General features: G+C 39.6%; 3 protein-coding genes across 5 annotated transcripts; 2 read left to right on the forward strand and 1 right to left on the reverse strand.

Moving 5' to 3' along the window:
- Positions 1-3,625: 3,625 nt before the first annotated feature.
- On the forward strand, positions 3,626-60,224 carry Cfap69 (cilia and flagella associated protein 69). Of its 3 annotated transcripts, XR_009378160.1 has the most exons (23): positions 3,626-3,707; positions 5,504-5,569; positions 15,189-15,298; positions 18,235-18,311; positions 20,992-21,090; positions 26,517-26,666; positions 26,756-26,933; positions 29,964-30,087; positions 32,941-32,989; positions 33,086-33,207; positions 35,606-35,822; positions 36,860-37,024; positions 41,765-41,883; positions 44,022-44,140; positions 45,851-45,932; positions 50,501-50,693; positions 52,552-52,689; positions 53,473-53,549; positions 55,424-55,621; positions 57,999-58,085; positions 58,696-58,800; positions 59,329-59,565; positions 59,942-60,224. XR_009378160.1 is itself a non-coding variant. In XM_059257303.1 (22 exons), the coding sequence occupies exons 1-22, from the start codon at positions 3,663-3,665 to the stop codon at positions 59,494-59,496; spliced, it is 2,688 nt and encodes an 895-aa protein (XP_059113286.1). In that variant the 5' UTR covers positions 3,626-3,662; the 3' UTR covers positions 59,497-60,224. The 3 variants fall into 3 exon arrangements, 1 of the variants encoding a protein (XP_059113286.1); XM_059257303.1 differs by having other exon boundaries at positions 59,329-60,224; XR_009378161.1 differs by lacking the exons at positions 58,696-58,800; positions 59,329-59,565; positions 59,942-60,224 and having other exon boundaries at positions 55,518-55,621.
- Positions 60,225-65,815: 5,591 nt separating this feature from the next.
- Fam237b (family with sequence similarity 237 member B) lies at positions 65,816-66,496 on the reverse strand. Its single transcript, XM_059256484.1, has one exon. The coding sequence runs from the start codon at positions 66,494-66,496 to the stop codon at positions 66,077-66,079; it is 420 nt and encodes a 139-aa protein (XP_059112467.1). The 3' UTR covers positions 65,816-66,076.
- Positions 66,497-82,327: 15,831 nt separating this feature from the next.
- Positions 82,328-99,098, forward strand: Gtpbp10 (GTP binding protein 10). The gene is made up of 10 exons (XM_059257305.1): positions 82,328-82,433; positions 84,362-84,555; positions 86,007-86,098; positions 86,768-86,912; positions 90,509-90,582; positions 92,532-92,584; positions 93,669-93,776; positions 94,420-94,497; positions 95,396-95,519; positions 98,350-99,098. The coding sequence occupies exons 1-10, from the start codon at positions 82,401-82,403 to the stop codon at positions 98,556-98,558; spliced, it is 1,110 nt and encodes a 369-aa protein (XP_059113288.1). The 5' UTR covers positions 82,328-82,400; the 3' UTR covers positions 98,559-99,098.
- The last annotated feature ends 11,206 nt before the right edge of the window (positions 99,099-110,304 follow it).

Raw genomic sequence — 110,304 nt, forward strand, 5'->3', positions numbered from 1 at the left:
ATGCTGATGCTGTTAGGTGAAGGACTCGTTTCCCACTCTGAGCAGAACTCCGTGCATTCTAGCGGCAGGATGGTAGAAACAGTGCTGTGGAGTTTCATAACTAATTCCTGGAAAGCTTGCCAGAAATAGTTTCCTGTGTTTCTACTTACAGAGCAGAAACAGTGAAACACAATTCTAGCCCTCCCCCAACTAGATCAGGTAGTGTCGTGTTATAAAAAGTAAGAGGCTGCAAGTGACTCTTCAGAAGACCTGCTGGCCCTCCTTTTCTCTCCCTCAATGCAGACACCATCAGATCGTCGGCCCCTGTGGCCTGCCCATCGGCTCACATCTATTCTCCACCCAAGCTGTTGTCTCGAGATACCATTTCACACTTTGTTATGCTCCTTCCTCCCCTAGACACACCTTCAGTGCCTTTCAGGATACTGTTGCTTACCATATCTAATAAAATTGCCTCGAAATTGCTTAACTTCTCTAGGCTTTTTCCCTATTCTGTAAAACCAGCCTGTTTTGGTGAGTGATCCCGGAACAGAGATGACCATCACAGTCTCCTGGGGAGCTTTTGGGAAATACTGGGCATATCTGGGCCTACTGCAAATTTAATTAGCTATAATCACCAGTGTGGGACCTTGAAGTGTTCCCTCAAGCCCCGTTGAAGCACCAGAACCACTGAGCTGGTGCTGTCTAAGCTCAGTGCTGGCCCGGGTGCCTGAGTTCCATTCTCTCTGTATGTCTGATGCACTGCTTAATTTCACCTCCGTGAGGGCAGAATCTCACTAGTCTTTTCCTGCAGCATTTTTAGTGCAGTGCCCAGTACAATGCCTGAGCACATAGGAGGTGATGTTAAATCGTTTGAATGCATGGCCTCTTCTCATCTTACAGATTTCTCTAACCTTGGCCTATCTTCAGGTCCTGCCCCTCTTCAACAGGACATGTTTCCCGTTCATTTTCACCCTCATCTGTCTATCTCCTCAGGAATGGAGTAGTCCTAGCGTTGGATCCTGCAGCTTCTCACCTAATCATAGCTTATGTTATGTTAGTCATTTCTTCATTTTTAGATGCTTTCCATTAGATTATATGTTCTTTGTGGGCAGGAAATATGTCTTAACAGTTTCGTGCCTTTCCCTGAGCTTCCTTTACTCTGGGTTCAGAGTAGAAACTTAAGCCCTAGCTTACTCTCTTCTGTGCTCCAATCACTCTGGCCTTCTGGCTTTTCAAGTTTGCCAAGGGTTCTAGCCGCCAGCGTTTGCACTTCCTGTGCCCACTACAGAACACCATCCCTTCCTTAGCCACAGCTTACGCCCCCACCTCCTCCAAGACTTCGCTAAAATTGTACCCTCTCTGTGAGTCAGTCCTTCACTGACTGCTGAGTGTGAAATGATACTTCTCAAGCAAGCCAGTACTTTATAGCCATTTAATTTTCTCTAGAACATTGTCATCATACCCTATACTATAGAACTTATTGACTTAATCCCCCCCCCCAGCATATTGTTTATGTAAGCAGATTTTGTGTCTTTCCTTTCATACCATTAGCACCTAGAAAAATGCCTGACACAGTGTGGACATTCAACGTTGGGTTGTGATTAGTTGTCTAAGGTACCCCAAACCTCCAGTTACTACATTGAGTTCATGATTCAGAAGCCTGTGCCCAGGTTTCATCAGGTGTCCTGAGGCTCACACCAGACTGTAGCTGATATTCAAGATGGGAAATGGGGTCATCAGCCAGTAGCATGACATCACTAGAAACCTGTGAGAGAGCTCCTCCTCGACCCCAATACAAAGCTCTTCCCAGCACTGTCTGTCTCTTATCATTCCTCAAGCCAGCAACTCACCCTCACCTTTTTTCTTCTTTCCCCTCTTTGCATCAAGTCACCTATTAGATCCTGCAAACTCGACCTCCTGGGTGTGTTAAGTCTACTTACTGTGGTCTGTATCCATTGCTGAAGTTACACGCTAGTTTTCTACCTCGAGTATAGCTCTCTCTAGATCACCACACTGAAAAAAAAAAGTAATCATGTCATTGTTTCATTCTGGCTAAATCCTGAGGAAGACCACCCTGATCAGACAGAGACTATTTAGTCAGCACTTGCTGTTGGGAAGGAGTCATCTGGCATTGCTTACTTTGGGCTGAGAATGCAAAACTGGCATAAAAGCTTGACGTGGAGGGTGTGTTGTGATGATTAGAAATGGTTGCCATGGAGAAGCACGAAGTAGGCTGGAGGCTAGGCATCCTATGTGATTGCAGTGTGAAGCATAATTGTGTATTTTATGCTGGCTGTTTCTTCTTGGCTTTCTCTGATTGGTATCGAGTTGAAATCAGGAGGTAAACAGTAGAGCAGCTGGAAGTCAATGACCAAACTTTGATTTTTCTGAGCATGTTTCTGTAGAAGTTATGGCTTGCATTCATGAATTGCTGTGGAATTTTCAGGCTGGGCCTGAGTTCAAGCTAGACTACATAAGCAATTGTCAACAGACAAGTCTGGCCATTGTCCATTTATATATTCAGTCTCAAAACATTCCATGGCTTCCTAAGTTCTTTGTATGACACCCAGAGCCTTCTGTATGATTCCACGCTGATAGCTACCTGAGATCAGAACAGTATGCTTGTCATACTTGAAACATAGAGCCTGCCAATTAAAACTTATGGAAGGCTGGGAAAGTAGAATGTGTACAGAGCAACATCAAGTGACAGTGTGGGATAAAAACAAAAGAATTCCTTGACTGCTTTCTTTTTCTTTTTTCTTTCTTTCTTCCTTCCTTCCTTTCTTTCTTTCTTTCTTTCTTTCTTTCTTTCTTTCTTTCTTTCTTTTTTTTTTTTTAAACAGGGTTTCTCTGGTAGTTTTGTTGCCTGTCCTGGATCTCGCTCTGTAGACCAGGCTGGCCTCGAACTCACAGAGATCCACCTGACTCTACTTCCTGAGTGCTGGGATTAAAGGCATGCGCTACTGCTGCCCATGCTTTCCATTTTTTTATGAAAGGTTATCTGAGGAAGAAAAATTGGATACAAAAAAATCATGCACCAAGTTTCCACTTCAATACCATTGTCTGACCCTCAAAGCAAATATTTCAAAAGTTATAACACAAAGGCTATCCTATTTGCCATTAGCTGTCTCTGTGTCCATAAAATCTGAAAACGCAGGAAGAACAGAGAAAGAGCAGTAACCACAGGCAACAGGCACTATTAAACTCCAAATCTCCAAAGGCAAAATTATGTTTACCAAACTGTTTGTTAATGGCAAATTTAACAATTTAATAGTTATGGTTAACAATATTGGCTGAGGAGCTATTGGCAATTGATGGCTGCTATGGGACTAAGAGTCACTTTTCTTTGAGGGGCTGCCTCAGGCAGGTTGCCTATGCCTGATTAAAAACTTCATAGCCATGTGCATATGGGTGGCTTTAATTGGACTCAGTGGGTTATAAAAAAATAAAAGAACTGGAAGCAGGAAGGAAGATACAATGGGAAAAAAGGGGTTGGGAAGGTGGAGAGAGGGAGTGGGTACAGATATGGTTTTTACACAGTGTTTGCACTGTGTAAAAATTTCGGAGAACACGTGTGTGGGGTTGTGGGTGGGGGTGTGGGAATGTGTGCGCTTGACTTAATTTCTTTATTCCTCTGGGGTGGAATAGTAAGAGCTGTGTGTTTCTAGGGTATTTTCAAGCCCATGGACCTTAATCATATCATCAAACTCCTTGAAGAGACTGATAAGGTGAGTAACCTTTGAGGAGAAGTTACTTTGCTATCTCAGAGACTCACATTTCCCTGAACAATAATAGGTATTCTCTCTAATGTGAATATTGTTTATCTCTTTTGTTGAAAACTTTCTCCACAATATATGTTTTATATTCAAGAAATTTAAATTTAGTATGAGAACCAATTTGTTTTCATAAGAGGGTCAAACCCAACCATATTGGCTATGATCAGAAGGATCTGCAAGAGTAGAGAAAGGACTTCCGATCCTGGGTTAATGCTTCAAGAGTAGAGAAAAGACTGTCTATCTTGGGCTAATACCTCAAGAGTAGAGAAAGAGCCATCTGTTCTGTGCTAATAATTCTTGCCAAGTAGGACTAGAGAAGAGACAGTACCAAAAGGACACTAAAGAACTAGTAGAAAAATTTTAATCTAGACATGTATACAGATTTATAGGTATACAAAGATGATTTGTTTTAAGAAAAATGATGAGAATACAAAGAAAATATTTTTTTCTTATATAAACCTCAAAAATGTATTGGGAAAAGAGATAGTAACTGTGTATGCATACATGTTTACACACAGTACTCTCCTAATGTTTCCGAGGTATTGCCTCAGAGTTAGCACTCACTGTAGAATTACCTGTAGTCATTTTCAAAGATGAATGCACATTGTTTTGTTGTTGTTGTTGTTGTTTCGACACAGGGTTTCTCTGTGTAAATTTGGTGCCTGTCCTGGATCTCGCTCTGTAGCCCAGGCTGGTCTCCAACTCACAGAGATCCGCCTGGCTCTGCCTCCCAAGTGCTGGGATTAAAGGTGTGAGGAATGCACATTTTTTAATAAATAGAAAATAGATTGACTCAGGTATAGCCACCAAAACCAAGTAACATCCTATGATTAGTAAACACAAACATTTAGCTGTTGCTTTAACATTTTTATTCTCTACTTTTTTAGAGAAGAAAAATAAAAACCACCAAGAGCAATTTATCTTTTGATGACCAGTTTTTGTGAAGTTTAAATGTTTAAATTGCAAATATATCTGCATTAAAAAATCCACAACTGTGGAGATTTCCTATTAGTTGTTTTTGAAGGCAGGGTGGAAAATACAGACAGTGCTTGCACTTTTTATGAACAGTTTAGTTTGAAAGGGGGTAGAGGCAGGCAAGAAAACTCACTGGGTAAAGGCATTTGCTATCACACCTGACTACTTGATTTCAATCCCCAGAACCCACATGGTGGAAGGAGAGAACAAACCCCTGAATGTTGTCTACTGATGTCCTCATACATGCCATAGAATGCATGCATGTGCACACACACACATACAATAAGTAAGTGTGAGATGAAAGAAAAGAACACATATCAGGGGTTTTGTTTTTCGTTGACACGAGTTTTGAAAACACATTACTGTGTGGAGGCGTATTAACTACACTGAAAGCATATGACTCAGTGAACTTCTATACGGTCAGAATTGGCATTCAGAACAGAAGCTGTGAGGCTTCACATAAAATTTTGTTTCAGGTTTTAGTATATTTTATGTATTTATCCATCACAAAAACAAAAACTGCATTACAGATTAGTAGAAAACCAATTTGCTTTATTTCCTCTGAAAACTCATGTCCATTACTGAATTCAGTTCTTCCTTTTCCTCTTACATTTAGCCTTTCTTGTTTTCTTTTTTATGTGGTACTGTATCCATGTATATGTTTGCTTTTTATGCAAGACTTAGTAATTTTAATGTGTCTATACACTGAATAATTTTTTTTTAATCTTAACCAATTTAATGACACAAAAGAACTAACAGACCATTTGTTTTAGGATGACTTAGAAGAAAAACAACTTGATTGTGTCAAGAAACTGGTGCACTGTTATCAGAATGGATTTGTATCCTTTATATCTGTGCGTGTGTGTTCATTTCATTCATCTGGAAACACTGGGAAATGAACTAGATTCCTTCCTTTTGACCCAGTAACAAGGTGTCGCAAGCCGTGTAAGTTTATTATCTGATAGCTGTAGAGATCAGCAGCTCAGAGTTCATCTCACTTGGCTAATGTCAAGGTGTCAGCAGGGACTGGTACACTGAAGATCCAGGAAGGAGGTGAGGGCCCGGTTCCTTGACTTTGCCGCCTGCTGTGGGCTTCCTGCAGACCATTGGCTCCTGAACTGGTGCCTCAGGAATATCACTCTAACCTCTGCTTTGCTATAGCTTCTCATCCTCCTGCCTCTGACACTCCTGTCTCCCACGTCCCCTTATAAAGACCCCCCCCCCATGGTTACAACTGAATCTATCTGGGTAATCTAGTATAATAGCCTGTCTTCATTTACTTTTGTTTTTCCATGATAAAATGCCGTGACCAAAAGTAACTTGGGGATCAATGGGTTTATTTCAGATTACAGTCTGCCATAGAAGGAAATAGGGCAGGAACTCAACCTGGAGGCAGAGCTGAAGGCGAGATCATGAAGGGAGACTGCTCACTGGCTTGCTCTCGTGGCTGCTCAGCTACTGTTCTGTATAGCTCAGGACCAGAGGACCACATGCTTAGTTAGAGGTGGCATTGCCCACCATGGGCTGGGCCCTCCAGCTATCATTAATCAAGAAAATGCCACACAGACTTGCCTACAGGCTAGTTTATGGGGGCAGTTCCTCAGGTGGGGTTCCTTCTTCACAGAGGACACTGTCTTGTGTCAAGTTGACAGAAACTAGCAAGGACAATTTCCCTCTAACATCCTCAACTGTATTTGAGAGTCTCTTTGCCATCCAAGGTAGCCTCTTCAAAGAGTCTTGAGACAGAGACATGGCGTCATTGAGGAGACTATTATTCTCTCCATTATATTGTTATTAACTCTGCATAATGTCAATTCCTATAGATTCAAAAGCTATTAATATGATTAGGAGGGCCAAGTCAGCCTCATTTCTGCCAGTATACATAGCGAGTTTCATCTTGATTACTATCTTATCGGCTCTTCCCTTATGAAATAGGAATGATCCCACCTCAGTAGGTTATTAAGAAGATCAGATGAGATAATTATCCCTTATTACAACAGGTAGAAACCAGTACTCACACCTTAAAGCTATCTATCTGTATGTAATAACCAATTTTATGCTGGTAGCTATTTGCTTTTTAAACTTTTGTATACAGATGATTTGAAAAGTATAATAAAAGTTTCACAGTTACATCAGGTTGTTATACATGTTTTAAAATGCCTACTCTCAAGCCAGGTGTGGTGACTCATACCTGTAACCTCAGCACTCAGGAGGTAGAAACTAGAGAATCAAGAATTCAAAGCCAGCTTCCATATGTAGTAAGTGTAAGGCCAGCCTGGGCTAAATGACACTCTGTTTCAAAACAATAGCAAAAGTCAGCCTTCACTCTCTGCACTCTGAACTCCAGAGCAAAGGTCCATAGACCCTACTATGGGTGGAACTGGACTGACTCTTTGCTGACAGTCATCTGATTTGGTCTAAAGAAGATGTCCATCTAATAACAACTTGTTCCAGTTCAAAACATCTTAAGCTTTCCACTAAGAGAAATGGACACATCTTATAACTTTCTCTAAATATTTTCTTTATAGTAGCCTTGTTTTATGAGGATCTGTTGGAGAGTCTGAAAGCTTGTGTATATTAAGTACAACTTACTGGTAGCCAAGGAAGTCTACTAGCAAGTGTTTTTTCCCTGTTTAATTGGACACCTCAGCACCTTCATGATTGTTTTTTCCTCAGGATAGACAGTTGGTAGCAAGTAGCTCTGAACAGCTTTAATAGGCTGGCTTTATATGTGATACTTTATAAAGTTAAATTAGGGAAGGATCACTTCCCTGGGAAGTTGTTAGGAGACTTTTCCTGGAGAGACGTGAGCAAACACTTATTTACCTAGATATCACTGATAACAGACCAAAGGAACAGTCCTACCTAGTCTAGCTTAGTGAACCGGTGAGTCTGTTGTGGTCCCTTGCAGAAGTATGCAGGAACAGTTGCTTCACAGGAGTCTAGATGACTCAAAGGCAGCTGCGGCTCTGAAATGCCTACCCCCAGTGATGACTCATAAGATCTGCATCACTGAAGCTTCCTGCAGAGCTTGCAAGCATCTGGCCAGCTGCAGAGTCTCCTTTTCCCAGCAGATGTGTGTCTTTAATACAACCTTGGAGAGGGACTTCATGAATCTTCTAAGTTCCCACTTTCTAAAGCTGGTCAAGTTTTGTTTATTTCCTGAGCCTTAGGAACCTCTGTCCTTTTCCCAGAAGACAATGCTTCAGTTAGAAGGAAATTTCTACACAGCACTGCACCCCTTCCTCTAGCTCTTTCATTCTTTCTGCCTTCCCTTCTGCGTTTTCCCTTGATCCTTGGATGGGGTGATATAGATGTTGGATTAGTTTCCCTCATCTGTGACAGAGTGTTGGGCAGCTATGCCTGAGCAACAGTCAAGTCATCTCAGAAGTTTGATGTCTTATGAGTCTCTGACGTACAACACCCATTGCGAAAAGAAAGTTTCCCTTTTTGACCGAGGCTGACAGCAGCAGCAATCTACAGACATAATCAGAAGTGTTTAGAAGGTGATTTAACAAGCAGATTCCATCTATTTAACAAGACAGTAGTAGTTGCATCCCCACTGAGACCTGTGACCTCTTCAGCCAGGGACTTTCCACGTGGCTGTCAGTTCCAGATGTGGACCTCCTCTATGGAGTGGGGTTCCAGATGTGGATCTCCTCTATGGAGTGGGGTTCCAGATGTGGATCTCCTCTATGGAGTGGGGTTCCAGATGTGGATCTCCTCTATGGAGTGGGGTTCCAGATGTGGATCTCCTCCATGGAGTGGGGTTCCAGATGTGGATCTCCTCTACGGAGTGGAGTTCCAGATGTGGATCTACTCTGTGGAGTGGGGCTCCAGATGTGGCTCTCCTCCGTGGAGTGGGGTTCCAGATGTGGCTCTCCTCCGTGGAGTGGGGTTCCAGATGTGGCTCTCCTCCATGGAGTGGGGTTCCAGATGTGGATCTCCTCTGTGGAGTGGGGTGGGGTTCCAGATGTGGATCTCCTCCATAGAGTGGGGTTCCAGATGTGGATCTCCTCCATGAAGTGGGGTTCCAGATGTGGATCTCCTCTGTGGAGTGGGGTGGGGTTCCAGATGTGGATCTCCTCCATAGAGTGGGGTTCCAGATGTGGATCTCCTCCATGAAGTGGGGTTCCAGATGTGGATCTCCTCCATGGAGTGGGGTTCCAGATGTGGATCTCCTCTGTGGAGTGGGGTGGGGTTCCAGATGTGGATCTCCTCCATGGAGTGGGGTTCCAGATGTGGATCTCCTCCATGGAGTGGGCCTTAAACCGAACAGCAGCTGGTTGCGTCCACAACAGGTGTGCCACTGTTGCATCAGCGGGTGTGTTTTCACGGAATGTTGGTGCTGCAGTATTGCAGTATGCATGGCTAGGGAGGACTGTTATTACAGGTCTCCTTTTGCAGCCTGCAGAGCGCCTCTGGCACTACGAAAGCCAGTTGGTAGGGAGAACGTTTCCAGTGTAGTCTCAGGTGAATTTCTTCTTGTCCTATGACCAAAGCATGCAGTATCTTCAACAATATGGACTTGCTGTCTAATTCTAGCACGCAACCAGTAGCAGTGGCAGTAGCCTTCATGGTTTGGGGCACGTTGGGAAAACTCTTTGGCCAATAACTCACAGGAAAGTAGCCTACCCTGCCATTAGATTTTTATTTAGCAGTCTTATGGCTTTGGGGAATGGCTTTTCTTTTCTTTCTCCTCTCTCTCTCTCTCTCTCTCTCTCTCTCTCTCTCTCTCTCTGTCTGTGTGTGTGTGCGTGAAAACAGTGTTTTTGATTATTTTAATTCTAATTATATATTACATGCAAATGTTACATCAGCTATAGATGGACAGAAGTGAAAAGGGTTGGGGGGGGTGCAGATTCAGATCTCTATTGCTGATAGTTCTGATACAATCCAGGAGTTTCTTCCTTAATGGATTTACTACCTGTTCCTCTCTCCTGAAAACTATTGTCCTGCCTACTACCCAGCCCTATCTACATCAGATCTGAGGAATGAGTCTTCCTAGCTATGAGGGACATACTATAATATTTAATAAATGATATGTGGCCTCCACATGCATAAAATGTGATGCTGGCAAACATGGAACTCTGAACAAAAGAAAGTACACCTTCAAATGAAAACTTCTGTCAGGCTGATTAATTAATTAGAATTTAATGACTATAAAGAGGTTGGAACATTATAGGTCCAGAGTCTAATTACAATTTAATCTTGGGTTATCTTTAGCTCCCTAAATAGCCATTCTTTCCCCATCTCTGTGTGGACCTAACATCCTGTGACTAACAGATAAAAACCTTTTGGAAGGTGTTAACTTAATAAAGCTGTGTTTTCCACCCACTGAAAGGCCGAGTGTCATCATATGGTGTCTGAGCCCACAGTCACTATTTCTCTGCTTCGCTGTAACCACCTACTTAATGTTTCCACTAATGTGCTTGAAAAGTGCTTTGATTTTGTATTTTCTTTGTCCTGTTGATATAAACTGCTTCTGCAATGGAACATGGAATTTAACACCACAGCTGTGTCCCCAGGCCATGTTCACTCAGAATGTTCACTCCAGAATAAACCGTCTCTTATCCCCATTGAGGTGAGAGTTGTGTTTTCCCATTGACATTACATTTTGTTGTGACAACTGTGACCCAAAGTGATTCACAGAAGAAGAGTTTATTTCGGCTTCCCGTTCAGGAGGGTGAGTTCACAATGGTGAGGAGGCCTGACAGTAGGAGGCCAGAGGTCACATCTTCAACCACATGCAGAAAGCAGGGTGCAAGAACTGGAAGTGGGTCAAGGCTATGAACCCCAAAGCCCATCTGCAGTTCTCCAAGGAAGGCTCCTATCCAAAAACCTTCCCAGACATTACCACAAGTTTAGGATCAGGTGTTGAAATATGTGAGTCTATGGGGAACATTTCTCATTCAAACCACTACACTATATAAATTTGAGAGATACCCACATTAAATCCATAACATATGGATTTAAGATTAAGAATATTGCTGGATGTAGTGGCGCATGCCTTTATTTCCAGCACTTTGGAGGCAGAGGCAGGTGGATCTCTGAGTTCAAGGCCAGCCTGGTCTACATAGTGAATTCTAGGACAGCCAGGGCTACATAGTGAGACCCTGTCTTGAAAAAACAAAAAAAGAACTAAAGAAAGAAAACGGAATATTGCTGAGCATGGTGGCTCATTACTGTAACCCTCGCATTTGGTGGCTGGGGGTTACTGGAAATGTGAAATCACTTGTGCAAACTAGTAAATTCCAAGTCAGGTGGGTCCACACACCCTGTCTCAAAACACTGTGTGTGTGTGTGTGTGTGTGTGTGTGTGTGTGTGTGTGTGTGTGTGATAATTACTCAGATACTTTCTGATGTGTTAGATTTTTTTTGAAGGCCTTGTTTTCGCTAGGTATCTGTCTTTAGCTAGAAAAAAAATCTTTACCATTTATTTTAGTATAGTCATGAATTCTCTTGGGGCTTTTCATTAAAAATAGTATTTTTGCCTCACTTATTAAATAATATTTTATTTAAGATAGGAAGAATTCTAGGCTGATATTTATTTGATCATTAAATATTTTTTTTACTTTAAGTGTTTTACATGTAATACTTGTATTCGTGAGCTCATGGGAACCACATTGTGTGCAGTTGGGGAAAGGTTTTTCTTACCTGTGCCAGCTAGCCTCGTACTCTGTATTTACTCGGTCTCCAAGTCTCTAAGATGCTCAGAGATTAATACTGTGTTACCCATGCAATAAAACCTTCTTATAGAGGATAGACAGGGTCTCTGAAAGCCAACCACTATCTATTCCAAACAAGTATCAGGTAACTCAGGAATGGGCATCTAGGGAAATACAAAAGTAAAACTTTAGCAAGGTTTGATGCAACATGAAAAGATTTCACCACCTGTATCAATTGTTTAGTCAAAAGAGCAATGTGGGTACAGAAGTTTAGACAGAGAGCTACCCCATGAAGCCCTCCGTGATCCATAGGTACTCTCCACAGTTTTTCTTTCTCATCCTGTGGCACTGCCATGGGCCTCCTGAGCATCTTGAGCAGCTGCTCACCCACAAATACTAGGCAGGGCCGGCTCACACTGCTCTGATTTACCCAAGTCACGGAGGAGCAGGATTGTGTTCAGGCCTGCTTCACCTGCTGCTCAAGCTGGTTCCCTGGGTCTGCAGGCTCCAGACTGAAACAGAGGCTGCAGCTGTTGATACTGCCTCTTTCTCCAGCCACCCCTGGGTGTTGTTATAGGTTCAGGATAGGCAAACGATTTTCACCCCCCGCACACTGTTTACAGGAGAGAACTGTACACAGTTTAATCTGGAGGCGTAATTGTCTGCCTCCTGGAACAAGTTTTTTTTTTTCCCACCAGTTTAGAATTTATTCATCTACAACATGGCACATTTAATGAGGCCGTGAGTGAAACGATGAAATTTATATATACATTATCTCCTAACAGAGAAATGTCCAAGTTTTAATTTTAATAGTAGTTATTTTTCAATATTATTGGGAACTTTAAAATAGTAGTAAATTGATTTGTGGTGATGATACTTTTTACAAGATAAATTCTGTCTGCATGACTGTCCATCAGTCATGATCATTTTCTTCCAGTTTGAAGGACTGCTGCTCTGAGTTAAAGAAGGAAGGAGCTGCATGCGGACCATAAAACATTTCCAGAGCTTTCCCTGACAACAAAGCTCACTTTCTTCCAATACAAGCTTAGTCTTTTGCATCTTGTTTTATCATTTATGCTTTCTATGAACATTTTTCAGATTTTAAAGCCTTCTAGAAGTTTACCAGCATGAATTTAGCTTCTGTCACTTTCCTTAGGAACTCTGGCTGAACACAAATCTCACGACATTTGATTTATAGTAGCCTAGGTCCGCGAGGTATATATGCCCTTTGTCTGCTTTGCCCTCCTTTTGTCTCCTCCAGGTTTTGTTGTTTTGTTTTTCAATTTGCATACTTGAGTTGCATGCAGACCCCGGTTGTGTGCCGACTTAAGTCAGATCACCAGAGCCTTCACAGGATCATATAATCTCTATAAAATTGTATAATCAATGAGATCATATTCACCATAGGGCTCAGGAAAGCCACATGAGATCCCTCCTAAATCAACCTTTTAAAACATTAGTTATCAAACACATCTCTGTGTGGCCTGGTGAACTAGTCATTGAAAAATACCTCTCTCACACCCAGTTCCCTCAATAATGCCTGTCTCTATTATCTTCCAGTTCCTGGTGTCCTGGGAACGTGAGCCAGCACTAACCAAGTGTCCCTAATAGCACATGAGTCAGCCCAACAGGAACTGGTTTTCCTCGACTTGCCTCTGATTGTGCAGCTTTTTACTCCAAGAGGGATAGTCATATTACTCAGCTTCTCCACAGCCACAGTACTCAGGCTGAACCCACTCCCATGTCCTATAGCCTTGTGAGCCAAACTGTGACAGGCTCTGTCATTACTCATTAAAAAGAATTTCCCAATTCAGGCAGTTCAGGTGCTGAGTAGTACGCAGTTATCATAATTCTTCCTACTGGGCCATTATTAAGACTCCTGTCTATATGTTGAGTGATGAGTTTTTCCTTCTCTGTTAAAGGTCAAATCTGAGGGAGGTCTTTTATCATGTTGACCATGTTCTCTTCCTCACTGTCCATTGTTAAGTCATGTTAAATCATGGATTTGTCCCTTCATCTTTATTAAAGGTCAGACCCAAGGGACGTCCGTCATTAATTCCACTATGTCCTTCCTCATTGTCCATTGTTAAGGCCCTCATCTGCATCTTAGATCATAGGTTTTCCTTCATTTCTATTAAATGTCACACCTGAGAGGTATCTTCTATCACTTCTGCTTTGTTCTTGTCTTCACCACTGTTGGATTCTTCCCACAAGCTCTAAGTTCCTGGACCTCAGGAACGGCTTTCTAGTACAGCTCTGACTTATGCTCTCTTTCCCTTCCATCTCCTCACCATGACTTACGGCTCTTGGTTGAATCCTGTCATTTCCAGCTGCTTGGTAGGAATGCCATAGGAATTACTCACCAAATCGGAGGCTAACGTGGAGGGTGATAGCTGTGTGCCCCTTCCCTTTGCAATTCGTCCTTTAAACAAGCACTGTCCGTTAAGCAGCTGTGTCTGCCCTGTTTGCACGTGTTATTACATGTAGCAGTGGACATGCCGAGGTCAGCACAGCTTGCTGACAGTCTTGTGTCGTGGGTGCTACTCTTGGGGGACTGTCATGCAATCTCTAGTCCTTGAACTGTTGTCAGAGTACTCATGCAATGGATCCCACTCATCAAGGAGACACACCTCTCCTATACCACATAAAAGAAGATGACTAATTTGAATCCCCCCCCCCCCATCCCTCCACAAGGGTCTTCCATTCTGAGACGGCTCAACCTTGGCTGCATGTCCTATCACACATCTCAGGGACCATGCAACAACCACTACAATAAGGATGCACACCATCCCTTATGACATGGAGAAAAGTACCTGTATTGGGGTTGTCCCCATGGACTCTGCCTTCAAACTGACTAGCCACAGAGGCATGTCTCATCACACATTGCAGGGACCGTACAGTCACTCTGCCCCAACACCTCGTTGCTTCTGTCTGTTCCTGTTCAGACACCAATTGTGTTCTGTGATCTTTCCTGGGGAGACATGAACAGAACCTATTTGCTCAGATAAAGCACTAATGACAAACCAAATAAACAGTTCTACCCAAGCCTAATTTAGTGACTTTATTGGGGTCACTTGCAGGACCACGGATGACTCAAAGAAAGCTGCATTACCAGAAGACACACTCCATCGTTAATGAGAACTCACAAAGCTACATCCTTGCAACCTGTATGCACCTCCCTCATAAATTTCAGCTCGTAAGATTTTTTTAATTCCTCAGGCATATGAACCTCTTCTCCCTAAGGAGTAAATGTTTCAATTCAGAGGTGATTGTTACATAACAGAAGTTGACAGAGGTGTTCCCATCCTTGTCTAAGACGCTCTCAGCAAAGCTAGAGAAAATAGGATGCAGCCCAGAGCCTGAAGTCATAACCACCATGATCTCTTAGCCGTCAAGCAAAATCAATGAAATTTAGTTTTGTAGTAATCATGCTTTTTTAAACAGGCAAAATAGAATATGTTTTTATCCGAAGATCTAGAAGAGGTATATTTTGCTTTTATGTGAGTTTTAAATGAAATAAAATCCCAACCAAGTTAATGCTAATTAGAAGAAAATGCATCTGAACAAAATAAAGTCCTACATTAAAATAGGATTTGAGCTCGCTCTGTTTGTGTTGTGGGTTGAAATAAAGGTTACTGAGACAAAAAAAAGTTGCGAAAAATAGTTATAAATTTTTCTCTTTAGACTCCAAAATAATTAAAATAATGCTTACCACATTTAGCAAGATAGATGGAATTTCATAAGCTTTTATAAATCGATGATGATTTTATTTCTTAACAAAACATTGAAGCCTCTAAGGGACCTAGCACAGGTGTTTAAAATCCTGGGTCTGTGTGCAGATAAAATTGAAAGGCAGCCCTGCTTTGTGGAACCCGCATCTGAACTCATAAAACTGTGTGGGTAAGTTGTTTAACTTTACTTTGTCCTGCTATATATGACATCATGCTTTATTTTGTATTACAAAGGTATTGGATATATAGTGTATTGATAATATAGAGTTTAGCCGGGCGGTGGTGGTGGCACACACCTTTAATCCCAGCACTTAGAGGCAGAGGCAGGTGGATCTCTGTGAGTTTGAGGCCAACCTGGTCTACAAAGCAAGTTCCAGGACAACCAGGGCTATACAGAGAAATCCTCTCTGGAAAAAAAGTGTGTGTGTGTGTGTGTGTGTGTGTGTGTGTGTGTGTGTGTGTGTGTAATATAGAGCTAAAAAGCAAAACAAACAACTTGGTGACAGTTGGACAGTTATTATTTCAAATGTTGCATCTCAGATTGCTACAGAAGAGATTAAATTGAAGTATAAAATACTTTCTTGTAAGTAGTTACGGGGTCACGTGATTGGTGAGCAGCAGATGAAACCAAAAGACTGTAGTTTTTGAGAGGATCTTTAAATAAACTAGTGTTAACTTAGTTTCAGTTTGGTTTTCTTTTTTCTCTTTCTTAGGAAAATTTCAGTCTCACAAATATATTAAGTTCTATGTAGAGTTTCATTTGATTTTGCAATTTTGAATGAGGGAGAAAATTCTGTATATACATATACATATATACACTAAAGGTTATATAAACTAGAGGTAAGAGTTATAAAATTAATATGCCTTGTCCTCCTCTGTCGTAGTGTCTACACCAGCTCTGGAAACTACGCACACACACATATATAATGCTTCTTTGCTGCCACATAGTGGCTGTTTAGATATATGTTGAAATAGCCACTTTCAGGTCACTGCAGTGTTAGTGGAAGAAACTTATTAGTTGGAAAGAAATCATTTTGTCTTCTAAATCTATCTACCAACTTAATGTTGTAAATAGCAAACTGACACTATTAGTACTATACACTACTATATATATTTATGTAGAATTCCAAGTCTTAGATATAGCAGCAGTAAAATTAAAAATTTTGTTGCAATTTTGATACCATACTAAAATAATGAAAAATAGTTTACCAAATGCATATGCTTGGCCTTTTTAATAGAGACTGTATAAATAAGGAAATAAATGATTTTTCTAGTGCTTCCAAGGAAGTAACGATTCATTTACATGTTGACATTTGACTGTATCACAGACAGCCCTTGGGGTGTGCGTGCTGTGTGGGTCCTGAAGGCCTGGGTTCACAGCTTTACCTCAGTGTCGTTGCTGCATAGAGCTGGTTCTCAGGCTGTGGAGTGTCTCTACAAATCTTTTCAATTGTGTTCCTCCTTTTCCTCCTTTTGAAGTTACCACATTATTAATTTTCTTACATGTCAAATGTCCACCTGTATTCAGCATTTCACTACACTTGATTTTGAAAATTTTGGAGATTAAAAAATTGAAAATACATCAAGTTTTTCTTCTTTGGTCTCCAGTAAGCTTTTGTATTATACCAGGAGCACATTTTATTTTCTGCATAGCCTTTTGGGTTGGACCACAGACACACCCCGTTACTTTATCCTGTAGTAATCTCCTTTGGTAGAAAAATAAAAAAATGGGGCAAGATATTTAGAGTTTTAGTTTTAAAATCTTTAGGTGCCCATCATTCAACTAGATGATAAATCTTTTTATTTGTTCCAAATTTAATTCTAATGGAGTAGGAACGAGTTCCCATAGCAATTATAAAATTGTCTCTTTGTAGCTTGCCTTGATATACTTTTAAATTCAAATTAACTCCTGTAGTGTGTGGCCACATATGATAATTCTCAGTGCCACTTTCCAACTATTTGGTAAATGTTTTTGAAAGACATGAGTTGGAAGTCATTTGTGTAAATGTGTTATATGTCAAACAACACAGGAGATTCAAATGGCTTATATTTTGTTTTAAGAAGTAACTTTTATCTGTCCCTTGAGATTTAGGATAATGAACAATTCATAAGCTTGATCTGTGATTTATAAATAAGTATTTTCAGATAACTTTGATTATAGTAGCTATGAATTGCAATTCTGATATAACTAATGTTTTTAAAGTCTAATCCTTATTGTTCCCCAAAGCGATCTGTTCTTTTGTGAATAGTTCCTAATCCAGTTAATAAGGAGGAGGCAGCCGGGCGGTGGTGGCACACGCCTTTAATCTCAGCACTGGGAGGCAGAGGCAGGTGGATCTTTTTTTTTTTTTTTTTTTTTTTAAATTTATTTATTTATTATGTATACAGTGTTCCGTCTGCACATATCCCTGCAGGCCAGAAGAGGGCACCAAATCTCACCACAGATGGTTGTGAGCCACCATGTGGTTGCTGGGAATTGAACTCAGGACCTTTGGAAGAACAAGCAGTGCTCTTAACCTCTGAGCCATCTCTCCAGCCCCAGCAGGTGGATCTTTGTGAGTTCAAGGCCAGCCTGGTCTACAGAGCGAGATCCTGGAAAGGCGCAAAGCTCCCCAGAGAAACCCTGTCTCGAAAAACCAAAAAAATAAATAAATAAATAAGGAGGAGGCACTGACCTTTGGAAAGAAATAGACCATTAATCTGGTACCTCCCGCCTTAGAAACTTCAGGAAAAGCCATTAGACATTTTTAAGTTTTATTTGAGTCTTCCTAACAGTGATTACAAGTATAATTCACTATGACTTTGCCCTCAGAAAGATAGTTCGTGTTTTAGCCACAGTGATAGAGGATTACTTTCTCAGCTCTGCCCCTCTTCATTCTTATGACAGTGTTTTTTTTTTGTTGTTGTTGTTGTTTTGTTTTTTCTCTCTGGTTGGTTAGAAATACAGTTTTCTTCTGATTGTTGTCAGTGCTCACACTAAAGAATGAGAGAGGCTGGGAGAGAGAATCACTTTATTCTTTAGAAAATAAATATTTCCCATTTATAAGTGAAGCATCAATCAGTGACTCCGTTAAAAGTTACTCTGACTCTTTGTTCTCATTGAAGCTTGCCATTTTTGAAAAAGAAAGTATCAGATGAAATAACCTACACTGAAGATACTGCTAATTCGCTTGCACTTCTGGGTAAGTCAAGATTTCTTACATGGGATATACGATGGCAGGACCAACATGGGGAAGGGAGTGTGCCTGCCTTCACTGTTTCCTTAACACTATCCTTCACACCGAGGCCCGCCCCTTATTTTATACTTGAGAGTTATCACGGTGGTCTACTCGGTGGTGATTCCGGAACTATCTTCTTCTGAGGCTTTCAAGGCTGGATTTACTTCTCTGTACATATTTGATTAGATGTATAATTGAGTTGTGGGTTTGTTAACCTTTTTTTTTCGTAGTTCTTTGAGGGGTTCATACAGCATCTTTTGATCACATCTGCCCTCACCCAACTCTTCCTAGATCATCGAGACCAGTTTGTGCTGCCCAAATCTTCTTGAACGTGTGCTCTTTCACTGAACGTGTGCTCTTTCACTGAACGTGTGCTCTTTCACTGGACCATGCACTCTTGGAGAAACCAGTCTCCCCCTCTGCCAACAGCGATCAGTGGCCAATAGCTCATAGCTGGGGTGTAATTTTATGCAATCTTCATTTAGTAATCACAAAAATGTTTTCACATTTGAGCTTTTATATTGAGTTGCTGAAACTGTTGAGTACTTCCTTGTTCACTGCATGCTCCAAACTTTTAAATAAAATCAAATGTGAAAAATGTTATAAAAGAGTATGTATTTATATCTAGGTTATTTTTTTACTTTTTGGAAATAGGAAAATAATTCCTAAGAAATGAGATCATATGAAACACTTTCTGAAAATTGGCCCCTGGGGCATGATGATACATTTTCCAAACAAATACTATGTTAAATTTGCAGTTACTAATTTAAGTCTTTATTTGTAAAAGTGAAATAATAGGTAAATGATTGATTAAAACTATTTACCTAAGTTATTTTCCCAGTACTATACTCCATACAAAAAGTTTTTAGAGGGTCAACTAAAATGAATAAGAAGCATTTTTGTTTTTAACATTAAATATTACTTATAATTCTTTTATGTTTAAGTTTCATCATCTTCAACTGTAGTTACTCAGAATAAAATTCCTAAACTTCATCTCAAACAGTAGAGGAAAGTATCACAAAGACTAGATTAAACTTGGAGAATTAAAGAAAACCTTAAGATCAGGCAGGCTCAGAAGAAGTGGGAGATTTCAATTCTGCCATTAGTAGAAAAGTTAAATAGGAAGCCATCCTAAAAGATGACATGCTAATATTAAAAAATATGAAGGTTTTGTTGGTAATATTATTTTAAATGTCACTGTTGGCCTTACTCTTCTAGAGTGTTGCCTCCTAGAGAATTGGCTGACATTTTTATAATAATACATGACCTATCATCAGATTATTCTTTGCTTAGTGACAGCCTGCCAGTAAAAGTACATTATATTGCCACTACAAACAATATGAGCTCTTAACTTATTAATTCCCTCTGCTGATTGTGTAGTGCAAATACTACTCTGTCCCCTACCTTTTTAAATTGCTGGAAACATGAAGTAAATAAAAATACCCAATATGAAATATTGAATAAATATATTCATGACCATTACTAATAACTCCCAGGTTCTACCATGTATTGGTCTGCCGGCAAATTGAGAGCAAAGCTAATATGGAATTTTAAGGAAAGAATACATTATGAAACACAAGCTTCTGAATCTAGTTAGGAAGAATACTAACCTTTATTTTATCAACAGTTACCATCACATGTAGCACTTAACAGTGTGCTAAACATTATTCTCAATCCTTGTCTTATATGAAATCAATCTTTACAGCATTCTTAAATGTAATAACTGTTATGCCTGGTTTATGGATGAAAAAATCAAATACTAACTAGTTTACACATTTTTAGCATGTAGCAGAGCCAGACTTTATTCTTGGATGGTCTGGCTCCAGTATCTATACTATTAGTATCATTCTCTTCTTTCTGGAAAGGACAGGCTGAAATGATTGAGATGGAAAATCATAAGGATAGATTCAAAGTGTTACATAGACACATATGTATGTGTGCATGTATGTTCACTTATACTATCATGCACTATATCACTTCATTTCACCCAACAACAGAACATATATAAGATGGTGGTCCTATAAATCTATCATTGGGCCAAAAAATTATATCATTTATTGATGGCATAATTTGCCATAGTGCCACTCATTATCCACATTTGTGGTGATGGTGATAGAAGCCCACCCCCATTGCCAGTTCTGTGAAAATAGAGCAGTACAGTGGTATACAGTGCAGAACACTTGATAAGTGACTAGTGACTGTGTCCCTGGATTATATATTTACTGTATTTTATCATTTAGATAAATGAATGTACTTTATACTTAGTATTTTTGAATTAGCTGTCAGAGTATGCTGTTTGCCAGCAGCAGCCTCCTACATCTTCCATTCACTATGTACCTCAGTTGCTCTGTTCTCTTGTGCTTAATTTAATAGCATGTTTGTGTAAGTATACAATGTGTTATTCATATAAAAATAGCACCTAACAAGGAATTTCCCAGAAAAGACTCCCATATGATAGTGATGTATGACGGCTCAAAAGTGTATGTGTGCACACATACACATGATCACACATGTAATTATAAGACTCAATATGAATAGCTAATGAGATTTTAAAATAACTGTTGTAATATCGGTATTCTATGCTTACATTTTTAAATAAACTTATAACATGTTATCACAGTACTCTCCTTTATTCTTCTGGCAGGTGAATTAATGAAAATACCAAGTTCTAAGTTAAGGATACAAATTTGTAAGTGTATTATTGACTTCTATCATGCAGAACCACCAAAAAAGCATATTCCAGGTAAAGTTTTCATTTATCTTTCCATGATAACTTGTGTCTTTGGGAAACAAAAAAATTCATCTTCTTGTATTTCACTAAACTTTGAAAACACAGGCCTCAAGGATTCAACACATAAATAATTTTTGTATAGCTTTGACTTCTTCAGTTATCTTTAAAAATTGTATAGGCATTTTTTTTTTAGTTTGGGGCTATATATCAAATTTTTATCTTGATGGTAAATATTTATGGCCCAGTTGATATAGGCATAGCCAATTAAGTTTGTTACTAGTAGTATTTATTTATTTATTTTTTGTTTTTTTGAGACAGGGTTTCTCTGTGTAGCTTTGGAGCCTATTCTAGAACTCACTCTGTAGCCCAGGCTGGCCTCGAACTCACAGTGATCCACCTACCTACCTCTGCCTCCTGAGTGCTGGGATTAAAGGCATGCTCCACTACCGCCCAGCTCTACTAGTAGTATTTCTTAGCAGTGAGAATAAAATTATTTTAATCATAATATCAATACATCTAAGTAGATGTTGAATTAGTAATACTGATGCCATTCTCTATTATGTTTGGGGAGAATTCTGTATATTATAGCTAGGAAATCTTAAGACATACTGATGAGTAGATTTTATCAAGCATTAGCATTGTGAGGCTATAATGTTATTTAAGACATACCTCTTACCTTCATTGATTATATAACTTGCAATCAATATAGTAAGGGAGAGAATAAATAAATGATATTTTGGAGTTACATGTTTTTAAATAGATAAAAATAAGACTATGGTAGTCTAAAAATGTATAACTAAGGAGAACATGACAAGACACCTGAGGTAGTGAAATATATAAGGAGATTATTAAACATACAATGTGAAGTCTCAGGTAGACAGATTGTAGAATTTAGTGAATAGTAGACATTGAATTCTAAAATCTTCAAGGATCAGAAAAACAGGCTTGGAATTCAATGAGTGGAAATGAAAATTGAAACTGTCAGTGATTGAATTAGTCAGGAAATAAATCATGTAAACAGCAAGGGACCAAGAAGAACACTATGAAGAGTGTTTATATTGAGAGTTGGAAAATATGATTGAAAGAATTAAGGGATGTTTAAAAGGGATCCAAAGAATAGAAGTGTTCAAAAAGAGGAAGATGGTCGTCTGCCATTGCAGATCATCACTGAGATCCCGTGTGCTGCTGAGACTGCAGGGTGCCTCATTTCTGCTGCACTGTGACCTGGCCAGGCGACAGGAGAGAACGGCCGTGGAGAGAACCTGGGACACGAGAAAGCTGGAAAAAGACAAAAGGGAGAACGCCAGAACGTCAGAGAGAAGTACACAGACCTCAAGGGAGACTTAAAAACCAAGTGGCAGAGAGATTATGAACATAAAACTATGCAACCAATGTGGAGAAATGCTGAGCCAGACTCTAGGTTATATTCTGAACAAGAAATTTCCTCCTGGTATAAACCAGGAGAAAACTGTATTGTGGAGAAGTAGATATTGCCCTTTCATTTCCAAATGTACCCTCCAATGCTCAGCCTGCTCACATGCTAGACCAAATGAGTGTCAGGAAAGAAGAGAAGCCATATAAATAAATGTAAGGAACACAAAATTGCTAGCATCCCCAGTGTTCTCCAAAACATTAAAGGGCACATAATGATGAGAACCCATATATAGATAAGCAAAGAGGGAAAGCTTATACGACAGAGACACATGGTAACACACAGTGGAGAGAAACCATACAAATGTAAGGTGTGTGGTAAAGCCTTGGGCTGTTCCACTTCATTTCTAATACATGAGAGAAATTGCTCTGGGGAGAAAGTCTGTGAGTGTAAGCAATGTGGGGGGAAGCATGTGATTTATCTTGCTCTATTCAGAGACATGCATGAAATTATGCTTGAGAGAAACATTATGCATGTAAGCAATGTGAGACAATCTTTAGTCATCCATGTTCCCTTCAAATGTGTGAAAGAACACATTGGAGAGAAACCTTATGTTTGTAAGCATTGTGATAAAACACATTGTGATTGTCACAATTGGTTTCAAATACATGAAAGAACTCACATTGGAGAAAAAAAACGATATATGTAAGCAATGTGAAGAATCCCTGAGTGGTTCAGGTCCTTTGCATATGTGAAAAGATTCATAGAAGAATGAATCCTGTCTTATTTAAGCACTGTGGTGAAACCTTCAGCTGCTCTACTTAACTAGTAAAGACATACAGAAATTCAAAAAAGAGAAACTCAGTGTTGTAAGCAATGTGGGAAAGCCTTCTTTCAACCCAGTAACTTTCAAAAGCATAAAAGAACTCATGCTGGAAAGGATCTCTGAGCAACAAGCTTGGGAAGTGTTCATTATCACATGACTGACTTTCCAGGACCCAGGAGAATGTCAAATGCAGTGAACTTGTATTAATATAAGTTGTGTGGAACAACTCTAGTTATCTTGATTCAATTCATAGAACATACTATAGTGAGAAACCTTGAACAGAAGAAATATGCAAAGTGTTCATTGGAGCCATGTTTAAGAATGTGTTCCACATCATGTGGATGTGCAAAAATATTTTTAAAAGCTGTCAGTTGTCGCAAGTAATGTCAAAATCCAATGAGAATTTTTAGGGAAGAATAAGCCTATCAATATACCAGAAAGAACTTGAAGCAAATAATTGGTGTAGCATCTTCTATAAAAATACTTATCCTGAAGGAAATATTCAAAAGTGAGAAATAATTTAATTTGTGTTTATCAGGGGAAGAAACCTAAAGACCACCATATGTATATTAATGAATGAAATGTTTAATGAAGAAAGGTGGTCTTGGTATCAGTACTGAAGAAATTTCTGTAATGATGGATGGAAAACCCAAGCTAGTGTCATACCTAGAAAGTTGTGGTTAATGTTGGAGATCTGTTGACAATGATGATCTTACAGCATTCTGAAAGGATGTGAGAGCAGAAGCATCCACTTGAGAATGAAGCAGGGGCAGCTCATAATACAAACTTGTACTTAGAACTGAAATGGTAAAGCAGACAAGAAGATGGGAGCAGCAGCTTAACCGGTAGCCAGATCACTGAATGGTTAGTTGGGTTTTGTTATTAACTTTAGGATGTGGAAATAAAGCTTGGAGGCAGACTTCCCTAAGTGGCAAGTGGAAAGGCAAAATCCTCAAGGTAAACATGAGAAGTTGGAATTAAGAACACAACCTTAGAACTGATTCAGCAAAATAGAGACACCTCTTAAAGACAAGAAGAAAAGACTGGCAAGACGGCTCAGTAGGTAAAGGCATCTGCTGTCAAGGCTGGCAACTTGAGTTCAGTTCCCAGGACCTGCATAGTGGCAGGGAAGAACTGACTCCTGTAGGTCATCCTCTGACCTCTACACACATGTCATAGCACACATGGATTGTGGCACACATTGCCACAAACATGCACCAAAAGAAACAGAATTAAAATAAAGCAAATGTCTTAAAACTTTATTTAAAGCCAGATATGGTTTTGAAATGGTAAAATTATAAGCAATTTTTATTCTCCTTTGTATTTTCATTTTTTAAATTTTGTATGTGTGTGTGTGTGTGTGTGTGTGTGTGTGTGTGTGTGTGTGTGCTATATGTGTATGGTATATGCTCATGTATGTGTTTAGGTAGCTGAGGATGTTGAGCGTTCTGGCCTATCACTCCCTAATCCTTTGAGACCCGGTCTCTTACTAAACCTAGAGTTAAGCTGATGGCCAATAATCCCCAGCAGCCTTACTGACTCTACCTCCAAGCCCTGGAGTCACAGGCAGGTGTGTAGCCATGTCATGCTTTTTTGTATTTGTGTTTCATTTTGTTGTTAAGATTTGTTTGTTTTTGTTGTTGTTGTTGTTGTTGTTGAGACACAGTGCCACTATTTCCTCCTGGCTGGCCTGGTACTGTCTGTACAGACCAGACTAGCAGAGAACTCATAGAGATCTGCTTGCCTCTGACTCCTGAGTGCTTAAATGAAAGGCATGTGCCACCATGCCCAAGCCATGCCAAGCATTTTACCTTCTTGTTAAAGATTCAAACTCAAGTTCTCATGCTTGTTTGTTTGTTTGTTTGTTTTGTTTTGTTTTGTTTTGTTTTCAGACAGGGTTTCTCTGTGTAGTTTTGGTGCCTGTCCTGATCTTGCTCTGTAGACCAGGCTGGCCCTCAAACTCCCAGAGATCCGCCTGGCTCTGACTCCCAAGTGCTGGGATTAAAGGCGTGCCCACCACCGCACGATGTTCTCATGCTTGAAGAGCAAGTGCTCTTTCTTACCTGGTGAGCCATCTCTCCAGCCCTCTTTGTATTTGTAGTGCCTTTTTAAACTTTCACAGTGAGTATAGAGCATACCCCAGACAACCCATCTCAGGAACGGACAGGGCCTTGTGTATGACCCAGAGACCAAACTCAGAAAGTTAAAACAAACTGACAGACATCTCAGAACTACGTCATAGTTAAAGAGAATCTAGTTGGTTTCAAAAGTCAAGATGTCATGGAGTTATATGTGAGATCACTGAGAAAAAACAGCTTCACCTTACTGTGGTGTTTATTTAATCCCATGGCTACAAACAGTGAGGCAGGTACCTGTGCAACCAGCAAAAGGGGTAGTGTGCCTCATAAGGCCTACAGCAGGATGGAAGTTTGTAAGTCATGCTGTTCGCTGCCCTAAAATACCCCGAATTCACAATCATTTACTTCTCTCCTCTTCTTTACTGCTGATGTGATGTAATTCTTATCCCTTGAAAGAGTTCAAGCAGTACATTGTCACATAGAGTGAAAATGTAAAGGATTTGTTACCATGTTATTTGACTTTAGAGAAAGTTACTACTTACTGGCTGGTACTTGGTGTTTTGTTGTTGTTGTTGTTGTTTGCTTGTTTGTTTGTTTATTTTTAGAATTTAAGATGTGTTTCCAAAATCCGTGGGTTTATTTCAAGGCCAAAAGACTATGGACCCCTCGGGGAAAAACTGGAGTACTGTAAATTAAATGTTATTGGATACAACCATGCCCATTTTTTTCATCTTAGTTATGGCTTTCTTCAAGGCTATGATATCATGCTACAATATCTTGAGCTAGACAGTTGAGACATAGAACGTAGTAATCTGCAAAGATATACTGTCTGACCATTTATAGAAAACTTTGCCCATCCCTCTACTGTACAAGTTGTAAATGCCATGTGTTCTTTAAAAAGTTTTTGATCACCAGGAGGTGGTGGCGCACGCCTTTAATCCCAGCACTCGGGAGGCAGAGCCAGGCAGATCTCTGTGAGTTCGAGGCCAGCCTGGACTACAGAACGAGATCCAGGATAGGCACCAAAACTACACAGAGAAACCCAGTCTCAAAAAAAAAAAAAAAAGTTTTTATATTGTTTTTGTTCTCAAAAAAAGTTTTTATGTTGTTTTTGTTCTCAAATGATTCTTATGTGAAATAATTGTCCCTGTTATGGCTTTAGGCTACCAGCAGGTTAGCTCGTCATACAAGATTAAGATGGCTGAAGTCGGAGGACTGGCCAAAGCAATGGTCCAGTCCGTGCTCCTACTTGAAAACCAGCTTGTTGAGAAACTTTGGGTTCTTAAAGTTCTGCAGCACCTCTCGACTTCCGGTGTGTATAGTACTGCTGAATTTCAACATTTCATTGTTCACTACTTTTCTTTCTCTCTAACAGACTGGTTTGTTAAATTTACTTTTCAGAAGTCAATTGCACTTTAATGGTGAAAGGTCAAGCAGCCAGCAGAATCTGTGCTCGCCTCAATGACCCAGATCCCTCAGGACAGCTTCTGTTTCGTTCATCAGAAATACTTTGGAATTTATTGGAAAGATCTTCAAAAGAGGAAATTATACAACAGCTTAGTAACTTGGAATGCCTGCTGTAAGTGTATGTGGGTAGATAGGAATGTCATTTGCCTTGAACCGTGGCCAGTGATAGATAACTAACCACTTTGAATCTGTGTCCAATTGAATTTTTGATTCAGCTGATGGTTGGGCTTCATGCCATTAGAGATAAAAGAAGTTACGCTTTTTGTCCTTTTGTGAGTTCTGAGATAGGTCTCATGTAGTAAGGCTAGCCTGGAACTTGCAATGTAGTTGAGTGAGGATGGTCTCTTTCCTCTTCTTTCCCAGTACTGGAATTACCAGAGAAGCCATGCTTGTCTAAGTAGGATGCCCTAAAAGTATCATACTACATAGTTAAATTGTGCCTTTACAGATGGATAAAGTAAAATTAGACTTTTATAACTATTTATTCATTAGATTTCTGATTATTACTTACTACCTTTTCAATTTTGTAATTGTCAGTAAAATGTAAGTTTTCAAGTTGCTTACTCAATTGTTCAATAAATAATTATTGTCTATTGTGGTATGGTCAGTCTGAGACCATAAAAATATAACTAAAAGCTTGGTGTACTAACAACACACTTTAATCCCAGGACTTGGGAGGCAGAGGAAGACAGAGCTCTGTGAGTTCAAGAGTGAGCTCCAGGATAAACAGAGCTACATATTGAGACCCTATTTTAAAAACTAAAATAAAATAGAAGAGTTGAAGAGATGTCTCAGCAGTTAAGTTTTTGCAGAGGATGCGGGTTGATTCCTAGCACCCACATGGCAGCTCCTAACCACTCATAACTCCAGTTCTAGGGGATCCAATGCCCTCTTGTGACCTCCATGGGTATCACACATGCATGTGGGGCATAGACATACCTGAGAGCAAAACACTCATATACATATATATATATATATATATATATATATATATATAACAAATCTAAAATAATTTTACTTATCTATTTGTTTTTACATCCCAACCACTAAAATAAAATTTTAATCAAAAACTAAACAATAACATTTCATGGACCTTCTCTTATATTTACAAAGAAAAACAAGTACATAAGCAATTAAGCGAAGGTATAATAAGTGTAATGACAGAGATTTTTACAAGGTATGGCATCTTTTTTCAAAATAAGATAGATGAACATGTTTTTGCTTTCAAGTGACCCCCAAACCCAACCCTACTGTCTTAGTTAGCTTTCACTGTTAACTTGGCACAGTCAGTAATTACTGAGAAGGGAGTCCCCATTGAGGGATTGGTCAGGTCAGATTGGCCTGTATGTCTGTGGATGATTGTCTTTACTGTAACTGATCTAAGATGGCCCCGCCCACTGAGGGGAGCACGATTCCCTGAACAGTGGGTTCCAGGCTACACAAGACAGCTCGTTAAGCATGAGCCTGTGAGTGAGCCCAACAGCACTGTTTCTCCATGTTGTTTTACCATCAGGTTTCTGCTTGAGTTCTTGCCTTGACTTCCCCTCTGATGAACTGTGACCTGAAGTATAAGCCAAACAGATCATTCCTTCTCTAAGTTGCTTTTGGTTAGTGATTTTTTGTTTTGTTTTGTTTTTGAGACAGGGTTTCTCTGTGTAGCTTTGCGCCTTTCCTGGAACTCACTGAGATCCGCCTGCCTCTGCCTCCCGAGTGCTGGGACTGAAGGCATGCGCACTACCATAGCCTGGCTTGGTCACAACAGAAAAGAAACTAGAACTCCAACTGATGAGAGTGCAACTAAAAATAAAAATTAAAAAAAAAAAAAAAACAAAGAAAAAGCTGATTTCGTGAGCCTCTTGATTGAAACCTCAGAAAACGTGGAGGCTTGGCACCTCTCTGTCCCTTGGTGCCGTCTTCACTCTTCTGTCTGTATCCTGATGGAACAGTGGTTCTCAACCTGTGGGTCGCAAGCCTAAAACAGCCTTTTCACAGGGTTTGCATGTCTGATATTTACATTATGATTCATAACAGTAGCAAAATTACAGTTATTAAGTAGCAGTGAAAATAATGTTATGGTTGGGGGTCACCACAACATGAAGAACTGTGTATTAAAGGGCCTCAGCAGTGGGAAGGTTGAGAGCCGCTGCTGTAGAACCACAGGCTGGGGAGAGCAAATGCCTAAATAAAGAAATAAAGGTAGCGTTACCACAAAGAAAACTGCAGATGGGCTCCAGGAGGCAAAAACAATGACTGTCTGCTGCAGAAGGAACCTGACCTGGAGTGGAGGAGGTGGTTTATGCTTCCTCGTACTCCTTAACCTCAGCAGTGTCTCAGTGATTAGGAATCAGTCACACAGAAGAGCCTTTTGCAGAGAGCATCCTACACAGGGAAAGAGAAGTAAAAATCAGATTCAGAAAAAAACAAAAACTAAAAACCTGAAAGAAGTTTAGTTCGAGGAAGGCAGAAGGGTAAGGCAGGCTGTTAAGGGCCGAGGCTACAGGGGAGCAAGAACCGTGATGGCAGAGCCCTGGGGAGCTGGCTAAGGAGGACTTCGTTCTAAGAATAAAGAGCAGCTTGGAGTGGCTTTAACATGCCATGATTACGTCTTCTAACAGTCACATCGGCAACCGTGGGTACTTAGATTAGTGAGTTCTTATCTGGTGCATTGCTGTGAATTAGAAGCAGGTTTGGAAGGATCAAAAGATGAGAAACACTGGGTCAATAGTCTAAAATTCAGAGTAGGATTTTGTTGATGGAGACATAAGTATTTCCATAGAAATGTGTCTCAGTTCAGCCTTCCTTAACGAAGTACCAGAGAGCTGTAGTTGAGAAACAACGGTAACTTTTTTCTCACAGTGTTAGAGGTTAGAAATCAGCTCAGGGTGCCAGCATGGCAGGGTTCTGGTACACATGCTCTTCTAGATATCAGGACTCTGACATCTCATCTCACAGGGAATGAGATCCACAGTAGAGCTCTCTGGGGTTCCTGTTGTGAGGACAGTGATTCCTTTATGATGGCTCTACCTTTGTGTCTAAATGTCTTCCCAAAACTTCTTACAAGGGAGGATTTCAACAAATGAATTTTGTAGAAGCACAAACATTTTGCCTATAACAATATCATTTTTAATATTTTGTTTTCTAGGGCCTTGAAGGAAATATTTAAAAATCTGTTTATGAGGGGCCATAGTCATTATGACCGTCAGCTTAGAAATGATATATTAGTTATCACCACAATTATAGCTCAGAACCCTGGAGCACCAATGATTGTAAGTACGCATCAGATGGCGTTAATTCTAACGGTGAAAGTGGCGGGGGTATTCTAAACTATGTTATAGTATTCCTGTGTTTTATTGCAGTGCTAAGTTGTATCTGGATGTCAAGAGAGTCACCACTGCACTTCCACTCTGCCACTCTGTGGCATTCCTGTGGAGCTCTGGCATCCTCTTCATGTTTCATCACTTACAGATTCATTATTTCTGGTGTTTTTCTTTTTTTTTTTCCTGTCCACCTAACTTCATTTCTTTTCCAATAAAAGAACTTTGTTTATCATTTCATGTGGTACAAATGTGGTACCTGCTCTCAACAAAATCTCTTTTATCTCAAAATATCACCTTAATTATTGAATTTTATGTTCATTGAATATAGAACCCTAGGTTGAAAAAAATTCTCTACTAGCACTTTGAAGATAATGTCCCACTGTCTTCTGCTCTCTGCTGTTCCTTGTAAGTATTTGTTATTTCAAATTCTCGCTCCCTGACATGAAAAGTGTCCTTGAAATTCTGTTTTCAAGATTTTCCCCTTTATCATTGGTGTTCATCAGTTTTAGTACAGTGGGCCAAGGCATAATCCCTTTTGTGTTTATCCTTTATAGTGTTTCTTACATATGTAGTTTTTTCACTAACTTTGAACAGATTAGGACCATTATTTTCATCATTGGTCTTCAGTGTATTCTCTCTCCTGTTTTCTTCTAGCATTCTGATTACTTGTACATTTGATAATTTTTTATGTTGTCTCATATGGTTATAGGCTTCTGGTGACTGTTTTCAATATTTTTTTCTCTCTAGTCCTCAGATTGGATGATTGGATTGGTCTACATATTTAAATTAACTGACTATCCCTGTCACATCCATCATGCTGTCCATCCTTTCTGTGTGTTTTTATTTCAGATATTAGAATTTCTTTTTTTTCCCAGTTCTGGAGATCAAGCCCAGGGCTTTCTTCATAACAGACAAGGGTTCTACCACTGAGCTATATCCTAGCCCTCTTTGATCCCTTTTTACAGTTTCTCCTTTTATGCAGAGTTCCTGTGTTCCCATTCATTATGAGTATCTTTACTGTGGGTTCTACCATAGGCCTCTGAAAAGTACTTTTTCAGTTTTGTTATTAGTAGACATTGGACTTGTCTACATTCATCCAACTATGTGGTCCAACTATGATGCCTCCAACTGGGATCCATCAAATCCCAGTTTGGCTCTTCTAGCCATAACTATGACGTGTAGAATTCTCTGTATTTAGATAGGTCAGGCAGTAGTCAGAGTCTGGGGAAGCATTTGTATGCATATTTGAGTTCCCCTTCTGGCTTTCTCTTTTATGAGACTGTACCTTTCATTCTAGTGGCTGTGGTTGTCTCAGTCTTCTGATTCATTGGCCCACTTAGACAACAGGTTTACCTTTGAGTTTAGCATCCCCACAAGGTGTAGAACAGGGATTGCTGCCAGGTTTAAAGCCAGTAATAAAGGAGTTGGTATGACAATTTACATAGTCAATTCTTCTTTAGTCTTTATCAGAGTTCTAACTTTCTTCCAGTGTCTACTTTCTCTTGGCCACAAGATTGATGCTTTTTATATGTTGCTCAAAGAAGATTTCTTTTATCATAACTACCTAGCCATATGAGAAGATAATCTTCCCTGTATTTAAAAATACTTATTTTAATATTTTTAATTATGTGTATGTGTGTCTGTCTGAGTGTGGGTCTTTCTCTGTGAGTGTAGATGCCCATAGAGGCAGTAGAGAGTGTTGGGACACCTGGAGTTGGAGTAACAGGTGGTTGTGAGCCACCTAAAGGGGTTTTGGAAACTGAAATTGGGTTGTCTGTAAGAGCAGTACACGCTCTTAACTCCTCAGACATCTTTCCATCCCCTCCCTGTATTTTATAGTGAACAAATCATTGAATGTTTGAGATTTTGGAATAATACTTACAATAATATTCACACATCGGCCATATTAATTTCTACATTGGGTTTCAAAGGACTAGCTATAAAGGTCCCAATACCTGTCAGTGTACATCAAGTGTCCCAACATTTAAAAAGTCATGGAATTCATGGTGTGAAAACACATAAATCATCCAACAGAGCACCTCGTTAAGTCTACCATATGTAGGCAGATCTTATGTCTGTCTGTCTGTCAGTGAGTTCTCACTTCTGCTACTGTAAACATTCTGGTGATTCCATGAACAGAAATCAAAGTAGTAACATTCTTATATTTTTAAAGAAGCCATGTGAATTCTGAAGAAGTAGAAAAATCATACCATAATGCAAAGCCCATCATTATTTCCCCCTATAAATTTTCCTTACTATATAAAGTCCAATCACATGCCTTTGTCAGGAGTGCTGAGGTATTTGCAGCTCTGATAATTCCTCAGGGCTTTTTGTGTTAAGAAGCACTGTTTTGTTCTCTGTTGGCTGTTCTTCGATGTAATGAGAGTGACTGGGATAAAGGCAAGATCGAAAAGAATAGCCATTGAGAAGAATTGGACTTTCCTCCTTTGGGGTATCATTTAAAGGTGTAGACAGTGAATCCCAGAAGTAACCAGGCAGGCTCTATGTGCTGACTCTTCTCACTCACTTTCAAATATCACATCACATCTATATTCACAGACTAATATGAAACTTCTTAGAAGCTGCAGAAGCAAGTTTAAATTCAGTAAATTAGAATTACCTAGCCATGTGGCATTGTTTTTTCACTTTTATTCATTAGTATTAGCATTATAAATTCAAATGAATTACAGTAGGGAATCTATATAGTAGCAGTTGAATAGGAGGCAAATATGGGCACCTGTATCTTAATTGCCAGTCTGATTGTTCACCTTTCTGCTTTCTTATTTTGTGTGTTTGTAATAGGAATGTGGCTTTACCAGAGATTTGATACTGTTTGCAACTTTTAATGAAGGTAAAAATTGCACCACCTTAAGCATTTTGTAAGTGTCTTGATGAGTCTTACGTATAATTTTAGCTTTTATTTCTCTCTCTTTTTTTCCTCTTACAGTTAAAAGTCAAAATCCTTTGGTAAAAAATCTTAAGCTTTCTAATTCCTATGAAGATTTTGAGTTGAAGAAATTGCTATTCAATATAATTGTGATCTTATGTAAAGATTTAACTACTGTGCAGGTAAAGACTAATCAAAACAGAAAAATTAATAAAAGCATCTCACTTTATAGCATAGTTTTTTAAAGTCACGATTGCAAATCTTTCATTAACCAACCCATATCTATATCATAGAAAGTAGCGAAGTTATCAGCTTGGATTATAGCCATTTGAATTGCAAACAATAAACACAAAGGACCTAACTTTGAACCACACACACACACACACACACACACACACACACACACATACACACACACACACACACACACACACACACACACACACACACACACGCACAAAATAGTCAGAGCTAAGAGATCTATCAATATATGCAGGTCTCCTAACTAAGAACACAAAACAAAAGTAGCTCACACATCCCAGACTATCCCATCTATTTTTCAGTTGCTCATGCAAGGAAAACACTCTTCCATTAAATCACAGATGCAGCCCCCACATCCAGCAGATTGCGTTCCTGACTGTCAAGCTAAGGGATGATTAATGTTGAAGGTCATTGCTGACTCTGTTAGGCCGTCTCAGACGCTTATGAACTCATGTTTTCTCCACTCAAGCCTAACATCTTTAATTTTTATTTCCTCATTTATCTTGCTGTGTTCATTATTTCACATATGTGATGTAATTTGAGGAACACTGGGATTAAATGGCTTCTCACCTTTTGTGTGACCTTGGCCAATTCCCCTTCCCTATCTGGGACTTAGTCCTACTTTATGAAGCTCAGAACACTTGCACAAAAGGCTCATAAGAGCTTGAGGTAAAGCCTTGGTCAATTGTAAAGTGTTTGAGAAATGTATTACTGTTTTGTTAGTTCAGCTCCTTGCTGCATTAAGTGACATTTCCTTCTAACCTGAAATTCTCTGAAGCTCTTTTCATGAACGAAGTGAGTGTTCACTTTATCAAGATAAGGATTGATGATGTAAAAGTGGGGTGAGGTGATGAGTGGGTACCATCCCAGTAAGATCACTTTTAGGAGTATGCTTTTGAGTGGAATAATTAGTTTTTCTAAATCCCATGTAGTTCATCTTTAGCAGAGGGGCAACACCCACCTTGGGGATGATTCTGAGACTTCATTATTATAATTGTTGTTGATGTTAGACTATAAGAAATTTAAATGGGCTTGGCATTTTCTTGAGAATATCTATTATATATAGCAAAATCAGAGAAAGATATATTACATTTAAGTTATAATTTTATAATTTGTATCAAATATATAATGTATACAGCTTATATATTTTTTTTGAAATGCTTACCAGAAAAATACTTCCATAAAATATGTTTTATTATTATTATTATTACAGTGGAGAGTGATCTAAGTCTTACAAGCATAAAGTCAACAATTGAATTTTATTCTACATTTTGTCAGTTTCTACTGGTGTAGTATTTTATAGACAACAGAGTCAAATAGCACAAAGGTTGTCATAAGGTTTTTAAAATACATTGTGAACAACAATGGAGTTAATTTTTGAGGTTACATATCTTTGGCCCAACAATAGTAGGACTAATCAATATGTATACTATCATAATTCATGGAGTATTTCAAACCTTCTCCACTGGATCTCCACAGTGATGCTAGCACTAATATTCTTGTTCATATTTACTCAACTCCAAATCTTGATCTCTTTGAATATACACCATGAAGTACCACACTAAGTGAATTCAGTAGAGAAGCTGAAAAACCTCGTAATTGTTAGGAAACCCTCTTTATAGAGTAATGCTAAGCAAGTAGGAGGCAGTATCACATAGGACAGTGTTTCACACTCTTGTGAACTGAAATATGCATCAGCTAGTATCAGCTGTGTTAACCATTGGCTATTTTATAATTATTCAGTTTTTACTTTTTTTTGAAATGCTAGGTTCAATAAAGTTATAAAATCTTAAAGAATCTAATTAAATACAGCATATGACCTGACTGACAGTCGTTGATACAGTGTATAAATTCTATCAGTTGTACTTAAGAAACAGTTTGTGTTGCCCTGTTATTTCCTTTGAGGGCTAGAGGTGTAGCTTAGCAGTAGGCTGTTTGACAAGTAGGCACAAGGCCCTGGGTCTGATCGCTAGCACTGTAACAGAAGAAAAATGAAGAATGAGGGAAGAAATGCCACTCATTTATTTGCCTCCGATTTCCTACTTACAGTTTTATTGCATGTAGAAACAAATTAGTGTGCATTTTCCATTATTGTCACCTCTGGAGCTTGCGCCCAGGAAAGGGGGTCAGTGCTCTTCCTGTCGCCAGGCTGCTGTTGATGGGGGTGGTGTGTTATCTGTTTTATTTCCATGTGTTTGGGGTACTGTCACAGATAAAGGAAATATTTTGATACTATCACTAAAACATCAAATTTTGCTAAATTAAATAAAGATACTTTAATTATGCTGCTAACAAAGTCCATTTTGCTGTTTCTTACAGCTATTAATCGATGGTAATGTTATTTTGGCTTTGTTTACCTACGTCAAAAAACCTGAGAAACTCAAAATTGTCGAGTGGTCTGCCGCACAGTATGAAGAACTGCAACTGCATGCGATTGCCACCTTGTCTTCAGTGGCTCCGTTGCTAATAGAGGAGTATATGTCATGCCAGGGCAACGCTCGGATCCTTGCCTTTCTGGAATGGTGTGAGCACGAGGGTGAGTGCCCTGCAGGGCCCTGTCAAGATTCGAATCTGTATGTCATCTGAACTCTCAGCATCTGCACAGAAAAGCAATTGCTAAATTGAAGAAAAGACAAATATTGAATTCATTCTTTTAGTGTTTTTATATGTCTTCATAAACATTGAGGTTTTAGGGATAGAGAGCTGGCTCAGCAGTTCATATCACAGACTGTTCTTACAGAAGACCTGAGTTTAGCTCCAAACACCTACGCCAGGGAGCTCACAAATACCTTTAACTCCAGCTCCAGGGGATTCAATGGCCTCTACAGACACCTGCATTCATGTGCACATGCCCCCACAGAGGCGCACACGCTTACACATAATTAAAGATAGAACGAGTCTTTTAAAACCATTGAGATTTCAATATAATTAATAAACATTTTAAAGTAATTATATATATATATATGATTTTATTTAAATTATTGTATTATGAGGCCTATAAAAATTATACTTGGGGAGGAAATAAAACAATCTTGACAATAGTTTAATATATTCATTCAACAAATATTGATTGAGTGTTTACCAAGTACCAGATACTATTTCAGCTCCTGAAAATACATTTAGGCTTCAATTGGACACAAATCCTTAAATAACTTCATAAGATTTAAAAATCTAGATTTTTTTTTTTAGCCAAAAGCACTATCTCCAAGTATAGCTTATCAAGGAGAAGAGTCTCAATTTATAAATGTTATTTTGTTGAATTCTTAAAAAGAAAATAAATAGACTCATGAACATAAGAATTTGATAAGGAAGAATATTGTAAAAGACACAATGATACCTTTGGGTAAAATTTGAAAAGGCATGTTTCCATTCTGAGACTAGAAAGAGAAGGGGAAGGGATAATATTTCTGTAGGGAAAGAACAAGCAAACATGACTGAATTTTAACATCTGTTTAAATGTATAGATATTTAAAATGCCTGATATGTTGTTTTTTTTTAAACAAGAACATTTAGTTGAACTGTTTTATGCTTTAATTTCTTAGTTATAAATTCAATTATTTATTTCCCCCACAGATTCCTTCTTCATTCACGGTAACAGTTTCCATGGCACAGGTGGCCGTGGGAACAAGTTTGCACAGATGCGCTATACTTTACGACTCCTCAGAGCCATGGTTTATCTGGAAGACGAGACTGTGAACAAGGATCTTTGTGAAAGGGGGATTATTCACCAACTGATAGGTAAAATACTGCATGGCAGCTCACTGGTGAAAGGAGGGTGTTTATAATCCTAGAAGTTTCCAATGAAATATTTTTCTACAAATTGATTTTATAAATGAGCATATCCGAATGTTTTCCTGGTTTTTGTTTCATCTTATTGATGCCAATTAGCTCTCTTTTTATTGAAATATTGTAATCAGTAATCCTTTAAATATTTATTTCCTCAGTTTAGAGATTATTTCATTAACAATTTCTTTTTCACTGAGATGAACTGTTGTTAGGTTTCATTTTTCTGTTGATGAGCTTGCCACTTCTGGCCAAGCATCGCTGAGCCATTTTCAAAGAAGATGAAGTTACATTTTCCAGTCCATTCAGAACACTGGCATGTTGGTACATAGAGACTAGTATCTTTTCTAACATAAATACTAAAGAATTTATGAATTTCAACTTCCAGTTCAAGCTGCTTTGCCCTTTATTATTTGAAAATACATAGTCACCCAGCCCTTCCCTTTCCTGGTTTTGTTTCTCAGGCTGTCTCAGGCATTGCTTCATGTAAATGTCATATAGTTAGTTTTCTGTAGCCTAGCTTTCTGAATCTACATACTCAACCAACCATAGGCCAAACTTACAAAAAAGAAAAAATAAGTGTGTCTTTGAGCACAGAAAGACTTTTCTTGTTGTTTATAACAAATATTAGCATTTCCACTGTATTAGGAATTATAAGTGATCGGAGGTGGTTTAAAGTATACAAGAATAAACCACATCATGTTCAGATGCTATATCAGTTTGTGTTAGGGAACTAGGCTTCTCTGGCTTTCGGTGTCTCAGGAGCATTTGCATTCTGATCTTGTTAGCTGTCTGTTACTGTGACAGACACCTGGAAGAAACCATTTGGCTCACAGTTTCACAGGTCTCCATCTGGGGTAATTTGGCTTAATGTTTTGGAGCCTGTGGTAAAACACTATGTCTTGGTGGCTTAGAAGTCAAAGAGAAACAGGAAGGGACCAGGTTCCCATCATCCTCTCTTCCAGAAGGCCCTTTCACCTAAACCTTACACCACTTCCCAACACATGGGCCTTTGAGGGCCATTCAAGATTTCAAGTGAAGCTCTGCTAGATGTCAGCTAATTGCGATATGCTTAAAAAAAAAAAACACTTATTAAAATACTTTTCATTCATTATTAGAAGAAGGATAGTGCCCTCCAATTGTAATACTCATGAGAAAAAAAACAAACATATATTAGACAGGGCCTCACTACACATACAAGCCTGGCCTTACACTCATAGCGATACACCTGAATTCTGGGATTAAACCGTGCCCAATTTAAAAACAAATCAATTGAAAGCAGAGTTATGTAAAAGCATTTATCTTTATTCCAAACGTTCTTAAGATGACTCAACATGAAAGTACATTTTAAACACAACTATGTGCATTCCATTGCACAAAATTCAGTCCAAATGCCCCGTTTTAGCTGGAAATGCAATCGTTGCATATCCAGGGAGAAATCTTAATCCTGTCTGAGCTGAGGGAATGTGTTAGGGGAAGCATAGCAAACAGCTATGAGTTCTCTCAGGACATTTTTCTTTCCATTCAAAGCTGATCTTCATTACAGAATTTCTAGGGGCCTTGTCTTTATTTAACCTAGCAGGGCTTTGTAGAAGTTCCATCCTCAAAAAGTATAGAAAATGCATTGCAAGTATAGTGTCTGTGTAAATATGCTTTCTCCTTAGACAGGGAGATTAAAAACTGTATCAATCAGAATGCGAGGGAACCTTGCCCTGATGAGAACAAAGGAAAATAGTGTGTCTTATTTTGTACCCTCAGCTGGGCACCTAATGAGTAGCAAAAAAGAGTAAATATTCCAAACGCTAAAGAGGCTTAGGTATTTTCAAACTTGAGTGGTCTCAGCTGGGGCTTCAGTGGGTGATAGTTTTAAGAAAGGGGAAAAAAGATCCTTCTCTAAAGCCAAGAGGTGTCGTGAGCAGAGGTATAGTATTGAAATATGCAGGATAATGTGTTCAGAGAGGGCAGAAAGGGAGTCCAAGTTCTATAAAGACAAATGTGATGGAGTTCATTGCATAAGCAGTGACCAAGTTGGAAAAAGCAGAGTGGTAAGTAGCAGTTTGAATTCCATCCTTCACAAGGGCAGAAGGGTTCTGTTTAGTAAGTCTGTATGTGCAGTAATGTGGGTTTTTTAATTTTAATATAATTAAAGTTTGTGTGTATGTGTGTATGTATGAATGCATGGTATGTGTATGCATGCATGTGTGTGTATGTGCGCACCCACGTGCACGTGCGTGTGTGTGTGTGTGTGTGTGTGTGTGTGTGTGTGTGTGTGTGTGTGTATGACTATGCCACAATGCACATGTGGAAGTCATGGGACATCTCTGTGGAGTTACTTCTGTCCTTCCATTACTTTGTATAGGTTTCTGGGATCAAACACAAGTTACCAGGCTCTGTACATGGGGTGCCCCCGCACTGCAGACCCCTTTGAGCATGGGGTGCCCCCTCACTACAGACCCTCTGTACATGGGGTGCCCCTTCACTATAGACATGGGGTGCCCTGCACTGACTCTCTAGCAGGTTCAGCTGTGCTCCTTGGAGCCTCATCGCCCACCCTTCACCCAAAAAGGATAGATCCATAGGACCAGCTGCCACAAGAGGCTGTTGACTTCTTTGGAAACTATAGCCCCATAGTTTCCTGCCAATAACCGTGTCCTCTTTACCAGTGGAAAAGAGACTTCCTAAATCCTTAAAGCTTGAAGGAAATTCCTTTTTTGAGACAGTTTTATTGTGAATGTCATTTGATCAGTGATAATGACTGTTGAGTCATTTTCAGGCTTGATTACAAGGGGAGGATTTTTAAAGCACATAATCTGGCAGCCTAGAGTTGGGGAGTTGTTCTTTTCACGTAGACTTGAAGAGAAGATACAGAAAGAAACAGCAGATGGAACACACACTTAGAGCAGTCTCCCAAATTTGCTACTAGTTAACCACAAAGAAAAGGAGAAATGGAACCGCTTACAGTCAGACATTTTTGTTTTGTTTTCAAGAAAGAGTTTCACTCTATGGCCTTTCACTGTATAGCACTGTATATGGCTGGCCTGGAACTCACTCTGTAGGCCTCGAACTCACAGAGATCCACCTGCCTCTGCCTCTCAAGTGCTGGGATTAAAGACATGCACTACCACCGCCCAGCTACAGTTAAACATTTTGATAAGAAATTTGCAGAAGTATATATCCTTGCCTCATGAAACTACATGTTTTTTTTATCTTTCTTTTTATTTATTCTCTGTGTCTTTTATATCATACATCTCGATCCCATTCATTTCCCCAACCCTTCATATCCGCCCTCTGAAATTTGAGAAGAAAAAAAGAAAAGAAAAAGAAAAAGGGATAAAGGGAAAATCTCGTCATAGACGCTGTAGTGTGACACAGTTAGCCAGGCAGTAAACCCTTTAGTCCATATATCTTTACTTGTGAGTGTTCATTGCAGAGAGTCCATGGTCTGGTTCGAGGCCTCTGGTTTCTGCTATACTATCAATGCTGGGCCCTCACTGGGACTCCTCTTGGTTATCCTGCTGTTGCCCTGTGTCATGGAAATCCTGCTGTTTTGGGTCTGCAGGACCAGCCTCTCTATGTGCTCCAGCAGATCACAGATGGAGTGGATTTTGGGGTGGGCCAACTCATGACCCTGGTTCTGGGCCTAGATAGTTCAGCCTGCCAATTCTCCCTTATGCTCACCACCAGGGTGAGCTCTCTAGCATTGTCCTGACTAGTCCACTCCTAGCAGCAATGAGCAAGGGGTGGGGCCAGTTCTTCTGCTTTGATGTCCTCAGTGTTGGCATGGCACTCCCACACCTGCACCAGCAGGGCCAGCTCTACTGTGTTGCCCAGGCAAGGAGCAGGGGCCTCTCTCCTGAGTGCTGCAGCTTGTGAGGGGCAGGGCCAGCTCCCCTACCCCTCATAGGAAGCAAGGGGCAAGGAGGGAGGGCATCTCTCCTCTACTCACACTCATATGGCAGATGAGGGGCCGGGCCAGATCTCCCATGCTCACGTACTTGGGGCCAGTTCACCCATACACCTGTTGATAGGGTCAGTTCTGCTGTGCTTCCCAGGCAAGGTGCAGGGCCTGCTCTCCAAAGTGCTGCAGCTGGTGAGAGGCAGGGGCAGGTCTCCCACTTTTATGACCTCAGGGCCAGCTCTCCCACCCGCCTCAGGTGTGAGGGGCGCATCTCTTCCTCAACCATGCTGCCATATGGCAGATGAGGGGCGGAACCAGATCTCTCAGGCTCAAGTTCTCAGGTAGGCCCACTCATGCCCCAGGAAACAGCATTTGATTGAGTCCTGCCCACCCCAGCTGCATGGCATGGGGCGGGGAGTGTTGCTTGAAACTACATGTTTTTAAACAAAATTTATTGGTCAAAATAAGTTGTTAGGTCATAATTTAGTGACAATCCACTAATTTGTGCTAACATTTCTTCATGTATAACACTGATAATTATATTGAGATATTCTATATCCATGGAGCTGTATATGTATATATGTAGAAATTCTTTGTGAGACAGCTGACTTAAGGGCTTAGGAAATCCATTTACCACTCTCTGTCCACAACTTCTAGGTTACTATGCAATGAAAACAGCCTCTTGTATAATAAAGTATTTTCTCTAGCTGAAGATGCTTCTTAAAGGGGGGGTTTCCTAGCTATAAATAATAAAAAATGCATCTAATAATAACATTCTTCAATTTTTCTCATGCCAGGAATCTTTAAAAATATGGCAAGCAAGCCTGATGAAAAGGAAGAGGCCATTGCCTTGGAGATCCAGTCTGACACGTTGCTCATCTTGTCAGGGCTCTGTGAGCATTATATTGAAAGGAAGGTGTGTGATTCCTGTGAACCCACATTTCAGGTCTCCCAGTCTCCTAATGGCATACATTCTCTTAGGAGTCCATAAATGTTTTCCTTTTTCCTATTCTTATAAAATGTGGGCTACTGGGATGGCTCAGCAATTAACATACTGCTGCTAAACCTGACAACTGAGTCTTGTTTCTGGAATCCACAAGACAGGAGAAAATTGCCTTTGACTTCTAAACATGCATCATGGCACACACCTGCCCACACGCATACATAATGAATAAATAAAATTTAAAAACCTAACTCAATTTTAATACTTGCTATAATTAGAATATAATTATATACAGTGAAATGAACAGGGCTTGAATATATATTTCAATAGGCTTGTTGAACGTATATAACATATTTTACCAATACTCAAATTGGAACATGTAATATACTTCTCTCTATACAATCTCATCTAGGTATCACATTTACTCATGTGCTTTGCAGCCACACCTCTACTTACCTATAGATTAGTTTTGTGTATGCTTTATGTGAGTGAAATCACACAGTATTTGCTCTTCTATGTGTGTTTTGTTATTCAGAAAGAAATAGGTATTTCTGAAATATATTCATATTGTTGCATGTATCATTCCTTTTTATCACTCACTGGTATTCTATGAACTGTCAGCATCTGTTTATCTTTTACCTCACTGATAGGCACTTAGACTGTTTCTGTTTGGATGGGTTAACACTAAAGGTTCAGTGAACATTCTTGACCTCGTCTTTTGGTGGATGTAATGCTTTCATTTCTTTTGAGTAAAAACCTGGGAGGAGAATTACAAGACCTAAGATAGCCACACAGCTTTCCATCCTAGGCTGCACTGTCAGAAATATTGCTTGGAGTTTGAATTGTCTTTATATCTAAAACTGGAACTTTAAAACAAGAGTTTAATTCCCTTTGATACTTATTAGCTCAATAAAAAAACTATTATAGAGTGTCGTAAATTGATAATTAGATAGGAGGAGATAGAATTAAAAAAAATAAAAATTAGAAAGGTTTAGGTAGATTTTTAATTTTTTTCTAGATTTATGTATTTTATGTGTATGAGTGTTTTGCTCACAGGTATTCCTGTGCATTATATACATGCCTGGTACTCAGTGCCGGAAGAGGGCATTGCATCCCCTGGAACTGGATTATGGGTGCTTGTAAGCTGCCATGTGGCTGTTGGGAATCAAATCAGGGTCCTCTGGAAGAAAACAAGTGCTCTTGATTGGTGCTCTGTGTCTAGCACCTGGATAGATTTTTAAGGAGAGTCAATAGGAAGAAAAAAAATGGTTTAGTTCCGAGCCTTGACATACAATGTAGTATTCTTTTCTGTCCTATGCCTGCTCATTTAGAAAAAGAATCATGATCTAAATGGGAGCTAGAACAGAACAACATGACAGTGAGAAAAATGACTGGTAAGGGGGAAAGACTAAGGGGTAATAACATTAAAGGTTTAATGACCATTTATCTACTTATTCCTTTTCTGAGAACATTATAACATCTTCCATGATACATATTGATTCCTGCTATTCATTTGGCACGACTCCAGACTGCATTCACTCTAATGTGGAAAAGTCATGGGCAAGTTTTATATGGTTTACATTATTCAGACACAAAGAGAAAATTACTAAGAACATTAAGTTAGCACATTGTTTGATACCCTCTTATAGTGGTTGGCATTATAATAATTTACCATGAATAACTAGGAATGAATGAGTACAATTTAAAACAAACTACTTTTTAGATTGATTTCTTTATTTTATGTGTATGAGTGTTTTGCCTCTGTGTGTGTACATTCACCATATGTGTGCCTGGTGCCCTTGGATGTCACATTAAGGTGCCAGAGTCTCTAAAACTGGAGTTATGGATGGTTGTGAGTTACCATGTCCTGGGACTCAAACCCATACCCTCTGAAAGAGCAACAAGTACTCTAAACTGCTAAGTCACCTCCAGCTGGTACAGTTGTTAATTATATTGAAATTCCTAGTTTAGAAACTAGCAAACCTAGCTTGGAAACAAGCATACCATTGCTAGCATTATTTTTCTAGCAGAAAAAAAGGATAAGGTGAGGTAGAGAAGAGAATAATTATATATTTATTCTAAGAAATGATTTCAACAGCTCTCTTCCACAGGAAATGTTTGGAACTGAAGGAGTTGACATAATTCTTTATGTAATGAAAACAGACCCCAAGAAGTTACAGAGTGGCTTAGGCTACAATGTGCTTCTTTTCAGTACATTAGACAGCATTTGGTAAGTATTGCTATGACCAAGTGAACACCCCAGTACAAGACAATTAAATTTACAGCTACAGATTTTCTCCCCTCAAAATCACACTGCAGGGATAAGTTGGTGCGTTCTCTGTTTAGATGACCTAAACATGAGTTTGAGAAGTAAATAAGCCCATTTCTCAAGTAGGAAGCTATTTGTTTCAAAACTTAATTGCTTGTTGTGATTTAATCCCATTCCACTTTGGTGTCACCTAGGAAAATGTAAGTGTACCCTTACTTATGCAGTATGATGCTTCTATGTTGGCTCTTCTAGGCAACCCTGCTCTGTTCCATCGACATTCTTCTAACTTCCCTGTAATTTTGTGTTGTTTTAATAATTATGCCTTTTAAATATATCTGGACATTTGATACAACAATTACTTTTTCTTGTTCTTTGTTCTTCTTAGCTTTTGTTGATAACTTAGATGCATTAATGTTGTCAGAGTTCGCCAGAGAAATAAAATTAATATAAGTTATATAGGGAGGAATATTTATTATAGGAATTGACTCACTTATAAAGGTTGAAAAGTTCTAAGCTGAAAAAATAAAGCAAGCTAAACATCTAACTTTGCTTCTTTTCCAATTGCTGTGACAAAATACCCTGAACAAAAGCCACTTAAGGAAGAAGTGGATTTTTAAAGAGCTAATTATTTTAGCTCATAATTCCTGGTTCCAGTCCATCACTGGAGATGTCAGGGTGTCAGGAACTTGAAGCAGTTAATCATATTACATCCACAGTTAACAGCAGAGAGAGAATAAATGCATGCATGCTTGTGCTCAGCTTGTTTCTTCCACTCTTAGCCCAGGGAATGGTGCCACCCACAGTGGATGAGTCTTGTCACCACAGATAATATAATCAACATAATCCCCACAGGTTTGCCCAAGCCAACCTGGTCTCTTGTTTTCAAAAGGAAGCCATATTTAACCAAGGGACAGAGGAAGATGTCTTTACTGATTGGAAGAAACAGATCAAAGTCTGTTACTAATGACTACCATTGTCCCTACTATTTGTGATAGCTTAGACAGTCTACTCAGAAAACTCCTGAGGAAAACAGTAAAAGTAGCCTTGGAGGCAATTCCAGCCCCTCATTCCATGCAGTCCACATGGACTTGAACAGTAGGCACTTCAGCAAATGTCAACTTCAAGAATGAATGTGATCAAGAATTGCCAAATATTTCAGCTGCACCAAACCATGAAAGAGATGATAAACAGACAAACTTGAAGACGTGGCTATTACAGCAACTAGAGGTCTCTCAGAATCATCACTGTCATGAAAGTAAAGGGAAAAGTTGCACGTGCAACAGAGAAAATGTAGAGAAATAATTAATATTAGTTTTAGAAAATAATTGAATTTAGGACTGGAGAGACAGCTCAGCACTTCAGTGTGCGTGTTGCTCTTCCAGAGGACCCAGATCTCCCAGTTTGCAGATCAAGTGGCTCCCAGCCACCTGACACCAACCTCTAGCTTACACTCACAAGAAAAAGCAAAGAAAAGAAAATTCTTGAAAAATAGTTAAAATTACACTTACAAAGCTTCTTCAGAGTTTTGATTTTTAAAGTAAAAGCAAATTAGCTACTTGCTTTAAGGAACAAAGTAAAAGGCTTGCCTAGAGATGCTATGAGAGGAAGAAGGGTCTGCAAGTTAAATCTAATGATGTGCTTGTGGAATGACCAGCTTTCTTTTCATTGAAGGTGCTGCATTTTGGGATGTTACACTTCTGAAGATTATTTTCTTGAAAAGGAAGGGATTTTTCTCCTTTTGGATATATTGGCAGTAAGTAATATCCACAGCATTCTAACACAAAATATACATATGTCTATACTAATCTTTTCCAAACCAAGTGCCAGAAAACAGTGTTTTGTGAATAAATGTGCCCCCAAATAATGTGCAGCTATATTGAGGGTTTTGTTGTTGTTGTTGTTTGGGGTTTAGTTTTTTTCAGACAGGGTCTCTCTATGTAGTTCTAGCTGTCCTGGAACTCATTGTGTAGATCAAGCTGGCCTTCAACTAACAGAGATCCTTCTATCTCTACTTCCTGAGTGCTGGGATTAAAGACATGTGCCACCATGCCCAGCCAGATACATTGTTTTATTTTATTTATTTATTTATTTATTTATTTTGGTTTTTCGAGACAGGATTTCTCTGTGTAGCTTTGCTCCTTTCCTGGAACTCACTTTGTAGACTAGGCTGGCCTCGAACTCACAGAGATCTGCCTGCTCTGCCTCCCAAGTGCTGGGATTAAAGGGGTGCGCCACCACTGCCCAGCCAGATACATTGTTTTAAATAAAATCCCTCCTGGACATTACAGAAACATTAGCATATTAAGGATTCTGAACATTCCTCCAGTTAAGGAATCCATTTATGGATGTCAGTGTTCTCAGACACAGGTAAACAGATTTTTTTTTCCCATCTACTCTATCAACCTGCCAAGAAACAGTTTATGACAAGCTACCTTGTGTCCTGTATCAAACCCCTATCAACCAATCAGTAACTTCCAGCTTTCCCCCAGTATTAAAGTTATTGGTAACAGTAGAAAAAGATGACCCTTTTAAAGAACTGTCTGCAGTCCAGAGATATGAGGGCATGTGATGTACCAGGAGTGAGCTAGGAGTTACCACCTAGCAGCTTTGGAGAACTCAGCCCTCAGTTCTGTTGATTTGAATTAGGTGTGTAGTCAGTTTTATATGGGAGGAAAGTCATGACTTAGTTTCAGTGAAATTTTGAAAGCCTCATACAGAGTCATAGACGTGTCAGTATAATTACCACACTTTATATTTTATTAACAGAATAATAACCCTACTTTGATCTGACAAGCATACCAAAATTATCTGTCTCCTATCATGTCTTTGCAAGAGAATTTGTAAATTACTCTGTTCATAATGTTTTCATCTATAAAACAGAATAACAGCTGTCTCATCCCAGAATTAGGGCTAAATGAGTGGCATATTGTGTGCGTGAAAGCTCTCAGTTATATATACATGAATATGCTATGCATATGTGAATATAAATACATTGACTTAGATTGTGCCTGTATACATTATTGCAAGGTGTTTGCTATGATGGTGTTACTAAATTGTGCTTAGTGTAGATTTAGTCAATAAATGTAAGAATGCTGTTACATCAACTTCAATCATTGACATTTGCTTCTTACTCCTGAAAGTGAAGTACAGAAATTAAAAACAAAAACAAACAAGTAAACTAACAGAAAACACAAAACCCTAATTTGATTTAATGTTCTTTCTATTTTGATATAGTTCTGCTAAAATATTTATTCATTGTGCAATAATACTGCTAATAAGGGTTACATATTATAGAGCACTTACTGTGTATCACAAAACCCATTGCAGGTAATACTGTCTTTCATAAAGGAAATTTGTATTAGTCAGGTTTCTCTAGAGAAACAGAACTTATAGAATGAATCTGTCTATCTATAAAGGGGATTTAGTAGAGTGGCTTACAGGCTGTGGTCCAGCTAATCCAACAATGGCTTTCTACCAATGGAAGAACCAAGAATCCAGTAGTTGTTTAGTCTGTGAGGCTGGATGTCTCAGCTGGTCTTCAGTGTACACCAGAATCCTGAAGAAGGAGGCTGTAATGCCTGTGAAGGAATGGACTTTCTAGCAAGAGTAAGCAGGCAAAGGGAGCAAGCTTCCTTCTGTATGTCCTTTATATAGACTGCCAGCAGAAGGTTTGGCCCAAATTAAAGAGGCATGATCCTACTGTCAAAAGATCTGGATTAAAAGTGTGTCTTCCCACCTCAAAGAACCAGATTAGAAATTGATCTTCCATTTCAAATTTAATTAAGAAAAAAATCCCTCACAGATGTGTCCAGTCATTTGGATTTTAGTTAATTAATGTTTTCTGGCCAGAGAAGTTATCAACAACTTCTAGAAGTTATAGAAGTTATAGAATATTCTATATAGAAAATTTACTATGTGGAACCCACTGTTGTAGATGGGACTGTTTTTTATTAATTTTGTTCTTTGACAATTTCTTGCATGTATATAATGTAACCTCTTTACTTTGATATGTCACCCTCTCCTACCTCCTTTATGTCCTGCCATCCTTCCCTCTTCTCTATAAATCTCTTTCCCATATTTGTGTCCTTTTGTTTTGTGGCCCATTGGTTTTAACCAGAATTATCTATATGGCCAAAGGTTTAGAACTGAATCCACTGAATCCTGGTAGACTCAAGATTGGTTACACAACAGAAGACAATGACTATCCTTCCCAGATTCCATCAGTAATGAGGAGTTCAGCAGGGAAGGGTAGGGCCCCATGGGTCCATCTTTGATCTATGATTGGTTGTTGGCAGGCTCAGTTTTGTACAGGTCCAGTGCAGACAAACATAGCTACTGTGAGGTCATGTTTGCAATGGCTGTGTCATGTTCTGAAGATAGTATTTTGCATCCCCTCTTCCTGTGTTCTACCTCTTAAAATCTCTCTGATTCCTTTTTCTTGATACTCCTTGAGCCTTAGAGGGAATGATATAAACATCCAGTTTAAAGATGAACATACAGCTATCACTTATTCTTAGCACTTTGAGCAACTATGAATATCTGTATTCACCACTATTGACTACAAAGAAAAGATTCTTGATTTAAGAATGAATAGCATTTGCCTATGGATGTAAACATCAATATTTAGGATGTAGTTAAACACCATGTTACTTTAGCTAAACAACAGTGCTAAGTTATCCTAGGGCATATGATCTCAGCCATGATTTTTATCCAGATTTATAATACCATGCAGGTATCTCCTGTGGAGAGCACCTCAAATTCATTCTGAGCATTGTTGGTTGCCCCATAAAAGTTGTACCAGTATTACACTGGTAAACTCATCTTGCCTGGCAGGTTAGCATTGTGGTTTGTAGGGTTCATAGCTGGGTAAGACCATTGGTGCCTTTTCTCCCAGCAGCCTGTGTAACAGCTTCTGGCACCATAAAAACTAGCCAGCAGGGTGGAAACTTCTAACTCATTCTAACTTGATTTTTCTACATCTTTGTGACCAAGCTGTATGGTATCTTAAGCAATAGGATCTTATCATCTGGTTCTTGTGAGCAATCCAAAAGAATTTCAGGAGTCTGTATTGTTTTGAGGATCTCTGGGGCCTTATGGCCAACAACTCATGAAGAGTGCTACACCTGGCACTGGGACTTCTGTTTAATAAATAGGGATTTCTAGGAGCAGCGTTACCCAGCCATTCAGATATCTCCATCCTAACTTTTTAAAAACATGGTTTTAAGGTTTTTTGTAGAATTTATTTTATGTACATGAGTGTTTTGTCTGCCTGTATTTATGTGCACCATGTGTGTGCCTAGTGCCCACAGAGCTCTGAAGAGGGCATTAGATCTCCTGGAGATGGAGCTGTGGGTATCTGTGAGTTACCATGTTGGATGTTGGTAATAAAACCTGAGTAATCTGCAAGAACAATTGTTCTTAACCACTGAACCATCTGGCCAGCCTCTTAACATGTTTTAGTTGACTTACAAAGTAGTAGGGGTCCATATGGCTTTTTCACACACCCTTCACTTTGGTTAGCCTTCCCTCTCTACCCCTTCATCACCTCTTTCTCTACCCCATCTTTTCTGTCTCCTGTCTATCTCAGGTACTCCCTGTCTCTTTCATGTCACCGTGTTCTGTAAGCCACCCTCCGCCTAAGGCACCTTAGTCTCAACTAACACTTTTCTAGTTTACTAGCTTCTGCAAGTCCGCGTTCAATGTACACATCTGAAGTTTCAAAGGCAGTATTAGATGGGATTTTCTAAATTTAAATTTTGTATTTTGGTTAAAAAATATGTATGCTTGATAAAAGAAATTTTCTTGAATTCTGAAAAGCTCTTGTATAGTTAATGATAGAGTACACATTTACACATCAATTTAATTTTTTCATATTCGACTGTCACAGTTAAATCAGTTATTCTATTGATAACAAAGAGTATAGCTGATAATAATCTTTTCAAAGCTTAATAAAACATGTAAATGGGAAAGATCCTGTACTCACAGTGAATTGTCACTGATAACCATGCTTCATTATATATAAAATATTAATTATTATACAATATATAATAAATTATATTTTATATATATTCTTTTCTTTTTTTTTTAAACTGTCCTTCCATTTCCACCAAATGAATACATTTTTATCATGAAGTGTGTTTATATTAAATCTCTTTATTATTTTAAGTATTAGTATTTGAGAATGCTCATGAATGACTTACTGGACATTGTCGCCGTCAGAGAGTTCAGAAGGAACTGGCTGATATCCAAGTGTCTCTTTCAGGAAGCCAGTCATTCTTAGTATTCATTACCATTCTTTGTCCTTTTCTGTTTCTTTGAAAGTTGAACCAAAAGAAATTCTGTAATCTGATACTTGGAATAATGGTTGAATTTTGTGATAATCCCAAAACCTCTGCTCATGTCAATGCTTGGCGAGGGAAGAAAGACCTAACTGCTGCCAGTCTTTTAATTAAATTGTGGAGAAAGGAGGAAAAGGAACTGGGAGTAAAACGTGATAAAAATGGCATGATTGTTGGTAAGTGTGTTCCTAACTTTTGGTAGAAACAATTAGAGGTGTATCTCTAGAGTTTTAAAGAATATAGGAATATGAGGATACTTACCCCATTTTATAGGGTTCTTCCAACAAGATACTGAAAACTTTCTGTCATAAATTGTGAATAATTGGCATCCAAGGAGATAGTTCTGTCAGTAAAGTGTTTGCAGGACCGGAGTTCTACCTCAGAAGCACAAAAAAAGCCAGACGTAATCCTAGTTGTGGGAAGGCAGACTCATCTCCAGGGCTCACTGTCGAGCCTGCAGAACCAAGTATCCCAGGCCAGTAACAAGACCTGTCTCAAAAACAAGCAAAATAAAAAAGTGGACAGCACCCGAGGAACAACTATATAGATTGTCCTCTCTCTCTCTCTCTCTCTCTCTCTCTCTCTCTCTCTCTCTCTCTCTCTCTCTCTCTCTCCCCTCTCTCCTCTCTCTCCTCTATGTGTGTGTGTGTGTTGTTAATAAAATAAGAAATTGTGAATAATTAGAAGAAAAGTAATTTAGTAGTGGGTTCGTTTTTATAGAATATTTTAAAACATGATATTTGACTGTATTCTTTAACTCAGAAATTAATGATACTTCCTAAATAAGTTTATTTGGATTTCTTGCTTTTATAACTAGGTTCAATAATGTTTCATTTAGCAACAAAACTTTATACATAAGTAAAGTGTTTGACAACAATCATTATGGTATTTTGTGTGCTGGTGTATATATATTTTCCTTTTTACACAAAAGAGATTGCTTTCTAGTAAAAATAAGTCAGATGTTCATCAGTTTTAAGTGCCGTATTCTAATGAGGTTGATGGAATCAGAGTGTGTAATTAAGTCAATTACTCTGTTACTTCTTCTGAACCATTCATAGTCAAATTGTCTTTTTAGCAAAACTGCTAGCAATATCTATTATTAAATAAAAATACTCCCACTTCAAATTATTTCTGTCTCTAATCCCTTTTTACTATCTGAGTTTTAAACTAAAACATCATGAGAAAGCTTTTCTCTTTATGGCATAATTTATAGAAACTAATCAAAATTGTTGTATCACTATTGATCTGACATTATCCCATCTCTAAAACTAAATTTGACAAGTGTTTTACATTCAGCTTTCACCTTTAGAGAAGCTGTGACTATAGGCTGGAGAAAGGGCTCACCAGTTAAGAACGCTTGCTGCTCATCCAGAGGACCTGAGTTTGAATCCAGTCGCCTGGTCAGATGGTTCACAACTGTCTCTGCCTCCAGTTTCTGAAGGCCAGCTCCCTCTGGTGGCCTTCATTGACACTCCGATACATGAAGCATAAACACACCCAGGCATACACACATAAGTAAATCTTAAAAAAAAAAAATTAAAACTATAGCTGTGTTTTTTTTTCTTTTGAGACGGAGTCACCCTATGTAGCCCGCTGTCCTGAGACTCTCTGTGTAGACCAGGCTAGCCTCAGACTCATAGAGATTCACCTGCTTCTGCCCCTCAGGTGCTGGGGTTGAAAGCATGCATCATTATTCCCAAAGTAGCTGTAATTTTTTTTATCTTACATAAATAAGAAAAATCAAAGCTGTAAGTTGTGCCATAGAATGGGAAAAATATACTGATTGTGCTTTCAAAGTAGTAGCCATGGCCTGGCAGTGTAGCAGGGAGGTCAGTGATAGAGTGCTTGCTTACTAGTCCTGGGGTGGATCCCCAGAACTTAAAAAAAAAAAAAGAAATAACAAGGCACTATATTTTTGTTTTAAATTTTAAAAATATCTTTATGTTTTGATCCATTTTATGTAGAGAATGAAATATCAAATATTGACTATAGTTTTATCTCTTCCTTCTATGTTTCATGATACGCAATGACTAGATACAAAGAAACCTCTGTTTACTAGTTTTCAAGAAGAACAAAAGATCACACCCCTGCCCGCTAACTGCCCATCTGTTGCAGTTATGGATGTCGCCGAGAATATCAGAGCAAAAATTTATGCTGTGCTGGGAAAACTGGGTAAGAAACCCTGAAATTCACAAGGCTGTCTGTGTGACAAGTAACCCTGCACTTGATTCTGCTGCAGAGTCCACGTGACACTAAATAAAGGGAATAAAGTCCTTTTGTACAATAAATGCATGATCCCTCGTGACCCCAGTGCCCAGGTTAAACTGTGGCCAGGGTGCAATATATGAGAGAATAATTTTTTTTGGTTTTATTTTTGTGAGACAGGGTTTCTCTGTATAGTTTTAGTGCCTATCTTGGATCTCGCTCTGTAGACTAGGCTGGCCTCGAACGCACAGAGGCTCTGCCTTCCAAGTTCTGGGATTAAAAGGCGTGTGCAACCCCCACCCAGCAAAAGAGTAATTTTTTAAAAGTTAGAATTTTGGAATGTGGAGCCCAAAGATAAGTTTTTTTGTTTTGTTTTGTTTTGTTTTGTTTTGTTTTGTTTTGTTTTGTTTTGTTTTTTTGGCTTTCCAGGCAATTTCAGTGTGTAGCAGGACCACAAGCAGTTAATTCAGATATTTAGGCTTAAACATTAGCATTCTGAATTATCTCAATTTTGAAAGTCTTTTCTTTCTATTAAGGGAAAAATTTTCATTTGCTCTTTAGCTTCTGATAGTAAAACTCTCTATGACCATGGTCCAGAAAGAATGAATTCTTGCTAATGACTATGTAAGGATAACCTGCAGAAGGATTGGTTGTGGGAGTGTATGTTTGCATTTGTTTTTATAATAGAAATACAAATCTTGAAATCATTTGCTCCTATTAAAATAATTCTCTCTGAACAAACTTTGATAGATTTTGAAAACTTACCTGGCCTATCTGCTGAAGATTTTGTCACCCTCTGTATAATACATAGATACCTTGATTTTAAAGTAAGTACTGTTTTAATAACTTAAAATCTATTAGATCAAAAATAAGTTGGGAAATAAAAATGTGTCCATATCTGGTACAATTGTTCACATAGTCTAGTATTCTTTTTCTATTTTTTATATGATTATGATATAAAACCCAAACCATTCTTTGCATTTCTTTTACAAGACAAGATTTTATACAACGGACAGAGCCACAATGCCTCACAGATAAACAACAGAGTAGTTGTACGTATAAGCTGACCAGTGGCTGTGACCGCATGCACCTCACAGATGTGCAACAGAGTAGTTGTACGTATAAGCTGACCAGTGGCTGTGACCACAATGCCTCACAGATAAACAACAGAGTAGTTGTACATATAAGCTGACCAGTGGCTGTGACCGCATGCACCTCACAGATATGCAACAGAGTAGTTGTACATATAAGCTGACCAGTGGCTGTGACCGCATGCACCTCACAGATATGCAACAGAGTAGTTGTACATATAAGCTGACCAGTGGCTGTGACCGCATGCACCTCACAGATATGCAACAGAGTAGTTGTACATATAAGCTGGCCAGTGGCTGTGACCGCATGCACCTCACAGATATGCAACAGAGTAGTTGTACGTGTAAGCTGACCAGTGGCTATGACCGCATGCACAAAGCCTGCACAAGAGAAAACCAAAGTCCCAGCACGGAGCAGGGAGGTGGTCAGAGAATTCCACCCCTAGCTGAGGAGCTATTGGCAGCCGACAGCGGCTTGGAGGGGGAGGGTCTGTTTTCTTTGGGATACCCGCCCCCTCCCCCCGCCCAGGTTACACACGCTCTGGTAGATGGCCCTACTGTCATACATATACTGATAATAATATACTGATAATACTAGGTGGATTCCGTGGGTTGGCTGTTTGTTCTAAAAGAGAACACATGGAACTGAGAGGGACTATTAGGAGAAGGTAATAGAGGAGTGAGGAGAGAAATGGGGGTGGACTTGATAGATACATTACATGCATGTATGAAATTCTCAGTCAGGCCAACTGTTAGCATACGAGAGATGACTATTACAGAGCCATTCTGAAGGCTAATGGGATTTTTAAAACATTTACCGTTTGGAAAGCAGTAGAGCCAAAGTTAAGCAAGGTATTGCTTATTAAAGTGTTACTACTTGCCAAAGTATTCTTTATCGTTTCTTTATGTCATTAATCAAATCTCATATAAAAACAACCAGGTTGCTTAGTTCTCTGCTAAGTGAACTGAGTAAATAAATGTTCTTGAAGTCTCAGGAAAATCTTCTGAAGTAAACATTTTATTTCAGTGTATATTATATATTTGGATGTTGTGAATGAAGAAGTCTTTTTTCAAGTGAAAGCAAAATCTGTTTGTATTCCTGTTTTAGATGATACAACTGTTTCTCAATTTTTTTTCCAATATAATCTAATACCTTGCTTAATGGAGATGTTAGCATAATGAAAGTGTGGAGTTGAAAGCTTGAGATTCATTCAGTTATATGCCTTTGCTCGTAGGTGAAGACCAGCATCCCTTTTCTGGGAGTCACACATGCCAGGCTCTCAGAATTCCCCCTCCCTGCCCGCCCCTTCCTCCCGATTCAGCATGAACTAGCCTACAGTAGAGAGCTGTAAGGAGTAATAGCATCAATACTTCAGAAAGCCAAGCTTGAAAAGCAGTTTCTACAGCTATGAAAGGGAATTAACTATAAACCAGAATACTCAGATGTAGCTGGTACCCATATCATTCTCAGCACATCTAACTTATTCCCAAGAAGTAAATTAGGAAAAGCTTAAACATTAACAAAATGACCACTACATAAAGAATTATGTAAAAAATTTTCACTTACTTTTGTTAATTTAAAATTCTCAACTTAAACTTTGCCACAACAGATTGGAGAAATATGGAATGAAGTATGTGAAGAAATAAAATTGGAAAAGTTAAGACTAGTCACGTCAGATAAAATGTCTTTGGAATCTATTACAGCAGCAACAGAAAATATTGGAAAGATGGTCGCTTCCCTGCAAAGTGAGATGATTGAAAGCCAAGCACGCCAAGATGTGCAAAATGAACAAAGAGTATATGCAAAAGTAAGCCAAGGATACCCCTGAGCCTTTGAGGCACAAGTTGTTAATATCAGTATATAAAGTAGATGAAGTTATCCATAAAACAGATTTGTCTTATTTGTGACTATTTCAACACTGAATTATTTTCCTTTATCTAATAGTTATTTTCAATGTCTTTGTGCAATTTTAAAAGAAACTGTGGAGTTAAGAATTTAAATCTAATCACTGTTTTCAGTGTTGGTTTTGCTTTATAATTTAATTTCTCATTTTCTTTTTCTGTGTATATATGTGGTATATGCTTGTTTACACACTTATGTGCATGGAGGTTTGTACATAAATGTGGAAGCTAGAGGTGGATGTTCAGTATCTTTCTTAATCACTCTCCACAAGGTTTTCTCTGAGCCAGAATCCACCAGTTGAGCTGGATTGATGGCCAGGAAATCCCAGAGATCCTCCAGTCTCTTCCTCCCTATCACTGGGCTTACTGTCATAGGCCGCCATGCCAGGCTTTTTCTGTAGGTTCTAGAAATGGGAACTCAGGTCTGCATGCTTGCACAACAAGCCATTCACTGGCTGAGTTCTCTCCCCAGCCCTGTAAATTTTTCAATATGCTTATGTTTTACAAAGTAAAGAGATACTTGACACACTTGTATTCTTGGAAATGTCCAAAAGGGTTCTAAAAGTTGTAACCTGGTTAAATAACATACTTTTCAGAGGAGCTTGAGAGAGAGCTCAATGGTTAAGGGCAGCTGCTGCTGTTCCAAAGGACCTGGGTTCAATTCCCGGTACTTACATGGCAGCTCACACTGTCTATAACTCCAATTCCAGGGGATCCAACACCCTCAAACAGACATGAATGCGGGCAAAACACTAATGCACATAAAATAAAAAAAAAACAAATATATACTTTTAATATATTCTGGCAGTTTACCTGTAATGGAGATAAAGTTGTCTTTCACACCTCATTCTGTCACAGACCTTTACTGTCTTACCATCTATAAGCTTACCCATCCCTCGGCTTCATCCTCACCTCAGTTCCAAAACACTTATGAGCATTGATTCTATACATGCCTATGTAAACTGGTCTGACTTTACTAAACAGAGAAGTCAGCCAGGAAAATAGCAGCCTTCCCTAAAACTTTGCCCAGGTGAGAAACTGCAACGTAGTTTGTTTGCTTGTTTTACCACCTAAAAGGCATTTAAACAATGTCATCCATAGACAGAGAAATGTCACCAGAGATGTCACTTTGTCTTGGTTCTCTGTAACTAGTTAAACACCTATGGCTCCTTGAGATGATCTCCGAAGTGTTGTCTATTGCCTGATCTTTCTTTCCACGTAGACTATTGAATGTTTGATTCTACAGCTTAGGACCTATGTCCATTCACCGGTGGAATGCCACCCCACAGCTAATTGCTTCAAAGTTTTGCTTGCACAAGGTTTTTACGACATGAGTGCTGCTATAAGCTGACTGATCTGCTCAGAACCAAGAGGAAAAGATGGAACGTAGGCTGCCTCTTGACCACTAGTTCTTTTGAATTGCAGAACCTTTGCTGTTTTGACTGAATATTTATTGTCATACCTCTGTCCCCTTTTTTTTAGCAGTTCTTAAGTAGCCCTAAAATATTGTATTTATAATGATATTATGTGTATTTGTATGATACACACATACACACCGATGGCATGCATCCTCTGATTAGACATTTGATGGGGAGCCTATTAAGAAATAGAGTTGTTGCTCAGTAGTTGCCCTTCTAGAGTACAGTCTCACAACAAACTAGCAGTCTCACAAAACTGCTTATCTTGTTGCAGTCAGAGATTAAAAGTAGTTTTGCCAATATAATTTTGGCTAAACTAGTGATCAGTGGCAGCAGAATCTCTTTATTTTCACCTGTGACTTTCTCTTTAAATCCTGCATTTAGTATTCTTGGGACTATAATGTCTTCACAAACAGGAACTATGTTAAGTATCCAGTCTTGCTGAGAATGCTATTATTAAAATGTTTTCAGCAGTTTCCTTTATTTTCCATGGAAAGTAGTTCAAACTTTAACTACAAAATGAATAACCTTTTTCATTTTAAGACTTTTTTGGTTGGTTGGTTGTTTTTTGAGGCAAGGTTTCTATGTAGCTCTGATTGTCCTAGAACTCACTTTATAGAGCAGGCTAGCCTAAAACTAAAATATTTCTGCCTACCTCTGTTTCCAGAGTGCTCAGAGTAAAGGCTTGTACCAATATTCCCCAAAACACTTGTTTTTAAAATTAAGTTATATATTCTAATTTCTCTTTTAGTCAGCCTCAAATTTTCCTTTAGCAAAATGAGGCACTTCCTTTAAAATGGGGACTTCCAAGGCCTTTGGTGTGTTTCATAGAAACTGAAATTCCTAATTTTCTTATTTGTTTCAGATACAGGCCACACATAAGCAGAGAGAACTGGCTAACAAATCCTGGACAAACTTCTTGGCTAGAACGTCAAATGCTAAAACATTAAAGGTAGGATCTTTAAAGCACTTCCTGTTACACACAACAACCAGCCAGTTGTAAGGACAGAGGGTTTTTTTTTTTGTTTGTTTGTTTGTTTTTTGTTTTTTTGTTTTGGTTTTTCGGTTTTTCGAGACAGGGTTTTTCTGTGTAGCTTTGCGCCTTTCCTGGAACTCACTCTGTAGCCCAGGCTGGCCTCGAACTCACAGAGATCCACCTCCCTCTGCCTCCCAAGTGCTGGAATTAAAGGCGCGTGCCACCACTGCCAGCTCAACCAGCCAGTCTTAGGGACGGAATTATGCACAACAACCAGCCAGTCTTAAGGATAGTATTTTTTTGAAGAATGAATATTTATTTCCACTTTTCTAGTAATGTTCTGTAGGATACTACCACTGTTAGATCCTTGCCTGCCTCTTAGACTGACAATTGAAAGCACATTTTACAAATGAAAAACATCCAGGAGTAAGCCAGAGAGAGCTGTGTCCTGCTTCCCATTCTGAGCCTTCTTACTGAAGGATCCCATTTCTATAAGCAGCAGCATGGGGTATAGGAAAGCAAATGTACATCCATCATGCTTTTCTAGCAATTAATACTGTTTTCTTTATAATTTAAAAATCTCCAGAAAGCAAAAAGGCTCCAGGAAAAGGCTATAGAATCCTCTAAATACAGTGAACGACCACAAAATGCAATATTTCACCAAACAGTTATTAAAGGTCTTAACACAACGGTAAGATTTTTTTTCCACATCTCTCTCTCAATAGATAAGAAGTTTGGGCTGCCAAGATGTTATTTCTATAGGAAATTTTGCCTTGTATATTTTGCTTTTGTTGTTCAAATTTTCCATCATTAAGGCTGTCTCCAAGTTACTTCCCATCTTCCCCCAGTCCACCAGTGCCAGGTTAGAGCAGACACAGCCCCCCAGGCTTCCTAAGAAGTTGCTGCCAGTGCTGGTCGGTGCATTGGTTGTGTCTTGCTTGTAGGATAAGCCACTTCCTTTGCCCAGAAGTAGACCTGTCACACATTCCAGTTTCTTAGTGATCTCTGTTGAGCAGTTTGTCCCTGGCCACAAAACTAACGAGTGACAGAAGAATTCAAGCCCTCTGTCTTGTCACCAAAGTCCTTGTCTCTCTCTTATGTCACACTGTTTCTGTTGTACTTGGTGTCTTTTCCAGAGCAAGCCATAGGTTATGCGGGCTTTTTGTTATCAAAAAGGCTTATAAGTAGACGTTGAGATATGTGTCTTTTCCTCTTCCAGGTACCTTCAGGTCGGGTGGTGACGGTGGAAAGCACTCCTGCCCGGTTACTGGGGGGACCTCTGGCTGACACAGACATCGCTCTCAGAAAACTACCTATCCGAGGAGGAGCTCTGCAGCGGGTCAAGGCGAAGGCTGTGAATGAGCCAAAGAAGAACGTCCCCACATGAAGTGCTCCAGAACCTTCTTGAAATATTCTACCTATAACTTTGTAGCTAAATGTATATTTATATTCAAATGTAAGGCAACATTTAGAATAACTATTTTAGGAAAATATTATAAAATTAAAGTCAGGATAATACCACTTATTTTTATTGAAAACATCAACATATATCAGAAACGTGGTCACCATTATCTTTGGAAAAAAACTGTTGGTCCCTTAACTGAAATTGTAAAATTTGTTTATCAGGACTTTTGGCTAGATATCAATTACTTCAGATAGTCTACCCTGAAGGACATTTGTATGGACTTTGTGTCTCCCTTCCTGAGTAATGTAGACTGTAGGCATTGTTGAACCAAAGGGCTGAAACTGGCTTTGTAGGGATTTCCTTCAGCAGCCCCAACTTACAATCTTCCAGTGGAGAAGAGTGAATGCATTTTTCTCAATTTGTGCAGCTCACTCTACATCTTGGAGCCATTGGTTGGTCACATGCCCACTCCGGAACACCTCACCTTGAAGTCAGCCAGATCTGAGTACTCCTTGCTTGTGGAGCCATAAACAGTCCAAAATTATCTAACATACCTGGATGGAGTCAGGAATCAAGGTGCTATCATCAGATGGACACATGAACACCAGGAGCAGCAAATAATATGTTGGTGAAAATAGAAAATAAATGTATCTATTATAGAGGGCAGTGTCAGTCACAAGCTATACAGCAAAAATAAAAATGCGGATACAGATGGTTTTACTGTTAATATATAACTTTTCAAAGTGGAGCTGGAGAGATGGCTCAGTGGTTAAAAGCACTGGGTGCTCTTCCAGAGGTACCCAGGTTTAATTCCCAGTGCCCACATGGCAGTTCACAACCATCTATAACCCAGTCCCACAGGACCTTGATCCCTCTTCTAGTCTCCTCAAGTACCAGACACCCACGTGCACAGACATACATGCAGGCAAAACTCCCATATGCACAAAACAGATAAATAAAAATCTTAAGTAAATAAAAGTTTGAAGCTATTTCTAATGCTATTTCTCTAATGGGGAAGTAACAAGTAGTGTGTGGGGGAACAGATAGAAGAACAACATGAGATGTTGGTCACACAAACAGCACCAAATAATGCCTCGTTTCTGTCTCAGACACAACCAGAATCCTTATGCAGTGTCCATAGCTAAGAGCAATGAGTCGTCACAGCATTTGTAGACTATGAACTTCCCCAGACTCTTAGTTCCCCAAAGGCAAGGGAGAAAACTTGTATAATTTACTATTATGATCAACACCTCAGTCAATAAGTTAGTGGTGTGGCCTTGACTCTTGCAGCCTTTCTCTTGAGGTCTTCAAATGCAGCAGTACACTGACCTCAAATGGAAGAATAGCCCCACAGGATACTATGCAAGTAATGCCAAGCATGTTAAAGGAGTTTGAATATAAATACTTCAAAGTAATTATAGCTTTTCTCCAGTTATAAGGCATAAGTACCATGGTATAAATATAAACACGTCATTGGGAAATTGATATGATGGAGCTGAGTATCAGTTTTGCACATAGTACAATGTCCTATCTCCAGATTGATTTAGACTGGTCACCATCAGGATTATCTAATGTCTACAGACTGTTCTGCTACTCATTAGAAAGAGAGAAGGCAAAATAAGACAGGTTATTTTCTAACAGATATTTACCACATGAAGAAGTGTAGGCTGATGGAAAGCAGTAATAGTGCTTACTGCAGAGACCATAGAGATGGTAGACAGGTCTAAGACATTTGTCTGGCATAGTTCTAGCCATCATACAGTGAGCCAGGAAGACCACCTCTCCAATAGCATCACAAACTTTTCTACTTTTCTTTATTTATATCCTGTTCACGCTCCTCTTGAATCCTAGTGGATATGCTGTCTAGGCTGCCCTGCCCGAGAGGTGGGCAGGATTTTCTTCCATGAGTCAAGCTTTGAAACTGAAATGTGTACTAATCAGGTAAATAAAACTTGTGTTTGGGAATCAGAATTAGCTGTTTGGTATCCTTAAGGTCTCTGGAAACTCATCAGTTATGTGTTGTTAAATGAACTCTGCATAAACCCAAACCCATGAAACAAATTTTGAGCCTAGACAGTACAACTACAAAAAAAATGCTGGCTTAAAAAAAAAATAGCTGACTTCATCGGATAATTTGCGTAAAGCAAGAAAGAGAAATAGTATGTCCCCATACTCCTGCTCCTCAATACCATTTTGGAATTCTTTTAACTTATATTTTTATGTCATTGAACTGCTTTTGAATTTATTGTTACTGTTTTTCCACCTTTTGTCTGATTGTGATGAAAACTCTGAGCATCAAAGATTGTGTCTAGATTGTTCACCAATATTCCTCTACCTCAGTGAGCATTTGCTGAATGAATGAAGGACAAACAGGAGTGAGTTTTTCTATACAGATGAGGACGTGATTTTTGCGATTTACTGTAGGGAGCAGATGCAGTACTGAGTGAGTATGTGTTGTTGATGTTAGTACAGCATATTGTAGTGGTATTTGCTCTACCCATGACCTTGGGCTAAGCCTCTGTGTGTTTACTTGGGACCAAACAGCTGCAAGACATGGGTGGGAGAGATTCCTTCAGACCAGGCAGGACCAGAGAAACTTCCGGCTACATCATATCATGGTTCTCAATGATTCAGACCCATAGGAATGGCAAAGACTTCCCTGGGTCAAGCTCAAGGAAACGGCAATGCTTCTCCCTGGACCGTGTGTGAACACTGACAGTGTATACAGAAAGCATCAACCACAACTTCCTCCTTCTGAGTGATTATAGCCTGAGACTGATCCAGGACAGAGACCTCCCACTGAGACTAGCTGACCACCTCTTCCTTGTGCTGTACATGATAAATGAGTTTTCTGCTTGCTGAGTAGGTGCCCTCCATCAGAGAGAACACATCCCAGCTGACCATAGCTTTTCTCTGTATGTGTCTGTCCTTTCTTCATTCCCACATCTACCCAGTCAGGTTTCCAGGACCAAGCGATGCAGGATGTGGCAATCTCCTGGGAGAAATTTTAACGTATCTAAATTATTAAAATTGCTTACAATGAACTGTTCTAAAACAATGCTCATTTTAGCAAGTGTTCTTATTTTAATTTTTTTTAAAAATGTATTTGTGTGTGTGTTTACATGTGTATCACACGCAAATAGGGGCAAGAGGATAATTTGCAGAACTGTCTCCTTCCACAATGAGGGTCCTAGGGATGGAACTCAGGTCATCAGCCTTGGTGGCAAGCACCTTTACCCACTGAATCTTCTCTCCAGCCCAATGCCATTATTTTTAAATAATCTAGTGTAACAGGATAAAATTTAGGAGAATGAGGAGACCATTTGTAATCTATTTAGGTTGGAAGGCTAACTACTCATTTTATTAAAGCTGAAATGTTTATCATTGACTAAATAGATTTTTTACAGTTACTATGGGTGATTGAGGACAACTGTTCAGATAAATCTTAGACCCAAATTACATAGTTTTGCTTTATGGCACTGAACTATTGAACTGTGATCATTTGTGCACAAATTATGAAAGCCATTAAATTGTTTCCAAGGAAAACCCTGATACCTCTTCAACCTGCCTTTAAAAAAATGGATTTTAGTCATCTTATTAGTACCAGCTGATTTCCAGAGCTCAGGGCTCCTTCCTTAATGAGCAAAATATTTTTAACCTAAAAATATATTGGACAAAAAATATTGGACCTCCAATCTCATTTTGTTTGTGACCCAGCTAATATATTATTATGCAAAACTTGGTTACATGAAATAATACTTGTGTGGTGGTTTGAATGAAAATGGCCTAATAGGCTCATAAGGAGTTACACTATTAGGTGTGATCTTGTTGGAGTAGGTGTGGCCTTGTTGGAGGAAGTATGTCACTGGGGGGTGGGCTTTGAGGTTTCAGAAGCTCAAAGTAGGCCCAGTAGCTCACTCTTCCTTCCTGATGTCTGAAGATCCAGACGTAGAACTCTCAGCCCCTCTCCAATACCATGTCTCCACCATACTTCCCACCATGATGATATTGGACTAAACCTCTGAAACTGTAAGTCAGCCCCAATTAAATGTTTTCCTTTTTAAGAGTGCCATGGTCATAGTGCCTCTTTGCAGAAATAGAAACCCTATCTAAGGCAACTTGTCAAGTAATATTTGAAAAGCTAAGAGGTTTGTTCATTTTTTTCTTCTTTTTTTTTTTGTATTTCAAGACAGGAATTCTTTGTGTAGCCTTAGCTGTCTAGGACCTTGCTCTGTGAACCAGGCTGTCCTCCAAATCACAGAGATCTGCCTGCTTCTGCTTCCTGAATGCAAGTGCTGGGATTAGAGGCATGTGCTACCACAGATGGTTTGTTCCTTCTTCAACACTGAAGGTTCTTAACTTGCAGTTCATGTACCCTCCTTAAATTTGTATATGTATATAAAACCCTTACTAAAGCTCTAGTATTACTTCACGAGAATTTCAGAGTGGTCCAAACACCCTCTTTTAATTCAAGGTTTACTCCTGAATCAAGTCAAATCATCACACGGTTACATATTTATAGTTTCTAGTACTATTTTTGCCATTTTCTTAAAGTTTCCTTATATTTAATTTGGTTGTGCCTACATCATTTTACACAGAGAAAAACATGTCCTCATCATCTAAAACACTTGAAAACAATGTTTACATCACAGTAGCCAATCAGGAAATCTATAGGGCAGATTTCTATTGGTTCTTTGTCCTGGAAAAGTGTGGGGATTTCCTAACTGTCTATTGGTTCTTTAGTGGGTTTTTTTTTTTTGTTTTATTTTGTTTGTTTGTTTTTGGGTTTTTTTGTAAACACAAACTTCAAACTGCTTTTGAGTCCTTCACTTTGAAACTGAGAAATCTCACCAAGTTTGCAGGTCTTTTTGTCAAAGACGCAGGGGTTGGGCAGAGGCCGTCTTTGGGTATCTTCCTCTACTACTCTCCATTTTATTTTTTGAGACCAGGCTTTTCACTGAGCCCCAGCCCAGCAATTCTATTAGACTGGCTGTTCAGGAAAGCCCCGGGTCTTCCTGTCTCCCCTCTCCCAGTGCGGGGCTTGCAGACACATGCTCCTTCCTCTACCTGGGTGTCTAACCTTAGGCCCTCATGTTTGTGCCACAAGCACTTGACCAACTTGATCCATCTCTCAAGCCCCAAAAGTTATTGACTTGATGCATACAATCAAAATCATTAATACCATAACTGTGTCTTATTAGTTCTCTGTAATCATTTCCCACCGCTCCAATTTCATCATCTACTATGTGCCATTCTTTTGTTTGGTATATTTCTTTAAAGCTGCATACCATTTATGGAATACGAGTGTGAGTTGTAAATAATATAAAAATGACTAAATATAAAATGTGACTAACATAATACCAAGGCAAAAATTCCATCAGGCTGTGCTTTGCTAAATTGTAGCTTTTTAATTTTTGTTTGTTGTTCCTTTTTTAATTTTGAGACAATATCAGTTATACCATAGGGGCTGGAGAGATGGCTCAGAGGTTGAGAGCACTGACTGCCCTCCCAGAGGATTTGGGTTCAATTCTTGGCACCCACGTGGTAATTCATAACTGTCTGTAACCCCTGTGCCAGGAGATCCAATGTATTCTTCTAGCCTCTGCAGGTACTGCATGCCCATAGTACACACACACACACACTCAGGGAACATATCCATACACACAAAAATTTAAAAAAATAAAGAATTGTACCATAAAGGTTTTAGTCCTTAATACATAGAAAAATATTTAATATATAAGATGGATTAGTGTTGAAATGTAATTTCAGAAGGCAAAGAGAATATTAAGATTAAATATCACTTTTAGATACTGGCATTTAGTTGGGGAATAGTTTTAAAATCAATATTAGGGTACCAGATATTTTATAAAATTGATTATGACTTCTCTCTACTGACTAGTTTAACAAAATCATATTTTCATTTGAAGTAGTATTTCAAACAAAGACAACTTGACAAAATGCTTTTTAAATAACAAATTATTGACAAATTACTTAAATATTTGCAAATAATCCAATCACTGTCAATAAAGCAATTATATATCTAAAGAAAGAAAACCATCAGATTAAGGAACTGGAAATCATCATTTTAATTACAACCGGACTTGACAAGTACTAACAGGATTATGCTTTCAGTTGGCATCTTGCTTGAGGTATTTTTTGTGTTTTTCTTCCTAAATGTAAAACATGTTTTATTATCTATTTCTGTAGTATTGAGGGAAATTAATATTTCTTAATATAAGATTTCATTCTTCTATGCAACACAATTGAAAATGTTTTGTTCAAAAGGCTACAACATGCCTGATATTTAAGTCATACAATATGAATAGATACAGAACTATATGGCTTTCTTATAAACTACTCACGGGGAAACAATAAGATGATTTCAATGATCTAGCAATGTATATGTTCCAAGATCATTTATAATCAAGCACTCTCCTGATTTCTAAATAATGTGAAAATGAAAAAATATAAAAAAACTAAACATGACAAGTTTGCTAGCTTATTTGATAAACCTGAAATAACCAGAAGGACTAAATAGCGATTTTTTAATAAAGCCACATCACTACTTCCGTAGGTATACCTTCAAATCACCTCTTGTCATTTTCTGTGGAAAATTATACTTGGAAGATACCACCTGTCTTCTGCCCATTCCATGAGACCTTGAAAGCAAACAGTCTATGTACATATCCCAGAAGTCTTGGGCTATGTTTAAGAAGATGCTGTAATGGCCAGGCCGCTGAGATTTTTGCAAGAACAACATGAAATTCCAGAAGGCATCCACGTTGTGCTCTATCTTGAGTTCCTTGAGGTCTATCAGTGTCAGAGAGCATGTGTTCCAGCACTGAAGATCTACATCTTCTGTGATGCCTGGACTGATGCTGGCTAGCACTCCCTTTTGAAATTCAAAGTCAGCATTTGTGAGATTGAACAGCACGATGCAGCCCAGGGGAAGGTAGACCCATCTCCTTGCAGCAGAACCCATCCTATACAGAGAAAAAAGAGAAGTTTAAAAAGAAAAAATATTCAATACTTAGTGATCAATTTAACCTTAGAAAATTAAAAATATGTTTTATGGTATAATTGAATGTATATTTGTTGGCTTTCCTCTGAGTTGCTGACTCTCAGACCTTCCTTTGAAAGGATATTATGATTCTGGCTTGACAACCTAGTGTCTTGGGAGTCACTTAAATCTAGTGTATGTTTGTGAAGATGTGATCTTCATTTCACCATGGACCTTTACAGCTGCAGGGAACCTTGGAAGCATGTGAATGCTCTTCCCTGTGCAGATTAGTGCACTTCTCAGCGATGTGGTCTCCTGTCTCCCTGTCCAAGAGGATTAAAGTGCAACAACTCATTCTACGTGAGTTATGAGAGGTTTTGTTGGGTTTTAATTCAATTATTAGAAATCTACTCCCCTAAAGGCACTGGATATCTCAGGTATTCCTGTTTTTTGTTTGTTTTGTTTTCCACTGAAAGATATTTGTTAAGCACCCCTGTCCTGGGGATCCTGGCTTTTCTTAGGTTCTTTAGGATTAGTTTAGAGATGAAGATATAGCCATAGAAAAGCAGGAAGATAAGGTGGGTACAAATGAGTATGAGGTGGTTCAGGGTCAGTAACAGTCAGCAAATAGTGCAATGTTCTAGTGGCTTATCTACAAAGTTTCCCTGTCAGTTGGTTCTTCAGCAAATCGACCTAGAACACATGGGTAAAGATCAAAAACTAACTTGCCAATAGATTGCCGCATAGGTGTTCGTCCTCACTGAGGGCACTCTAAATGCTCCTATACACACCACCACCTCAACAGCCAGCTCAGACGGATGGGGTGAAGAATCCAGAAGCCAGAACGCAAGACTCATCTCCTTTCTGCATACTGACTTTCTCCTCCTCTCTTTAAAGAAACTAATTTCTTCCTTTTAAGGAAGAAAGAAATTTAAACAGTATTCAGGTCGTTTTACACGGTCGGAAATTGTGCAGATTGCATGTAGAGCGAACTGGCAGGGGCAGGTGACAGTTCTAAGAGGAAGTGAGGGGTGGGCTCCAAGACTTTCATTCTCTCTCAATTGGTTAGTTTCCTGACCAACGCCCTTTCTACCTATGGCAGCCTCGATGGGACGCAGAAGAGTGACCCCTCCCGGGAACCAGGGAACCGAATACCTTCAGTGGATGTCCTGGCAAGGTGGCACCCGAATGCGCCTCCGGCTCGGGGACAGACGGGAGGTGTCCGTGCAGGCTCCTGTCTGGGGGACCCGGGTTGTCTGTGCAAGCTCAGGACGTCCCACCCCGGGACGCAGGAGGAAGGTGGAGACGATGTTGCAAGACCCGGGGTGGCAGGGGTTGGGAGCGGGGACCCTTTGCACTGAGCCGGTGGCTCTGTTGCGGGCGCCTCTCTGGAGACAGCCTGGCAGGACCGCGCTCCTTTTCTAGGGACAGAGCAAGCCCAGCAGTGGATGGCCACGCCCCCTCGGGGGGTCCCCGAACCCCGCCGCTCCTCCCGCTACCGCCTATCCAGGCTTTGCTTCCTCGTGATCACATCTGTCTTTTCTTCCTGGCTCCCTCATTCTGTTCTCTGAGACTCCTGTTGGCGGTAGGCAGTCACCACCCCCAGCTATCTTCTCTTCCCTAGGCACCCAGCGACCGCGCCTGTGTCCACAGGAAAATTCTCTTAAGACTGGAGACCTGTTAAAAATCCTAACCCTCCCTGATGGGGTTTAACCTCCAGCTTATCACCATTTAAATTATTAACATTAACCTCTCCACAAGCTCAAGCGTTACCTCTCCTGTACCTAAATACACAGTTTAACTCTGGGAACGGTTTTCTGTAGCCTTCAGTAGAAAAAAGACTTTCAGAAAGTCCCTTATATGGTATGCCTGTGGTGGTATTGCCTATGGTCCAGCATTGGCTCATCGTTAGGACAATCATGGGTGTTATGCCTGTTTCCTATGCTCAAACTCCATGGCAATGGTAAGATGCATGAGACAGAAAACCAAACCAAAGCCCTGGTTTACCTCTTCTTCCCTGTAGGCACGTCTCTTTGCCTTGCGGCTTCTTGAGCTAGGATGGAGATGAATTCCAACATCCCCAATTCACTATCCCTTCCTCTACACTAAAAAGGATTCCTCCATCAAGTAATTGCTACTAGTAGTACTTTCCTGGTCTCCTCACATGAGTGGAGTTTTAGCACAGTTAACCATAGTACCTCATATCTTGACCTTAAATCCTTCCTGTGTTCCTTCTGCCTCCAGGACCCGCTCCTGTGTAAAACAGAGTTGAGAAAAAGGGGCGATTTGTTACTCAGATTTTGTAGGACACATGTAAATCTATCTCACACCAATATGCTTCTCCAGTGTTTTAGGTATCTCAGTCACAATTATTCTTGGGCTCTCATAGTAGGCAGATCAAAAGTTACCCAATATAACACCTCATCTGAAATTTGAACTTTGTACTCTTCTATGAAATTCTCCCACTCATCTGCTGGGAGAATTTCACGTGATTCTGCACACACACACACACACACACACACACACACACACACACACAAAACCTTAAGGAAGCAATTTCTTGTACTTTTCTCTTTTTGTACTATTCAATTAATGTTATCCACTTAATTGTTTCTTCTAAAATGAATTAGCTATTATTTCTGTTAAATAATCATGAAAATCCTATATCTTTGTTAAAAAATAATTTTCCAAAAAATACTGTACCCGAATGCAAATATTGTAAACTCTTTATAGAAAAGCCGTAAAATATACGGAGGCAGGCAACAGTTGATATATTTCTTTCCAGTTCCTTTTCACAATTGTTTCACTCCCCTTAGACCACTACAAATTACTTGAAGTATAGAGTATTACAAAATATATATGAAAACAGTGTTTTTTTAAATAAACGAAGCTGGAACTTGGTTACCTATAGAGAATAAAATTGAATTCAGATCACCTCCTCATGCTATCACTAAACTCAATCCTAGGGATATTAAAAATTGGAATGTAAAAAAACGAAATTTCATAACTTTTAGACTTAAGAACATCTTTATGATTTGAAGTTGGGAGAGGTTTTTAATGGTAAAGATAAAAGAAAAATAATATTCGATTAATTTAAAATTACTGTTATGCTACTCAAAGTTATAACAAATATAAAAAAATAGGGCTTGGGTTGTAGTTCAGAATGCTTAGCTACCATGCCTGAGGCCCTGGGTTCAATTCTCAATACCAGCCCCCCAAAAATGGAAAACAAAGATTTTTTTTAGTTATAAAGGATAAGGTGTTTCAGCACATATAGCCACGAGGTAATTGTGATTAGGGAGCCAAACCATAAGAACTTTCTGTGGAATCAACAAGAAAAAGATAAATGTCCCAATAGAGATCTGAGGTCATTTTTTGTTTGTTCGTTTGGTTTTTGTTTTGTTTTTTTGAGACAAAGTTTCTCTGAATAACAGCTCTGGCTGTCTTGGAGCTTGCTTGGTAGACCAGGCTGGCCTCAAATTCACAGAGATCTGCCTGCTTCTGCCTCTCTAGTGCTGGGATTAAAGGCTTGTGCTACCAGTGACCATCTTGAAATTTGAAGTCTTAAAGAGACATTTCTCAGATAACACAAAATAATGAACACATAAGCATATTCATAATGGCATGGGAGAGCAAGTAAGCACAAATTAAAACTACAATTCGATATTAACTAATACCTATCAAATAAAATACTTAATAAGTCTTAGAATATCAAGTGATGGTGAGCACAGCAAGTATATTACAGTTCTCCAAAGAACCAGAACCAAGAGGATAGTTATATTTATACATAAATGGTATTTCATAGAAAGGTGCACTCTCTTTCTCACCCACACACATATAAAGATATAATATAAATAAATGACTCATGCAATATAGAACTAGAGGTTCAGGAGAACTGTTGGTACAGTTCTAGTTGGATTCCAAAGACCTGAAAGCTAGAAGAGAACTAATAACCCATCCCACAAGATCAGGAAGAGAGCGAACTCTCCCTTTCTCAGCCTTTTTGTTTTCTCAGGCCCTCAGCGGATTGGATGATACCTGCTCAACAGATTGGAACAGTAAGGCAATCTGCTTTATTCAGTTTGCCCTTTCAAACACTAATCTCACTCTAAATCAAACTCACAAACTCACCCAGAAACGTCTACCAAATGCCTGGACAACTCATGGTCAAGTTCACACATGTAACCCACTTCAGAAAGTAGCAGCACTTTTACATAGTACTAGGAATGCTGTAAATTTTATAATTAGACCACAATTGGCACTATAATCTAAGTCATAACACACAAAATCTTTTATTTTTTTGAGAACTTCAAACATTCTGTATGTCCATTTAGCAAGCTAATAGCACTAGGTTCTCCCCTAGGACCTAGGGCCTAGCTAGCCCCACGTTTTTGGCCCAGTTACCAGTATCAAGACTAAGTTCTGCCTTCTGGAGTGGGCTTTAAAGCCAATCAGAAGGTGGTTGGTTACTCCCCTAACATTCATGCTACTATTGCACCAGTGGATATGGACCAGGACACTAAAGGCCAGGATAGTCTTTATTGTAGCTCACAGGGTTCACAGACGGAGAAGACTTGATTATTTTTCTCCCAAGTAGCTAGATTGCATAGCATCTTCAAGCACTATGAAAGTTAGCCAGTAAGGATCAAGTTTCAGGTTGGTGCCAGCATGATTTCTCCATGTCCTGTGACTCGGGTATGCGGTATCTTCAGCAACAGGATCTTGCCATCAAGGTCTGGAAGGTAACCAAGAGCAATAGCTTGTAATGCTTGGGGGATCGATGGGACCTCCCTGGTCAGCAGCTCAAAAAGAGGCAACCCATACCAGTAATAGGTTTTTCTGGTAGCCTACAGTGTCTGCTTTGAGGGTGACACTGATGAACATGGAGGAGGGAAGAGAAGGCAGCTGGTAAAAATGGCGAGTTGATAAGCTGTATGAGAGCTGGCCCTTGGTCTTCTGCAGTGTCTGAAAATTACCTAGAAATATAATTAGATTTGAGATGATTTTCTTTTGATGGAACATGAGTTGCTGCCAGAAGATGTACATTGGCAACAGAAAGTCTAGATGATTAGAGGGCACTGTGCTCAACTTTAGGGCCCATAAACTGGAACCTGGATCAATGAAGGAAGAAGATTAAGACCTTTGGACAGTCTCCAGGATAGAACAATAGGATGCAATTGACCTGTCAGAGTGCTGGGAGGCACTGGGAGAATTGGCTACAAATGATCTGGCAAAAAGGGAGTACAGAGGCAAGACTCAAAAGCACCCAAATTCCTGAAACGACCGTGAAGACTGGTTTTGGGATGTGCATCTGTAATCCCAACACTAGGGAAACTGAGGCAAAAGAATCGGTACTTTCGTAGGATATCACGAGCTACATAGTGAGATCCTCTCTCTCAAAAAGTGAGAGTGCATAGTAAGTGCCTTCACAAGTTTAGACTTTAGAGTTGATTAATTATAAAGCCAAATGTACTACCAAATGTACTATCCATCCCATTGACCATTCTAATAAAAAAATTAACCCTCTAGGAACTGGAGAAAAGGATCAGCAATTAAGAGCAGTTGCTGCTCTTCTGAAGGCCTGGAGTTTTCTGTTCCCAGCTCCGATGTTAGGCTCACAATGACCTGTAATTTCATCTCTAAGGAATCCAGTGCCTTCTTCCTGTCTCTATGGGTACACACACACACACACACACACACACACACACACACACACACACAAATAAATCTTTTTAGAGTACTTTTTAAAAAATCCCTATAAGCAAGTATGCTTTCCAAGAATTATTCTTACTAAAATGCTTTTTACCAGAAGTAAAGTATTCCTCATGGTCCCATCATGATTGTTCTGTCCCCAACCCATTTCCAGTGTCCCCACACTTCAACTCCAAATTAGATCAAGAGTATCTCTGCCTTCTTCTTTGTCGCTTTAGCCCTGACTTCACTCCCTGTGCCATTTATTTGCACATTACTATGTGTTGTTTCCCCTCAAGATCGTTTACCAAAAAGTACACGTATTACAGACTTTTCTAGTGACTGTCATAAGCTATAAAGACCACTGAGGTATTTCTAGCTGATTTCTATTTCTGTGCTGGGAATTTCCAGCGTCTCAACAGCCTTAGTCCTTGAGCACTTCAGAACCTTAGTGCTGCCTATAAAGAGTTTCCAATTTAATCAAGACAATAGCCTCCTCATGTGTCCCCCTGCTTCCTCTCTTCCAACCACTCACTTGCAATTTTGCCATGCTTGTGTTCATCCTGATTCTGCTTTACATAGCACACATCCCTGGGAAATATTGTCATCATCACTCCCCACAGCATCCAGAAGAGCGCTCCACACACAGCAGGCACATGCTTCTGCAGAATCGTGCCGAATACCTACAAAAAGAGTAATATTTCAAGTCATTGACTTTCTGACGCATCGTAATGAAAGACATTAATTTTAAATATCCACACCTCCAATTCCCTCTGTTAATCCTTAATTACAATGCATTTATCAAAGTGTAATTCAATGACCTTGCTGGTATAGAGAGCAGGAAATGAGGCTGAAACAAATAAGGACTCTGTAGAGACAGAAAATGTTCTTGTCTGATAATTGAGGGAAGAAACAGCACTATTTTTCCAGGAACATAGGAGAGGATGATGAACAGAATAGTGACTCTGAGATAAGAGAAAAAGTTCAGGACAGAGGTAAGAAAAGATTTTCAGTTCCTCCTTCTTCAAAAGGAGGAGGAAGATGAAAAGAAGAGGAAGAGGAGGAGGAAAAGGAAAGGGAGGAGGAGGGGGAAGATCATTAGTATAAAACACTTTGTAATTATTTAAGAAAGGGAAGGAAAGAAGAGGCAATTTGATTAGGACATAGCAATTGAAACATTAAAGACATAAGCATTGCACAGTATAATGGCCTCATGTGATAGTCAGTGTTCTCTAAAGGAACAGAATTGATAGAATGAGGAGACTGATCAGACTGCCTTATTTGATATGATCTGGGTAGTCCAACAGTGACTGCCTCACACTGGAGAAGCCAAGAACCTGGTAGTTGCTTTGTCAACAAGGCTGAACATCTCATTAAAGCCTGGAGAGCTGCTGGTTTTCAATCTACTTTCAGCCAAAAGAAGCTGGTTCTAATATCAATGAAGGACTGCCATAGCAATAGGATAGATGAACTTGCTAACAAGAGCAAAGGCAAGCAGGAAAAAAAAGAGGTTTGCTTCTTCCCTGTCCTTTAGTGCGGACTGCCGCCAGAAGGTGCCGCCCACATTCAGGATGGATCTACTGCAAACAGTATGATGAAGAAAGGCCCTCACAATAGTGTCCAGCAACTTGAGATTTGGTTGATTCCAGATGCAGTCAAGTTGACAACCAAGATTAGTCATTATGGTAGTCCTGTGGTTAGATCCCTTGTGATTCTCAAACTTATGTGGATCTTTTGGATGCCCATAAGTGGCATGAGAGATTTGTGTGTAGACTTCCATGGCACACAGATGGGGAAAGTGTACAGTTTTGTTTTTTTTTTTAATCATGTTTTTGGTTAGCTCTGAAAGTTAGATCCGAAAAGGAAGTTAAGCAGACTTAATGTCTTCTCTTGTGCATTTCTCCTTTTGTTAGATTTTTTTAAAATTTTAACTCACTTTTGTTTTTTAATTTTATGTGCACAGGTGGTTTGCCTGCATGTGTATGTGTGAACACATGTGTGACTAGTGCTCACAGACACAAGGAGAAAGAGTTGGATCCCTTGAAATGAAGATACAAATAATTGTGAGCCACAGTGCAGGGGCTGGAAATCAAACCCAGGCCCTATGCAAGAACAGCCAGGCCTCTTAAACCCTGAGTCATCTCTTCAGCCCCTTTTATTTGTTTTTATTATTATAGGAAAGTAAGCATAAAATTAAACATTGGATTTTTATTAAATAACAACATATAAATTGTAATTAATTGTTGTAGACTCTATGCCATCCAGTTATGCCATTAGAAGCACTTTATTCTTCCGTGTTTTGGTACCTATTACATACCTTCTCAGTACCCTCTAGCCTCTCTGCCCTTTCCAACTTCTAGGACTTCCTAAAAAGAAGGACATTTGTTCTTCACTCTACTTTTATGCAGTCAGATTTTAAGTTCCATAATCCAGTGAGGAATGTGGTACTTGTCTTTCTGTGCCGTGTGTGTTCCAGTTAACATGATGTCCTCTGGTCCCACCCATGTCCAGCTACCATTCTAATAAAGTGCTGGGTTAGATGAATCATAGCTTTGATTCAGTGGCAATTCTTTGTAACTACGAAAAATAAAAGAATTCAAGATTACTCAATTTTATGTCCTATCTAAGTCTATTTCTGCCGTAGCCTTTTATATCTAGTCTGGCAGTATGTTTTGTATGTAATCTTTGCTTTCTTATTGTAGCATTTCAGTATCTTAGGATGAAGCAACATGAAACTGATGTGGCTATTGGTTTTTCACCTCTGTGACCTCTACTTACCCACCGTGTATTATGTAGCTCATCCTCTCTTAAGAGGCTCCTTTAGCTAATAACCCAGCATTGCTTCTTTGATGAATAAACAACCATCTTTCATCTGTGAGAGGATTTTCTTTCAGGATTTTGGCATAGCAGGATTGACATTAATAACATTTGAAGATGACATTTCTGTGAGACTTGACTTCATTGATGAGTAGGTATAGTCATTCTTGATATTGTTGCATTAGCGGCACATGAGGGGGCAGCTCTGACATTGTGAGACCAACCCTTGGAGGTTTATTTGAAGGGTTATTGCTTCATTTCCATTTCAGAAGAAAAAGGAGCTGGGGAATATCTCTGAATACATATTATTTTAATACCTTTTATAGCTTTTCACCATACTAAATTATTAAGAAAAGATAAATGGTAAGTTTTTGGTATCTCAGAGAAGCAAAAAAATAATGTGTATTTAATACAACTTAATTCTAGCCTCTAATTTCACATTTTCCCCAACAAAAAATTTCTCAGTTACCGAATGACAAATTTCAGACGACACACCAACTGGAGCTTCTAAGTAGATGTTTCAAATTAAAATAATGCGCGAAACTCAATCTGAGGTTTGTAAGTGATCAAAACAGCCTTAAACCTCTGAGGTCCTCCGCTCCTCAAGCTGTGGATGTTGAGGTGGACTTGATTTCTTCATGCTCCTTTAGGTGGAGAAGCATCCCCAACAAATCTATTGAAAGATCTTAGTGTCTCCCTACTACCCCCCACAGTGGCATGTCCAGAGAACCAAGAGGTGAAGAGATTGGCTCACCCCTTAGTTTGAAGGACAGAGTTTTTAGTGCTTTGAGTTTGCACTGTTCTTCTAAATTTGTGTGGTGAAAAATGTTTCATGGCCTGGAGGCTGGGTGTGGGATAAAGTTTGCTTTGGCTTCAATCTATTCAGGCAGGCCATCAAAAGAGAAAAAGTGACTGGGTTTTGCCTCAGATATCATTCAACAGGTTGGGAGAGCAGAGGTGGTCTAAATCCAGTCAAATGCCTGTCTGTCCACTAGGTTAGCAGAGCAAAGAAGTCCCAGGGATGGGACAAGCTCTCAAAACACCCACCACCCATGAGAGACTTAGCCTCAACATTTGCAAATTCCAGAAACTCAAATCTAGTCTAACAGTGACAAACTCAAATATAAATTGTCATACCTTTCCTGTCTTTCTTCCCTTGGTTCAAATTTGTATTATCCTGAAGCTGATGTTAATATGTTTGTACCTTAAATCAGGGCTAACTAAGGAGAGGTCAGGATGTACCTTTAAACTATTACTGATTATTATTGAGAACCAATACTTTTTAATTTTAATGATTTATGGTAAATAAGAGTGAAGTTTAAATCCATTAGGAGAAAATGGTAATTACAAGCATTTCTATTGAAGGAAGTACATCTTAAGTGTGAGAGACTTACCATAAGCCAACTGCATAAAAATCAGCATTTAGGGCACTCAGAAACAGTAATACTAGTAGGAAAAAGGGAAAATTAGAGGAAAGAGATCATGCAAGAAAATGAACCATAAAAAGGAACTCTCAGAGGCATTTTTAGAAACAGGAATTCATAGCAAGGAACTTTGTCTTGTAGAACAAGGTGTCTACAAATCTGACCAGGAGTGAGATCCAGAAAGCAACTCAGTGTTGAAATGATGATGATGATGATAAACAATAACAAATGTAACTACAACCCAAACACCCAGAACTTAAATAGATTCAGAATGAAATGTGAGTCTAAGACAAATAAGAGCTGTAGACTTTCAGAACTGTTCCCCCTCTAAAGCCAGAGTCAAGAAAATATTATTTTGTTCACATAATATACCTGAAAAAATATGACATGAGAAAGTAGTGTGTCAAAGGAGGATTTATGGAAGGTGTGTTTTCAAACGATCAGCAGAATCTCCAACCTTCTTAGTGAGTGGATCTTGAAATGGTTAGCTTCTCAGCCTCTGGGTGGCCTGAGCTGGATCCAGTGGCTGTTGAGCTGCCCTGTTCTGCTCCTGTTGGCAAAACTGAGTGGGAGAACCAACGCTTCTGAATCTACAGTGTCTTAAGGCCACATCGTCTCTGTGGGCTAAAAAAGTCTTTGGAGTGCTCATCATCTGAAAGTGAGCAGAAAATCGTGGAGCTCGAATTCAGTGGCAGAGAAAACCGTCCACCAAAACAGGATTTAAAGGAATAGGAGACAAGGGATTTTCAATCAAGTCTTCTGGGTTGTGGCTTAGTTAATGAAAAAGTATCACAAAGATCGGCTGTAAATCTCCCTTCTGTTCATCGCCTTCTACAAATCACTTATCCTTTACTAAACAGAGGCACATACTTTCTGTTGCTCAATTCTCGGTCCCTGCTACAGTCATTAGCAACTTTCCAGCACTCTGTTGCAGCCCAACTGAGGCTGACACACAGGCTTAACTTCAAAATTCTGTGGAGTTTTCCTCCACGTTTTTTTTTTACAGACTAGGGTTTGTACTCAATTTTTTCTCATTAAGAATTATATAAAAGAGGGGCTGGAGAGATGGCTCAGCGGTTAAGAGCGCTGACTGCTCTTCCAGAGGTCCTGAGTTCAATTCCCAGCAACCACATGGTGGCTCACAACCATCTGTAACGAGGTCTGGCACCCTCTTCTGTATACATAATAAATAAATAAATAAATCTTAAAAAATATATAAAAGAATTATATGTTGGGTGGTGGTGTTGAATGCCTTTAATTCCAGTGCTCAAGGATTGAAATGATTTCATATTAAAATTTCAAACCCCCAATTTACAGTATTTCTCAGGGTCACAACTGAATAGCATACAACAGAGGTTATTTACTATGTTACTTTGGCAGTTCTGAAAGATAAAGCAATTTGTATGCTGTAAGAGTCAGCACTGTAGTGATTCTCTCTCTCTCTCTTTTAAAAAAAATAAATTAGCAACCAACAGAAAACATTCAGTTCCTACTGAGCCCAAGGCCTGAGCCACATAAACCTTGTTAGGTCCACTTGTACAAGTATAACCCAAAGCATTATAGACAAATGGTGGGAATCAAATTTAGAGTGGGTAGGAAAAAACCAGAAAATTGGTAGAGGCAATCTACAAATTTGAGAACCAAGTCAAACAACTTAAATTTCAATTGGCTAATAAAATTAAGCAATGTATACAAGATTTCTTAATTATATTTGTCCATTTTATGTTTTAAATGTATCCGCACTAAAGTGTTAGTTAGATTAAATGCAACATGTCCAGTAATTGAACCTGAAACAGATAAAGGTCAGAGCAAGTAAAGTTTATTCCTATGGCTAGGATGTAGTGAATAGTGTTGTGCTTGTCTAGCAGACTCAAGAAACTGACTCCAAACAAACAAAAAGTTGGAAGTTTAATTGATGATATTGTACCCATACTATTTTTCAGAGATTCATTTATTTTTATTTTATGTGTGTGGGTGTTTTGCCTACATGTGTATCTGTGCACTACATGTGCTCAATATCCGAAGAGGCCAGAAGAGGGGGCTCAGGTCCTTTGGAATGACATGTGGTTGGTTGTAAGCTGTCATGTGGGTACTGGGAACTGAAGAGCAGCCAGTGCTCTCAACTGCTGAGTCATTTCTCCAGCTCCTTGTTCTTTGCTTTTTGAGACAGGGTCTCATTATATAGTTTGGGAAAGCCTTGAATTCATTATGTAGCCCAATCCTCCAGTGTTAGCTTCCCAAGTGCTGGGATTACAGGCATGCACCACTATATCCAGCCTGATGTTTTTTCCTTTTTGATGGTGACCTAATATATTCACATTTGGACATGCTAGGCAAATTTGGACTATCATTTCAATTTTTTTGTAAATTGTAGAACATTGCAAAATGGTAGTTCAAACTTAGTCAAAATCCATAGCTGTAGTGGTCTTAGAGGCAAACCTGCTGCTGTTGTTGAGCTAAACAGTCGTGGCATCAAGCTGCCTTCTAAATATCTACGTTTATACCCATAGGTAAATGCTACTCCCAGCCTTAATCAGAGAAGTCTCTCTTTGCAGTGAACTGCGGTGAGTGCAGACTCATGGCTGCTCAAGGTGCTGAGAAGAAGTGACTGCTGAATGCTCAGCTCCTGACAGAACATTTATCCCACCTGCTCTTCGGCTCAAGAATCATATCAGAAGAGGGGTAGAAAGAATGTAAGAGCTGGAAGATGGAGGAAGGACTATGAGATGCTGTCTTCTGGGCGTGGCAAAACCATTGCAAACATGACCTCAAAGCTGCTGTGACTGCTTGCAATGGGCCTATACAAGACTGGGTCTATTACTCAGTCACGAATCAGAAAGGGGGGCTTGCATGGCTCTATGCCTCCTTGAACTATTGAGACTACTGATGATGAATTCTGTCATTGTCTTCAATGTGTACCCATGTGTTATGTGATATTTTGATTGTGTTCTGACAAATAAAGCTTGCCTGGAGTGAGAGAGCAGAGCTAGCCATAAGCTGACCATAGAGGTTTGGAGGATTAAGGACAGACAGCATACAGGAAGTAGTAAAGCAGGGCGCGGGGAAGGGCTTGGCCCTTTTGGATGGAGGAATGGAAGAGGTAGAAAGCAACTGGAGGCTGCTCCTCTGCTTCTCTGATCTTTCAGGTTTTTACTCTGATATTTGACTCCTGATTTTTTTATTGATAAAGATTAATTAGATTAACACTTCACCCACAAAGAGTCTATCAGGCTCAATACATAGTTGCAAAGCCTTTGTCACAGACAATTCTGATTAAACTTAATGGGTCTCAAAGGATCATGAGGAGGAGGAGACATGATTGAGGGAAAGAGACTTGTAGAAAGGGGGGTAACTGGGGTGGAAAGCAGATAAGAGAGGGTAAAGGATTGCAGTAATCAGAATGCACTTTGTATATGTAAGACATTTTTAAAAGCTCAAAAGAAAATGTTTAAAATTCTGATTACAACAACTGCTTTGAAAGTGAGGGTATGTGCATGTTTGTGGAGGTCTTACAGCACCCAGAAGGGGATGTCAGACACCTGGAGCTGGTGTTACATGAGCCTGTGAGACAATTAACCTGCGTTCTAGGACCCAGCTTCCGGTCCTCTGGAAGAGAAGGAAGTGCTCTTACCCAATGAGTCACCTCTCTAGGCCCAGCTCATGTCGATTTTAACAGCATGTTCTTAGGTGACAGAGTTTATAGATTTCAAAGGTTCCTTCTGCCATCTTGTAATCAGAATCATAATAAAATATTCCATGATCTGACTATATTTTGTTCAAGGTATATACAAATATATTTTTTTCCTTTACAGCATCAATGATCCTTAGCATTTTAAATATCAACTTCTTATTTATATTTCATTATTGTTATCATTTTCTGGGTATGTTATGGGAAAGAGAATGAGCTTGCATTCAATAATCAAAAATAAACAGAAAATGCATGCATTAGGTTAAATATTCTGACATGATTCAAATGGTAGCTTTTTTTTTTTTTAGATTTAACAGGAAAAGTCTAATAGTAGCAAATGAATACTCTGATTAATGAAAGGTAAGTAAATATATGGAAACTAACATGTGATATTTGGGTTAATATACAGAGGTTAAAAAAAAAAAAAACCACCAAAAAGCAAAAACCAAACAAACAAAACACCCAACTGTTACAGGTTAAATGACAATGACAGTTTCCAAGTCCAGGAACAGTGAAAGAATCTAGTAGTGGTTTCCACACTATGCATTTTCAAATAGCTGTATTTAATGAGAAGTGAAGAAGCTGTCACATTAAGGTGCAGAAATGTGGGGGATAAAATAACACATTCAAGAGACTAGTAAAAATGAAGACGTTTTTAATATACGCTTCTGCAGAAAGGGACGCCAGCATAGGAAAAGGGAAAATGGCTGACTTGGTGATCTTGCACAAGAAGATGAATTTTTAAAGTCCCTTGGTCTGGTGTGTTAGTTTTTCAGCTGCGTTGTGTGCTTACCCTGCAAGGAAATGCCACGAAACACGACAGAATCCGCTAACAAAGAGTTTTATTAAAGGTAAAGGGACAGAGAGTGAACAGGCCTACGGGAAACACGTGTGTGGAGAAGAAGGAACCGGGAACATGGCGCCTGATTTTAAAGGCTGGGCGTGGACAGATCAGCGTCACTACTACACGCAAGCGCGTAGATCACATGGACACGTTGCGCGCTTACGTGGCTAGTGGGACGTCACGGATCTTGGTCACCCGAGATGCCCTGACCCGGAAATGGCTATCCTGACCTGGGCCTGGCTAGGCGGAAGTGTCCGCCAGGCATATGCGAACACGCCTGACTGTGGGGGCGTGTTATAAACCTTTCATGGTGAAATTCCTCTTTTCCCGTAGGCTAGGACTTGCCCCCTTCCCAATGAATAATTTGGGGCTTAAGACTGCCCCCTTTTCTAATCTAGGGCTCAGGCACGTAGCACACTGCCTGTAACTTTCTAATCTTCAAGAGTTCTGAGGCAAGCCTTTGCCAGGTGCCAGCTAGGGGAGAGGCCTGAGGCCTGGGGCCTCCTGATATCTGTCACTAACTTTAAAAACGCCTCATACTGAAAATAGAACATAACAAATAACTTCTTACAGTTCCTCTCGACTGCACTACCATGGCCGGTGACCATGCGAGTCGCATTCCGGTAGGAAGCATTCTGAACCTGGCAATTCTAATGATAGAAAATAATAAAATGAGCAATGTAGGGAGACCCCTCTAGTATGCCTGTGCACATTTTTGTCACTGAAAGCGCAGGGAGGTGGTGAGTAAGGCTGATACCCAGGCTCTTCCTGATGCTTCCTCCCCAAACTAAGGAACGGTAACTATGATCTCACGACAACAGCCTTCACACAAGGGCAGCCTCACCACTGGTGAAAACTCTTGGCTGACTCCCAGAACAGGCTAGGATTTTTGTTTGCCTCCCCTGCACCCAAGATTCTTCTTACAGAGCTAACATCGTGGCACTTCTTTCAACACTTCTGCGCCACAAGTTTTAAGTGTTGGCTAGTGTTTGCTCAGGTCGGCATCCAGCAGTCTTGTGGGGCTCTTCGTGTCCTTGACACGTTTGGCTTTCCTCCTGTTGACGGGTTTTGCACTCGGAGAAAATTCTGGCACCTCAAAGTTCCCTCGGCGACCGTCTCCGGTGCAATTCGTTCCAAACGTCAACTGCAGAGGCTCCTACTCTGAGCCCTGCTGTCCCTCGGCACACGGCTCACACCTAGCTCCGCATTGCACTGTCCTTCCTCCACCCCAGACCCGCAGACCGCCCAGCGCGCACGCCTCTCTTCCGCCAGCGCACTAGACCACGCACGCGCCGGTCTGCTAAGGCGTCACCTCGGCGAGCAGCAGTGACGTCAGAGCTGCGCGGCAGCAGTGACGTCAGAGGCGCGCCGCGCCGAGAGTCGTGCGGGTGCCGCGGGAGGGAGTCGTGCCCCTTCGCGCTCATGGTGCGCTGCGGTTGCGCGTTGTTGAGAAAGGTCCGTGCCGGGGGTCCTGCCCCCGCTAGGGTGCTCCTCGCCGCTCTCCGGGGTGTGGTTCCTCAGTTCCCTCTGTCCTGGGAGAAGCTTGCGTCTTTGACGTGGTTAGGCCTGTTGGGGTCCCGCTTTGGGGAATTCTTAGAAAATTCCTCAAAGCACGTGGGAGGAAAGTCGGGGTACCTGCCTGCGGTTTAGACCCGGGATTACGGTGTACGTGGCGTACAGCGGCTTTTGCTTTTTTTGTTTGTTTTGTTTTGGCTCTCGTTGTTTAAAGTAGTACCCATAACCTGCTTTTTATACGTTTTTCCTCCCTTGCACTGCTTTCAGTATCTTTCTGAAGACCTTGTTCTGAAGCCAAAGTGTGTAATTGTTGTGCCTCTCACAGAGATTTTAGCTTTTATGTAGTGCTTGTCTAAGAATCCATTTTCATAGCAATCCGCAACCAACCGCTTGGATTAAAAAAAATCAGAATGGACTAAGTAGTAATAGTTTTTCAAAACTAGACGTCATCTTACTTAAGCCCTTCCTCTGTTACTAACAGCCATTATAAGATGGCTCTTATAAATAAGATTCCTTAATAAATCTCAACGAATCTAGAAAGAAAAAGTCACATGTTAAACACAGCTTTAAAAGCCCTTACCAAGAGTGTATCAGGGTAGTCAATCTTCACTTTTTTAAATCCCCAGATATTCCTGATACCTAAAAGTATTTCAGATTATCAAAAAATGTGAATATTAATTTAAGGAATTACTCTGTAATTTGAAAGCCTTGGATTAATACACAAGATCTTTATAGGAAGTTGCTGATTTAGTGAGGGAAACAGAGACACACTAACTGCAGAATAAGATTTCAGAAGGTGTAATCCAATTTCTTAGGAATCCTGCAAAGGCAGAGTAAGGGTCAATGAGAGCAATGTGCCAAAGATGCCTCAGATCATAAAACCATATTTTAAGCCATATTTTAGTTAGTTCTGTTATTTGAGAATACATTGGAGATCTGACACCAGAAAGTAGGTTTATGATAGAAAAGAAATGATAATCTAAGTAGGAGAAAAAGTGTACGTAGCATGGCAGTGAGGCTGAGCAGGTCATTGCATAGAAAAGAGCAAGGAGGGGGAGAATGGGAAAGTTCTAACAAGTAAAAATAATGCTGGGATGACAGGCTGAAGGACTTGAATACAGCTCTGTGAATGTTGTTATTTCATAAGCAGTAAAACCCCAAAGTCATGACTGTTTCTGTGTAGAGGAAAATTCAGAGATCAGATTCACTTAAGAAAAAAAGGAAAGAGCTCTTGGCTCATGGTAGTGGATGCATTAAGAGGGGATGATGAAACATTGAAAGACCATTTGGAGTTAACAGTCAAGGTTTTTAGAGGACAGCAGTACTGGAAAAGAGTTAGGCTTCTGGGGAAACCACAGGTACAGTCAAAAGCCATCCATTTGTTCAGTCTTGGTGAACGGATAAACTTCGATAATTCTTTGAGGGAACAGATTTTTTGTTGTCGTTGCTTTTAAAACATTTTGTTTTGGAGGGGACATCGATTCATCTGATACCCACCAACAAGTTACTTGTTTAAAGGGTTTCAAATATAAATGAAATACAGTTCTGCTTTTCAGTTGTTTTAAACTACTAAACGCCCACATTCTCCCTGGGTGATAGTTCCTGGTACCTACTGAGATCACCCAGGAGAGGAGGTTTAGAATGAAAACAGAAAGGGCAGAGAGACCTTGGGGGTAGGTGAAGCAGTTGATCATAAGAGAGGGGAATTGGAAAAGGAGGTGATCTAAGAAAAGGCTGTGCACTTTTTGTACAGAAAGCTTTCATTCTTTCTCGAAAGAAGCCTCAGTAGAATGAAACTAGACCCTTTACGTTGATAAGAACATTTGGTGTATAAATATTCTCTCTCCCTCTTTCTTTCTCTTTTTAAGTATGGAAATTTCATCGATAACCTAAGAATCTTTGCCAAGGGAGGAAGTGGTGGAATGGGCTACCCTCGGTTAGGTGGAGAAGGTGGAAGAGGTGGTGACGTCTGGGTTGTAGCCCATAAAAGTATGACCTTAAAACAACTTAAAAACAAATATCCTCAGAAACGGTTTGTGGCTGGAGGAGGAACGAACAGTCGGTGAGTGCCTATTGAGTGATTTGAGCTTGATGAAAAGCAAGCCCTTCTGGGGAAGCAATATAGAACTTGACTAGTAATTTGAAGTAAATTATTGTCTGTGCTTCTAGCCGAGCAAAAGCCTAACATGGCTATTTTGATGGTTTTGACCTTTATCCATTTAGTCTCCAGGGCCCTTTTGCTTTCCTTCATGGGAATAGGAATTATCTGAATCCCTGCTTTTTTCCAAACTTACCTTGAGCGAAATTTCAGCAATGCCACTGCAACTCACCACCACAAAAAGTCTTTCATTTATAAATCTTCCACCCAGATATAACCCTTATTTGCTTTGAATCGACTTTCCTAATGTATTTATGTGTTTATACAAATGTAATTGTGTTTGTGTATAAAATCCAGCATAAAGAAATAAAGTAAAAGAGCACAATATTTTACAGCCTCCTTTTTACTTAACCTTTTCATGCCCAAATTTTATTCAGAAAGCTGTGTATCACAGTATTGGAATTAACACTTTTGTTTTATTTTGTCTTTTTGTTTTTTCGAGACAGGGTTTCTCTGTGTAGCTTTGGAGCCTATCCTAGAACTCGCTCTGTAGACCAGGCTGGCCTTGAACTCACAGAGATCCACCTGGCTCTGCCTCCTGAGTGCTGGGATTAAAGGTGTGCGTCACCACCGCCTGGCTGGAATTAGCATTTTATCATTTGCCAGTTTAGGCTAGTGTTTTTTTTTTTTTTTTTTTTTATTGCCATAGCCATAGTGTATTAATGATCTCCTGTGTAGATTCTGTACAAGTGACCCTGTTTCTTTATTCCTATGCTTATATTCAAGTTTTTGATAAATTCCTACAAGTGGAGTTACTGTTAGAAGATTATACCAACTTATTTTCATGTAAAGTAGCCTCTTATTAGCTTCCTATAATTTAAGAACTAGTCGGGCAGTGGTGGCGCACGCCTTTAATCCCAGCACTCGGGAGGCAGAGGCAGGCGGATCTTTGTGAGTTCGAGGCCAGCCTGGTCTACAGAGTGAGTTCCAGGAAAGGCGCAAAGCTACACAGAGAAACCCTGTCTCGAAAAACTAAAAATAAATAAATAAATAAATAAATAAATAAATAAATAAATAAATAATAAATAATTTAAGAACTACCAGTTATGGTCAGTTTTTTTAGAAGATTCGTATATTCATTGGATTTGTTGGGAGGGGGTTCGACTTATTTGTATTGAAGCAATCGTCTTTGTATTTTAGATGTACAATATATTAGTTCATTTCAGATTGAAATGACTTTTAGTGGTTAACCTGGTAACAACTACTTTCTGTTTTTATAGGACACAGTATAAAATGTAAAAAGTAGGAATAATCTTTTTTAGCATTTAACTTCTTAATGCCTGTATTAGTGAGAAGGGTTGATGGCTAGTTGCCTTTGTAAATCATTTACGTGTTTTTTGTTTTGTTTTTTGTAGAGTTAGTGCATTGAAGGGCCCCAAAGGAAAAGACTATGAAATCCCTGTACCTGTGGGTATTTCAGTAACTGATGAAAATGGTAAAGTTATAGGTGAGTGTGCTGCAGCTTCTAAGCTTAGGAGAAATGAACTCATTCTCCAAAATTAATTCAGAAAATAGTACAATAACTTCTTAACTTGCAGAATAAAATTTTCTTGAATGTTAACATCACATTTGTTTTGTGGAGGTAGGAGGACAGTTTTCAGGAATCAGCTCTGTCCTCCCATCATGTGGGTTCTTTGGCTAAAACTCAGGTCATCAAGGTTGGCGGCAAGTGCCTTAGCACACCAAGCCATTTCACAGAAGAAAGGTTTTAACATTTATAATTTCAGCTACTAGCTTATTAAAGATTTTTTAAATGTACATAAAATGTATTCAAAAACTCACTGCTAGGTTTAAGATGACTTTAAAGAGGTAAGGATACTTACTTAGTTTTAAAACATACTAATCAGCTTCCTTTTAGCTGCTTACAAAAATGCTGTTCTGGGTCAGTGTTTGTTTGCCTTTTGTCATGGTAGACAGACACTTTGCTTCTGAGCTGCCAGCCCTAGGGAGCTGCTTTTAAAAGTGTTACATTTTTTTTAAAGAAATTAAATCTTAAGTTTAGCCCTTTAGATTTCTAAATTGGAACTTCTTGGCATGTATTTGTGAAAAAAAAACAAAACATAGCATATTATTGGCTTTATTTATTAATGTTTGTTGTCTTTCTCTCCTCTTAAAGGAGAACTCAATAAAGAAGAAGATAGAATTCTGGTTGCTAAAGGTGGCCTTGGTGGTAAATTACATACAAATTTCTTACCTTTGAAAGGCCAGAAGCGAATAATTCACCTTGACCTAAAAGTTATAGCTGATGTAGGCTTAGTAGGGTAAGTATCATTTATATTCTTCTAATACATTCAAGCAGACCAAGACTGAAAAATTAATACAGATAATAATTGGGGCAGTGAATATTCCTAGTTTATGTAATTTGTATGTTAGCACTGGATTTGTGACCCAGGCTGTCGGGCTGGTTGGGGAGAAGGCATGAATAAGGAAGTCAGGGAGACTTACCAGGTTGGACCCTGGAGAAGAAAGTGGGAGGTCTGGCTGGGTAGAGAGGTTAGATAAATCACAGAAGGGACCTGTGGGTGATAGCAGGTAGGATGGGTCTTGAGGAAATTTTTTTAAGTGACCCTTATTTTAATTCTTTTGCTTAATGCTTATATTTAATACTTAATACAAGGTGGGCCCGTAAGGGAAATTTAGCAGTAAAGTCAAAAGCCTTTAAAGTGATCATATATTTTAAACTCATATTTACTCAAGTAGAAATTTATTACAATAACAAATTAAAGATACAAAGATTTAAGATAGTCACCATATTGTTTAATTTTTATTTTATTTTATTTTATATGTATGGGTGTTTTGCCTTCATGTATATCTGTGTACCACTTGTGTGCTTGATATCCTCAGAGACCAGAGGAAGGCATGTGTGGTTGCTGAGAATTGAACCCAGGTCCTCCAGAAGAGCAGCCTATGCTCTTGACCACTGTGCCATTTTTCCAGCCCCTTGCTTAAAAGTTTTAGAAAGAAGTAAGACAAATATCTACATTGTTTTGCAGAAAGAAAATAAAAGAACAATTTAGTTATTAATCCTACCATTCCAAAATATCAGTTAGTAATATATATCTCTCCAGTTGTATATACATTTTTATTACATTTATTTGTGTTGTGTATATATGTATGGGCATGCAATTGCCACAGCACATGTGTAAATCCCAGGGATCAAATAGAAGTCAGACTTTACCCACTGAGCCATCTTGATGGCCTCTTGATGGCTGTTACATACATATTTTTGCAGTTATTTATAATTGCAAAAATTAGAAGCAATATAAATGTTTGTCACTAGAAAGTTGGCTGGGTAAGTTGTATATTAACCAAGTTGTTCTTAATGTCATACAGTTTAAAATCAGGTCAGTCAACTATGAAATATTCTTCCAAAAAAGAAAATTCAAGGCATACTGAATAAGTCAGGGTTCTCTAGGGGAACAAAGCTTATAGAATCCAGGGCAAAGGAGTATATTAAATGATGCTGTGTGCATGGCAGCAGAAAATTCTAAACTGTAGAAAAGAAGCTCTATAGGACCAATGACCCAGTTTCTTTAAAAATAAATTGCAGGGGCTAGAAAGATGGTACAGAGGTTAAGAGCACTGGCTGCTCTTCCAGAGGTCCTGAGTTCCAGTTCCCAGCAAGCACATGGTGGCTCACAACCATCTGTAATGAGATCTGGTGCCCTCTTCTGACATGCAGTTAGAACACTGTATACATAATATATAAATAAGTCTTTAAAAAAAGAGAAATATTAAAAAAATAAGATAAATTGCAAAAGAGAAGCAAAATGGAAGGGAAGCTTATATGAAAAAGAGATTTCAGAGACACTCAAGCTAATTATAATGCCAAGGCTTTATTTGGATTTGTAGCCAAACAACCAGATTTTAAAAATTGGAGATCCCTGAGCTGCAACTGACCTGAATGCCTCCTCTCTGAGAACTAGCTTTCATGCAATCAGAAAGCACCGTGCAAGCTTCCAAAGGAGGAAGGCAACCCAGTTCTACCCAGCTGTGGTGCCTGTGAGCCATATCAATAACCAGCATGGCACATAACCCTAAAGATGCAGTATTGGCATGAGTACACTGGCAGTAAGCAACGGCTCTCCGATTGGATTTAAGATACACTCATTAAGGGATATCATTGCCAGTACCAGGAACGTAGCTAACTGCTGTGTGTATGAAAACACATACGAGTGACTTTGTATGGACTGAGCAGTTTACATTTGGGAATATGTGTGTGTGGATACATACACACATGCATGCAGTTAATGACAGAAGAGGTTATGAATTTGAAGGAGAGTGGGGAGGAGTATATGGGACACTTTGGAGGGAGGAAAGGCAAGGAAGAAAGGTTTTAATTGTGTTATCTCAAAATTTTTTTAAAAATAAATATTGTATTGATAATGTATTAATATTAATTGAAGCTAGGTGATTACTCTATTAATTCTGTATTTTTGTCTGTGTTTGAAAATGTTCATAATCTAAAAAAATTAAATAATGTCAATGTTTGGCTAAAGATAGTGAATTGTGGGGCTAAAGAGCAGGGTGAGCGGGTAGGAGCATCAACAGTTTTTTCAGAGGACCCCAGTTCAATTTCCAGCATCCACATGGCAATACACAACTCTCTGTAACTCCCAGGGGCTCCAACTCCCTCTTCTGGCTTCAACAGACACAAGACACACATGTGGCATATAGATATACAAGCAGAACACCCGTATACAGGAAGACAAATGAATTAATTAAAAAGAGAGAGAGTGAATTACAAGGTTTTGAGCTTTAAGAACTCGTTTGTAATTGTGTGTATGCAGTTGTGTCTGCATGTGAGTCCAGTACATGTGGGGGTGTGAGGTGCCAGGTCCTTCGGAAGCTGGATCACATGTGAGCACTAGTGGGCTGCCCAGGAGGGATGCTGAGTACCAAACTCGTTTTCTCTGTAGAAGCAGTATAAACTCTTCCTAAGCCTTCAGCCATTCTCTCCAGCCCTGAATTATTTATTTTATTTACATAAGTAAAGAAAAAAACAGGCACTTCACTCTCATAATTCTCAAATTCATATCTTTATTCATAAGTATATTTTCTCAAGTTTTCCAATATTATTTTGGACTTACAATCTTGTGGAGAAAGGATGACAAATCCTAGGCCTCTTGAATGCAAAGTACTGATTCTACTACTGAGCTATACCCCTGATATTCTAATCTTAATTCCAGAAATATTCAAGAAATCTACTTCTTTTGAGGGATGCTCTTTGAGACAGGGTTTCTCTATGTAGTTCTGGTGTCTTGGAACTAGCTCTGTAGACCATGCTGATCTTGAACTCAGAGATTCGCCTGCCTCCTGATTGCTGGGATTAAAGGTGTGTGCCACCACCACCTGGTAGGAAATCTATTTCTTGATGTTGGAGCACAGTCCAAGAATGGAGTTGTGTGAGACTTGTGAGTGCTTGTGAGAAAACTCCAAGAAAACAACACAAGAGTCTTGTGAACTCAGTTTCTTCAAAACACATAATTGTTCTTGGAATGTGTTTTCCTGTTCCTCCCAGCTTCAGCTGTTATTATTCATATGCCTCTATGGGGAAACCTGTCTTTACCACATGTGGCTTGTTCTTGTGACTGGACACTCATGTGATTCTTCTCATCTCTCAGAGTATAAATTGCCTGATATTTTGAATAAAACTGACTATTGCATGAGACTTTAGTCCATCTCATTTTTTAGACCCCACTCTCCGGGTTCATGCCCCCAACTAAAGCTGTAAACATTTGAAATATTGGGAATTCAGAAATGTGGAACTATTAGTAATTCTGGTATTTGTTATAATGGATATATGCATTATATTGTTATAACGCATATAATGTATATATGTGACGTATTATTTCAGATTCCCAAATGCTGGAAAATCCTCTTTACTAAGTCGGGTTTCCCATGCAAAGCCTGTGATTGCAGATTATGCATGTAAGTATAATTGGTGTATTTTAATATGAGGGTAAATTTTCTTTGCATAAGAATAATAAAACTCTGAGGTTAGCTTTAGTTTGAAAGCTTTCAGCAGTTAGATTCCATGCATTTCTTTTTACTCTTTCAGACCACAACAGTCCTCACAAAAGTTTCCTGTCCTTGTTAGGAACTTTGCTGCATTTATTTCTCTGTTGCACAATCACTATTTGCTTTACATAGGATTTTATAAGCTACTTAGCTCTTGTTCCACGCTGTGATAAATACTAGGAAACAGAGATGAATATTTTTATTAATTTTATGAGGATTTATTTCTAGGAACCATATTAGGTTATACTGCTAGAAAAACTGATGAGCAAAACCAGCAATTATATTTATACTTAGACTTATAATTGTACTTATACTAAAGGAGAAAGGAATGTGTACATTTCAATGATAAATATAAGGGAATGAAAGCGGTTTGTTAAAGAGTAAGTAAGTGTAGACCTTGATAGAATGTGCTTGGCTGAGATATGAATAATAATTTGATTAATCAGTGCCTTAGAATAGAGGTGAAGGGTCTTTAAGTCATGAAAACAGCCTGTACACAGCTTAGTAGTTACAAGGAAGTTCGTCTAGAGAAAATGAAGTAAGAGACAGAGAGAAATGAGATTAAAATCAGATCAAATTGCATAGACTGTGGGTTGTCTTTTATCTTATTAAATGTCGTAAGAGTATTTGGAAGACTTTGTGCAATGGATAAAATAGACTTTCCAAAAGTTTTCTTAGCCTATAATATAGAAATTGATTGGCATAAAGCATTAATGAATCTAGTTAATATGCTTGTGCAGTAGATAGATGAGATACAGTAAAAGAATAGGTTAAAGGTATTGAGTGAGTCTGATAGACTATTTGCCGTTATTAAACAAAAAAGCACAGAATGGCATTAATCTGGAAAGTACTATTAAACCATTCAAACACATGAGACTCCTTAGAAGAACAGTGGAGGGATTCTAGGTTGCCTTCTCTTGCTGTGATCCACACCCTGACCGAATCAGCGTGGGAAGGAAAGGATTTGTGTGGCTTACAGGTTATAACCCGTCACCAAGGGAAGCCAAGGCAGCCCTCAGGGCGGGAGCTTGAAGCAGAGACCACAGACGAATGCTGCTTACTGGCTTGCTGCTCTGGCTTGCGCAGCTGCCCTTCTTATAGAACCGAGGACCACCTTTTCAGGTGCACTGCCCACAGTAGACTGGCCTTCACCATCAGTCAGCAGTTTAAAAAGTATGTTTCTATATGTAGGTCTCACATACACATGCCTACAGGCCAGTAACTCTTCAGTGGAGATTTCCCTTCCTCGGGGTTGTCAAGTTGACAAGCCAGATTCGCCACAACAGAAGGAAAGACAAAAACGTCCTAGGAGAGGGCTAGTGTAAAACGACGAGGCGTGAGAACAACTCAAGTGAGAACAGACTAGAGGAACTTCACTCGGCCCTGTGAGGTGGCTTAGTGGGTAAAGGTACTTGCCACTAAACCCCGAGTGTTGCTACATCTGGTGGGAGGAGAGAAGTGAGTCCTGTAGGTTCTCTGACCATTCCATACCATTCCATGCACAAGCCCCTCCCCCAAGTAAATACATACATAAAGGCAATGACTTTTTAAGGAGAAAGGAAAGAAAATTTTTACTGCAGAATCAGTGATTGTGATCAGAACCTAAATTCTGAGCCCCTAAACGTTATCAAGCTGCTCCTGGCCATGCAACAGCACTTGAGGCCAGAGCACAGAAGTCTCTCTCTGTCTTTTAAAGTACAGTGTGAACAACAGAGATAACTGTAGCTTCCATTTTAACACATTAAAATGGGACTAGATATTCAGAAGGTAGATACTATTCATTCTATATACAATGTTGCCATTTTTCTAGAGAATTAGTCTTTTATTCTTTCCTTATTGTACTGTCCTTTTTTCTTCAGTTACAACACTAAAGCCTGAACTTGGAAAGATTATGTACAATGATTTCAAACAGGTTGGTATTTTTAAAGCAAAACACAACACATGCTTAGAAGTTACAATTTTTTTGTTAGTATGACTTTTAAAAAATATATATTGTTATTTATTTATGTGTGTGTTTATATAAGGTCAAATGGGTATCAGAGTCACTGGAGGTGGTACTACAGGCAGTTGTGAGCTGCATGATTTGGGTGCTGGGAATTGAACTTGGATCCTCTGCAAGAACAGTATATACTCTTAGCCACTGAGCCATCTCTCCAGCTCGGTCTTGGAGGAAAAAACAGATTGTTGTTGTGGTTGTTGTTTATGATAAGTAAAACTGTTCAGCATTATTCTGTTCAGCATTATTATAGTAAAACATGAATTTAATTCTTGTTCTTCCAAATGTTACGTTCATGTCATCCTATAGAATTATGTCTTCCCTAATCTGTATCTTGTCAGTATATGCCCATATTTTACTACCCCAGTGAATTGTTAATCTCCAGTTCCTGAAAGCTCTTCTATAGAAATGATAGTGCTTCCATGGGATCTGTTTCGTTCCAACTTTCTGGTTCTGGGAAAAGGTTTCATTGAGGTTTGCTTTGCATTCTTCATAAGGAAGAACTATAGAGCTTTTTCCTATCCACAGAGAAGCTTTATTTATAATTACTAGAACTTGGAAATAATCAAGAATCTCTCAGTATATGAATGGATAAACTGTTACATCTGTAGAATGGAATAGTCAGTTCTAAAAATTAATGAATTATGAAGCCGTGAAAAGATTTAGAAGATCTTGAGTACATATTCCTTAGTGAAAGAAACCAAAAGACACATTAAAACATATGCATACAAGAATTAATTATTTGTGAAAAGAAAATACTTACCTTATTAATAACTGTTAAAGTAATACATATTAAACTAAGCCCGCAATATCTATAGATTGATAGAGTAATGAGTTAAAATGGGGCCCAAATATCTGATAAACCATTTTAACATGTTTATTTCAAAGATGTCATAGAGTGATTAATTAGAAATTATATGTGAAATATGAAAATTTGGGAATAATTGAACTTGGTTTTCATCTGTTTTTCTTTCTCCTCAAATCATTACTTTTGTATTAGATTTCAGTAGCTGATCTCCCAGGTTTGATAGAAGGAGCACATATGAACAAAGGAATGGGCCACAAATTCCTCAAGCATTTAGAGAGAACCAGACAACTGCTTTTTGTTGTAAGTCATACATACCAGTGTGAGGTTCAAATGAATTAACTTGGTTTTCCTAGAAGCACTTTGTAAGAAAGGTTAAAGATAATGTGCCACAAAACCCTGTTTTCATTATTGATGGTCTGTTATGTATCTTATGGGCATCAGAGGCTTTTACAACCTGGTGACATCACAGCCATCTTAAATGTGTGTTCACACTCCGTAAATTCACATAGCGATGAAGTTACAGGACAAGTTTTCAGAATGCAGCCCTGGTATTAAATGGTACATGACTGTACTAGTAAATATCACTCCAGTAAGTCTGTTTCAATGGGGGACAAATCAGTAGGTAATATTTGTTTATAATATGGGCATGGAAATGCTGTTGCTACTGTGTTGTATGCACATTTGGCCATACTTACCAAGATTTGATTCCTTGAGATTTTAGCACACTCTTCTATATCTCTTTTGTTCTTAGTGGGTGATGCTTTAGTGATGCTTATAGTTCGCATGACAACTCAGTTTCTGTCCTTGCACTTAATGACTCAATTGCCAGTAAAATACAGATTGAGAAATTATTCTTTGTTGAAATTATTGAGAGAGAAGACGTTGCTAAGCATAGACCTGAGTAACCATTTTATGTTCTGGGTTTTCTCTTCTCTCCTTTTAGGTTGATATTTCTGGATTTCAGCTTTCTTCTGTAACTCCATACAGAACTGCCTTTGAAACTATAATACTTCTTACAAAAGTAAGTTTTTTTATTTGCTGTGTTCTGGAGTATAGTAACCTTTAAAAGATTGTATTCAGTTAAAGAACCAAAGTTGCCGTTTCCAGTTCTTCAGTATTCACACATTCCTCATTATTCCGTGGGTAACACCCTCTCAAGCTCCATATCCCTCACATCTTATCTTGCTTCTGCTCTAGTGTCTGTCTTCTTGAAACATTCTCCACTTAAAAACTCTCCTCACTTTTTTTTCTTCTCTTTTTGGAGGTAATGATCAAACCATGAATGTTACACAAGCATTCCACCATTAAGCTCTAATCCCAGCACTTGTCTTACCATTTAGGCAAGATTATTGAGAGTTGTTTTGTAATCTTACCTACTGTCATTATTTCTCATTGCTTACAATGAATGTACCCTTGACTGCCAAATCTGTAACTGATAACCAGATCTTTTGTTTATGCTTTAGACTGGATACTTACTAGGCATACTACTTACTTACTCAAAGTAAGAGGCAAAAAACAAAACAAAACAAAAAACCAGTCTTTTTTATTTTAGTTCTTTAGCCACTCCCACAACTTTATGAAATTTACTCCTAAGTACATACGCCTTTTCTAAGAATGCAGCAGTATTAATTTGTTATTATTGGCCTAAGTCTTTTCTCTCTTGAGTCTAGTTACTTGCATTTGACTCGAGACACAAAATCAGCTGCTTGTGGAAAGTCATGTGAGCTAACATCTTATTGACATGGTTTAGCAAGTAGCATTTTCTGAATTTCCTTTGTTTTATAGTTATTGGGATTTATTGCTTTGTGGCGATATGAATGAGCTATAGGTTTCCCAGGTCATTAAAGAAATATCACCATAACCTTCATTTATATATATACTGTTAAAAAAAATTCTTTGGTTTTTCTTTTCACTTAAAGGAGTTGGAGTTATACAAAGAGGAACTGCAGACAAAACCTGCACTCTTGGCAGTAAATAAGATGGACTTGCCCGACGCCCAGGTTAAACTGGACGAACTGATGGAGCAGCTCCAGAACCCTGCAGGTATAGCTCATTAACTCTCCTGTTCCACAGTACTAGCTGTATGCAGAGAATGTCGGGCCTTTTCACTTCTGTTCTTTTTTGGTGGAGGGGTTAAGTTTTTGAGACAGCGTCTCCTGTAGCTCAGACTGGCTTCAACTTTACCACCTTGAATTCCTGCCTCCACCTCCCAGGTACTGGGATTATAGGTATGTACTACCATGACCAATGGCAGCAAAAATCAATGGTTTCTACTCTGAGAAACGACATTGGAAGAAAGACCATATAATGTATAAGCACTGAAATAGCCTTGACCAGTCATTATCAAGTCTCAAAATGAGTGATACAGTTAAGTTAGAGAAAGAAAAGAAAGATTACTTTGGTCCAAAAAGGTTAGACTTTATAAAGAATTAAAATTTATGCAGAGCTTTAAAGGGTGCAAGAGAGGGCCTAGAGATGCCTCAGCCATTGAGAGCCTATGCTGTTCTTGTGGAGGACCAGAGTTTGGTTTCCAGCATCTATGTCAGGGGCCTCATAACTACCTGGAACTCCAGCTGGATGAGAGTTCGATGCCTCTTGTGCTCACCCATACATCTACACACCCAGACATCCGTTCATGTACTTAATTAGAGATAAAATAAATCGTTTTGTTTGTTTGTTTCTTGAGTTTTTTTTTTCTTTCTTATTTTTAGACAGGGTTTTGTAATGTAGCTGGCTGGCCTAGAAATCTGTGTAGACCTGGTTGGCTTTAAACTCACAGATCCACCTACCTCTGCCTCCTGAGTGCTGGGATTAAAGCTGTGTATCGTCGTGACCAGCTAAAAATAAAATAAACCTTAAAAAAAGGAAACAAAACCAAAACACAGGAAATGTGGGTAAAAGGAGAAAAAGTCAGCAACTACCTCTGAAGCATTAGCAAGTTTTATCAGCCCTAGAGTTTTATCTCACGAGTGCACACTGTACTTTAACAAACCTAGTAGGGTTTACTTGTGTTTTGAGATTTTATATATGTGTGGCTGTTTTATCTGTGTGTATGTCTGTGTACCGTGTGCATGCTTGGCGGAAGGCATCAGGTCTGGGACTGGAGTTACACGCAGTTGTTAGTTACCATGCTAGAACTGAACCCGGGTCCTCTGGAAGAGCACCCAGTACCCTTGACTGCTGAGCCGTCTCTCCAGCCCAAGAGCTGGTAGTTTTAAGAGGTTTTTTGGTTTTATTAACATAAATTTAGTAACTCTGAAGAATACTAGTTTTTAGAAAAGAACATTTAGTCCTGTGTTTATGTGACATAGAAAATAAATCTTGTGACTAGAGGATTTGTATGTAATTTCTTAAATGGAAGTATTTCCACTATATAAAAAACTTAAAAGGACTGTTTTAGTTACTGTTCCGTTGCTGTGAAGAGACACCATGACCAAGGCAACTCTTATAAAGGAAAGCATTTAACTGGGACCTTGATTACAGTTTCAGAGGCTTAGTCCATTATCATCAGGGGGAGGGGCATGGCACTGGAGCAGTATCTGAGAGGTACATCCTGATCCACAGGCAGAAAGACAGACAAACACTGGGCCCTATGTGGGCTTTTTGAAATGCCAAGCCCACCCCCACTGATGTACTTCCTCCAACAAGGCCACACTTCGTAATCCTTCTAATCCTAGCAAAGACTTCCACTTATGGTGACTAAACATTCAAATGTATGAGCCTACAGGGGTCATTCTTACTCAAACCACCACAGAGACTCTCCACAGTTTGGAAAACTGACTGTTGTAAAACACCGTTATCCTGTGGTGATGATAGTTTCAACTTCAGGGTCTAGGAGAAGGCCTCATCTACAAATGGCAAGTGGCCATCTGCTTTGAAGAATACTGATTTCTCTCCTTTCTATTACTGGAGTGATGATAATTGGGAAAACAGACTTTAATATACTAGGATTAGCAGACAGCACTAAGATCATTTTTCTTCTCTTGAAAATCATTCCCTTACATGATATACATGCTAGAACTGTCCCTGAGTTAGTAAATTAGTCCTGGGACATAAATACTCCTTAATAGTCTTCATTCCTTAATAACACTTGCTCTATCGGGTCAGTAGTTCTCTTTGCAGTTGGTGGTACTAGAAGTGAGGGTCACTCAAGAGTCTGTGTACTCTGGACCGCCGCAGTTCTTGAGTTTGCCTCTCTGGACTTTGTTGGGGGTGTCTAACTCTGAGAAGTCAGGCTCCGTGATAATTTCCATCTACCCGTTTTAGTTTATATGACAGTTGGCCATCCAGTCAGTTTGCTGTCCCCTTTCACCTCACACCCCACTGCCGTGATGTTAGGGAGAAGATAAAGTCATGCAGCTCTGGTAGCCCCTAAGTGATTGACTGGACTCAAGTGTTCTGCCCTTGGACCATTTGGCTTTATGCTTCAGTTTCAAATGTGGATCCTGGTCTCCGTTTAAATAGTGAGAAGTTAAAGCTTATGTTTGTACTGAGACAAGCCAGAATGTTCCAAATGATGTCATTGTTTTTATGGAAGCTTCCTTTCAGGGTATCTGTATTGCCTCATTTCATTCAGTCTCCTCAAGCACATTTTATTATTCCTTTAAGTGTTGTCATGATTTATCTAATATTTATTGTTCATGTGGTTTAAAATCAATTTCTCCTACAGTTCCTTGCCAAGTGCTTACCATGTGCTAAGAACCACCATTGTCAGTAGTGAAACAAAGATCCCGAGAGCTGGTGAGACCGGGCGGCGGCGCAGGGGAGGAGTCCCGCTGCTAAGTCGTCAGCTCCTTGCTTCTCCAGTCAAACCTCTCCGTAGTTTTGATTTACTTTTCAAAAAGGCATAAAGACCACCTATTCTTTGTTTCAGGTTTTCTGCATTTATTTGAAAACAACATGCTTCCAGAGAAGGCTGTGGAGTTCCAACGTATCATCCCCATCTCAGCAGTTACTGGGGAAGGGATTGAAGAGTTGAAGAGCTGTATAAGAAAGTCACTGGACGAGCAGGACAGCAAAGACAGCGATGCATATCATAGGAGACAGTTGCTTAATTTGCAGATTTCCAGTGCAGCATCCTAGAGTGAGCCACACCAAAGTGTGCTGTTTCTGTTTCCAAAAAGGGCAGTGTTTAAATCTAGTGTAATGTAGTGGTGAAATACCATTGGGTTCTAACGAAGAAGGAGATCATGTTATTTAAGACTCAGATGAGCCTGGAATGCATTATGTTCAAAGAAGCTGGCAGGCCCAGCAAGACATATATCACATAATCTCACATGTGGAATCTTTAAAAAACAAATTGAACAGGTAGGAATCCTGAAAAGTCATAAATATTAAGGAGCAGGAAATAGAAGGTTAAGAGATGTTGCTCAAAAGATACAAAGTTTCAGTTACGCTTTGCAGATCTGTTGTGTAGCTGGTTGTTTATAGTTAGAACAATGTATCATATTTTGAAAATTTATAAGAAAGTAGGTTTTAACTGTTCTGACCACAAAGAAAATCTGAGAAATTTATTTTAAATTAGCTTGATTCTGTATTTCAAAAATGCTGTGTATGATAAAGATGCATGTATAGTTTTTATGTGTCAAGTAAAAATGATATTGCAGTTACATTAATTTAAAATTTTTCCATGGTTTTTTTTTTTGGTTTTTCGAGACAGGGTTTCTCTGTGTAGCTTTGCGCCTTTTCCTGGATCTCGCTCTGTAGACCAGGCTGGCCTTGAACTCACAAAGATCTGCCTGCCTCTGCTTCCCGAGTGCTGGGATTAAAGGCGTGCGCCACCACCGCCCAGCCCATGTTTTTAAGATTGTCTTTGTCAGTAGTTTCCTGATATATGTGCCATCACTCAGGAAGAGAAATTTTCCTCTTCCTCCTCTGGTGTTAGCTCAGCAAAGCAATTTCTTTTTGCAAAAAAACATCCACAAGACCCAAACTGGGCTAGCATGCACACTGAGACCAACACGGCTCCTATATTTTATCCCTGTTGTGGGTGATGACTGGGTCTCATCCCATTGGTGGGAACTCAACCCTACGGTCTGACTAATGGCTATTCGGGTCAAAGGGGACAGTTCAGGAAATAGGAGTCCCCACTGACTAAATTACTTAGATTTTAAAGTTTCTCACAACTACCCCCTCTTTATTACATTATTTTTCAAATTAGGTAGCATATGTTCGCCATTTGAGTTTCTAGGAAGAGTAAATGATTCATGTAATTGATGGGTGAGCCCACCTTCCAGGAAGATGCATTTTCTTAATTCCTACTTAAAGTATTTAAACAATACTTATAAGTAGAGATTTTTCCTTTAGGTGAAATTTGTTATAAAATGTAACCATTCACTTTAAAAAAATTGTAAAAAAAAATTTTTTTTAAGCAGTATACAGGAGTTTGAGGCAAAGACATTTCTGTTTGCTAAGACACTTCAATCTTTCCCAGAAGAAGCACTGGAATTAGCTTATGTTTTTACAGAAATTTTTGCTCTTTTTCTTTCTTTTTACAAAGTAGCAGACAGTTAATGAGCTTTAAAATATTCCTGGACCAAGCATGATGGTCCATGGTAGTGCAAGCCTTTAGCCATTTTGAGTTGAAGACCTCCTGGGCAACTTAGCAAGTTCTAGGCTAGTCTGGACTTCATAGTGGGACCATGTCTCAAAAATGTTGTTCTTTCATAATACGTTTAATATTATTATTTTGTGTGTACTGGTGCTTACCTGCAGCCAAGTCTGTGTGCCATATGAGTGCAGTGCCTGTAGAGTCCAGAAGAGGGTGTTGAATACCCTGGAACTGGTATTACCTACTGTTGTGAGCCATCATGTGGCTGCTGGAAATCAGACCCAGGTCCTCTGCAAGAGGAGCCAGTGCTGAGGCACCTCTCCAGCCCCTTTCTTTAATAATATATTTTATTTGTTAAAAATTACTTGATAATTTAGTGCTTAGTAACAATTGTGATAATTGACCCCTTCTGAGAAATAGTGTTGTTTTTAATAGTATATTGATTGGACTTAAATTCTTTCTGACTTTAATAATGTGGGTACTTTTATAAATATTATTTCAGTTTGATTCTAGTTTCTGTTCCCTGTGCCTATCTCTCATTCTAGTGCCTGGACTAGTCCTTGTATCCCTTTTTCTTCATTACACGGGTATCTCTTGAGTCCTGTGCAGGGTGCTGCACATGCAGGGCTGCAGAGAACAAACAGGCCCTGCTCGTGCTGCACAGCAGAAGCTGCAGGGAGCTGGCATGGCCTGCTTCACAGCACAGAAGTGAGGCTGAGGCGTTTACCCTGGTGAGCTTACGTTGTCACGGCCGAGTTTGTTCCCATCTAGCCCATCAGTGCCCTTCAGCTGTTGTCTGACTGACAGGTAGGGTCGAGGACAGCTTCCTGGGGTGAATTCAAGAGTCTGTGGTTGATCTGATTTTGTCCTTTGTGAGAGATGTATATTATATTTTTGATTTCTGATTATTTTCTGATTAGAACTTGGCAGGTAGGGAACATATCAACCAGTGGTTTCATTTTCATCTTCCCATGGTTGTTGTTAACTAGTTGAAGGAGAATAGAAAGCAGGCTATGGAAATGGAAAAGGGCATAGAAGAAAGATAATTTTAAATATTGGAACTTCCCTGTGGATAACTTAGGAGAAACAAGTAAGGTCATTACCTCTGTTGGCTATGATCAGTATGAAAAGGAGGGGTAATTTTAGCTACTATTTCTGACCATACCCACCCACTCATTTGGGGCAAATTATAATTTTTAAATGTTTTCACCATGTGACAGTTTATTAATTAATAGTTACCAGATACTTGGAAGACTGTAGAGGAAGTTATCCTCTTTGTACACATCATTAAAGTATCTACAATAGAAACTAAGACTGGGATGCCCAGATACAAGCTATGTGAAGCATAGCTGCTGTCTGAATCATGACCTTTGAAATACTTGGAATTTGAAGAACAGGATATGTGGTTTATATTGTAACTAATTTTGAAGCAATATGTGACAAAGTATTTTTTCCCATTTGTTTTTTAAACTCTGAGTGTGTTCAAAGTTGAAAGCAAAGGACAAAAGCTTCCTTTGTTCAGGACCTCATATACCAATGTGTCTTTTTGAAATTGCCAGTGTTTTCTAACTTTATTTTTTTTATTGGTTATCAAACATTATTTTGATATTATTTCTATATAAAGTCTTGAAAAGACTGTGGTATAATTTTATTATATTAAGCAAAAACACGTAATTATACAGCTAAACTATACATTTATTTTTATTTGTATATGGTTTGCTACAAATTACAGGATATGGAGACTGAAATCAAGGACAGATGTTGAGTCAAAGCTTTTACTAGAAGGATTTGAAACATGATTAAATAAAATAGCTAAAGCCCCTAGTCAGCTGCATTGTAAGGGGGGAAACAAGAGTACTATATAATAATTGAACCTCAGTTTCAAAACAAATCTTTCCCGGAAGTGGTACCATTTGGCATCAAGAACAATAGTAAGAACTGTATGATTAATATAGATGGATTTTTTTTTATAAAACTAGACCACAAAAGCTAATCTGTTTCAAAGAACCATTCATGTTATAATTCCAAATTTGTAATGTATTCCTTCAAAAGTTTAAGGCAAAAGTCTTTTAAAAACTGGGGCAGGAGGTAATAGTGGTGGTCGTCATGGTTACACTAAAAGGTTTAAAAACTGGAAAACAGGTACAGGCAGATCCTTCTTTGCCTCACGTCTAGACACATTCCTCTGTATCATCCCGTCCTTCCTCTCCTCAGGTGTCTTCATTACAGAGTAGAGGTGTGATGCTGCAGGTTGGTAGCACATCTCTGTAACCCCAGCCACTTGGCAGGAAGGATAAGACAAGGCCAGCCTGGGCTACATAGAATCCTGACTGAAAAATGAATGAATGCAGTTGTGCTTTGCTTTTTAAGGCTGGGGATATCAGTCAGTGGCAGAGTGCTTAGCATGCATGAGACCATAGATTCAATCCCTGATACTGTACCTACATAAAATGAAATGTGCTGCCATACTTCCTATTATGGACTATACTATGGATTCTTAACAGTTTTTGAACATGCATCAAAAGAAACTTTTCTCTTTTCCTGTGCTGTGTTTTGTTTGTTTTGTTTTGTTTCAGATTGACACTCTACACTGCTCAGGGAGGCTTTTGAATTCCTGGGCTAAATGATCCTCCTTCCTCAGACAAGTAGCTATAGGCATGTGCCACCATACCTAGGTGCTTTAGAGCTGTAAAGTGTTGTCTGTTTAACTTACTCAGAACTGTCTTCCCTTGCTTTCTTTGTTCAGTAAAGGAGGAAACAAGATGTGGTTCCTAATTGAAGTCAAGTGTGGAAAATACATCAATGAAAACGGGTAATAAAGTGAAACTCACATGGTAAAGACTTGGTGAATACCACAGTTCATTGGTACTGGCCAGTGGTGGAAGTGAAGCCCTGGCGGTCAGACACATGGATGGTAATTATATACTGAAGTGACAGCAGGTCTGGGCCAACGATGTGAGAAAATAGGTTGTGTGTCGTCCCCCCCTACCCCCAAGAAAGTGTATTAACTGAGGGGGAGAGGAGGACCAGCCTGCTGCCAATTCATAGAGATCGGGGAGGAGAAATGAAAGCAAAAGGTTGGCAAGGAACTAACTGGAGAAATTGGAAACAGGAATGGCAGCATTGTCAAATCCAAGGAAAAGAAGTTTTTAAAAAGTGGGGAGAGAAAAAAGAAAACTCAAAAAACAGATTTTTGAATTTGATATGGAAGAGGTTGTTAGGAATATGATAGGCAGAATATTTCCTAAAGGTACCCACATCCTCTTCTCCAGAATCTGAACATGTCATGTGACATGGCAAGGTGTGTATGTGGGGGGTTAGGTTTGGGGTGAAATTAAAATTGCTAATCAGGTCCATATAATTGTGACATCTTATGGGTGTGCCCAAGTCACCACAGGATATTAAGATGGAAGAAGTTTCAGAACGGTGGGTGAGGTGTGAGAGAGCCTTGGCCAGCCGTTGCTGATCCTGAAGACAGAGGAGGGGCTGTGTCACCTTTCTCATCACGGTGACACACTGACAAAGGGGAACATGGGAAGGGTTGACTCTGGCTCCCATCTGAGAGGTCCAGCCCATGGTGGCACAGGCGTGGGAGGAGAGGGGCCATGAGGCACCTCATCCACACCCAGGAGGCAGAGAAGCTGGGGCCAGAACCAGGAGTGAGGTGATAAGACCTGTGCACTGGAGACCAATTTCCTCCAGCTCGGCTTGGAGACTGCATGGTTTCTGGCCTTGGACAGGCTTGTGATTTCTCCTCTTTGAGTAACAGGCCAGTTGTTACTATAGCAACAAAATGGAAACTTAATAGCCAAGTCCTTGTGTGTCAGATACTGTTGTACTTTTCTATGTATTGCACATGAGGATTAAATTAATTTAATTCTCCTGATTTCCTGGTGTAGACACACTGTTCTACAGATGGAGACCTTAAGGCACCACAGGTCTGTTGGTCCAAGGTCACACCAGGGCAGAGTAGAACAGACATGGGTGAGATCTTTTACAGTTGTGTCAACTATGATGATTTCCCATCCTTTTTGAGAAACTGCAACTGAGAAGTTACAGAACATTTAAATGGCTAGTATAAGAAACATTCCTGTACTTATAGAATCAAACGTTGTTCCCTAACCTAGAGGCTCTTTGCAGTTGGTATCTGCCGGGAAAGAGGAGATCAGTTTTCTCCACACGACAGCAACCACAAGAATAGTTGGCTAACACAAAACAAGACACCATGGTTTTTATGTGCTTTTCGTCAGGATTTGGTTTGGTTTTATTGGTTTTTGTTTGTTTGTTTGTTTTGATTCTCACAGGTTTTGTTTTTGAGAAATAACATGAAGTTGGGTAGGTAAGGAGGTGGGGAGGATCTGGGAAGAGTTGGAGGAGGGGAAAGAATATAATCAGAATGTATAAAAAGATTATAAGTAATTTTTTAAAAGCTGTCAACATTGACCAGTTTGTTTCTCCATTTGTGCGTGTGTATATGGTGCGGTGGGATCATTTGGAAGTCGTAGGCATCACATCTCTTCAATCTTTTTTTTTTAAGCAGTCGGATAAATACTGTGTAGGAATCCTCTGAAATATTTACCTGCACAGGACTCACATTTAAGAGAAGACGAGACAGGATAGTTGATGTGGAGAAGAGTCAAGTTAGATTAAATACCTAATAACTAGTTTTACGTAGGAAACTGCTGAGGTAATTATCGTTTGCCCATTGTTAGATAACCACAGAGGTAACATGCAGAGGGCCCCTTGGAAACCTGTGTGGTTATTCTTTTGCATCTAATGGACATTTGATTGAGTACTCAAACGATTCTCGATTTCGTTTCCCATGCGTGTGCCTGGCCGCATTTTAAGCCAATTCCTAAACCTGGCCATAACGGTGCAAGAGGAAGCGAGGGAGGCGGGACCCGGAAGGAGGAGGTGCTCGCAGGATATGGCCTGTGGCCCTCGCCCGGTGGATGCTGGGAACTGTAGTTCCGCGCAGCCAAGGTATTCCTGAGCAGGGCCCGGGGAGAGCCTGACTGGCTCCCTGAAGCCACTGGGGCGGCTTCGCCGGGACGCACTTCCGCGGCCGCGGAGGGAGACGCCGCGAGAGGCTGCTCCGAGTGGGCGAGCGGGATGCTCGGGCCGTGAGGAGTCGGTAGGTGTGGTCGGGGACGCTCCCGTTTCGGAGTCTTTTGCAAGTAGTTGAGGGTGTTCTGTGAAACGGCGAAGTGGCGGCGAGTCGGCATTTCAGCGTGTGCCCACATGTGCGGATGTGGAAACTGGCTGAGGAGGTATTTGGTAAAGCGTTAAGACATTTTCATTCCTCCAGAGGAGTACGGAAATGTGGGGCCGCCTTGCCGGGGAAGCTGCGGGCTGCGGGCGGGTGGGCGGGGGTGTGAGGCGCGAGCTGCAGGTTGCTATTTTGGAACCAGCCAGCTGATGCGGCTGGTTGTGTAACGACGGCCTGCTGCCGCGGTCCCCACGCTCCGGGCAGGGGTGGGCTCGCGGGAGCGGGCGGCGGGCTCCTCCCATTGGCTGTGCGCAGCCGCCCCTTTCCCGGCTCGGCCGCTCGGGTTCTCCGAGGACGCGGCCCCGGCGGGGGCGGGCGGGGGCGGGCCGGGCAGAGGCGGGGGCGGGCCGGGCAGAGGCGGGGGCGGGCCGGGCGGAGCTGACTCCCTCCACCCACCCACCCCCACCCCCGTGCTCTGGCTGGAAAAGGGCCAGTCTCCACAGCACTGCCACACTAGGTGACCTCACTGGAAAAGGTCACCCAGGGGGCCTAATGGCGTTACTGATTGTAAAGTGAGCCCTTCCGATTGTGAGGCAAGCTTGCTTGGTAACAGTTCAGGAATCATAGATGGGAAGTGGGGAACCTTGACGGAAGTCAGCACACGGGCCACCTCCTGCATAATTACTGTAATGGGACCAGTGATAAACGCCTCAATCCAGGAAGCTCGCAGGCGTTTATGAGTTTTCACTCATCCTACCTGTTTGAGTTAAATAGTATTTAAAGAGGAAGTCACTCCTGTTTAGAGATAGGAAAACATCCTGAATTGGCAGGTTGAGCCAAGGGTGATAGCATATGGCATAAACTAAAAAGAACATTCTGGTAGCAAATTTTAGGGTGAACAACGTAGATCAATTTTGTCTGGTTTTATTGTGAGTACTGTTTTTAAAAACATTTTAGAAAACAATGCATTTTTTAAAATTTCAAGACAACTGTATAGTGTGTTCATCGTTCTTGTTATTTCATGATAGCCATGAATTGGATCCTGAAAAAAATAAATCCATTAATTTTTTTCATAGATTTCTAACCCAGTAAAGTGATTTTTGTTTTTAGCCTTAATTATCCTGAACTTTCGAATCACAAAGTAAGAGTTATTTTTCTTTGGAGGCTCACATCTAACAGTGAATGTAAGGATAGATGGCCAGTGTATTTGTGTTTTTGTTTGCTTGTCAGTGGTGCTAGTGATTGAACCCGGGACCTTCTACATGATGGGCGAGCATTCTAGCACTGAGCTACACTTCCGACCTTACACTCTCTTTGAAGAACTTACTGCCTGCCTCTTTTGATGTACCATTTTATTAAGTTTAGATGATTACTAATTTTTTTCTGCTTCTGTATGAATTAAAATAGAGTTTTCAGAGAAGCACTGTAGTGACTTGGAGCACTTCCTGTTTCCGTAGGTCCAGATTTTTCTCTTCTTTGTGTGCAGCTGTTTCATCTAAGTTTGATAAGCTGATTTTGGAGTATCAGGTACACTAAAGGGTAAGTGTGTCCTTGGCTTGTAGAATGTTTCCCTTTCTTCTGCTGTCTCGGTCAGGAGCAGTGCTTTTCTTCTTCAACAAAATAACAGCGTAGAACTCTTGTGGGACAGTGACTAATGATTGCGGTTTCCATGAAAACCCAACTTATAGATAGAAGGGATGGCAGATATTAACAGCAAGAATTGATTTAGTGGCTATGAGACATATGTTCTTTTGAAGTGATTCCTTGGAATTGTCCCTGAAAAAATTATAATGGGTTTGTGAGTTCCTAAAGCTCTTAGCCACTGTTTCTGCATCAGCCTTCTTTGAACTCTCTTCAAAGCCAGAGGAAATATCATTTAAAATATCTTTTGTTCAAAATGATATCATGGATAGCATTTGTGTACCAAATGTTCTCCCCTGAAAGTCATTCTGGCACAGGTGACAGATGTGAAGTGGCCGTCCTGGAACAGAGCATTTGATTTGGTCTAACCACTCCAGAACTAAAATTCTGTCATCATTGCCAGATAAGTGTTTCTGTTTTTGTTTTTCATCTTTCAAAAGTAGAGAGACCTTTGGCCACTAAGGAGCAGAAAACAAGCACTCAATCTAGAAACAGCCTGAGTGCTTCCGAGAACAGGATGTGGTGACTTATCCCAAATGAAATGAGTGGAACTTACACTAAAGCAGATTTATAATTTTCTCTGTATCCCAGCTAGATACGTATGGACAGCTATGTATTTATTCCTTCTCAGCAAGTTCCTCCTGTGTGCCAGTAGTAAACACACTGCACAAAGCGAGGATCTCTGGCCCGAGATCAGTCTGTTGGGAAAGAACAGTATGTAAACAAGGAAATGTAAGCATTCGCACTGCTACCGAAGAAAAAGTAAAACAGTGCTGTTCACATCATGCAGCCAAGGATGGGGGAAGGCTGTTGACAGAAAGGAGGAGGGTTAGGTAGGTCTCCCCAGCAAGGTGACTAGATACCAGTTAATGAAGAACAAGGTAGGACTCAGAAAGTTGTTAGAGGGTTGGAGAGCTGGCTTAGCAGTTTAGAGAACGTGCTGCTCTTGCAGAGGGCCTGGTTTGGTTCCCAGCACCCACGTGCCAGCTCACAACCATCTGTAACTCAAGTTTCAGAGGATCCGACACTCTTCTGGCCTTCTCAGACACGGTGTGCATGTGGGCATAGACATACGTGCAGGCAAAGCATTCATACACATAAACTGAAAATAAATCGTAGAAAGAAGTTTGGAGGGTTGCCGTGTGGCCAAGCTCTTAATTAAATTAAGAAGTGGAGGATTTGGAAAGTTAAGCGGAAACCGTGATTACACATACTGTGAGGTGTGCAAGGTGAGTGATTACACAGACAGGTGTGCAAGGTGAGAGTGATTACACAGACAGTGAGGTGTGCAAGGTGAGAGTGATTACACAGTGAGGTGTGCAAGGTGAGAGTGATTACACGGACAGTGAGGTGTGCAAGGTGAGAGTGATTACAGACAGTGAGGTGTGCAAGGTGAGAATGATTACAGACAGTGAGGTGTGCAAGGTGAGAATGATTACACAGATAGTGAGGTGTGCAAGGTGAGAATGATTACACAGACAGTGAGGTGTGCAAGGTGAGAATGATTACACAGACAGTGAGGTGTGCAAGGTGAGAATGATTACACAGACAGTGAGGTGTGCAAGGTGAGAATGATTACACCGACAGTGAGGTGTGCAAGGTGAGAGTGATTACACAGAATGAGGTGTGCAAGGTGAGAGTGATTACAGACAGTGAGGTGTGCAAGGTGAGTGATTACAGACAGTGAGGTGTGCAAGGTGAGAGTCATTACAGACAGTGAGGTGTGCAAGGTGAGAGTGATTACACAGACAGTGAGGTGTGCAAGGTGAGAGTGATTACACATACAGTGAGGTGTGCAAGGTGAGAGTGATTACAGACAGTGAGGTGTGCAAGGTGAGAGTGATTACACAGGTGTGCAAGGTGAGAGTGATTACACAGACAGTGAGGTGTGCAAGGTGAGAGTGATTACACAGAGTGAGGTGTGCAAGGTGAGAGATTACACAGTGAGGTGTGCAAGGTGAGAGTGATTACACGGACAGGTGTGCAAGGTGAGAGTGATTACAGACAGGTGTGCAAGGTGAGAGTGATTACAGAGACAGTGAGGTGTGCAAGGTGAGAGTGATTACACCGACAGGGAGGTGTGCAAGGTGAGAGTGATTACAGAGACAGTGAGGTGTGCAAGGTGAGAGTGATTACAGACAGTGAGGTGTGCAAGGTGAGAGTGATTACAGAGACAGGTGTGCAAGGTGAGAGTGATTACAGACAGTGAGGTGTGCAAGGTGAGAGTGATTAGACAGGTGTGCAAGGTGAGAGTGATTACAGACAGTGAGGTGTGCAAGGTGAGAGTGATTACACAGACAGTGAGGTGTGCAAGGTGAGAGTGATTACACAGACAGTGAGGTGTGCAAGGTGAGAGTGATTACACAGACAGTGAGGTGTGCAAGGTGAGAGTGTTTACACAGTGAGGTGTGCAAGGTGAGAGTGATTACACGGACAGGTGTGCAAGGTGAGAGTGATTACACAGTGAGGTGTGCAAGGTGAGAGTGATTACACAGAGTGAGGTGTACAAGGTGAGAGTGATTACACAGTGAGGTGTGCAAGGTGAGAGTGATTACACAGTGAGGTGTGCAAGGTGAGAGCACGTAAAGGGCATAAAGAAGCTGCGACTGCATACAAGCTCGACGGCACACGCTGTGAGGAGGTTTGAGGCTGAGAGTCTGTTGTTCAGGAAATGGGATCTCAGAAAATATTCTGGTGTAGAGCTGGTTGACAAAGCACAAGAGTAGAAGAAGCCTTTTTACCCTCTCAAGTCTGAACAAGTCCTAGTCGGGAAGACAGCAGTTTGACAACTAAATACATCCTTTCCCCATCACCCCACAAAATGTTATCTCCGAGTGGAATGAGACATCAAATTACAGATATGTAGAGTTAATGACGGGATAAAAAGTGAAATGACCAAAGGAAGCTGTAAGGTGCTAAACATTAATTTCAGCACTGGGGTTGAACCTGGAGGTTTGAGATTACTAATGTTCTCCTTCTGAAGCACATTTCATGGTGTCTTTGTTGACTGTACGAAACTGCTAGTCCTTGTGTATCATCATAGCAGATTCAGAGAACTGATGCAGAACTTACATTAACTTGAAGCACGGTGTAGTTAAATACACTTAGTACTGAAATAAATGTTAGTCTGCCCATGTTCATTAATATTGTCTGTCTGTAGGCTAAGGATTACAGGAAAGTATTAATAATAAAGCTGTATATACTGATACTCTTCCCTATTGCCTTTGGGTTGCAGGAATCAGTGGTACAGGACACTGTTTGGAGAGATCCTAATTACTTTAAAATTGTAAGTATTTGTTCCCATCTCTAAAAGCAAGAATGCAGCTGTGATTGAGTTAAGAGTTTGAGAGGATTAGCTGAAGGAGTCTTGAAGCTTTAAAAGAAAAAGAATAACCTTGTAATTGCTCAGTCTTTAACCCAGAGCAATA

The sequence above is a fragment of the Peromyscus eremicus genome, chromosome 3 (genome assembly GCF_949786415.1).
Source record: "Peromyscus eremicus chromosome 3, PerEre_H2_v1, whole genome shotgun sequence".
In the NCBI taxonomy this organism is placed as follows: Eukaryota; Metazoa; Chordata; class Mammalia; order Rodentia; family Cricetidae; genus Peromyscus; species Peromyscus eremicus.

Excerpts from the sequence above, each read along its gene's own strand:
- Gtpbp10 (XM_059257305.1), top strand. The coding sequence starts at position 82,401 with ATGGTGCGCTGCGGTTGCGCGTTGTTGAGAAAG. Across the intron at positions 82,434-84,361 it reads GTTGCGCGTTGTTGAGAAAG|TATGGAAATTTCATCGATAA; the intron begins GTCCGTGCCGGG and ends TCTCTTTTTAAG. Across the intron at positions 94,498-95,395 it reads CTATAATACTTCTTACAAAA|GAGTTGGAGTTATACAAAGA; the intron begins GTAAGTTTTTTT and ends TTTCACTTAAAG.
- Fam237b (XM_059256484.1), bottom strand. The coding sequence starts at position 66,496 with ATGGGTTCTGCTGCAAGGAGATGGGTCTACCTTCCCCTGGGCTGCATC.
- Cfap69 (XM_059257303.1), top strand. The coding sequence starts at position 3,663 with ATGGACCTTAATCATATCATCAAACTCCTTGAAGAGACTGATAAG. Across the intron at positions 30,088-32,940 it reads ACCCTGGAGCACCAATGATT|GAATGTGGCTTTACCAGAGA; the intron begins GTAAGTACGCAT and ends TGTTTGTAATAG. Across the intron at positions 58,086-58,695 it reads CAAATGCTAAAACATTAAAG|AAAGCAAAAAGGCTCCAGGA; the intron begins GTAGGATCTTTA and ends AAAAATCTCCAG.